General features: G+C 41.6%; 7 protein-coding genes across 11 annotated transcripts in view; 2 read left to right on the plus strand and 5 right to left on the minus strand.

Annotated features, from left to right (window-relative positions):
• Window positions 1-3064: 3064 nt before the first annotated feature.
• arhgap35b (Rho GTPase activating protein 35b) lies at window positions 3065-14792 on the plus strand. 2 transcript variants are annotated; one of them, XM_069700472.1, is made up of 7 exons: window positions 3065-3158; window positions 5811-9707; window positions 10098-10239; window positions 10659-10736; window positions 10929-11060; window positions 11275-11380; window positions 12034-14792. In XM_069700472.1, exons 2-7 carry the CDS (start codon window positions 5988-5990, stop codon window positions 12443-12445), a joined length of 4590 nt encoding a protein of 1529 aa, XP_069556573.1. In that variant the 5' UTR covers window positions 3065-3158; window positions 5811-5987; the 3' UTR covers window positions 12446-14792. The 2 variants fall into 2 exon arrangements, with proteins under 2 accessions (XP_069556573.1, XP_069556572.1); XM_069700471.1 differs by lacking the exon at window positions 3065-3158 and adding an exon at window positions 3173-3824.
• Window positions 14793-17678: 2886 nt separating this feature from the next.
• On the minus strand, window positions 17679-71209 carry LOC138622034 (cell adhesion molecule DSCAML1-like). Of its 3 annotated transcripts, none has more exons than XM_069700473.1 (33): window positions 70987-71209; window positions 61487-61807; window positions 58960-59106; window positions 41191-41337; window positions 40821-41099; window positions 39355-39630; window positions 38752-39048; window positions 37711-37983; window positions 36641-36925; window positions 36334-36453; window positions 36063-36239; window positions 35280-35479; window positions 34568-34664; window positions 34324-34452; window positions 34062-34229; window positions 33873-33943; window positions 33312-33552; window positions 32211-32357; window positions 30859-31014; window positions 28924-29063; window positions 26188-26341; window positions 25530-25647; window positions 25242-25405; window positions 25042-25140; window positions 24630-24818; window positions 24107-24394; window positions 23863-24018; window positions 23713-23743; window positions 23439-23557; window positions 23175-23327; window positions 22742-22942; window positions 22194-22505; window positions 17679-20792 (listed from the first exon to the last, which is right to left on the minus strand). In XM_069700473.1, the coding sequence occupies exons 1-33, from the start codon at window positions 71207-71209 to the stop codon at window positions 20359-20361; spliced, it is 6312 nt and encodes a 2103-aa protein (XP_069556574.1). In that variant the 3' UTR covers window positions 17679-20358. The 3 variants fall into 3 exon arrangements, with proteins under 3 accessions (XP_069556574.1, XP_069556575.1, XP_069556576.1); XM_069700474.1 differs by having other exon boundaries at window positions 32172-32357; window positions 70987-71089; XM_069700475.1 differs by lacking the exons at window positions 17679-20792; window positions 22194-22505; window positions 22742-22942; ... (20 more) ...; window positions 36334-36453; window positions 36641-36925 and having other exon boundaries at window positions 37833-37983; window positions 38759-39048; window positions 70987-71128.
• Window positions 71210-73801: 2592 nt separating this feature from the next.
• On the minus strand, window positions 73802-85324 carry scn4bb (sodium channel, voltage-gated, type IV, beta b). The gene is made up of 6 exons (XM_069700476.1): window positions 85067-85324; window positions 84478-84792; window positions 79429-79592; window positions 79113-79332; window positions 78605-78734; window positions 73802-78396 (listed from the first exon to the last, which is right to left on the minus strand). Exons 2-6 carry the CDS (start codon window positions 84560-84562, stop codon window positions 78300-78302), a joined length of 696 nt encoding a protein of 231 aa, XP_069556577.1. The 5' UTR covers window positions 84563-84792; window positions 85067-85324; the 3' UTR covers window positions 73802-78299.
• Window positions 85325-90414: 5090 nt separating this feature from the next.
• On the minus strand, window positions 90415-98064 carry mpzl2b (myelin protein zero-like 2b). Its single transcript, XM_069700477.1, has 5 exons — window positions 97860-98064; window positions 94893-95062; window positions 92817-93027; window positions 92288-92456; window positions 90415-91198 (listed from the first exon to the last, which is right to left on the minus strand). The coding sequence occupies exons 1-5, from the start codon at window positions 97918-97920 to the stop codon at window positions 91030-91032; spliced, it is 780 nt and encodes a 259-aa protein (XP_069556578.1). The 5' UTR covers window positions 97921-98064; the 3' UTR covers window positions 90415-91029.
• A 706-nt stretch (window positions 98065-98770) lies between these two features.
• Window positions 98771-101785, minus strand: LOC138622012 (myelin protein zero-like protein 2). Its single transcript, XM_069700454.1, is given in 4 exon segments — window positions 98771-99921; window positions 100086-100302; window positions 100415-100578; window positions 101677-101785. Coding segments are annotated over 4 exon segments (477 nt in total). The 5' UTR covers window positions 101729-101785; the 3' UTR covers window positions 98771-99877.
• A 1059-nt stretch (window positions 101786-102844) lies between these two features.
• pafah1b2 (platelet-activating factor acetylhydrolase 1b, catalytic subunit 2) lies at window positions 102845-110658 on the plus strand. 2 transcript variants are annotated; one of them, XM_069700478.1, is made up of 7 exons: window positions 102845-102967; window positions 103123-103256; window positions 103695-103776; window positions 105318-105407; window positions 105888-106004; window positions 106134-106256; window positions 108237-110658. In XM_069700478.1, exons 3-7 carry the CDS (start codon window positions 103696-103698, stop codon window positions 108513-108515), a joined length of 690 nt encoding a protein of 229 aa, XP_069556579.1. In that variant the 5' UTR covers window positions 102845-102967; window positions 103123-103256; window position 103695; the 3' UTR covers window positions 108516-110658. The 2 variants fall into 2 exon arrangements, with proteins under 2 accessions (XP_069556579.1, XP_069556581.1); XM_069700480.1 differs by lacking the exon at window positions 108237-110658 and adding an exon at window positions 107667-108022.
• A 6827-nt stretch (window positions 110659-117485) lies between these two features.
• LOC138622003 (gap junction delta-2 protein-like) overlaps window positions 117486-144179 on the minus strand; it is a 36193-nt gene continuing 9499 nt past the window's right edge. Inside the window, exons 3-8 of the mRNA XM_069700446.1 lie at window positions 135230-136090; window positions 123880-124056; window positions 120322-120508; window positions 120012-120183; window positions 119759-119861; window positions 117486-119625 (exon numbers count right to left, since the gene is read on the minus strand). Of these exons, the coding sequence (XP_069556547.1) occupies window positions 119472-119625; window positions 119759-119861; window positions 120012-120183; window positions 120322-120508; window positions 123880-124056; window positions 135230-136090 (1654 nt within the window). The 3' untranslated portion in view covers window positions 117486-119471. The remainder of the gene's footprint in view (window positions 119626-119758; window positions 119862-120011; window positions 120184-120321; window positions 120509-123879; window positions 124057-135229; window positions 136091-144179) is intronic.

Genomic DNA, 144179 nt, shown 5'->3' on the forward strand with positions numbered 1-144179 from the left:
TAAATTGATCCAGGTGTAAAACAAAACCTTGCTAATCAACGAGCCAGGGAAACACAACTGCATATAACTTACAATAACAATTCAGAAACAATCAAACTAATGGGGAAAAAAACAAATCGACTGGAGACGTAGTCAGTAAGAGCCTGTTTACTCTGGAAATATAGAGACGACTCAACAGGAGGATGAAGTTTGAGTTCAGTAATGTAAGCTCTCTGGCATACACCAGGGCAATAACAACCATGAGCTTTATCATCTCCTCTCCTGGGTATTTTGGGTGATAGGAAGAATTAGGGCTCTGCCTAGTGGTAGTAATATTAATTACACTGAAGTGGCTCCTGTCCTGTTTTTGTAAAAGAAACGGATTGCCATTAGCTTTGGTTTCCAGAAAATGAAACTGTGGCGTTGGACGACAACAGATTCAACTTCCAATGGCTCAACACTCCAGTTTACATTTATCTTAATTGTAAAATCATGGTCAGAACAATTTTCTTAGTAATGTTATTTTTACAGTGGGACATGATGTTGGGCATAAACTTGTATTAATTTAACTGATATAGACTGCAAGCATGAACAAATTTATGCATCTGGCACATCACAAAAAAACACACATGCATGCAGATATAATGCGCATGTATGAAGATGTCCACACATATGGACAAATATGCCTACCTGGTCTTACGTAATAATCAGTGTGAACAGTGAACACTTTCTCCTATGTCGTCCTCCAGAGGCAGTCCGGTTGTGGTCACAGTTTCGGTCACTTGTGCAGCTGAAGGTGAAGCTTGCAGACTATAAAATTCATGGCAGGCTGACTTTCTTTTCATAGCAGCCTGGACTTAATGCACTCCTGCCCGGAGCTCCTGAATCCAAACAGATACAATTACACCACGGCAAAGGCAATCCAGGAAAAAAAAGAAGCTTGAAATCTTTATAGAGGATAAAAACTGTGAGCACATGAAGCCCTTACTGCAAAGGCGACAGAAATATGTCAGGTACTTTACAGTCTATCAATCCACTAGGAGGCGGCAATGTTTGAAGTTAATAGTCTGCCAAAAGTAATCAGATATGATGCAGATGACTGACGCCAGCTTTTGTCAAAGGTGGAGGAGCTTTCGTATACTGTTCTGTGAACCTGTCCAAATGAGCCTATGTGTATCTACTGTATATCAGGCTAGAGGGACTTACTTTAAGTGGTTGCCTCCACTGCAGTACAATTTCCTCTGAAGCGATAGTCCTTCTTTTGTATTGGATCTATGGGAAACTTAAGTGCCCTGCAGTCCCATAGAGTATCTCTCTATCTGTTTACTTAATAGTGAGCTTACAAAAGCTGTTTCTGACATGATGCATATCACATATTCAACAGTAATTTTAGTTTTTTTTTTAGCATTTTCATTGCTGAAAGTAAAAGACTGTTATTTCTAACCTGCAGGACTTGTGTTACACCATATAAACATATATGTTTGTTAGGGGTGTTGCAAGGTCCAACTAATCCTGCAGCTTGTTTGTCTTGTTCTAGTTTTGCACAGTGAGACCAATCTCAACAACGCTGTGCCAGCACTGGATACTGGTCTGACTGCACCCTTGTATCATCGTGGTATAGGGGGACATTAAAAAGGTTCTGGTTTGTTGGTATATCTTTAAAACAATTACATTTGTCATAGGTGGAACTAAGCCGAGGGTGCATTGACTGTGTGCTTACTAAATAATGTGAGACTTGTTTAGGTTGAACATTTACATAGGGGAAAGAAAGCTCTAACATCGAAATGCTAAACCCTTGCAAAGGACCAAAAAGAACCTAGCAGGTCTGCCTTAATTGTGTGATCCAAATCTTCATCAAAACTTGTTATTTTAAGAGGGTTGCTATCTCTGAGGTTGTTGTTGTTTACTGTCGCAATGGGGATTTTGAAAATGCTAACATGCAGGTAGCAAAAGGGGAGGGAAAGTAGAGAGTAAGTGGGGAGTGAGGAGTGAGATAGTAGGGGTGAGAAATCAGGACAGGTCACAGAATCTCAAGTCAGCCCATATTGATTGCTGTTACCAAAGTGCTGCGGGTATCTGATGTCGGCCGGAAACTCTGCTTCATCTGTAATAAATCGTCAAGATTTACATGTAAATAAATATCTGTCACTATTCATCGCCAAATTAGGTAATGCAATGGTGATTGAGCCTGTGACCCACTGATGACAGCCCTTGCATTTGCTATATTAGTATGAACGGTGTGTGTGTGTAGAGATGCTCCTCTACAGAGGGTAAGCAGAGCTAAAGCAACAAGCTCACTCTTTACCTGTCAAGTGACACAACACTGCTTGGATCTCTGGGAAGTGAAGTCCTTAAACAAAGCTGCAATTTCCACTTCTCACCATAGGTGCAGCCAAAAAGAATGAAAAGGAGATTTTGGAGAATGTAAATTTAATATTACTTGCTAGCATTAAAAAAAAAAAAAAAAAAAAAAAAAAAAAAAAAGGAATTAACAGCAACAACAAAAATCAAAGAAGTTTGAATTAAATTTTTTCCCAGCTTTTATCTATCTATCTATCTATCTATCTATCTATCTATCTATCTATCTATCTATCTATCTATCTATCTATCTATCCATCCACCCACCCATCCATCCATCCATCCATCCATCCATCCATGCAGATATGTGGATCTAGATATAAGATCTATCGATAGGCTATGTAGCCTACCAATACATGCTACCAGCTAATGTCACATGAAAACTCTTTGAGTAATGCCATTAAACTGTTTTGAGTACTCCTGACATCTCTATAGACCTATAAATGAAATAAAATATACGAGTTACCACTTTGTGTGATATTGTCGTTCTAAAACGCTCAGAGGAGCAATGTTGTCGGTTAGCTCACATCAAACTATAGGACACACAAAGGTTGCAGATGAGATGCAGAAGCAGCCTAACTTTTATCCGGTGTAACGCAACAATAACGTGGATACTTTAGTCAGGATCGGATACTCTTCGGTCAAGTACTGAACAAACGTGCTTTTGAAATAGGGACCGAATGCTGATAAATGATCCCTCTTTTTTTTTTCTTCTTCTTCTTTTTTTTGTTGGGGGAGTATGGAGACCTGCATTGGTAGCAGCAGTTCGTGGTGAGCTTTGCAGGAGGCGACCTGCTGCAGTTGTGTGAGAGCGCCGCTGGGTGAGTCCCTCTCCGCTGCTTCTGTCTCCACAGCTCCCTTTCCCAAAGAAAAGACAACTAGGTCCGGGGAGGAGGGCCGCCGCCATTATCGGTTTACGCTGACAGAAATACCACTTTCACACACGCAATCTGCTCACAAATCGATCGGGGGCATGAGCAGTTTTTTGTTGCGGTGGAGGCATATTTTCAGACGAAACACCACGACGATCGCAACAAACTCGCCGTTGTCTCATGTGCGCGGCCCGGCTCGGCGTTTATGTGGGCACAACAATGGACAGAATAATTATTGAAAAAGCAACGTGGTGAACCGAGACGAAGACGACCGAGCAGATTGAGATCCGCCTGAATTTCGCACGAAGGAAAAACAAACCCTTGCAAGAACAAAATTTGGTTTTGCTCTATTGTTCGGGACATTTATATTTCTTGCTTCCCCGTGTTTAAATTGCAACGAAAAACAGTGATGCAGAACACGAGAATCCAGACATGGGTAATGGATTTGTACGTCTAACGACCCCGTCGCACAAATTGCAGTAAATATCAGTATTATCCGTGACTAGATACGAGCCGTACTATCTTCTGCGGCTTTCGCCTAAACACATCAGGCGGCGAGGGCTGCGGCAAGCGCTGGCCTGACAGATGTAAGCGGAGAAAGAGAGAAATGCGATGGTATGTATCCTCCATGCTCTCCCTGCTCTGCTTTATCAGCTCTTTCCTTGTGAAACTATCGACTGCTAGACAGCTGGGTAAATACATTTCCCTTTAAACATTGCGTGTCGGCGTGGAGAAGGTAGGCTATCCCAGACATTGGCGCTGCAATTTCATTATGTCGACAGCAGGCCTGGCGTGGTCAGCCCCTCTCTGTGCACCCTGAAGCCCATGTTAACTGTTAATCCTGTGCTGCACTGTAACGTTACAAAATCTTGTCCAACTAAGTAGGTTTTGTAGACGAAAACCGACCGGAGGTGAGCTGTTTTATTGAGCTGTTTTTGATGGTGCCACATAGGGCAGCTTGTTTTTTTTTAATTTTTTTTTTTTTAATCTGCAAATAACTTGTCTACTCATTTGGGTATCAGGCCTAGCTCAGCTGAGCGGTGTGTGCACTGCCCATGGGCGCTTTTGACCCTACCGGAGCTGTTTTGCCTCTAATGTGTGGTCACTTCATGTGACAGGTTAATCATGGCAATAAAATCCTGTAATTCATCTTTTTTTTTTTTTTTTTGTCAGGGTGTGTGACTCCAGGGAGTCTTATTATACATTGGGAAGAGTCTGCAGTTGGTCATTTTTGCAGTTATGAGCTATTGTGTGAGAGTTGCATCAGTCTATAACGATGAAAGCATTAATCAGTGCTCTAAAAATGGAAGCATGGACAGTAACAGGGTGAGCAGAGTCACTGTCCTTTGGCATAGATTGCACGTGTGGCGGACTCAGGTCTTCATTCAGTTTGTCCATGCAGACGTAGCTGACAGCTGCTGTTTCATTTAGGCTGAGAGCGTGTTTAGGTGGGCCCAAAAAAATGGAGACTGAGGTGCCTACAATATAGTCATCTTAATGCTTGTCACCCCACTGACTGATCAGCTGACACTGTCATTTAAAGATCACCACTCCCACAATGTTTTCCCAGGATGAACGTTTTTATGTGTTTGATATTATAGGAATTCTTGAGGTCAGTGGACCAGTGCTGAAATAATTGGATCAGTAAACTAGTTGATTGATGAAGGACTCACCAATTTTAATAGTAAAAGAACAATCAAAGTGAAATTTAAAAACGGTGAAATCACATAGTGCCGCTTTTCACAATGTGCCACCTTGTGTTCATGGAAAATGGGATGCATGATGATTAAACTAAATTGTTTGACAAAATAATCAGCAGATTGATTCAACAAAGAGAATAGTTGTCGCATATCAGGCAATCATTTTAATGACATTTTCAAAAATCAGTGCTCTGCCTTATCTGAAATTATTTTCTTAATTTTGGCCAACACTACATTATAGCTAAAGTCTTTGGCCCCTGCCAGGAGATATTATGACCGGTCAGCACTGCTACTCTTGTAAATTTGTCTTCATTACGCTTTTGCTGGTGGCTAGATCCGATGCCAAAAACTATAAAGGTGTTTGACAACAACTCAGTTTCTGGAGTAATAATATTAATGCAGTGATTTCACACAAATTATAATGAATTGCTTAAATGTAAATGATCAGACTCAAATAAATGAACAAGGCCACAGTCTTGGAATCAAAGAGCCAACATTGATTACTCTTAAATATTATACATGGCCTTTACCATTGAGATAATACATTCCTTTGGTATAGTTTTTCTAAACAAACAGAATTTTCACAAAATGGAGTAAACTGTGCCTCTTCTCATTTTTATAATCCTTTATTATTACAGATCACTCAGCTATTAAGCTGGATAGAGATATACTGCCATATGCAAGTTGACGATTATGTCTTTTAGAGGATAATGTATCATGTTGATCTGTTTTATTTTTATCATAGTTGCTTAATATTTCCTAGGGTTAAGGGTCTTAGATTTGCCCCATTATTGTTTTTCTACTTTTTGCCCCTTTAAATTAAAATGCTTTTTTTTTTCTTCTGATTGCTCAGTTTGTCTGATCTCCTTTTTGTTCTTTTGTGTTTTTTTTGTTTTTACAGGATTTGATTCATACAAGGACTGAACGAAAAAACCTCCATCTTTATTTATTGTAAGTGAAGGCCAGCAGAAGAAAGAGAAATCTGATCTCCTCTGTGTATCAGCAACTTTATGGACAAACATTCAAGTGAACTCCTTTATACAGTGCCTGTTTATGGCAGGATGAGTGTCAGCAGCCTATGATGGCGAAAAAACAAGATGCCCGATCTCCCATTTACAACCTCATTGTGGTGGGTTTGTCAGGAACAGAGAAGGAGAAGGGTCAATGTGGAGTTGGAAAATCCTGCTTGTGTAATAGGTTTGTGCGACCTAGTGCTGATGACTTCTACCTGGATCACACATCAGTGTTGAGCACCAGTGACTTTGGGGGTCGAGTTGTTAATAATGATCACTTTCTGTTTTGGGGGGAGGTGGCACGGGTTTTGGAGGAGGGGCCTGAGTGCAGAATGCATGTTGTGGAGCAAACTGAATTCATTGATGATCAGACATTTCAGCCACACCGTAGCACTGCCATGCAGCCCTATATCAAACGAGCAGCTGCAACCAAGCTGGCCTCAGCAGAGAAGCTCATGTACTTCTGTACAGATCAGTTGGGTCTGGAGCAAGACTTTGAGCAAAAACAAATGCCAGAGGGAAAACTGCAGGTTGATGGCTTCCTGCTTTGTGTTGATGTGAGCCGGGGCATGAATCGTAACTTTGATGACCAGCTGAAATTTATCACAAACCTGTATGGTCAGCTGAGCAAGACAAAGAAGCCCATTGTGCTGGTCCTCACCAAATGTGACGAAGGAGTCGAACGCTACATCAAAGATGCACATACCTTTGCTATCACGAAAAAGAGTCTACCTGTTGTTGAGACATCCGCACGCTCAAATATAAATGTGGACCTCGCCTTCCTCACTTTGGTTCAGCTTATTGATAAGGGTAGGGGCAAGCCCAAGATCATCCCGTACTTTGAAGCCCTAAAACTCCAGAGTCAGCAGATCGCTTCTGCCAAGGATCGCTACGAATGGCTCATCAACCGTATAGTAAAGAATCATAATGAAACCTGGTTAAACACCAGTCGACGCATGAACACCTCCCCAGAGTACAAAGAGTATGTCTTCTTGGAGGGAACGGCTAAATGCAAGAAGCTTTTCCAACAGCATGTCTATCGTCTGAAGCAGGAACATATCGAGAGGCGTCGCAAAATATACTTGAGCACTCTTCCTTTAGCACTTAGCTCATTGGTGCCTGACCTGGATGAGATAGATCAGCTGAGCTGGTCTGGGGTGCAGAAAGTCCTGGAGTCCAAGCAGCACTTTGCCCACTGGTTCGTTGTTCTGGAGGACTCACCATGGGAGGACACGTCTCACATCGATAACATGGAAGATGAGCGAATCCCTTCAGACCTACTGGAGACTGCTGAAGCGGAGGAAATCTTTAATGCCCATCTGGAACATCTGCGTAATGAGTGCAGACGGGCCGAGATGAGACAGGAGTTTAAGCATAAGTTAGCTTGCTCCCCCTTTGTGACACCTGGTAAACCTTGGGAGGAGGCCCGCAGCTTCATCATGAATGAAGAGTTCTACCAGTGGCTTGAGGAGGCAGAATACTTGGACCTGTACAACCGCCATCAGAAGGAGATCATTGACCGTGCTAAGGAAGACTTCCAGGAGCTTTTACTGGAGTACTCTGAGCTTTTTTATGAGCTTGAAGTGGATGCCAAGCCAAGCAAGGAGAAGATGGGGGCGATACAGGAGGTTTTGGGGGAGGAACAGAGGTTCAAGGTGCTACAAAAGCTTCCTGCTGAAAGAGATGCTCTTGTACTGAAGCATATCCACTTCGTGTATCACCCCACCAAGGAGACCTGCCCGAACAGCCCTCACTGTGGCGACTCTAAGATCGAACAACTCTTAGCTTCACGTTTCCCCACATGTTACCCCTTTTTCGATGTCAAGGCTCATTTTGGAGAAACCAAGGCTGACAGAATAAACCTTGTCATACTGGGGAAGGATGGACTGGCCAGAGAATTCGCCAATGAGATTAGGGCTCTCTGCACAAACGATGACTGGTATGTGCTAGATGGGAAGATGTATGAATTGACGCTGCGGCCCATTGAGGGAAATGTACGTCTTCCAGTAAATTCCTTCCACACCCCTACTTTCACCCCTCATGGATGTCTGTGTCTGTATAATTCAAAAGAGTCCCTCTCCTATGTGGTTGAAAGCCTTGAGCGACTTAGGGAATCAACTCTAGGTCGAAGGGATAGCCAGCTGGCACAATTGCCAACATCGCTGCTTTTAGTCACTAAAAGAGGTGTAGGATCTTATGTTGAAATAGGTGGAGACACTGCCTTAAACCTAATAACACAGGGACAGCAGGTTGCAAGGAGACTGCAGTGTAGCTTTTTAGACCCTGCCTCCCCTGGTGTGGGCTACGGCCATAATGTCAATGAGACTCAAATTAACCAGGTGCTGAGGGGCCTTCTGGATATTAGGAGGAGCACATCGTTTAGTAGCAGCTCCCCGCCTCTCCTTCCAGAGCCTCCAGGTCTAAGAGACTCTCCTCATCAGCCAGCTCCAGAGGCAGACCTTCGCATTGTCATGTGCTTAATGTGTGGAGACTCATATGACATTGAGCAGCTCCTGTCCCCTTTCCTAATGCATCAGCACTGCAGGCCCATGTCTAATAGTGGCACCTCTGTGTTGCTGGAGCAGACAGTTGGTGGACACAAGCTGGCTATCGAGCTGTCGCTGCTCTCATACCATGCCTCCTTCACTTTGCGGAAGAGCAGGTTAGTGCACGGGTACATTGCCGTGTACTCAGTCACCCGAAAAGCCTCCCTGGAGACCCTGTGTGCATTCTTGTGTGAGGTTCAGGACATCATACCAATTCAGCTTTTGGCAGTGGGAGATAGCCAGGCAGAGCTGACTGACAGCGACTACGCCTGTGAACAGCTCATCCAGGGTGAGGAACTAGCCCATGAGATTGAGGGTCGTTTCAATAGTGTGGTTTGTGGATCCGGAGGGGTGGTGGGAGGCCTGCACAGGATAGAAATGTTCCATTCTTTTCTGATGGAGGTGGTGGAGAAACGCAACATTGTGGAGGCCACACACATGTACGATAATGTTGCTGAAGCATGCACCAATGAAAATGTGTACTCGCCACGCTGCAGCTCTCCCAGTCCTGTCACCATGTTCCTGGATTCAGAGGATGATGTGGAGCCGTCTCCACCATACTATGATGGCACACTCACTTCTCACAGTGGGGGCTTCAACCTGCCTGACTTGGATTCCAGTGACATTTCTGTCATCTCAGATATCAGGGACTTTGAGAACAAACTCAACAACAAAGTACCCCCCCAAGTGAGAGTCAAACCAGGAGTCACTTTTGACTTCCGGAAGGTGAGCCGTAACCCATATATTGATACACTCGGTCATCGTCGCTCCCTGCCCTCTGCTGTTACCTGGGTTCCTGGCGGGGACGTGGGCTATGATCCCTCAGACTATGCTGAACCCATTGACGCCGTTTCAAAACCCCGCCCTAGCAATGAGGAGATCATCTACTCGGTACCACATGACAGCACGCAAGGTAAAATCATCACCATCCGCAACTCCAACAGGATGCACTCCAATGGAAATGGCTCAGACAGCGAAGCGGACAGCAGCTCTTTGGAGCGAAGGAGGAAGTTCTCGGCCATTGGGGTGAAGCCTCGTCTTTACCGTGACCGTTCCAAGCGGCTGGGCAAGTTCAGCAGCTTCCGCACAAGCTTCATAGGCAGCGACGATGAGATGGGAGCACTTCCGAAGTCCAAAGAAGATGACTTTGGGACGCTGAAAGGTGAGAGTCTTGTTAACGAGGAGAGTGAGGACCCAAAGAAGAGGAACATTCTGAAGAGCCTGCGACGAACAGCCAAGGTGTGTACTATACCACCCTTTTTTCTGTTTTAATCTATAAAAGCTCTGTTTTTAAAAATATATTTGTCCATAATCTCTAACAGAAATGTTGTTTGTTAATTACATGTTCTTGCAACAGCTATTGCCTTCACAAGGAACTACATTAATTTCATTAATACAGCCTTTAGACATTAGTATTCTGTGTAGCACTATCACACATATTTTAAAGTCATTGCTGAGTGAGCATGTTTAAACTGTTATAATGCCTCGGGAGGATCTACACATCAAGTTTTGGATTGAACGTGAGGGATTCCTGATTTGCTGCTAATGGCACACAACACATGGCCTGCCACTTGGGCTAACTATCCGTTTGAGACACTTATAGAGTCTTTTGTCTCTCTTCTTTCACAGAAAACAAGACCAAAGCCCCGTCCAGCTATTCCCAAGCCTTTGGAGAGCAATTACTTTGGGGTGCCCCTAGTGAATGTGGTATCCCCAGACAGACCTATCCCTCTCTTTATCGAGAAGTGTGTCCGCTTCATTGAGACAACAGGTAGGTTCCTTTTGTCTTTAAACCTCCTTTTAACTGTCCGTGTTGTGCCGCTGTAAATCTGATGCATGCAAAATGGAATTTAAAGTTTTATTTGAGGAAATACTGACAATGGCCATTTAGCAGTTTATATTTTTCACCCTATGTACATATCTTTAAGGAAAATAATATGTTGGTGATTAGTTATCTTAAACATGTCTATTGTTAGGTCCCCTAAACCCCTGCGCCTATTCATGACCACAATGTGAAAGTAATACAAGGTTGTATTAAGTTGAGTACTCTTACATAAACTGCCAGTCTCTATATTTTTACATCTGTTTGCAAAGAGGCTACTGAAGTGTTAGTGCTTCGCTTGTTTCCCTGCTGTGACACTCCCACCCACGTCTTCCCCCTTGTTCTCTACTGCGCTCTTTTCCCCTCAGGCCTGAATACAGAAGGTTTGTACCGCGTAAGTGGCAACAAGTCAGAGATGGAAAGCATGCAGCGGCAGTTTGAACAGGGTGAGTGGCTCATCATACTTGTTTGAACCAGCTGTTTGATATTTAATTATGTGACTGCCTAATCAAAACACAAACAGAGTGGTGCCAAAAGGAAAGTGACATGTAACTGATTGTTCAGTCCTGATGACAGCTGCTACTGACGGGTTCATTTTCACCCTCGATCCCTTTAACTCTGTTGTTCTCCTTTTGTAGACCACGGACTAGACCTAGTGGAGAAAGACTTCTCCATAAACACTGTGGCTGGAGGCCTCAAAAGTTTCTTCTCTGAGCTGCCTGAGCCCCTGGTGCCTTGTGCTCTGCAGGTGGACCTACTGGATGCTTTCAGTAAGCAAACACTGCTGGGCTGGGAGGGTCGTTACTACAACATAAAACGATTATTTCTTTAGGAGGGAAGAGGGCAGGGAAGGTTTTGGCAGCCCTGCTTTACTCTGTTTTAGATTTTTAGTCTTGACAATAATTTTTTTTATGATAGAGACATTTCAGCTCTAAATTACTGTGTGCAATGATGAGTTTTAATGATAAAAACTTGTGTGTGCAGAAATCAATGACAGAGAACAGAGGCTATATACCATGAAGGATGTCCTGAGGAAGTTCCCCAGGGAGAACTATGATGTCTTCAAATATGTAGTGAGCCACTTACACAAGTAAGTTCCCCTTCTACTTTTCCTTTCTCCATTTAAAGGTCCCATATTTTATTTTTTACACTTCTCAATTACTTTATTTGCATTCTTCATGTCAATAAAAATATATTTTTGTGGTTTTAGATACCAAGAACCATCTCAATATAGTTTTACATCTCCTTTCTTAAGCCTCTCTCTCCAGCTCTATCAAGAACAGGTTATTTTGTGTCTGTATCTTTAAGGCTCTTTGATATCAATGACTCTCTCTTCTGATTCTTTAATGACTGACGCACGTCCAGGCCATCAACAGGTTTCCTTAAATCTTGTAGCTTGCTAGCTTTGTGCTTTATTCCACATAAAAGATTAGACAGTGGGCCATGCTAAGGGTGCACCTATGACACCAGGGCAGGTTTGTGACCTCACAAATGTACTGAAATCCAAAAAGCACAGTTGCTGAATGCAGGCTGTGTGCATTTCTCTGTGGACTGAGTGTTTTGAAACTTTCACAGTATTTATATAGCACCTAGACCTGCTATGATAAAAAAAAATTAAAAAAAAAAGCAACGGAGATGTGTATTTATACAATCTGGGACCTTTTAATCACTTTCATGTATTGTTACTCTTCTGTTATTTTCCCACCATATGATGAGGATGAATAAATTGGTTTATTTTCCCAGGGTGGGCCAGTTGAGCAGGTTGAACTTGATGACCAGTGAAAACTTGTCCATCTGTTTCTGGCCCACGCTGATGAGGCCAGACTTCACCACTATGGACGCCCTGACTGCCACACGCACCTACCAGACAATCATTGAGACCTTCATCCACCAGTGTGCATTCTTCTTCTACAACCAGCCCCTCCTCGAATCCCCCACTGGCCTTGCGGGCCTCCCCGCCTCCCCAACCACCACCCTCAGCGGGAGCTCTGCCTACTCTTGTTACCGCTCCTCGCCTCCCCACACCACTGCACACTTCAGCCCCCTGCAGCAGTCCCCGCCCACCACCCCGCAGTCTCCCCTGCAGTCTCTGCTCCCTCCCCTCCACCAGCACCCCCACACCCATCATTCCCCTGCTGAACAGGAGACACTGTGAGAGACAATGAAACCATGTGTGCCCATGATGATGCTGGACCTTATCACCAACACACACTATAAAAGAAACAAAACATGTGCACTTGCACATCACATTTTTGATCATGGACAACCTAGATTATGAAGACGGGAGATAGAAAGTGTTTAAGAAACTTCCCCAACCTGCCGTTTGTGTTCATACTTGTGTGCATAGGGGCAGGTTACCATTATCAGTGAAGCTTCCTCTGTTCTCTGAGCCTGTGATCGCCTGGAATTGGATGTCAGGTCAGGAGTGGAGGACAGGGGTTACTGTCACAGCAAGCCTCTTGTCTGCAAACAGCCACCACTTATCCTACACTACCAAGAAATAGAAACCTCTACACCACGCTGGAAGAAATGATTTGTGGCCACCATGTTTTTATTTTGTGTAAAACTCTTTTTAGTTTGTTTTTTTTTTCTCTTGAAAGTACTGCCACTGGATTTATAGACTGGTCCTCTGTAGGTCCTTTGGGCAGCAGTTTGCTCCACATAGCAGAGGTTCCTCTGTGTCTGCCTTTTGGGTGTCTCTCATCGGCTCTACTTGAGGGGTCAGCATGGAGAGGGAAGGGACGGGGATAACACATCCAGGGATGCACTTTAATGATCACTGTTGTTCTTTTTTTTTTTTTTTTTTTTTTTTCCATCAAAAGGGTTATTTGACATGCTGTTTTCTTGTGTATTTTTTAATTTCACAGCTCAAACAGCCATACCCATTGCCTCTACAGAGCTCTGGCAGATCAAACTTTGTTTACATCAAACTTTTTTTTTTTGTATCCACAAACTTATCTGAAGCACTTTTTGATAGTGTAGTGTTAAATATGAAGAAATGCCACATTGATTAATTGTCCATATTGTTTGTTTAGTGGTTGAGTGTGGCATCGGCGCAGGTTTGTGAAACAAGATCCTTTTGTAAAAACTTATGGTCTTTTAAGTGGATCCAGGGGTCCCATTTTAGGTCGATGGGAAATCTGATTCTACTCATGTTCCTCATTCATCCAGCCATGTGATAACTAGTCTTGTTTGTCCTCTTTCTAGCTGTTGGTTGATAAGAGTAGATATTTAGGGACATCTGGGTTAATTAGGCCATAATATCAGAGAAGGCTTTGCCTGCCATCAGTCAAGTGAAGGAGAAATGTTGCCATTTTTGAATGTGTAACCTAGTCACGCCGTAACACAAATTTACATTACCATCTGGTGTCTATGAAAACCAAATGCTTGAAACACGATAGGCTGCTGGATGTGTTGCTGTGGCTGTCTTATCAAACCGAGCTCTTTGTATTCATGTAATATTAAGGACCTTTAACTTGGGAGGTTTAGTATTCTCAACGCACTGTTACAGCTAGTCCTGCTTTACATTGACCAGTAGACGTGAAATACTTGTGGATGGAATACATTCAGGAAGCACCAGTGGCCGTTTACCTGCTCTAGTTAGTTTCGTGCTGGAGTATTGTCCTCCATTTTCACTGAAAACAAGCAGCACATTTTCAGTGGTAGCACTGTCAATGAAGGCCTGATAACTTTAACCATTAAACTTGTGAGAGGAAGCACTGTCTCTTCAATGGGGGAGGGTGAGAAAAAAAAATGGACAAACAGACATGCAAGCTCTGGAGGATTGTGGCTCTGTTGTGGTTCTTGGTTGCAACAAAGACCAGAATAGTCGGATCATTGGTGGTATTCGTATTTGGGATCATCAATAACTGGTACTTTTGGAATCGTAATGCTGTTGGAAGTCAGTCATTTTATCTGTTAGACTAAAATGAGGGCTCCTCTCAAACCGCTCGGAGCTCGAAGCTGTAAACATTTCGACTTTCACCGAACCAACCAAGCAACTGTCCCATTATAACGCGATTCCTGGGAGTATATAATGTTACTGCATCACTTGACATCTGACACAACTTTGGCAAATCTGCCATTCAGTGAGCAAAAAGTGAGTGCATACTACTCTATAATGGTTGTTTATTTGTATGTTGGGGATCACCACCCTTTAGTCAATGGTAGAAAACATTTCTAGTGTGTATTTCAATGATTGAAAGTCCATTTTTACAATTTTTGTGAATGGTTCAAGGCCACTTAAGTTTAGTGCATGATTTAAAAAAAAAAAAAAAAAAAAACACACCAAGGGAAAAGGATGAAAGCCTCTCCCTGTTTTAAAACATGAAATTAGTACGAGAAGAAAAACCAATACTAAAGTGAAATAGCTGAAACGTGAAAGTTTATGTACTGTGCACCAGGAGCAAACCATGGAATTTGTCTGACTGAGAATAGGTTTGAAGATGAAGGCCTTATGTGAACTGTATAATAGTTAATAAATTAAATCTTGTAAAATTGTCCTTAGCTTTCTTGTGGTGCATGTGTATGTGTCTTTCATTGATCTGTTTTCCAATTTAAGAGATAACTGATATCACAGGTTTGAAATAAGATTGAAACTTCATTTTTATATGTGCATTTTTAACTGCACAATAACAGTTAGATTAATTCATATTCTTGCAAAAGTGCAGACCTAGGAATTAAGAATTATCAAGCATCCCGTTTTGTTGGTTAAAATTTCAGTATTGTGTGAAAATGGAGCGGTGGGCTAATGATAGTTTTTGAAATGCCCTTTCACACCCTGCTGCCATCTGACAGTAGATAAGGCTGTTATTATCTATATTTTAACTGGAAAAGTGGAGGGTGATTTCCTATTATTACTATATCCCTGATTGACAGCTTGGTAAACAAGCAGGGCAAAGCATGAATTTATAGGGCTGGTCCGCTGTGCTGTATTTCATACAAAGTGTAACAATCACTATATTACGTCTCCAAAGAAGATAAATTTATGTGAAACGTTTCATGAAACATCCTTAGTAATGATAGCTTAATATTCTTTTTACTATTATTATTTAATTCTACTTAACATACATGCTGAAATGCCTCTACTATAGTAACTAGCAGCAATAGTATTTCGGCACTGGTGCATGTGACAGAAAAACATCAATTATTCACAACATATCCGACATGAGTGACTGCACTCTTTTGGGAGAACACTTTCGTCACGGTATCTGTTAACCTCTGTGGAGGGGGTCGGACATAATAATGTTGTGTTGCCATCTTGTGGCTGCACAGCTGTAGAGCTGAGAAAGAGATGGGCGTCTCAATCTCATGAGCAAGGGTGTGGGAGGTACGTGTGCGCAGAGTCCTGCAGCACCTCCTGGCGGAGAGTAAAATACCTGCATGGCCACAACTATAAATAAAAAAGAAGTTTTATTTTTTCGTTATTATTTTTATATTGTAATGATATTTTGATTTCAATAAAGGGGTTAATAGTGGATCTTAGGTTCCAAACTTCAGCCTGGCCAGAAATGACGTTTTTAGTAGCAAGACAGCACGGGAGTTAACTTTATCAAGCTGGAGGAGAGGAGGAGAGGAGGAGAGGAGGAGCTTGCCGCTAACAAGGTAAGGCAACTTTATTTATGGAGCACATGTAATGCACCACTGCATATGAAGGTGCTTTACATGAGGCATAAAAGGACATGAGCCCTCAGAGACCTGCCGTCGGCATTACTGTCTTTTAGTCTGTGGCTGCACAGTTTTAAAGCCATAAAGGAAATACTGGTGTCATACTGGTACCAACCAGGTCATGCTTGCTCGTCAGGAAGGAGGCTGAATATCTTGACACACACTGCTGAGCTGCAAAAAATATCTTCAGGTTCCCTTTGTTCAGATATTGTTTACCACTTTTACATTGACATTTACTGTTGCTTTCTTTACTTTGCTGTCTCCCTCTAAAGATCCTCTGCCCCTCCTAAAAAAAAAAACCCCAGAAAGACTGCTGGGTCTCTAACGGTTAAAAGGGTTAATATTTAATAAAAATACCAGGAATAGAAAAATAAGAAAGTAAACTATACGTAGGATGCCACTGTACTGTAGGCCTAAATGTACATTATTATAGACATGATTATCAACTGCTAGTTTGATGCCTTTGCGTTGTCTGAATACCAACTCTGTTAGTGGTCGTTGCTGTTTGTATAATGCTCCTGTATACTTTGTGAGTAAATAACACTGTTGGTGGTTGCTATTTTATCATAGTTTATTGTGTAAATCTGGCTTTGCTAAGAGCCAGTACCCAGCCACTTGTGTGTGTGTGTGTGTGTGTGTATTTTGTATATGTTTCTTACGTGATTATTATTCCTTTCACAGATAGACATGGTGTGTAAAGTATTTTCAAGGGCTATAAGTATGACTGTATGTTTTACAGCATCTATCATTAAACGTTAAGGGCGGCACAGTCATGACTTTGTAAATTCTATAACTCCCTTATCTGTCCTCTCTACATGTAAGTGTGGCTTTCTGTACTCGTATTTAGTAGGGCTTGATATTATATATGTATTTCAGTTTCCATGTCACGAGGAGCTTGTTAACACTTTTCCTTCCATCTTGAGGAGCTTTGTGAAGTTGGGGGAAACAACCCAGATGATGTCATAGTGATGTCATTAGTGGTATTTTAGTCATGGCCCAAGACTTCAATAAAACTTATACAAGAAAGTCTGTATTCCAAACTGTGTGTGTGTGTGCGTGTGTGCGTGCGTGCGTGCGTGTGTGTGTGTGTGTGCGCGAAGTGTTGTGCTGGGAGCTGTATATATTTCTTTTGAGATCTGTGTCTCACGTGTCCGAACCTTATATGGACAAAAGTGGAATGCAATGACATACATTTTCTTAAGTCCTATACTGAAGTAGGACTTTTATGTATTTATAATTTACTTGAGTATTTCCATAACATGCAACGTTATCCTTCCACTCCAACACATTTCAGAGGCAAATATTGTATTTACTCCACTACATTTGTCTCACAGCTTTAGTTATTTCAAGAATAAAAATGTTCATGCCCTCCTTGTCCAGTGAAAACTATCTCTCAGAATTCTGTGATTTTTAATGTGAATTTTTCTGCTAAACTAAAGGAGAAAAGGTTCATTTATTGGTTTCAAAAATCTCCTGGAAAATGCCTCGTCACAGAACAGAATTGACACAAATATATGATGTATCATAGAATATGATGCATTGCTGCAGATTAAACTAACTAACAATATATAAATTAGCGCAAACTTAAATAAGTACAACACTAAAATGCATCTCAGGCTTTTCCCTGATTGACACCCGGTTTTGTCTGTTTGTCTGTTAATTCAATATGAATGTTAATTCAAACAGTCTGCAAACAAACCTGTTGATAATAACAGAAGCCGTGACGTATGAAAGATAGCTTTATTGCACAAGGTGTTAGAATGATCTTTTTAGTTTTTGCTTTCTTTTCATAGAAAATGTACCTTTGAACACAAGCAATTGCTATAACAAGCAACTCAAACAAATGTTTGGGATACCCTCAACATTTTTTTTTTTTTTAAGTTTTTGATTTTCATACATTTTTTCCTTCAATGTTTCCCTTTTAGCAAGCATGCAATGACTTTTTTTGAGGATGAACAAAATACAAAATAATGATAATAAAAAAGTAAACAGGACAAATGACAACATCAAAAGACTTTTAAAAAAGAATAAAAATTCAACAAATTAGTATCAAAAACATAAAGGGAAAGAAAAATGTTTTTTGCCCATTTCAGAAGTAAAATATTTTATTTTTGATACTATTTCAATTTTGAAACTGGGGCATTCAACCCTGATGTGTCCCCTGATTTATTCTGACGAAAATAGCTCTTCATACAAAACTGTGTTTTATGTACAAGACTTAATCTATAAACAACACTGACAAAGGTAGAGATGATGGATCTAGTATGGTTAGGGTGGTGAATTTTTTACTTTAATTCCTCTGAACGGGGGGAAATGACGGGAGCCTGAATGATCCAGGTTTTACAGTCCGACTCCAGTCCAGTATATACACAATACAATAGTAGTTTGTGTGACCAAAAAAGAGCTACGAGTCCCTGATTTCGCTTGGCTGAACGAGTTTTAGCCACAGGCCACATAGCTTAGTACTGTTTGACCTCTGGAACCCAAAAACAATTTGACAAAAAAACAAAAATTAATAAATTAAAATGAATATTTCAAAATCAAAAAATAAACTGAACAAACATATTCCCCTCCCCTAAACAAACAAACAAGAAAACAAAGCAAATGGAAAAATAAATATAAACCACAAAACACTATCGTGGAGATGCTTGAAAAAGACATTCCAATAGGTTCTTGTGTGAATGTACATCAGCGCAAAATGGAGGGGTGTAAAGAAAGTGGGACATTTACAGTACTTCAGACAGGACAACAACAAAGATATCAATTGAGTGAACATTATATAATTTTCAAAACTGAACTCCCTGACATATAACATCTCTTGACATTTAAATTATTTGACTTCATTCACATCATGACTGGGATTCCTTCAGCTAGCTGTCTATCTCTGTGACTTTGAAGAGCTAAGATCGGCTGAGCGGCACAGCTGACTGGAAGGCGGCGATACTCTATCTGTTCCCGTCAGTCTCTGCCACCCAAACCACAAAGAGATGCCTTAATACTGTCGAATGACTGAAGTCTGTAACCACTTTGCAGCAAACCTTCTCCTGGCATAAAACTTATTTGGGGATCCTCTGAGACACTGATTTGGTTTCTGAACGTTATTATGTTTACCAACCATTCAGGCTCACGACAAATTTAATAAATAGTCAAACGGCCTATATCCTCACCAGTTCGACTTGAAATACTATTACAGAAATCCTCGAAGGCCTTGTGTCACGATTGTTTCCACCAAACACACAACAGCCAAGTAGGCGTTCACCCAGCGTTCAGTCGCCTATCTTGCTTTCTCCCATCTTGACACCGGGCTTGGAAAGCGCCACTCTCTGTCCACACGAGAGCGAAACACTCTCCTGTCAGTTGGGCCTACATACAGTAACATACAGAACATCCCGTATATATACTAAACATTTTCTTTCCTTAATCCAACCTTCTTTTTTTATTTTTTTTATTTCTCTTCTTTTAAATTTCATGATTGAGCGATTGTCTCATTCTTAAAATTTGACATTAAATTGCTGTATATACTACTACACTATTGTAGTGCATACATTTTATACTTTGTCATAATTTCACTTAAATGTCAATAATATACCTACATAGAAATATATATGTAAATTCTTTATAATACCAAATATTCTCTATTTGTAAGGTGAGAACTTAGCTGGTTCATTTGGGTTGTCATGATTTGTTTGAAAAGTTCGACGCTGTTCGGCTTTAGATAGAGCGATGTGTGGAGAATGTTGATGCGATAGAAGTTTCTTGGAAGTGAACCTGAATCATTTCTTTTGGAATCACCATTAAGAGAGAATCTGCCAATCGCAATTTGGGACTTTAAGAGACACAAAGAGGGTGAAAGATACAGTAAGAATAGGGAACTCAACTGGAAGTCTTGCAAATTGACATAAATACTCAAACTATGGAGGACAGTATGCGTGTGCGTATGAGAGACAGGATGGCCACACAGCTTCATACTGGCTATTGTAGTCTTCATCATCATAAACACAGAGCTTTTAGCTCCTCAGTTATAGTCAATATTTCCAAATGACCACAGAAATCACTTCCTGTTTTTTCTTTTTTCTTTTTTTTTTTTCCTGTTTTTTTTTTTTCTTTTTTCTTTTGCTGCGCAACTCCTGCGATAGCTGAGCACCAGCCGGCTTGAAATTGTTAGTTGGAGTTAGTAGTTCTTTTATAGCGTCCCACGTGAACATGAAAAGTAGGGTTAGCTGGGTCCCTGTCTGGGAGAACACCTTTCCCGAGGAACATTAGACAGGATGCAGGGCAGTTCACCATTAGTTGGGTTTAAACAAAGATGGCTGCATGCCCGTTCTGGCCCAGACTGAAGAGTGCCAGAGTGGGGCTGGCTGAGGAGTGGGACAGCAGTGCAAGTCTGTGCAGGAGAAAGGACTACACCAGCGTGTATGACTTGGAGTAGGCCCCCACACTCTGTTTCTGCAGTCTCCCCAGTGCAGAGGAGCTGCTCTCGAGCAGCGAGTCTCTGGAGCCCCCCACCTTGTTACTGTTGGTGGGGTTGCTGCTCGTGCTGGAAGTGGAAGCCGTTGCTGCATTGTTGGAGCTGGGCATGGTGAGAGTCCTTTGAGGCAAGGTGGCAGTGCCTGAGCTCGCACCCAAGCTGCCCAGCCCAGAGTGGCCCAGCGTCAGGGCCTGCTGCTTGGCCGGGTCTAGAGTCTTGTGACGGCCCTGGGTGTGATACGCCCGCTGCGTCAGGCTGCGGATTGAGGCTTCCCGCGGCGGCACAGCTGGACATGGGTCATGCAGCTCCCCTTGCTTGCGGAAAAACGGGTCTGTCTTCATGTAGAGGGGTAGATTGCAGAATTCACCTGAGGACGACGGCGACGACAGAAGAGTCAGGACCAGACCGCACAGTTTGACCATTTTAAATTTAAATTACATTTGTTTGACCGCTTGCGTAATGAGTCTTAAATTCATATAACACACGACTTGGTGCTTTTGATCTCATATTTCATGTTCGGTGAAAAAACTCAGCACCTTGATTGCTTGTGTAGCTTAAGCCTATTGTTTGCTGGTGGTATAAAATAATTTCAGATTCAGATTTAATCATACGTGGTGAGTAATTTACACATTTGTCTGCCAAAATGATTGTGTAATGAAAACTTTTTCTCTGGTATATTCCTACACTAACTCACATGAACACCAGTTTATCCCCGTGATGTTTGTATTTGTTTATTATTGTTTTCTCTTTGGCTTCCAGTCCAGCCCTTCGCATTGGTCCTTTTTTGTGTCCCTACTCTTGCATTAGCAGTCACTGTCTTATTTGCTACTCTCGGTCTTGTGTGTCTTCTTCTTGCTGACCTACAATACATACAGGGAGGAATCAAGAATCTGAAGTGCGTTGTACTGCATGTGAACTCAGTGCAGAAAAAAAGAGAACAAACAGCATGTATTGTCACATGGGTTTGGGCGATATGGCAAAAAAAAGAATTATATCAGTCGTAAGACATGGTGCAAGATGATGCTGATACGATAGTTCGCTGCCTGGTAATCGCGGTGGGTGCTTGCCTGGTGCTTGTTGAGTATCTACTTACACTATAATTTCTTCCACTGTAATATGACTGTAATGTATTACTTTCTGTGTCTTCTAACAGGTTATACTGTTTCAAATAATGAAATGAGTTTGTGGTGCACACTGCTCTGTTTTTTTTGTTGGATTGAAAATCTGAAAATCTGCAAACTACTGAAGTTGACCGATTTTTTTTTTTTTTCTTGTTGATGATGCTTTTGTCCTCCAAGCTGGTCACGGGTGCTGCTCTTTCTTTATAACGCCTATTTAAATTATATTTTTTATTCCGCTGCTACTTGAAGCTTACTCTCAGCCATGGTCACTTCCTGGCCTGAATTCATCTCTCACCGTGATGCCTAACTTGTGCAGTCCATGATAGGATGAGCGGGAGGGACACTACTACGTTGCAGTGATTTGTCCGGTTAGGCATCAGTCACAGCCGTAGAGTTGAGAACTGATCCAATTTAGCACCAACCAAATAATTTCTGTCCATGTTATCCAAGTGTGGAAATGATTATAAATTCTATTTATCAGATGTTTTATAATATTTCCATGAAGGAAAAATGATATCTCAATCTTTTTTATCTTTTTTATTTATTATTGTTTTATCACCAAGCCTTATTATCATAATTGCTATATCAAATGAAAGGAGGAGTTCCTGCAATAATGTCCCCACATGGCTCCCATCTTTCATACTTACTTTTGTTAGCGCGGTGGGGAATGGGCACAGCCACATTTTTACCGCGGTCATAGTCCTGCGGTTTGGGTGGTGAGGCGGTGAAGCGGCAGATGCCCGGTTCAGACGGCGTGCTGAGGGAGGTCATGCTGTCCGCCGGGTCGTTGGTGCCCGTTGTCATTTGGTCGGACGAGCTGTCGGAGATGAAACACTCCGTGATGGTAAACTTGGCGTGCTGCAGGTGCTCCTCCAGCTTGGCGTGCTCGTAGGCCCGGGCCAGCTCCTCGTAGGTGGAGGAGGCGCTCTCTGTCGACACCATGCTATTCCGACCCTTATCTGGAAAAACAAAAAGAAGGTGTGTCAGCAATTAACTTTGCTGATGCATCCGAAAAGAGCTCAAGTTAAATTTTGGCTGGTGGTGTACAAAACGTCTCAGTAGGTTCTCAGTTCTCAGTTTCTTTAGCTGGCCTCCGATTTAGTGATGTGAGAATGCAAGTCATGACGTATGTACGATACATAGGATGAAATCTTAATGTCACTGTGTCAGTGTTTACTGGCTGGGATTGACCCACCTGTGTCTTGGGAGAGGCTGGCGCTGTAGCTGTCGCTCTCGGTGGCGGTGATGCCGTGAGAGCCCATCGTCCGCCAGTCTGAGGTCAGAGTTCGCGCCGAGGCTGTTGACTGGCTCTGACTGGGCCGGCTCAGCGTCCACTGGCTGGAGTATCTGTTCCTGGAGCTGTGAGCTGATTTTATGCTCTTCCTGGACACTGGGTCTGAGGGACGTCACAGAGATCAGAGGACAGCGGGGTATTACGGGGGCACACGTCTAGATGCCTTTAGTGTCTTCAACTGTCTCATTATCTTCACATGTAAGTTTGTGTGAGTCCAGATGCAACTCAGTCGGGCATCAAAGATTTCACACTTGGTTTACACGCTTGAGCTATTTACCAGAAAGCTGTAACATTTATGATACCAGTATTTACTTGAAAGGAATCACAAACTTACTCGTGCCAGGGCGGATGTCTGACATGTCAATCAAAGGCCCCGAGTTCTGGATAAGGGCTTGGTGATGCAGAGACACGCCTGTGCAGAAGTTCTGGGGATTCACTGATTGGCTGAACTCCGTGTCTGTCACCGGCACAGCTGCTTTGTCTTCTCCTGTTGCAGTAAAAATATTCAGGAAATAAAACAGTTGGATGAAAATGCTAAAATTATAATAATACAGGCTTCTAAAAATGCCACTATGAATGTCCCTGGGTGGAGACTTGCCTATCTGCTTGATGCCCTCCTTGTCCTCGATGAGTAGCTGAACACGTGGGATGTCAATATGGAGCCTCGGACCTTGAGGAGGGCCTTTCACCGGCGTGTCTATACTACGATTGTTCTTGCTACACACACACACACACACACACACACACACAGATATGACACGCATAATAAGTCTAATGAAAGGCTATTCCAAAAATGTATGAGGCTGACTGATGTGAAATATCACCTCCTTTTTTTTACAGTAATCCTAACACTTAATCTAGATAACTCTTACCTGATAAGCATCTCAGCAAGGCTCTTAGCATCTGTAAGAAGACAATATCATAATTAGATTACAGTTGGCTGTGAGGATAATCATTTTTACTTGATACACTCTGATATATTAATGCATAAAACACAGTCATTTTACTTTTCTTTTTCTTACCTCTAAGTCGTTTCAGTCTCTTCTCCTTGCGTTTCTTCCGGATGATAAAAAGCAAAGCAACTCCCAGAGTAATCAGGATGACAGGAGAGCCAATGGAGAAGAGCTTTTTCACATCATCCCCCTCTCCACGGGCTGATTTGATTGGAGGGATTGTGCCTAATGAGAGGAAGAGGAGGGGAAAAATTTGATAAATGTCCAAAAAGTCAGGAATATAGCATATGATAAAAATGTAGGACACACTTACTGCCATCGTAGTCGGTCGTAGCGAACTGGGAGCTCTGGTTGCCACACCCGGCGCTGTTGCAGGCCTTCATTTTGAGCTCGTACCAGGTGGCCTCGCGCAGCTCGCTGAGGAAGAGCTGAGTGGTGGAGTTGGCCTTGAGGCTCTGCCAGGCCCAGGTGCCTTTGGGCCTGAAGTCCAACATGAGGTCAGTGATGGGGCAGCCGCCGCTGGTCCAGCCCTGCAGGTTGAGCCCTGCGTGAGTGGAGTTGATGTGGGTGAGCAGCGGCTGGTCTTTGTTGAACACGGGCTCTGGAGGAGAGACACACAGAACAAATATATGCAAGGCTCCATTCATAATGACATAAAAACTGAAATTAAGGATAGAAAATGCAAAAGTCAGATTTGTCAAAATCGGCCAAGAAAGAAACAGACCGAGCGTCGGTCGTTATACCGTTGAAATAAGAAATTGTTAAGAAAAGGTCTGTTTAATGCTTCTTCACTTGTTTTCCAGCTTCACTGCAGCCATCTTGCTTCCACCCCTCACCTCTTCCGTGCGTCTTGGCCTCAATGATCTCGCTGATGCGCCCTGAGCCCACGCTGTTCTTGGCGGCCAACTTGACCTTGTACCAGGTCCCGCAGCGGAGATTGTCCAACCTGAAGGAGCGTTCGCTGGAGCTGATGAACACGTCCCTCCACTCCTCTGTGTTGTCCACAGAATATTGCAGCACGAATCCTGCAGTCACACAGCACAGCTTGATGTCAAACACAAGTACTTCACAAACAAAGCGTACTCTGAAGGAGCCTCACTGCATCTGTCGGACACCAGGGGGCAACAGTCAGCTGCAATTATCCACCGTCAACTCTAACTTTTTACCCAGAAACATAAGCTCATTGTACAACTGACAGTAAGAGAGCGAAGCTCACTGAGGAGGTGGGCAGGCTAGTCAGGGGATTACCTCTGATGGAGCTTCCTCCGTTGTCTCCAGGGATCCAGGCCAGGGTGATGGAGGAGGTGGAGGTGGTGGAGACAGTCAGACGAGGCTGGTCAGGAGGAACTAGATGTACACGCAGACAGTGAATCAGCAAGAGAGCAGAAACGCCACAAAACAAACAGGCGCTCTGTTCCACTCAACTAAAATCTTCTGTTTCTGCTCACCTTGCACCACCAGATTGACTATGATGGTGTCAAAGCCGAGGGTGTTCGTGGCCGTACAGGTGTAGTACCCAGAGTCCTCTGCTTTGACTGAGCGCAGCACCAGTGTGCCGTTGGATAAGATCTGCCGCTGACTGTCAGCCGTCACAGGAATGGCAGAGTCCTCACTGATAAAGAACAGTCAGGTAGTTAACAGTCTTGTCTGTGTTTTTTTTCACCCCTCAAAAGCAGCAGCATGCGCATAAGCAAGTCCTGATTCGGACTTATAAATGGTGCGTGATGAGCTCTGACCTGTCTTTGGTCCATTTGATCGTGGGGGCGGGCTCTCCCACTGAGCTACAGGGCAGACGCACTTCCTTCATCCAGGGTGTGGTCACTGTGCCGCCGAAGGACAGGATCTTAGCTGGGACTGCACATAAGGACACAAAAAATGTATGATTAACTTAAATCTTTGAAACAAACTCTTATAATAAATACACCAAGACAAAATAAAAATCCCTAAGTTATGTTAAGGTCGTCTGTCTGCTCTTTGGCCCAGCTTGCCTGAGGGGAAAGGCCTCGTCTTTCTGCTGAATGAATAAAAAGCTGTAGCGCTTTAGTGAAGCCCCTCCTCAAACCTCTTAGTGTCAGTCTATCTTTTCTCCATAGATCCTCCCCTCTATCGATTCTCGCCCGCTACCTTGCTCCCCAAGGGTCATTTTACTGGATAGGCCCTGTTCATCACCACATAATTAACAACAGTGTTTCTTGCAACACAGCCACTGCTCAATCAATACTATGGCTGTCAATCAATAGCGGAGAGCGCAGTCAGAGAGAGAAGGAGAGAGAGTGATGAAAGCGATCGGTGTACTGGAGATCACGTTGCCGGGTTCATAGCCATCTTTAAAACACTCTGCTTAATAACCTTTGCACAAGTCTTTTTACCCTTCTCCTTGCCCGGAGGACCCACCTTTCCCAGCAGGCTCCACTGTGACCTTAGAGCTGATGTTGCCGCGGCCGGCAGTTGTCACGGCTGCAGCCCAGATGTGGTACTGTTTACCACGGGAAAGGTGCGTGATACGGTAGAAGAGCATCTCTGGGTTGGCCTCGTACTCGCTGGGTGCCTGTGACAGAGGGCACGCAATGTCATGTTAGCAAAATGTGGTCACAGTAACATGGACAGGCGGTAAGAACTCTACCAGACTAAAGAAATGTTCCAAGTTATAGAGCTCAAATGTGCATTGAAAGAAAACAAAGTAAGAAAAGGTTAAGCATTAAGCATTAAACATTAAGTTCTCCTCAAGTGTTTAAATGGAGCTCAGACATCATTTGTTTCATCTGCTTCTCCTGTTGTGACGTATCAGAATCTTCTCCGTAAAAAAGGTTTTCCTGTTCTTACTAAGTGTCCAGAGTCATGTCAGTATCTGGAAACAATGAAAAACTTAAGCTTGCACTGAAAAACAATGAAGGGAAAGCTAAACACTGTTTTAAACTTCTTAAACTTTTTTGCTTTATGATTAATGATATTATACTTAGTTGTTTTTTTTTAATTTACAAATTAAGGCCTCGCTGGTTCTTGAGAGCCCAGCTGATACTGGATTTGGGTGCCGGTACAGAAACCAATATTAAGAAGTAAATCATTCCAATATCGATATATTGATTGAAATGTGATTATCAAACACTTGTGACAAAGATATCTAATGGAGGCAGGATATTTTACAGTTTAATGATAAAACAACTTTGTCCAAAAATGACATCAGTCCTCTGAAACAGCGAACTCTGATGGGATTGTAATAATTTCAAATAACTTTAAAAATAAAAAAAAATAAAAATTGGAACAATTTAGAAATGACCACAAGCATCTTTTTCCGCATTATTATCTGTAAAATGTTTTTATATTGGAAAACCTATACGCCGATACGGAATTATTTGTGAAATTGGCCACCTGTTCAATCGTTCATGCTTTGTTTTCTCAGCTATGAATGACCTATTTATGGATTCCACTTTTGTGTTCATGTGGATTGTGTTGTGAACTCATTGATTTGAACAATTACAGAGTTACGTGATAGTAAATACGGTCACTCAGGTGATTGCTGGCATTAATTCTGAAACCATAGAGGAGTTTGACTGTCTTGACTCAAACAACAATGAAGGGAAATATCACATCTGCACCCATTTGGTTTTTAATATTATTTTGACAAAAGTTAAATGTTTTGAGTTAGTGGCAGCATTTTGCAGGACAAATTAAGTGTTATATTCCATAGTTCAAATTAATGTGGCAATTGCATTTAACAATTTGATAATTAAAATATATTAAAATGAGATAATATTTATATAGCATCCTGATTGAGTGTGCTTTTGGCCTTTTATTGTTCGTATTTTGGAACAAGACAGATTAGACCATTCAATATATTTGACTATAAATTACCGACCGCAAAATATAACATTATTTTAGACCCGGATTAAATGGATTAAATGACTGTTTTTGTTTCCTGTGGATGTATTTTTTCCCCCTCCAAAACACCAAACTCTCTGAGAAGGAACACATGCACCTGCAGGCACACAAAAACACACATAACACCGCACGCAGAAAAACACCGTGGTCTGTCAGGATGATCCTCTCGTTCTATCTCTTTAATCTGTTCATCGCTGTGTTCATCTTCAATTCCTTCACCATTTGCTTTTCCAGCTTTTCCCTCTTTTCCTCTATCCCTCTCCGTCTAGCTCAGTGGAGAGGAGAGGATGGGGGGGGCAGAGGTGTGTGTGTGTGTGTGTGTGTGTGTGTGTGTGTGTGTGTGTGTGTGTGTGTGTGTGTGTGTGTGTGTGTGTGTGTGTGTGTGTGTGTGTGTGTGTGTGTGTGTGTGTGTGTGTGTGTGTGTGTGTGTGTGTGCAGGGGGTTCGAACATTCCTCCAGCATCGTGGTGGTGTTGTGGTGATCCAGGGAGTGATACGGGGAGATAATGAAAAGACGGACAAAAGCACTCTCATCTCAATGTGACTGATACCCTCCCCTGCTCCTCCCTTCCACCCTGCCTGTCTCCCCCTCTCCCCTTCTCTCCCTCATCCCTCTCTTTTCCTCTCATTTCCCCTCGGTCTCTCCCTACCTCTAATGGTGTGTCTCTTTTTCTCTCTCTCAACCTCCTCTCCCTCTCCCTCTCCCTCCTCCCTGCCCGTGCTCATTTACATGGCACTCATGCACAGAGAGGGAGGAGTATTTGTGAATAATAAGAAAGTGAGATTCTAGCCTGATATCAGACTTCACCGTGCGCTGGTGTTTGTGTGCACATGATCTAACCACAATTGAAATGCTGCACGTACGTGTATAAATAGAAAATGTTGAATTGCGATGTTTCTCTCTCTCTCTCTCTCTCTGTATGTGTGTGTGTGTGTGTGTGTGTGTGTGTGTGTGTGTGTGTGTTTCTGATGCGGCAGTGTGCATGTGTGAGCTTGTTCCCCGCCTCATTTGCATATCTACGTCTCATCACGTTGCCAAGACAACCTCATCTGTTCATCTGGGAGGGCAGGAAATAAAGCGATGGTGCAAACACAGTGAAAGAGAGAAATGCGGAAAGATGCACACACACACACATACAGGTGCAATTAATAATGGTGTTTAGAAATGAATCAGCTCCATTGGCAGATTTTTATCAAGTTAAACATTTTCCACTGGCCCCTAATGAGTCACGCCCACAGAGGAAGGACTTACCGGCTGTAATGATCCGGGACTGGAGCAGTAGATGGTGTACTTGCGGATAACACCATTTGGTTTTTGAGGAGGTAACCAGGACACAACCACACTGCTCGGAGACGAGGGAACTGCCTTGATGCCAGCTGGTGGACCAGGAACTACAAAAACCCAACAAAAAAACCCTTAGCAACATCAGCAGTGTGTGTGTGTGTGTGTGTGTGTGTGTGTGTGTGTGTGTGTGTGTGTGTGTGTGTGTGTGTGTGTGTGTGTGTGTGTGTGTGTGTGTGTGTGTGTGTGTGTGTGTGTGTGTGTTTGTGCGAGTGCGCGCGCTCGCTGAGTGTTGGATGCCTATTAAAGTGAGCAGGCTTGTTTGCAGATTGGTGGTCTTATCCTGCTCTAAGCTGCTCTGGGAAGGACTTGGAAGAAGTCCCTTTGGGTGGACGGCCGTGACATATGTTCACTCAGACATTGGTCAGCAGTTCTGACTCTGTGACACCCAGAGTACTCTTAACCCTCAGACCCACAAGCAGATTAGACATTAGTGTCTGATCCCCTGTTAGCCACTTCAGCTCGGCACCGGACACCACTTAATGCTCTGATTACAAGATAAAGGCACGAGAGGGGTTTAAAGAAGGATGCACACTTGACAAAAACACATCAGGACACTGTGGAAGGTGAACAATGATGCTTTTGTAACATTGGTCTTACAGTATAGGGTTCACACTATCACGCCCATTCAATCCCCGCCATAAATATAGCTCCAGCCTGACAGTGGGCCTCATCTGGGGTCCACAGAAGGAGGCTACCACAGTGTAAGACTTAGCCCTGTAAATCCATCCCCCAATTCTTCTTTTTCTTCTGTGAGGCCCCCCGATCCAGTCACTCAACCCGCTTTATACCCTCAGACTCCTTCACCCTACACATGACATGAGCAGGGGTGGAAACAACACCAGCTCAGAAAGGATAGCTGTAGCTAGGGAGGTTTCAAAAAGAGGGAGGCAGGGATGAAAGAATGGTGAGAATGATCGGTGCAGTTCCTGTGGGAGTGTTGATGGTGGCGGCGGCAGTGGGGAGGAGCAGAGGAGGCAGTCATCATTATCATAACTGGACCGCCATGTCAAAGTAGGAGTGGCAGTAAGAGAGGGAGGGGGGGGGATTTAAGTCCCATCTGGTGCCCAAAATCTGCCCAGGACTCCAGACAGACAGACAGACAGCCTGCCACACAGCCAGCACGACCCAAGTGATGATGAGGAGCGAACAGCCCATCTACATAAATACATTATGCACTACTGTGCCAATCAGAAGGGGACATGTCACAGTAAATTGCAAATACACTCAAATAAATACAAATACCAGTCGAGCAGTGCATTTTAAATTGGCTCAGAACAAAAGATTGCTGGCTATGACATCGCTATTATTTTTTGATTCCTTATTTGTTGTCAGCCAAGAATAGACTGTGGTCATCTTTCTATCTCTGCATCTTCAGCCCACAGGCCCCTCCTCCTCCTCTATAAAGAGACATGGATCTGGCTGTAATCCCGCCTCCAATGGTGTAAGCACAAAATTAATTCTCTCTAATCCAAGGGAAGTTAATCCCTATGCCTATGGCAAGAGTGCGGGTGGAGAGGGTGCGGGCCCAGGCTGACTGCTGACTCCAAGATGCTATATGCTCCAAGAGAGCACCCCCCCCCCCCCCAGTGTCTCCCGCCAGCCCTCCCTCAGCCCTGAGCCATCGACCCAAAGCCTCTTAATTCTCATTAGCACTGCTAATGGAGCTTCCCAGCATAAATGAGCTTTTGTCATGGGTTTGAGATACAACCCAGCACCCTTTTTTTTTTCTTTTTTTAAATCGACCTCCCTCCCATTTCCCATCTCCAAAACCCTTTCAACCACAGCCCTGTGGGCAACTGTGCACACTTTCTACATATAAACAAATAAATAAATTAAACTTACGATCTTCACGGGTTTGGATATAGAGGACATTGCTGCGGACCCCATCTCCTGCTTGCGTGTAGGCCAGCACCTGGACACTGTAGTTGGTGAACTTCTCGAGCCTTCGCAGCTCCACCTGTTCACGTATGGTGGTGATATTCTGCATCTCTCCCCATTCTGAGGGACAATAGGAAAGGAAAAGTTGTTGCAGAGAGGAGTGGTTATGTAGACGGGCAACACAGACCAACTTTGTCTCCTACAAGACACATTTATATGTGACTAAATTGCTTTGCCAAATACGTTTTGGAGGGAATGTGATTACTGTCAGGATTACATGGCAGCAGCAAAGGGTCTTTTCTATATGTTCTTTAGGCTAAACTTTACTGTAAAAGTAAATGTTGACACTGACAGTGAATGTTCTGTATCGGGTTGGAATTTGTTTAAAACATTTTTAATACTAGTACCTCGACTTTCATACCAGTTCCTGAACAATACTTTTTTTAAATCTCTTTAATAAAATCTGTTTTAAGGAAAAGACAATTACATCAGACATCACGGTAAATATTGAGGGAGAGTGTAACGCAGGTTATTTTCTGTAGCTACAATTTACAAATGTCTTGTAATAAGTATGTGGCCAAAAATTAGTTTGAAAAGAGAGAAATTAGTTATTTTATCTACATGGGTGGGCCACCCAATTAGAACCTCTATGTGGGAAACGTTGCACTGACCTTCACTGAGGAGATTTAATCCTGCGTAAGCGTTGCAAAAGTTATGCGTGTTAAAATGAAATCGTGTTGGCGTGGTTATAGGCGTGGTATCCAAATTTGTTACCGAATGACAAATCTTTTCAATCGTATTGAACCAATTTGGTTGGCGACACAGAAGTTTGGTACCAACCTGTAGTTCTGTTTGTACATTTTGCACTGGCAGTAAACATGCCAGTTAATTTATATGAACGCTCTCTTCTTATGTTTATGAAAAAAATAATAGATGGACATTTCTACAGTCATATTGAGCAAATCACAATTTGTTGTATGGAAAATATTTTTTATAGGAGACAGGGTTGCACAGACATCACAACAACACACACAGACACTCAACTTCTGCGCTGTGCTGTCACCGATCGTCGGCATCGATGGTCACAACTATCTAAGCCTTGCACATAGAAACGAGGACAAACGTGGACAGATTCAAAGATACACGGGAACTGAAAGTGCTTTATGAGAAAGGTGCGGACTCACATTAACACATTTTGACTCGCAACACTGACGGAGGTAGGTGAGTAGGAGGAGGGGGGGGTTGGTGAATTTTAGAATGAGATAGGTGATAATTACTCTGCATCGGCCACTGGGCCTGGCCCCCACAGCACCCACCTCCGTCAGGGAAGAGGGACCAAAACACAACCCGGTAGCCTTTCAGCACACCGTGCAGCGTCAGCCGTGGAGGCTCTGCCCAGGTGATTACCGCCTCGTCCGATGTCACCGAGATTGCCCGCACGTTCTGCGGCGGCTCGCTGGGCACTGGAAAGGGCACAGTGTTCGTGTTAGTGCTGTATCGTTCAAATCTATGAGTATTACGGTTGTATTAATCATTTCTACTTGTTCAAAATGATTGGTCAGAGGCCCTGACAAATCTAGCATGGCAGCTGAAGCTCTGATAATTATTGATACCTCAACCTCACAAGCTACAGAAAATCTCTGCTGAAATAAATCAGTCAAATGAACTCAAATTAGCTCTGAATAGCTCCTTGTTCACTCAGAGCTTTTAGAGAGGAGAGGAGAAGTACTGGGGGGTTGATGGAGGGTAGGAAGAGCACCCGGATAGCAACATGAATAGTAAAACAGCTACATCTAAGGGGTTAAAATGCAGATGAGGAGAGTGGAGTGAGCTGAGATGTGGAGGATAAAACCTGGAGGAAGACAATGTTCATCTGTAAGCTAATTGCAGTTGTAGGGGCAGCTTCAGACTACCTGCTTGGGCAATTACCATCACTCTGGGTGTCTATCATTACTCTCCACTCAGACAGGAACGGTCCATTGAAAAGTATAAGAAATAAAAACGCATAAAATAGACAGAGGGGGGCAACAGACAGGAAGAAGAGGAAGGTAAAGAAAAGGAGAGGAAGAAATAAAGGAAGTAAAGTGGGCAGACATTTAGAGAGTAATGGGTTTCCTTGTTCATCTCTCGCTCTCTACCAGCCTAATGAGGGTGCTAATTAAAGTAGAGAGAATAATGGGGGATGTGCTGAAAATTCATTTCATTTCGACCATTTTGTTTTGAGCACGCGTGTCTACATGTCTATATGGATGTTCTCTGCATTCATTTATGTTGCTTAAATCGTGCTGACTAAATTACTTGTGTTTTTGACAAATCAAAGTCTCACTGCCCTCCCTCATTTCCTCCCACGCTCCCTCCTACACTAAGTCTCACGGTCTCCTCTCCTTCATCTTCATCTTGCCATCTACTTTTCCTACCATCTTCTAGCGTGGTGGCGTTGATCTCAGTACTGGATGGGCCTGTCCCAGCTCTGTTGAAGGCCTGGACCACTACCCCGTACTGGGCAAACTTCTTAAGGTTGTCCAAGGTGTACACTTCACTGTCCCCCGTAGCTTTCATCTCCACGATGCTGTACTGGCCGTTGCTCCCCGGACCGTTCTCTCTGTAACCGATCTGATAGCCTCGGATCACCCCGTTCTGCAGCTCCTTTTTAGGAGCCTGAAAGGAGAAAAAAAAGTTTTATTTTGGAATTTGCCAGCAATAAGTACAGAAATACCTGCAGATATACAAACAAAAACAAAATTATTGAATGTTAATAAAAGCGTGAATTCACATTCGTTCCTCATTTAGGTCCACCTGAACTCAAAATGTGTCATATACAGTTAGTCAGTTTTCAGTGGTTGTTTTTAGTTGGTGTATATTTAAATGAACCATTGTTTAGACAGAGGGGCAATTTCAGTTTGTGATTTCAAGTGATTTGCAGAAATAAGGACTGTGTGATCATAGACTCCGTCAGTAGTAAAAAGTAGTGATTTTACCCTCCATGTAACTCGTATGCTCTGGGATGTCATCGGTTGGAGGACTACATCCATCGGTGGCCCGTCAGGTGCTGTTGAGGTCCAATAAAGTATTACTTTAGATATGCATAGCCTCATTCAATACTGACAGAAAAGAAAGACACAAGAATAACAGAAGTGTTAAATTTCGAGGAGAAAACAATCACGTACGTGCTTCCTCAGTGCTGATTGTGAGCTCTTTGCTCGGAAGGCTGCGGCCAATCTTGTTGTAGGAGTACATGCGGATGCTGTAAACGCAGGCTGGGTGCAACTCTACAATGTTTGCCTGGTTGTTGGTGGGGGAGATGTTCCTTGTTGTGTACATGTGATCCCAGGAGTCTGTTAAATATGGACAGGTTTTTGATTTTTTTTTTTTTTTAATCCTTTACAATCTCCTGTGAAAGGTCAACCTTAGGTTTATTGGGATACCTACCTGACTTGTTCTTGTACTCAATGTCATAGCTGGTGATGATGCTGTTGCCATCAAACCTTTGGATCCAGCGCAGGTTCATGCTCCTGTCCTTCACTTCCCTCACTTCCAGCTCTGGGGGATCTGGTGGTTCTGTGTGTGGATGGGACCATCACCACCATTGGACATCTCATTCTGTAACCTTTCACCATGAGGCTGCCTATCTGTAGGACGTTTGCGAGATATGTACAGTATGTTGTTGAAATACCTTGCACAGTGAGTTGGATGAGCCCTCGACCTTCTCCATAGGAGTTGATGGCATGGCAGGAGAAGAAGACAGAATCTCCCCGCTCAGCTGGGTTTAGCTGTGAGCATCAGCACAAACAGAAAAAAAGCTTACAATGTGCCACAAAATATACAGAACACAGACAACAGCAGGGGGCACAAATGATTCCATAGTAATACAGAATTACAGAAGTTTGACTTAATCCTACACAAGTATGATTTGTAAACCTGACATCCCCAGTGCATAAACACTGAGAATGGACTTTACAGTCAAATAAGAGACATCTAGTGTCCTGCATTTGAACTTATGATATGAAATATATTTGCATATTAATAGAGTCTGGCATTTTTAATGAGTGAGAACTATTAGATGTCATTTTAAAGATTTTGTTTACAAGATAATGAATTTTTTGGGTGGAAAAACCACATCAGACACAAATTACTATTAAAAGTATAGTGTTTTATATACAGTTGAAAACATTTCTGGAGACTAAAAACAGGAGGAAACTGCTAGCTTGGCTGTTTCTAAAGGTAAAAAAGTGCCTACACGTCCTCTAAAGTTCACTAAACAACAAGAAATAACATGTTAATTAGTGAGCAAATTAACACAACATCTACACAGCATCAAACAATCCCACTCAGTTTTGGTGTAAAGGCATTCAACTGAGGTCAGGGTGTGATATTCTGTGTCGGACCTTTAGGGTGGAGATGACTTCATCCCCCTTCTTGTTGATGGTGATGGAGTAACGGGGGTTTCTCTCTGCGTCGATGACTGTGTCCCCTCTCTCCCAGCGGATAATAATGGGCTGCTCGCCCCGCGCGGTGCAGTTTAGCTCCTTCGTCTGGCCCTTCCTCGCCATGGTGGTGTTGGGGTGGCTTGTGATCATGGCAGGAACTGAACAGAATCACAGACACATGTCAGTGTGACGAATAGTATGACATGGAATAATAAGATGAAGGATTGGGGAAGTGGTATTGGAAACTGATGATATATTACAGATGTATAGACATCTCTTCCTGCCCTTCGCTCTCCATTTTCATTTCGTGCTTCAAGCCCCACCGGGCTGCTTACACTACCTCCTCCCTGTCTGCCTCTTCTTCTTCTCTTCTCCCCATACTTTTTCTTTTTCTTTTCCTCCTCCTATCTTCTTTAGACATAGATTATTGATTGAAGAGGTTCCTGTGGTTTTGTTCTCATCATTAATTCACTAGCTCTTTTCCCCACCAAACATTCAGGAGCACACAGACCGACAGCCAAAACACATCAATCAATAGCAAAGACACCCCCAGTTAAGGGTGTGCAGGACAGACACGAGGTATTGCCATGTTCAGTGGAGGCCACACTAGCCTGCGGCAAAAGTGCATCTTAGAAGAGCCGATTCCTCTCCACAAAGCTAAGACTCCTCTCTGTACAACCCAAGAGATGTGCTTATGAAGGGAAGAGGATTCACGCCAAAGAGAAACTGATTGACACTCACTCTTGACAGTAAGGATCATGCTTTTACTGATGTCTGATCCCACACCGTTGGAGGCCTGACAGAGGTAGTACCCTCTGTCGTCCTCAAGAACGTGTCGGATGAGCAGAGAGCCATTTGACATGATCTGGATGCGGCCAGTTAGTGGGACAGGATGGTACTGCTGGGGGTTTCCTACACCTGCAGGACACACAAAGCAAATGTACAGTATGTCACTGTTGTCATTTTTCCTTGTTATTACTGCGATGTCATCAGGATGATGTGGTGTTTTTACCTTTTGCATGTTTCCACATGACTTTTGGAGGAGGGTAACCCTCCACAGAGCAGTTGAGGACTCCAGCTTTTCCATAGATACAATCCTGGTTGTTGGGTTGCACCACAAAACGTGGTGGCACTGAGAAACAAAAAGATCCAATTAACCGAAATGCCGAAATGTAACAGATAAAAAAAATCTTATAGTTAAAGGCAGAAAATGTAAATGTGACTACAATAGCCGTACAATTCTCAGTTCAGTCTTCACATTAGATAAACTGTTTTAGTTCATCATCGCTACGCCGTTTTTCCTTCGCTCAATCCCTCACCGGTAACAATCAACTGTCTTTCCCAGCTGACTGTGGCAGCAGCATTGCTGGCGATGCAGGTGTAGTTTCCGTTGTGCTTCAGTGTGACCTTGGAGATTTGCAGGGAGCTCATGAACTCTTTGGTCTCTATTGCGACGCCAGAGGCGGAGCCTGGCACGATGAGCTGGCCGTCTTTGTGCCAGGTGATGCGTATGGGCATGTCCCCAGATGACACCACACAGGCGATGTACATGAGCTTCCCCACTGAGGTAGAGGGGATGTCGAAGGGCTGGATGAGGGGTGGCACTATGGAAGAGAGGAAGAGTGCAGAGAATCAGTGGAATAAAGGCAGATAGATGTTTAAGAGTGGCAATGTGGCCATCTGGAGCAATGCTAAGAGAGAGAGAGAAGGTCATTGGCCAGTGGGCCCCTCTTTGCCACCCCCCCTCTCCCTCCCCTCCCCTTCCCCTTCAGCCCCCATCTCCTGCAGCCCATAATAGCTGCTCTGGTTAGAGTCCAATTGGCAGGGGGAAGTCATTCCGTTGCCATAGCAATGGAGGTTGAGGTGGGGGTACTACAGCTGAGACATCTGGGGGATTTAATCTAGGCTTCATTATTATTCATCTAATTAAATCAGAGACACACTCGCATGCAGGCACATGCACACACCCTTAAACACCTCTGCAGCTGCCCTACTACCATCGTTACCCCGCTCACAGACTAAACAAAATATAGACACAAACATCTATCCCAAAAAACATCACAATGAAGTTGCACTTGTCAACTTTGCACATTGGCGTTTTTAAATGTCAGTGACCAGGGACTCTTATATCATGTAATCTTTTTATTTTTTCACCAACGCGTTCCAGTTTTTTTTCCCTTCTGTTTTCAGTGACATTTTATATATTAGCTTTGCACAGACCGTCATCCATTAACAATGTAATATTTATAATGGGGAAAATCAGGTAAAACTACAGCACATCCCAATCAGCCAGGTGTATCACTCTATCTCTATCGCGGCCTAACTCCCTGCTATGGAACGGTAAGATGGGTGTATATTTTGCAAAAAAACAACTTTTCTTCACACTTACCTTTGACAGTGACATGAACAGTCTGGTTGATTGACACCTGGGGCTGGATCAAAACACTACACAAGTAGGTCCCTTCGTCCGCGCCCTTCTGCACGTCCGTAAGCCTAAGGGTGCCGTTCTCAAACACCACTTGACGATGATTATCAGGCAGCTGCATGCCGTCCTTCAGCCACTTGATGGAGTAGTATGGGTACCCGATCACGCGGCACGTTATGTAGGTGTTCCTGCCCGCCACTGCGGTGATGTCTCGCATGGGTCTAATTCGAGGTGGACCTAGAGACACAGGGAAGAGAGGGGAGGGGATGGAGGGAGGAGACGGAGAGAGACACAGACGTCGGAGAGAGGGGCAGATGAGGTGAGGGAGGTCATGGCCGAGTAAGGGGTCAGCCACAGAGACAGGAGGTGAAGAGATAAAGGTTGAGGGATAGAGTGATTGGGGCAAGTTGACAGGTGGAGAGGGAGGTTAGTTATGCCCCCTTTACTAAAATCCGATTGAGGATATTTGTTGATTTTAGCCTAATCAGATATTCTGTGTATTTGTCTAGATAGATCCAGATAGATAGGGAGGTAGGTAGCTTAGTAGATGGATAGATTGACAGGTAGATAGATGGTTAGATAGGTGGATTGATGGATGGAGGGACGGGTGGATAAAATAGATGTTAAATGAATAGATAGATAAATGGATTGATGGATGGATATAGATGGATAGATTGACAGGTAGATAGATGGTTAGATCGGTGGATTGATGGATGGAGAGATGGGCGGATAAAATAGATGTTAAATGAACAGATAGATAGATGGATGCATGAATAGATAAATAAATGGATAGGTGCAGAGATAGATAGATAAATAGATAGACAGACAGGTGGGGTTGATGGGTAGAAAGGTTGATAGCTGGGTAGATAGATTGAATGGTGGAGGGGTAGGTAGGTTGATGGCTAACTGTGTGATATACAAATGGATCTATGCTTCTCACTAGCCCCTGTATGTTTGTATAGAGTCAGGTGTAGAGTGCATTTATATTGAAAAGCAGACAGGCACCTCTTACGTTTATGCGCGCTTGGTACTCGGCGCTACCGGCCGAGTTGCGTGCGACGCAACGATACACTCCTCCATCCCGAATGAGCGGGCTGCTGACGTTGACGTGCGACACGGTCAGGCCATCTGACAGGGTGTACTGGCTGGTCTTGTAGGTGGAGTCTCGCACCACAGGCTCGTCATCCAGCGTCCAGGTGATGGAGGGGGGCGGGGCTCCTTTGGCAGCACACATGAGGGAGAAAGGCTCGCCAGGGTTCACCACCCGCTCGCTGAAGGAAGACACAATACGAGGAGTACCATCTGATAGTAGAGAGAGAGAGAGAGAGAGAGACATGACAAAAAAAAGAGAAGGACATAAAGACAGTCAGAAGTTCTGACGGAAAAGTCGAATTCTGAACAAATTAGATTTAGTTATGTTTATGCATCCATCTCTGCCGCATTTGAAGCCAAATCATTTTGAGGATATGTGTCTGTGGAAAACAAGTTATGCTCTAGTACCCAACGAAAGAATGAAAATCTACAGTAAAAGAAGAAGCTTTCAAAGTAGAGACTGAGTTTTATAGAATCTGCACTTGTTTACTTCCCCGACAACCTCTGTCCACATACCCTCTAGCAGAATAATGGAAAAGTCCTGAGCAGTGTGGCCCTTTCGGGAAGCAAAGCACTGGTAGGCCCCAGAGTGGAACTTCTGTGCAGCGGTGATCTGCAGGGTGTCGTTGTGCTGTCCCTGGATGGAGATGTGCTGGTCGGGGACGATGGGCTCCGTGTTTCTGTACCAGGTGATGGTGTATTCTGGAGAGCCTTCCACAGTGCAGGTGAAGAACAGCGTGCTGCTGATGCCCGTTTTCAGATTCTTAGGGGACAATGTCACTCGTAGTGGATCTGAGAGAAGGGCGTGTAAAGTCAAAAAGCATTTTTCTTGAACACGTGGAAGAAAACTGTCAAACATCCAATTTCTTTTTGTACGTTTATATATTTTCAGCTTCATATCGGCTATAAAAAATATAATTATTATAATTTACAGGTAAATTCTTGAATGGGTTTCTGGTCGTAGATGCAAGGATTATATTTTTCCAGATTTGTAAATACAAATCTTTCATTTATTTCTTTTTACATTTTGTGACCGTTTTAGTTTAAAAACATCAGGATTTCTTCATCGATTTATGAACATCTTTCAGTGTTTTGTCGAGTTTAAAAGGATCAAAAAATTTTTGCATCTCCTAACTCACTCTAAAATCATTAAACCGGATTCAAAGCATGACACATGGATTCATGCATCCAGTAGGCGTTTACATTCACGAGAGAGCACAATCAGCCGTGGTGACTCAATCAGTTCGACGCACTCATTAAAAAAGCAGCTGGAGATATCTCTTCACATCTCTGTCCACTTGTGTGTAAGTGTGCCTGTGTGTGTGTGTGTGTGTGTGTGTGAGAGAGCGAGTGTGTATTTACGTGTGTGTGTGTGTGCGCAAATGTCAGTGAGCAATAAGGCAGCTGGTGGTGTATGCTGGGGGGCATCGCTGTGCCCCCTCCCCCACCCCCACCCACCCTTGTCAGAGTCACAGAGTGTGCTGCCATGATGTGCCCACTGGCAAAGCCTACCGCCGCTCTATTCTCTCCCTCTGTCTCGCCTCGCTCCCTTTGTTTCTTTGTATACTTTTACACAATGCACACTTATCTCCGCCGCTCTTATTATCTTGTTATTACACTGTAGATAATGTCATTCCGGCACTGTCTGGATGTCTGATCGGCCCTTGTGTGACCCCTCATCTTTATCTCCGTCTTCCTCACACTCCTGCTCTCTGATGGTGAACGGTGCTGGCAGCTGTGTTACGGAATCAGCCTCAGCGAATTATTGCCCTGTCTCTCTTTTTGAGGCCTGATATGATGGGGCATTATACAGCTCACACACATATTTGTAACAGACACACTCGAAGTGTGACTTACATGAGTCTGTGTGCCTCAAACCAAAAAGAATGGAGTTTATAAATGTGTCCGTCTGGCAGGCCGACTCACTGAAAAGACAGCGTGGGAGTCTGTCAGGTTTGTTTGTGGATGTCGTGCTCACACACCTATAACGTGAAGCTGTCCGGACACTTCCTTCGAGCCAAAACTGTTGGTGACCTCGCATGCGTAGCTCCCGCTGTCCTCCTGCCTCAGGTCGCTGATGGTCAGCCCTGTCAAACGCCGTGTCCAGCGGGCATCTGAGGGCAGCGGGCGACCATCTTTCAGCCAGCGCACGGTGGGACTGGGGTAACCTCCCGCTGTGCAGGGGAGCTCGATACTCTGGCCTGCGTAAACCTCCCCTGCTTGGAAACTGTCCAGGATGGTGGGTGAGGACTCGTTGGGGTCTGGAGGGCAGAGACAGGGGTTAAATTTAGGTCAAGACAGAGAGAGCTATAACAAAGAACAGAAGTTAACTGGCAACACCAAGCTGCTCACCCATTACAGAGAGCCTCGCTCCATTGCTTTGCCGTGTCTCGCCGCTGTACTTATGCTTGGTGATGCACCGGTATGTGGAGAGGGCATCCTCTTTCTGAACATCAGAGATGTAAAGAGCCCCGAAAGAGGTCAGCGAGAACCTGTTACCTGAGGAAGACACATTGAGCAAAGACCAACATTAATTTCCCAAAGAAGAGCTGATGCCAGACAGGAACAACCAGTAAAAGATTCCATAAAGGGAAAAAAAAACCCTTCTCATACTTGATGACTGGTTGTACTTGACTTGAAGATGATCACTCTGGTACAAAGCCATTGTGGTCATTGCAAAACCGTATTCTTCTCAGAACAAACAGCTGCCTGAACAGTTGGCACTACCTGCCTGATGGTGTTGCCTCCCAAAACCTGGCACTCTTTCAAGTCCTGGAGGACACACAGCGGTCACTTTCACCATGCATAGACAAAGATTAGAAAGATTTACTGGCTCCCTCTATACACAATGTATAGCTTTTATGCACCACACTCTCCTCACCAAACCATCCAAGTGTTCTTTCTCTCGAGTAGGTTTCACAAAATGGAAGATCGAGTGTGCATCATTTGTTTCAGTCTCGTGAAAGAATTTAAATAATCCAAAGTTTTCTTGCTGTGTCCGGTGATCGGACGAAGAGGGAAGTCAGTTTGCAATGAGAACTTGTCCGTTTACCCAGCTGTTATATCACATTGTCTTTCTTGCTTGCAGGTACACGTGCACACACAAACAGTGTCTTTCACTTTCAGTTCATGTTTGCTTTTGTATTTTCTTGAATCCCACGAGTCTTATTCCTAAATGTCCATGACGCCCATTTGGCCAATTCTCCACCGAAAACCTCTATTTAAATCAATGCTTCTCATAAAATGAAGGGGTATCTTCAGTAGGTCCCTCAAAAGCATTTTACTGAATTCCTTGAAAAGAGTATCATCATCGTTGGTGACATCATGCTTAAAAACTTTAAGTCATCACATATTTTTCAATAATTTCTATTAATTAAAATTCTCTCCACTATTAAAAGGAGAGGTTGATCTCACGATATCTAATGCCCCGCCCCAGCTTTCTGATTCAAGAGAAAATACATCCCTTTAACGAAGCCATGCTATTTTATGGGACATTTAAACATCATGTCCAATAGAGATGAACTCACAGCTTACTGTGAGTGTTTCAAAATGGCTGTCGCTGTGCAATAAGGTAAGATGAGGTTTGTCTGCATTCATTATCACCTGTGTCTTTTAGCATTCAATCTACAGGCCAACAGCTGGGTCGGCGGCTTTCACATGCACCTGTGTGTTTATCAGCATCAATATTTTATCTCCAAGGCCTGTGTTTGTCAGAGTCTCTCCGAGAGTTGAGCAGATCCACTGAAGGTACCAGATACGGGCCGTGCCATCGTGTTTGACCCGAGAGGAGGCACAGGCTGCAATTTCACAGCAGCCTTTGTTTGCCCCCCAGAATGAAGCCTTACAGGATAATGAGCACTTTAAGAGCGCTACTCCCACAACACCGTCGACTTGCCTGTCACAACATTCTGACATAGGCAGGAAGAGAGAGAGAGAGAGGGAGAAAGAGAGAGAGTCAGCTGGATCTGTCAAAGCCACACTTTCTGTCTGTGTCCTCAGCAGAGGACTGATTTCATCCCATCTGCAGCCTCTGAAACGAGGCTGATTACACAATACACATCGCATTATTCCCCTCGCTATCTGTCCATCTTAACTGAGTGGTTTGGTCACAGAATCCGTCTATCTTTAGTCCAATCTCGTCACGTCTTTGTGTGAACCCTCGCAACGTCTGTCTCACCCGTTTCCTCTCACTTTTCCTCACTCTGTGTGTCTTGCTCTCAGTCTCTAAGCAGAGTGGCAGACGGAGTAAAATATTAATTGCTCAATCCTAAATCACTGCTCCCTCAGCTTTTATTCATGCTGACTTGACTAGATAACGAGAAATGGAGCCAATGTGCATCACACACACAGGCGCACACACACATGCAGAAATGCATGCATACAGGCAGTCTGTGGAGAAAACAGATTTGGTTGTTGGTGTTGCTTTTTTTTTTTTTTTCCAGTTGTGTCTCCTTCATATTAAGTATTGAACATTTTTATAGAAATCTGCAATTTGTCCTCAGCTTGAACCCATCCATGTATACTGAAGTGTATAGGAATTTGTGTCAATGTGTATGTCTTTTTTTAATTTAATGTGGAGGAAAGAGGAGGTGGACACACAAACTGAGCAGATGAAGGCCCAGTTTGGGATTGAAACCCACTGCAAGTTTTATGTTTTTAAATCGGTATCTTTTCATAGCTGGGCATTTGTTTTGACATAATACTAAAGAGGACCAGTGGATAAAAACATGGGAAGATCTCACGGATCCTTAAAAAAAAGCTCTGAGGGAACTGCTTAGAGGTTAAAGTATTTTTTATCAACTGTAAATGATTCTTTAAAGAGTCCTTTCACCCGAAAAGAAGCTCTTTGAAAGAAGCTGCATTGCCTAGAGGATGGCGACATTGTTGGATCTCGTATGAGTTTGGTCAGTCTCAATGAGATGCATTCATAGTAAAAACGGTGTAAAATTGTTTTTGATTCGCAGATGCAGATGGGGTCCAGACGAGGACTATTTTAATCTCCATCTGTAACTGCTGGATCAGGAAAACTATTTATATTTTTTGATGAAAAAAACATTCTAAATGGCATGAAAGGCGCGCATTTAAAGTGTGGTGTGTACTAGTTTTTATATAAATGTACCAATATATAGTAATAAACAATATTTTAATCAGAAACATGGCTGCAACAAAATTAAAAATTAAACAAAACTAATTTGTTTTTCCTCTAATCAAAAACCCTCCCAGATCTTTTCCAGATTTTGTTTTTACATTTTTGAAAAATTCAAATGGCCACTTAAAAATCTATGGGGCACAATAACCAGACTCACATATACTCAGTTCAAGTCTGCAATTTTAGGCCTATAATTGTACCCTAATGAGTGTAGATAACAAACAATAATTCAAAGCTAAATCAAATTCACAGACCCACGAGCAAGGCATGTCAAATCTACCTGCTCTGGCTGACAACTTGGTGGTGTTTTACAGGGCTGCTATCCTGCGACTGTGTGTACTCTAACTGCATGCTCTTTAATGTTAAAAAAAAAAAAAAAAAGGGGGGGGGGGGGGCATTACTCAAATGAATGTCCCCAGAAAGCCTCTCTTGTGTAATAAAGGTTTGCTTTCACTTTTATTTTTTTTAATCCGAAAAAAATGCCGGCAGCCTCACAGTCACACAACAGATCCGACCTGCTGCTATGACAAATTCCAAAGAGGAGGAAATAAAAAGGGAAAATAATGGAAATATAAAGAATAGAATAGATAATAGGAAAAAAAAGAAGCATGACACAGTCTATAAATAGGATATATACTGTAGCCCATGTGAGGCCATATGTATGTGTGTGTGTGTGTGTGTGTGTGTGTGTGTGTGTGTGTGTGTGTGTGTGTGTGTGTGTGTGTGTGTGTGTGTGTGTGTGTGTGTGTGTATGTTTGTATGTGCACAGTGCGAGCGAGTTAGAAGCAGCCTCATTTTCTCACATGCAAATGAAGGCGTCGGCGCAAAGATAACGAGGCCCATATTTCTACCTCCTCAGTGGGGCCATTATTTATTGATGTTCTGCATCCCCCCCCCCTCTCTCCTCTCTCCCCCCTCTCCCTCCCTCCCACTCTCATGCTTTCTTCATCCTCTCCCTGTTGCTAGGGTCTTCTCACTGCCATCCTGGTACGATTTCGGTGTACTTTCAGCAATTATTAAAGCACGCCGTGTTTACAATCATCGAGGACAAAACTGTGAAACCCTCGGTGTTGTGTGTGCGCAAAAAATGGTAATGGCAGACTGGCTGTAAAAGTCAGCTAAATTAATAATATAAAAAAGTAGTACTATGAAGTTGCTAAATATAGCTTTTCAGATGCAAGTAGCTTGTATCCAATCACAAATATGTGAGTGAGTGGTTAGGATGCTCACACAACATGGGTGCAAATAACCATAATCAGAGAGTCGCCGGTTTGATTTCTAGCTGGTTGGATCCTTACAGCAGGACATTCCTGTTATATTTGCCCATATTGGCTGTCTGCCTACTCTGCAGCTATCTAAATCAAATTTAAAAAAGCTAAAAAATTAAAAAAAAAAAAAGCTTTATGAGCAATTTCGAGATGGACTTCTCTACCTTCGAAATTAGCTCTTAGAAGTGAGTGTTACCTACATGCTTTAGAGGGGCAAATTTTCACCTTAGCTTTTCCTGTGTACAAAAAAAATACTAAATGAACTGTGTGAACATGCAGCACTCACGGCTCTGAGTAAAAACAGTGGCGCTCCTCTGGGACTTCCCCGTATGGACCCCATAATCAGTTTCGAAAAGGCTAATGAGCTATCGAACTCACATCCCTGTTCTCCTTCTGGCAGATCACTACAATCTGATCCCTGGAGTCTTCGTCTTACTCAACACTGTTGACTGTCAAAGGCAGCGGGTCCCTTACCTTGCAAGGCTTTCCCAGTTAAGTGAAGGTTAGTGCTCGTTATGATTACTATAAAGCAGTGAGAAAATGTGCGACAGCAACAGAAGGTCAGAGGTTGTACTCCTCCACAAACTGACAGCAGTGTACATTCTCAGAGGATTACAGGGACATTGATTTAAAACTGATAAGAAAAGAAAAATGGGAAGGACTTTCACTGTTCATTTCATGTGTCACTATACTGAGCGGAAATATCTACCTGATCCTTTAAATTTGAAACAACCTTCACAGTTGTATTACACAAACACATAAAGTCACATTTTGAAGGGTTTGTGTCTCAAGTAAATAACAATCCTTCAAAAGAGGAGACAAAGTATAGGAAAAAGTTATTTCGAGATGAAACATGATTAAAAAAAAACTAATGTATTTGATGAGTGCAGCAGTGAATTGATGTAATTGTGATAATAGACATTTTGTCAGACTTAAGTCCTCCTGTGTACTAGCAATGATAACAGTGCAGACCTCCCTAAAACCCACTGACACCCACAAATACACCTGCACATACAGCACATGCATGTCAAAGCTTTGTTCGTCAATTTAATTTGTCAAATGAATTTTAATACTTGGACTAATTTTGAGTTATTGAAAAAAAAAAGAAGTCGATATTCAGAGTTTGACTTAAGAAAAATCACATTCTGTATCTCTGCCTTATACCTCTTCCCCTCAACGGCAAGTCGCGGAAAAGAATTTGAAAGGAAAGTGAGAAGACAGAGGGGAGGAGGAGCAGATCAAAGACTTGTGACTGTCACAGAAAGAAGACGAAAGAAAGAAGAAAAAAAAAACGCAGCATATTCTGGAGATATTCTCTGCAGTGCTGGAATATGCTTGGTGCTCACAAATGCAGACATGCTAGGCACACACACACACACACACACACACACACACACACACACACACACACACACACACACACACACACACACACACACACACACACACACACACACACATAGAGACACCTACCAGGCTTAAAATAGGGCAAAAAAATATTTCCCTGTTGGCACAAAAAAAATAAACTATGTGTTATAATTAGCACCGCAGAGTCAGTGAATGGCAGTAGTCCAGTTTTGCAGTAGAGGAATGTGTTAAAGCAAAAGATGGGCATCGCTGACTGACTGAATGAGGAGAAAGAAAAGGGGAAAAGCACAGGGAAAAATGGAGGGTAAATGGAGGAGGAGATAACAGTCCATGTCTGTGTTCTCCACTCCTTTCAAACCTTTATGCAAAAAAAAAAAAAAAGGGGTGTTACATCTATATTCAAAGCGAGAGCCCACTCCACCCTCCCTTTGCTCTCTCCCCTCTCTCTGCTGTGTACATTAAAAGCCCAAGTAGAAGCAGGTGTCAGCCAATTAAATATATACACTTTCCTGGCTTTTATTCTGCCGCACACTTACTTAACATCTATGAATGGCGCCCTCTTAACTCCTTTCAATTCACATTCAAAGCAGGTTTTATTGGCACAACTGATGTGTAACAACTAATTGTGCAACGGGAGCCCACCCTGCTGCATCTTCTCCATAAAAGAGACTTTGTTAACACGACCAAACTGTTCAGACGGAGCATGAGTCAATCTGTCAGTGAAGACTAACACCGCATGAGCAATGTCCGAATCGCAGCATTCAATTCTCTCTTTTTTCCCCACTCGCTTCTTTGTCACTTGTTCATTTTCTGGAAGGGGAGGAAGAGGAGGGGAGGTGGCGGTGGAGATGCAGGACGTTGAAGAAGCCGCAGCTCTGTCATGTTTTCATTAAAAAGCCACGCTTCACTGTCTAATCCTAACTGCTGTCCTCTTTCCTAACCAATTCTGACTGCTTACCTCATCTTTCAATCACGTTCTCCCTGCCCTGCCCCTTCATTGCTGCGTTACGCTGCGCAGCGACTCACCGTGAGCATGTTGGAAAGTTTTGAGGGAGCCAAAGTGAGGAGAAGACGAAGGTGGAGGTTGGGGAGAGGCGGAGAGAAAAGGGGGGATGAGACAGCGAGAGCAGAGTCCAGTTTGCACTGCGATGGGACCACGTCTCTTCTGCTTCACTGGCTGCGCTGTCCCAATTTGCCCTGTGTGACTTTAAACAGTAAACACTGGGGGAGGGGATGACGCGGAGGGGCCTATCGAGAGCCTGAATGGACCGTCGGGGACAGACATAAAACCGATAGTATGCAAAAGACGTCGTTTGCGTAGATATAACTCAACACAGCGCTGCAGAGGCGCCGTGTCCCCCCCCGCCCCTCCACCTATAAAGCCATCCTAACCAGACAGGCCGACGATGCTGCATAAAGCTAAATGGACCATCTCAGATAGAGGCAGCGCTGAGGAGATTAAGCATCAGTGGAAGCATCAGAGGAAACGAGGGATGGAGGGGAAAGAGGGTGGGCGGATAGGAGAGAAATGGGGAGAGATGTAGAAATAGGACTTCATTATTCATGACGTGTGTTTCATGTGCTTGGTGACATCTGGGACAGCAGTGATAATGAGAGTCCCGGGAGAAAGAAAACGCACACACACACACACACACACACACACACACACACACACACACACACACACACACACACACACACACACACACACACACACACACACACACACACACACACACACACACACACACACACACACACACACATCCCAGTACACAGCACCATGCAGAAGCATGCCACCACGGTCCAAACACCTACTCTTAACTGGGCATCCCATTGACTCCTTTTGAACTGCTGATTGTCTGTGCAATAAGGCTTAAACACTGAAGGAGCTCAGTTCTTTACAAAAATGTCACTCAGTAAAAGTAAACATCAGGCGGCGCAAAAGACCTCGCCCCGCCACCTTGTTTTGATTTAGTTGCAGATAAGAGACAAGGCTGGGAATATGGTGTGTGTCTCCCATTGTGTGTGTGTGTGTGTGTGTGTGTGTGTGTGTGTGTGTGTGTGTGTGTGTGTGTGTGTGTGTGTGTGTGTGTGTGTGTGTGTGTGTGTGTGTGTGTGTGTGTGTGTGTGTGTGTGTGTGTGTGTGTGTGTGTGTGTGTGTGTGTGTGATGCAGTGTACTCCAGCTTAGCCCATGGCCTGGGGCAGTGAGCTGCATTAGCAGCACTGAGTGAGCTGCCTGGTCCCTCCCTATTAGAGTGCTGGTGGCAGAGGAGTGTCACTGCCCAGCATATATATATATTCACACACACATATATATATATATATATATATATATATATATATATATATATATATATATATATATATATTTATATATATATATTGATGTAAAATCATACCACAATAAATATATATATGTATATATAAAATACCAAATGCATGTAAACAACAATTTAATGGCTTAGCTAGTCAAGCAGTAGCTTATTTTAATCAGCAGCTCTATAGTGTACTTGAGTATAGTACTGTTACATTACACAACCTGTAAAGTTTGCATCTGCACTCCATCTGCCAAACAGGAAGAAGGCCTGGTCAGCTTTTCAAAGTTCAGCCTGTACTGCTGAGGGTGCTAATATGATCCAACTATGATATGAACCATATGGACATTTGAGTTTGTGCCTTCTCCTTGTAGCTGCATTGTTTTCCTCCCTCAGTCCACATAAACAACAGACTCTGAATTGCTTTTAGGTGTAAGTGGTCTCTGTGTGTGTTACCCTGTGGTACACTGGTGACCGGTCCAGGGTTTATTGAATCAGCTCCAGCCTCCGTCCAACCTTGCTCCATACAAGTAAAATAGATAGTCACTTTCTGTTCTCTGGTCTATTATCGCTGAAGCTGATCATTGATGAAGATCATTCAGTTGCTTCTTGTTGTTTATATTTCACCACCGCTGTCTTGTGCCTCCTTCTGACGGCTGCCTGTCCCTTGTGCCCCTTAAACTCATAAGTGTGCATACTATACTGTGTTATATGTCCTATGACTGCATTTCCCATGGACCATAAACTTCACACGTCATTGTCTGTTAAGCAGGACATCATCCCATTATCCGTACAATACTGATATTTAATTTAGGCGTGAAACAGTCCCAGCTCAGACTGATCCTAGAAAATAATGCCTGCTATTTGTTTCATCCTTGCGGTATATATTCTGTATGTGCTCTATTGTTTACTAAAGTCTTAAGTAGGTTTGGCTGTAGAGAGAAACTGAGGACTCTAACAATTCAAATGCTGTAAAAATGTTGAATTATTGACTTGCTTCCACGCAACATCTCCTGTGTACATGCTAATCCACAAACAACAGCTGAGAGACATCAAAGCACCCTTTCCTGTCTCTCGTATTGAGCCCGCCGCTGCATTTCAGATCTGCTCGCTCCTCCGTTCGCCCTTTCCTCCCGCTGTAGTCAATCAGCGCAGGCCATGTTGATCTGGCCTTTATGTGCGTTTGGACAGCTTATAGTGAGGCAGATCAATAGGTCTGATTAAGAGGTCATGTAGGAACATGGCATTTGGATGACCACCAGGGATCCCATTTGATCCCCGATCATGTGTCCTTATGGTCTCCGAGCAGCGAGCAGCATTCACTGAAACATCATAAAAAAGAAATCTCTCCTTCAGGGTTACAAAAGTGTGAAATTGATCTCTTCATGCCAGAATCACAATGGATGTGTAGATTTTGAACTTCATTAATAATATCTGATTTTGGCACATACCTTTAGTTTGTAGTGAACCTTTTGTTATCTCAAAATCAAATGCTTATTACACGAACTGTAACTTTGGTTAGATTTCTATTACTCTTTGTTTTAATCCCTGTAAATCTGATCAAAAAAAGTTAAAAAAAAACAACATTCAGGGTGAAATTGGGGGAACCATGCTTCAACCCAACCAGTTAGGGAATTTTAGGGAGCCAAGATTAGAAACAAAGTCACTGCTGTTCATAATGACAAAAGACATGTAGACAAAGATGGGAAAATCAGAGCCCAACTTCTTCTGCTGCGATCGGTTGAGTAAAATGAGTAAGCATTTCCTTAAATACGATTTCTTAGTAGAGCCCTACTGTAATCTCCTTGCGCTAATCCCTCGTTCGCTAGCCTAAACAAAAGACTGGAAGAAAGCAGGAGAAAAGGGGTAAAACCTCTTTCCTTAAATCCTATTTCTTAACCCAGTCCAGGCTACATAAACCCTCCGACTCTTTTACTCTAAGCCCTGACACAAGCCCTCCTGCTTTCACTTTCCTTAATGACTCACGATGTGGTTAGAAATGCAGATTAACAGCTATCATTTATGGAGCCAGTGAGGACAAGTTAGTTAGTTACTTTGACTACATAAAATATAAAAAATACCAGTGATGAAAATCTTTTGATCACTGAGGAGTTGAAGTGAATGATATGGTCTGTAGTCTATAGGAATTAGTAATTATTTACTTTTATAAAAATAACTGTTCAGTGCTTTTTTTTCTTCATGGTACATAACTTCCAACAGTCCAGTCCTGTTTAATTATTTTATGACCAGTTTACCCGGCTGTTGACTGTCAGGCGGTGGAGCTTCGTTGTATCTACTGCCTGTTCATAGACACGTGTCAAAAATTGGAATAAAATTATAGGTTTATTATTATTATTATTATTATTATTATAGTAATAAAACATATATCCTGATTTCTGCCGTGTTTATATTATAATACTAATAAATAATGTTCTCAAGGAGAGATCAAAAAGTTCAGACTGTTTCTGTTGCGCAGGCAGAAGCAATAACCTTTGCAGGTTAAGTTCCTCAAAATTGATTCTTTTAATACATCAGCACCTGTATTATGTGTGTTTGTTACGACGTGGAAGTGCACATTTCGCCATGGCCTTGAAATTTAAGCAGACAGTGCACTTTTACCAACTTTCCAAGTTTGACACACAGTTTTATGTGCGCTCTCTGCACAGGTCCATGGTGACATCGCAAATGCGCACATTGTGTACACAAAAATGAGCATGACTCAGGCGCTGATGTTGATCAAGTAACATAACTTGGAAAAGTGAAGGTTATAGCTTCGACCTGCTCCGTGCACATCGCTGCTGTTTTGTAACTTTTTGATCGCCCCTCATACGTAGCACATTTCTTAGCAAAATTACACAGTGCCTTCAATGGGAAAAGAAAAAAAACAAAGGCTTGGTCTCATTTCAGAAGGTTTACCTCTTTGTAGTTTTGGTATCATAACCAAAAGAAATTATGACAAAAGCAGCAAATGAGACTGCTGTTTTAATCATCTGTCATTTTTCTAAGCCTGGTGATTTGAAAATAGGAAAACAAACTTCCCAAACTCTCCCTCTCTGTCTCTCAGCTGCTGTACTCTCTCACACTGCCTGGCTTGAAGGGTGAGATAGTGGCCAGATTCCTGCCAGAGTGATGTGCTCGCAGGGGCTTTCCCATCTTTCCCTCTTACACTGAGTGACACTGATACACTGATGCACTGTAAACATGCCCACACGTGTGTGTGTGTGTGTGTGTGTGTGTGTGTGTGTGTGTGTGTGTGTGTGTGTGTGTGTGTGTGTGTGTGTGTGTGTGTGTGTGTGTGTGTGTGTGTGTGTGTGTGTGTGTGTGTGTGTGTGTGTGTGTGAGATGGAGACACAAAGAGTAAAAAGGCAGGGGGTGGGTGGGGAGGGTTGAGCCGCAGCGATAGAGCGTGTGCATTTCTGTTAAGTGCACGTGAGCAGGCGCGTGTAGTAGTGTGTAAATAGTCAATAATAGCCGACACTTGTCAGCCCTCTGCTCTGTACACACAAAGCCCGTGGTTCGGCCATTGTTGAACTCCGCCTCTCCACCCCAACCACCCCCCTCCCCCCCTCCTCCCCCACAACTGGGCCTCTCAAGCAGAGATAATTATGTCTATTGTGCCCCTTGTGCACGCAGACAACACGCACACACACACACACACACACACACACACACACACACACACACACACACACACACACACACACACACACACACACACACACACACACACACTTGTTTGTGCTAATTAACACACCCACTTGCCTACTGAACCTAACTGAGTAAAAGATGGCTGCCAGCACCCCATCTGTTCCTACCCTGCTCTCAGTCGCTCGCAGCACACTGGGGCAAATGTGAGAGGGGCAAAAATATCCAGAGAAAGTGAAAGAAGAACTGACACTGAAGTGATACTGACTTGTTTGGCTGAATTTCTTTCCCCGTTGTTTTGTAGTTGCAGGGGCAGATTATTTTTGCAAGAAGTTGCTAATTATTAAGTTTTGATTCTACTGCCATATGTTTGCATGTGTATGTATAGCGGCACCTTCATCTGCATGATTTAGTCCCCCCACTAACCACCCATGGCCTGCTGTGTGCCACATGGGACAGAGGCAGGGGTAGACGAGGGAGAGGTGAGACAGAGGGATGATATGAGACCCAAGGGGGGGGGACACCCGATGGGGGTTATGTTCCAAGAGCCCTGGGGATGCCACGTGCTGCCCCCCACCCCTCCCCGTCCTATTCGGTCACACAGCGTCCTGATGCACCCATGCAAGGCAGCCCGAGCACAACAACAGGGCAGCCATCACACAGAGCAGAGCAGAGCAAAGCAGAGCAGGCCGCAGCCTTAATGTATCCCGAGTTAATGTTTAATGAGCGCTCCATATTCAGGCAGCTTCACGCAAAATCTGAAAATGGCTTTATTGTGTTACTTTTGAGGTGTGTGTGTGTGTGTGTGTGTGTGTGTGTGTGTGTGTGTGTGTGTGTGTGTGTGTGTGTGTGTGTGTGTGTGTGTGTGTGTGTGTGTGTGTGTTTGGAGGCTTGTACAGTTGTACTTACGAGAGGCGAGTGTGCGTGTCAGACCTGTGTTTACAAGAGTATGCGGTGTCCCAGACAAGTGTATCTATTAATGTATTCCTGCTCGGAGTGCACAAGCACAGATTTACAAACAGACATCGTGTCCTAACACACTGCTGCTCTCCATGAGGTCCCTCTGCCTTTGTCACCTCTCTGCTGCACCTGTGTGGAGCGTTATGACACGAACTTTGTAATTACTGGGTGGAAAAGCTGTTTTATGCACACATGGGAATAAAGGGGCTCTATAAATACACATGGACATACACAACATATTGTGAATAGTTCAGATATTTTACTGTTATTAGATAAATATATTCTAACACACAAACAACAGCTGAGAAACATCCTAATTACGCAAATGTGTATTTTTTATATTTTTTTATTTTTTTTATTTTTTACACTTTGGCATGTGTCAAATGTTAAAAGACTAATCCATAAATGGATCTATTGTGTAAATAATTAACAGATAAACTGAGAAAGAAAAGTGGAGAAAGAACGCTGCACACCTCATCATCATCATCAAACTCTGTCAGTGTGCAAATGAATCAGCTACTGCTGCTTGCTTATCCAACAAATTGATCAGCTCAACTGTAATTTTCTCTGTGAACCTGCTGACGTCCGGCAGGGACCCGAGGGGCAGAGGATTGATCTGTAACGCAGCCTGTAAGTGACCTCGCCACCTGGTGACTCCCATTAGGATCCAAGTTTGCATTAAGGTCTGATAACTCAGCATTTACACACTGACAAGGTAAACACAGGTTCTCTTCACCTCGCCTTCAACAACAGGGTCTAAAAACTGGACTGATGTGATTGAATACTCCCCTTTATTCACAGCTTTCTGGAAGTGTAAACAGTGTTTAATGATATACAAAATCACTGGTCTTTATGCAAAACATGAGCCTGTCCTCCTCCAAAAACAAATCTATATTCTTTTGTGCAGGCAGCTTTTTACAGCCTACGGATGTGTTTTAAAGTTAAGCGAACTGTAGCAGTCGTATACATAATCACAATCTGGTTCCCTGTAGAAGTGACCCTGTTCAGATGATGTCCACATAATGTGATTTTAGGCAGCGTGCTGGATGGATGGGTCGATACAACTAGTTTGTTCGCTTCCTGTTTCTGACCATGGTTTTTTACTGTTCACTTCGTTTTTTTTACTATTGCCATGAGATCATTTGGTGCACAAGGCTGGTGCTTGCTTCCTATTTTCTACAACAAGTTGGGACAGTTTTTTTTAAATCACTTTTACTTTTGCCATGAAGGCGAACATGGTTCTAGTAATCACTTTAACCCAAACCATTATCTTTCCTTAACCCTGACTAAGTGGTTTCTGTGCCAAAACCTAAGCAGAGGTGCTGATTTAGGTGAAACTCCTATGGGTTGTATTTGAGGATAGGACCAATTGACCTGCTGTTTACAGTTGTATTGGTTGGGGGACTTGTTGCAAAACACACCTTGTTCAATTTGAATGAAGTACAACAAGATGGAGTGAAAGCTTGAAGTGTGACTGAATAAGAAAATGAAACAATGACAGTAGAAAAAGTGATCTCTATGTGAGAAGAGTTTACTAGACCTGCGTCTTTAATCTCAACAACACATTGTCATTTCTTCCCTTCTATTTGAGCTTTTCTGCACTCAGTTTTATGGCCATGTGTATCAAAATACTGGGCAAATACATAAACAACACCAAACTGTGTGGCAGGTGGATTAGATGGAGCGTGGTTGGGCATCTTCTGTGGACCACCATGTGGCTGCAGCCATCTGTTGGTCCAGTCTCTATTCATCGGAGCCACTCATTAACTTTCTGCCGGTCAGACTGACAGCCTCGATCCATGAGCTGAACCCTCTCTGTGTCCCACTGTTGTTTTTTATTCCCGTCCACAAACCCTCCATCCCTCTGTCCCCGCTCCAACTCTGCTCCTTCAGATCACTGCTCAGACTAGCAGGCCTCCATTGTCTCATGAGGGTCATACACACACGCATACACACACACAAAGCTTAACTACAGGGATGGTATGGGATAGGGAAGTGTGAGGGAAATAGGTCAGTCTGCCTGCACCCCTCCCCTCTTAAACCCCCTTACTGTCCTGGCTGGACAGGAAAGTGGGACAGCCAAGGGGACACACACACACACACACACACACACACACACACACACACACACACACACACACACACACACACACACACACACACACACACACACACATGGACACACAATGCTCCAGATGGGAAACATGTGTGTTTGACAAAATGGAACCTGTTGGGGTTCAAAGGCCACGGCTGCGATGTGTTATGTCATCAACTCAACCTTCAGACCAGTATGTGATTGTGCTACTGATCAGAGTCTGCCCATAATGAGTCTCCAGTGCAAAAGCACAGGTAATACGTGAAAATAAAGTAGACAATTTTATATTTTAATTGAAAGGAAACGGGGCAGTCGAGTCACTTGTGTATTCTTAGTTTGTATTCAGGTGGTGGAAAATCAGAGAGGAGAGCTACAGGAAGGAACTGTGGTGGGATTCAGCCTCGGGTCAGTGGTGGCACAAATGTTGCTTTGAAGGTGGAGGATTTGAATGCTTTCCTACCTCTCATAGAATTCAAGGCATCAACAAAATAAAATCTGTAATACATTTTGAAACTAATATGGAGATGAGCTCCATCTGCAGCACTCAGACATTTGTGGCATTGCTGGAAAATAGATTTTATTTTTCTTCTGTGTTGCAGCCATGCGACTGGCCAATCAAAGCCCACTCCGAGACAAAAGATTGTTTCAAAGATTCAATTGAAAGAGTTCAGTGATGGCTGAATGCTTTGACTTGCTGTTTGCGGTGGATTTCAACAGACAATGTCCCTCTTTATCAATAAAAGATAACATCCTAGGCAGAGTTGTTGCTATAGTAGATGCAGTTAAGAGGATCTGATCAAAGTAAAGATTAGTACAGATCAGCTGTGTGAATATGATTGTTTGTTAATCACTGTTGTGTGACCAAATGGCAAAGAAATCCACAAAGTTTCCCCGCCCCTCCGCCTCCGATTTATCGGAAGGAGAAAGTAAATAAAATGGTGGCATGAACCTTTACACGCTGGATTTAACTAACTGCAAATCAACTGCAACTCCTCCCGCTGTGTTTCTTGAGCCAACCTTAGGAGGTTGTGATAGGCAAGACAGGCAATCAGCCACTCACTTGCATGCAGAGAGCTTTCAGTCACAAAATCAATTTCAATTTTCACATCTTCATTAGACCTATCCAGACTGTCCTTTGTCGGCCAAGTCGGAGCAGAGCGAGGTGGAACGAGAGTTTGAGTTGGTTAACTGAGGAGCAGAAGATCAGCGTCAGTAATGTTTTACTTTGAGCTCTTTTTATTACCACATGTATCTTCCTTATATGGATATTCACGGCATGTGTCCGTGCGCATGTATGCTTATGTTTTGTGCATCCATGTGACAGTGTAATCACAATATTCAGATTATGATCCGTTTGTGCAGACTGCTCTGATTGGCTGTACGGATGATGAGGTCATTGTATTGATTAGCGGGTCAAGGTTGAAAACAACCACACTGCGAGTGTTTGCTGTGCTCGTGTGCGCGCTGCCGTCGTAGGGAAACGAACGTCGAGTTCAGTGAGCAGCTCGTCATGTTCAGCATCTGATCCTCACACTCACTGCTCATCAACTGACCTATATACCCCTAATTACACACAGCAGCCTCATGACAGTATACGCAGAAACACCCCATACAGAGAAACCATAAATCTACACACTGAGGACCGGCACATCCGAACTAGATCAACTATATTTATGGTCAGTAATCAAGGGAAGTCATATTGTCACTGTGAACCAAATGTGACCAAAAAATAGAGTGTGGAAAAATAAAAATGATTTTGCGAGTGTTAATAGCAAAAGCCAAAACTGTTGTTAACACTTAAATCAGTTTTATGATGATACAAAGTTTGTTGTAAGTAGCGCCCGACTGATAATTCAACTGATCGAGATTGGCTCATCACAGATATTGGCATGTATGGCCGACATGAAAACTTTTTTTTTTAAAGAACATATTCCAGAAAAAGATGCTTTCTCTTTGTGTTTTTACAGTTCTTTATAATTAGATTCCCAGTGATTTTTACTACTTTAGTGCACTGATGTCACTCTCGACAATAAAATGTAAACTATCTCGCTGTGTCAAAATAATTTGATGTCAACATTTGAGATATCATTGCAAAAAGTATGTTTATTTATAATGTACACACATTATATATATATATATATATATATATATATTTACAGAATATCGGCCCATGTATCGATATCAGATTTTTTTTTGTACTCCCTAATATTAACATGTACGCCAACAGTCTAATATCAGTCCAGCTCGAGTTGTAAGCATGTTTTGGTGTTGCCACTTTCTACCAGGTGGGTGACTAAAGTCAAAAAAATAATGCAGAGTGCATTCAAACATTACAACACGGCACGTGAAAACTGAAACTGCACTTAAAGAATACACTAAAATGTCTGAAAATGACAAACTACTGTGACCTCGGTGCCTGTATATGTGTGACACAGTGTCTGTGTGTTTTGCATACATATGATATAAAACGCCATCTGCCAGGACCTGAGGCCATTCTTGCCCTACTACCCTCCTTGCCTCTCTTCCTGTGGTTTGTTTTTCTTTTCTAGCTCCCATCCCTCTCCCTTACAGTTATTGTAAAGCAGCAAATAATCGCGCATACACCTCAAACAAAACAAAAAAAATCACTTAATAAAATGCACATAATGTATCTACAGAGCCAGAAAACAGACATAAAGATTTAACTCAAAATTTGTGTGTTGCACACACATTCACACACACACACACACACACACACACACACACACACACACACACACACACACACACACACACACACACACACACACACACACACACACACACACACACACACACACACACAAATGAGGTTAATGAAGATGAATGTGGGGGCACAGTCCTATTGACATCCTGTGTCTCTAATTGTGGCCCTGTTCTTCAAGGACATGGTGGCAAGACAAGCAGGGAGTGGACAGAAATAGATCTGATGAGGAGAAATTGTGGAACAGTCACGCGACTTGGAAATAGAGTCTGTCTTTCGTTTTCTTTAGTGTCAAGCACAATTAAAAGCAGGACTGACATTAGCCAGAGAAAATTGAATGTGATGAGATACGTGCAGAATGGAAAGAAGAAGAAGAAGAAGAAGAAGAAGAAGAAGGAGGAGGAGTGGAACCAGATCAGTGATCCAGAACAGTGAGTAGACAGAAGACACGAGTTAAGAGTTCAGTCAAACATAGAGCACAGCGGTGCATCAACCGGCCTCACACACAAACAAGAGACACACACACACACACGCATAAAAGATAAAGATACCTAAATCCAACACCATCAAATTAATCAAACAAATTCATTCCTACCTGGGACAATTGAAACGGTGTCTCTCTCCCACGACACAACGCTGACATACTCCTGCACGGCGGCGGGGATGAGGCACTTGAACACCGCTACGTTGCCCCGCATTGAGCGCTGATCCGCCACACGCACAGTGTAGGGCTCCCTGAAAACTGCACAGACACACAAACAGTATTGTACAAAGGTTAGTTTAAATACTATTTGATGGGCTTTTCCATCAAGAATCAACACATTAGCAGTATCTTTTTTATTACAAAAGATGTGATATTGATTATTTACACAAAATATCCCATACGTACTCCATCCAGAAGATGTGTTGACAGTGTATGGACATCATTAGTACAACAAGATAGTGGTATTAGCCCTTATCCGAGACAAAACAATAATCAACCACATTTACATCATCAAAAACAACACATTAACACTCCAGAGCAAAACAGCCTTTTATCAATTACAACAGCACTCCACGTTTATTCATTGGAAATTACTAGACTACTTTTATGTATTGTTTGAACTCTAATCCTGCCTGTGCTTTCACCATAAATGCCACAAGCCGCCATTAAGCGGGATAATCATGGAAATTATTTTTCTAGCTGTGGCGTGACATCATCATGCAACACTGATTCATTGTTTTTTCCCAGAACTTTATAAGGATACGACAGAGTGAGCTGCGCACATGAAGGGTTATTGGTGCTTCGGTTTATGGAGGTTCATGCAATATTTTACACTCTGTTGAATGAGCTGGGGCTCATTAGCAAAATCACATGAAAGCTGGGACGTATCTGAAGGTTGCTAAGAAACTGGTTCAGAATCCCTCCCTGGTAACAGACACGATGACAGCATGCATACATTCCTGCTGCAAGTAGGAAACACATGCAAGTGCTTGCAAATTTACATCTTGTTTAAATAGATGAATAGGGTAAACCAGATCTGTGGCGTTCTTTTGAAATTATATAATCAACCACCTCTGATGTGAATTTGCTATGGCCTTGTAGTTAGCACAAGACCCAAAACGTCCACATCCTGTCTGAGTGGAACTTGCACACCAGAGCTGCCAGGGCTTGACAGAGGCCGCTGGCTGCAGGATGTTTGGTTCATGCTAATCCCTCCGCTCCTGAGGCCGGGCTTTTGGGTCATGTGGGAATGAAGGCAGCAGCCGGCTGGCATGCAGCTCAGGGTCCTGGCTCAAATCCTCAACTTGGCACAAGTATTAGTATTAGAATGAATATGAGTATTAGTTCAGGTCGGTGTTGGGAGGCAGAATATGAAAACAGATGTTGATGGCAGGAGCGAAGGGGGAGGGACCGACTGGCCTGAATGAATGATGGGAAAGAGGGAGGGAGGGACAATAGATGCAGTGTATCTATAATCCAGCTGTAGTTTGATCCAGCTGTGGTTTGGCACGTCTGTTCATTGGGTAAATTTCACTTTCTTCTTCACGTATCTCTTCTCAAGGAGCCCAAAACCCCAGACGTACTGTTTTACTTGAGATGAGGTCTCGCTTATTAAAGCAGCCTCACATGGTCTAATCAATGGAAAGCACCAATTAGGTCTGTTAATGAGAGATAATTAAAGAAGTGTGCTGTGGCTATATTTAGCCTGGCACAAGAGGACAGTTTGAAGAACGAGGGGAGCTGGGAGGAGAAGGAGGACAGAAAAGAGAATATGATGGCAACAGAGGCAACTTCTGGTCAAAATTTCCCAAAATAGACCACCTATAATATCTGTTAGTCTTTATTGATTGATCCTTTATTCTAATTGGACTACAAATAATAAAAAAAAATAAAACAGTGTATATTGTCCCAAATGAAGGCCTGACATATTTCTTTGTACACTTTAATGTATAATTTAGTTTATACAATAAAATTCTAGCGCCCACACGGTGAATTGCTTTTCACACCTTGCAAACCTTTAAAAGGCATTGCTTGAGAAAACTTCAAGTGGATGTCAAGTTCCTGGTGGCTTATGTTGTACTGACCTTTTTTTAAAGTGAAGGACTGCCAGCAAAGACGAGCCAGGAAGAGGATATAACCTAATGTCACGATTTTCCTCCTTATCTGATCTGGTTATATCCTCTAAACAAATCACAGCAGAGTTGCTACGTAACTGTAAATACTGTAAGGTCTGTGTTCTGGATGTCATCCTACCAGATGAAGCTGAAGGGATCATGTCGGTGTAAAGCGCAGTGTTTCCATCACCAGCTCTGGCAAATAGGTGTGAGCAAAGGCCGAAGCCTGATGTAGTATGTGATGCAGATGTTCTCTCTGTAGACTGTGTTCTAGGTCAATCTGTGTTCAGGTCGAGACGGTCTATTTTAGGACAGGTGATTCTGTGTGTGGGTTGGGCTTTTTGCAGCTGCCAATCACATCTGCTCTACTTTATGCTTTCACAACTGTCTCTTTTTCTTGTTTTTGGTCCATTTCTCACGATGTTGTGTCTCACTTTGACCTTTTGCTCCATAACACCCCCCGTTTTTTCAGTCTTTCTTTGCTCCAGGGCTCATACCCTCCTTCACTGTCCGCCCCGACTCACCAGCTTTGATGCGGATGTTGGGGCTGCGGATCTTCCCGGCCTGGTTTTCGGCAGTGCAGAAGTAGTCGTTGTCGTGGATGTAGCTGTTGTAGGCGGAGGGCGAGAATGGGTACAGTTGTAGGGTGCCATTGGCGTGCACATGGCGGATGTGGGGCACGTCGTAGATGTCGTCGCCGGTGGCCAGGTACCAGCGTAGTATGGCACTGGGGGTGCCCCCTGCTGGACAAGGCAGGGACACCCCCACCGAGCTGGAGTAGGTTACCCTCTGCAGGGAGGCATTCACAAAGTACAGCCTGGTAGAGCCCACATCCTCACTGTGTACTGCAGGGGCAAACAGACAACACATCATCACTTAACAAGGCCGGAGTGGAATTGAAAGCAACGAGCACCTGTTATATGTTCTGTGTACACACACACAGCAGTATGACTGGATTTCACCACCATTGATTTAAAGCCATAGGCATCAAAGTGATAGACAAAAGTTGGACAGAGTGGGAATGTCCTTCAAATGTGTTGTGAAATAATCATAAAAAATGTATGTCAAATGTCCAGCTGCAAACATCAGTCATGTGATGCAGAAAGCCAGGGATTTGGGCTAAAGCCTGTGATGGTTTAGGTGGATCGGAGGGGGGAGGAGCCTTTTACCTCCGTACAGTGTGCACACATACACAAACAAAGACAAACAGAGAGTGAGCGGGAGAGACTGAAAGGAAAGAGAGAGAGAGAGAGAGGGAGGGAACATGCAGATAGGTTATGTGATTGGAATTTCTATGCCAGACGCAGAGATTTAAGTCTATTTAATCTCCTTACATATTTAACACACAGACACACACATGCAGACACACTCTCACAAACATACACACACACACAGGAATGTTATTCATTGGCACTCAGATTAAACACATACACCTCCAGTAGAGAAAGGAGAGTGAGAGAAGGAAAGAGGGGGTTTCTTAAATTTGTGGTCAAGAGAAATTAGTGGGAGGGGGACACTGCTGATGGACAGATGTGGATGTTAACCACTGCTGATTCTGAATTATGTCACCTTATACAAACCGTCCACGACATGTTCACCCTCTCGCAGCTGAATGTAGCACAGAAAGTCTTTAAAACATCACTGGAGATACTAAAAGGACCTGATGGAGGATTTTGAGCCAAATAGGATCAAATTAGCACTCAATGTGTTGTTCAATCCACATCTCCACACCTCCATATCACTCCACCTTTAAATGTTGCTTCCTTTATTTAATGAATGTCAACATTCATTAAATAAAACTGATCAAAATAAATTATTTTTTAGGAGTGCAATCTGCAAGTTTGAATTTATTAACATCACATTTGATTACATGAAATACATACATATTTATTTGAGTGTTATCACTGACTTTTGATGATTGTCTTAAAACAGAGCTGCAGGTGTTTTGAGAGTCCCATCATGTTTTTAGAGATACTCTTTGTGCTTTTTTAAGGCTTACTAATTTCATATCTTTTATATGTTAAGCACACTTGTTCACTGCATATCAACATACCCCAGTCCCGTGTTTCCAGTTAATCATTTCATAGACTATTTGTGGTGCAGTTACATAACAGCTGTGATGATTTATTCTGTCCAGGAAACATTTGTAAAACTCTTCATGGAAAATTATATGAAAAAACTGAAATGTTGAAGATTGAGCTCTCGAACTGATTAGTAAACAAGTACTTAAAAAAAAAATAATAATTTAGCTCCAAAATGAATGATGAATCAATGAAACTAAAACAAAAATAGATAACATAAAAAGTTATTGATGATATAAACTTTAACTAACAGTTGTTTTGCATCTTTATTTACTAATTGATTAATCATTTTGCTCTATGAAATGTCTCGAACTAGTCATTACAGTTTCCATTGATTTACTACCCGATTAATTGCTTCATCTTTAAGGACACAAAAGACAACAACACACACATCAAATCAATTTTGAGTCCTCTGTGGTTCAGATCATCTGTTGTCAGACAGACTTTTCTGAGTGTGTTCTTCAGTTAAAACACACTGTACTGTATCTTGCAAATAGTAGAGAGGTAAAATAATATAGCAGAAAGGACAACAAGCAGCACTTATTATCATAATCCCAGCAAATTGTTCTTATCTACAGTATCTGGAGATATAAGTTTTAATACTGAGATGGATATTTACATTGTTTGTTATTGTTAACTTGTGCTGTAAGTAAATAACAGTCTTAATTTAGAATAATCCCACGTAACGAAAACATCCCTGTTTTTCACATGACGTGATTTTTACAGCTGCTCACGGCAGAAAAACCCAAAATAGTTCAGAAAATAAAAATGCAAGTGAACAGGGAGCATTAAAGTTTTTGATATAGTTGCAGAGGATCAGAAAATTCATCAGATATGAATGTAGAAAACAAAAAGATCATCTAGAGCACTAAAACCAAACACAAGAAATCGGGAGTGAAAACAAATATTGTATGTGATCGATGATGCGTCTCTTCAGTCGGCCCATCCGAACACTTTGCTTAGAGCAAAGAGTTGTAAATGAACCATGGCTCCGAGCTATGGGTGATGCTGACAGACAGACATTAACAAGTAAAGCCTGGCAGAATAAATCATCACCATCAACAGTATCATTGTGCCGGCACTAAGCTCAGTGCAGCAGATCGAAGCAAGACGCAGCTATCTTATCCGTCCAGGGTGGTGAGTCAATAATTCTGGCTTCCTTTTTAAAGAAGTGTCCCTGGTCTGGAGATTGATAAAGCTGGGCAGCATGTTACAGATGGTATGTGAAAATGTGTCTGGCAGTCCGGTGGTGGGCTGCAAAAACCAGGTCAGACTCCCTCCCTTCTGCAGATTACTGATAATGGCCCCTGAGCATAAAGCCCATATTAAAGATTGCAATATCTATAATCTCCCAATGGGGGGACATCACTAAAGTAGAGGAGTGAGGGGGTCACCCTGAAAGCTCGGGGGGGCTGGGCTGCAGGAGAACCTCTCTTACAGTAGATTATATGGCCTGGGGGCCTGGTCACTGGGGGGGGCCAGGAAGCACTGGGACTGATGGAGCGGGAAGTGGAATAGAAAAGGGATCAGAGCAAAGTCCCACCACTCAGAGCCTGTCAAAACCAGGCGACCCACACACACACACACACACACACACACACACACACACACACACACACACACACATGCGTACACATAAATACATTAACATACACAATCCAAATGCAGCTCTCAGTGCTCCGTCATGTTGGGAGGAGACAATGTGGGTTGCCATGGTGGTGCTGGCACTTGAAAGCTGTGACTGAATAATCAAAAAAAAAACAATGCAACAATTTAACCTAACAACAGTGACCCACTGAGCAATCTAAATTTAGAAACCCCAAATTCTGTCGGACTGTCTTAAATATCAGCAGGTTGCAAATGCTGAAATGAGCAAATATGTTAAAATGGAATAGATGCTGAAAGTGTCCTCAAAGTAAACACAAGCAAAGTATGCACCACAGTTTAGTAAGAATTCTGAGTCAACGTCTGACGCACCAAACACTGCAATCATTATCATTTCACACCGGGTGCACTCCAAAGCCCAACTGGCAGAGCACTGGTTTGTGCCGGACTGTCAAGAGTTTCCACTCGATTTAAAACCAATAGATAAAATATGACTGTTCACTTGTGCCAACTGGTATCAATGGTTTATGTGGCAAGAAAACAAAAAGCCAACAATGTACCAGCAACATTGCTCATAACAAAGACTGCATGGTAAACGTGCCTGCGTTATTCTCAAGGCTTGTAAAGGCCATGTGGAATATCTTTGCCAAAGATGATAACCAAGGTCAGCCAGTAGCACACTGTCCTCACACAACTGTTGAACATGTTTATACTTTTAAATCTATCTGATGTTAGTGTGCCTCAGCTTTAAGCACTGGTTCAATGTCATATTACACACAGCCACAGACAAACTGAGCCATTACGCCATTGTGACCACAAGTGCATCAGAATGAGAAACTATTCCCCAGGTGTCTGTTTCACTTAACAGCTCAGGTTAAATTCAAACAACGGAAGGATCAATTAAAGGTTCATTACAGTGAAGGTTGGGTGTTGGGCCACCACTTTATAACCTGCATCGAACGTCTTCTTGACTTCTGATGAAAAGGCCAATATATGTTATTATTACAGTCTTGAGGGAGATTTTTCTCAATGTGCATGTTGTATAGTTAGCTTGAACAACCCAACATGCTGTCAAGACTAATTTACAACCAGTGGCCAGAGTGAGTATACATCTGGTAATGGTTAGTATTTTTACACCTGTTTAAATTCAAAACACAACAGCCAGTGTTTGGATAAAATATCACAGGTGGCAATAAATACAGCTGATCGTGGTTACTATAAAACAACAAAAATAAGATTTGAATAAACATGATCCTTTACTTGTTATCCATCATGTTTTAGCATCCCTACATTAATCAATGAATGAATTATGATCTGTTATCACAATAGATAAATATGTTTTCAATAAACTCACTATAAATTTTCCCAGAGCCCAAGGTGAAGTGTTTACATGTGATGTTTTGCCAGACTAACGGTCCAAAACTGAAAGATATTCTGCTTACAATAGTAAACACAGACGTTAATTACTGAAACAATGAATCAATGGCCAAAATGGTCAGTGACCATTTTTTGCTGATTGACAAACCAATTAATTGGCTAAACATTTCAGCTTTGTTACTCTATATTGGTTCAATATATAGAAAAATAATTATGAAAAACTGAAATTTGGCTTTAACCGTTTCACTCTACTCTTTCGCACACACCTAATGTCCCTGTTCATTTCAATGACAACACTTTCCCCAGTGATGTCTGCGGATCTCGCCCCACAGCAGCATGTGGACAGTCAGTACTCGAACAGCAGTGTTGGCCGAAGCTGTGGAGTCTCCGTACTGTTGCTGCTGCAGTTCACCTGCACCCAGGAGGCTTCATCAACCTCGTTCAGACACAGCACCACAGAGAAAAGCAGCCCTCACTGGAAGGTGTTGGAGCGCTGATGGCACTGCTGGAGCTCAAGCTTAGGCTGTCAGAGACGCAGCCACTATTTTATACATCCTGCCAGAGAGCCACGCATGAATATGTATGTCAGGGAGGCAGAAGTCATAACCTATGCAAGGTTTCATCATGCATAATGCAGCCGATCTACGCCTCTCCAGGATGTGAGTGCTCACAGGAGTGTGTGTGTACACACACACACACACACACACACACACACACACACACACACACACACACACACACACACACACACACACACACACACACACACACACACACACACACACACACACACTCGACGTTCACAACTGTATTTTGGTGAAGAGGTAAACAAACTCCAGACCCCACTTCAATGTTTCACATTCACACATTTCCAGATGTTCCTGTGACCAACCACAGACATATTCCATCCACACTTACCAATCTCCAGTAAAAACAGTTTCTCAGCATTTAGTGATATGAGACGTATGTGGTAAAGGTCAAAAGTAGGATTCAACTTAGGAGAGACATGTAGAGAACATGTACTTCAGCCATGTAATCTATGAAAAACCCTTTCCCTCATCTTTTGGTATTTTGGAAACTAGACTGCAGCTCCCGCATTCACTCTGTGCCATCTCTTCATCACTTATCCATCGGATGTTTTTGGGAAAGAAAGTTGTGAGCTCCGTTTTTGATGAGGGGACCACGGGGTTTGCAACTGTGTGTGGAAACATGAAGCAGTACAAGAAGCAATGGGAGGAGGCGCACTGTAACAGGGGGTGTGAATTGAATATCGGTGCGATACGGGGGGGGGGGATAAAGATAGGTGTAAGATTATGGATAATCCTCAGGGGTCTGGCATAAGTAGGTGGTTGGTGGGTGGAGAAGTAGGGGGGGAAGGTTGTTGAGGTTACATCTAATCAACGGAGGGGTATCGCTGTTCCCCACCCACTGTCTTTCTGTACACCCTGTCCCCAACAATCTGCTCCGCACCCCACCCACCCACCCACCACCACCACCAACCCCCCCTGGACTGTGCTGTGTCAGTAAAAAAAAAAAAAAGAAAAAAAAAAAAGTGTGCTACTTCAGCAGTCCCCTGGGACCTGCTCCCCCTCACATCAAAGCAGCCAGTTTCTCTCTTAATGTGAATATCAAATCTGTGGATCACAAGTCCCAGCACAGTCTGCATAAACTGCCCCTCCCCCAACCTTTAATTCTGCCTAGTGATGAGGGAGAGAGAGGGAGGGGAGTTACTGCGAGAGGAAGCGATGGAGGGAGGGAGAGATGGAGATAGAGAGAGAGGGAGATCCAACAAAAACAACTACTTGCTTCAGAGATTTGACATTTGCTGAACACTCCCTCCTTCTGAAAATGTGCAGCTCCAGTATCCAATGAAATTTGGAGGAGGTCTGGCTCAATTTAGCATCAGTGTGGTGTTACAGAGTTCTTGCTGGAAAAAAAAAAAAAAAATCTTACTGTTGATGCTGTTCATTTGCATCTTGTTTCCCCCTGTTTTTTTTAATTGATTGCTTCTTATTCATAATCTCATTTGGGTTTATAATAGATTTAAGGGGCGAATGGGAGCGCAGGGATGCCAGTGACAGAGCAGTGACGTCCTGTTGGTGAGATGGGAAGTGCAATGAGCCCCTTTTTGCTGCTGACAAGTCTTAACACCAGCACACTTTACTCGTCTATTGACTGCAGATACTTTTTCTTTGTTAAATTGTGAAGGATAACTGATATTCATGTTGTTAGATTTAATTGAACAGCTGCATTTTAGAGTTAAAAGTGTCGGGATCTATCTGAACAATCATTAGATCAATATATTTTTGATTTAAAAAAAGGCCTTTCATAATACATTTTTGTATATTTAAAAAAATAAATAATTGGAAAACAGTTCTTTCATTTTTAATTAAAAGACTGAGAATCAAGCCGTCCGAGCCCCTAGAAAGAACAAATTACAGCCAAAATCACACTGAGAGCTCGTTATTTCTTCTTTAGCCCCTTTTGAAGCTGGGTGTTTGTGCGTTCTTAAATGTAAAATTAAATAATGCCAGGTTTGAGCTGGTAAAAAATGGAGGCCTGTGCCCTGCCTGAGTAATGATTGGCACCCCTGTGGACCACACAGCTCTGTCACTGAGTGGTGCATACAGCTCAGATTGCAGCTTTAATTGTGCAGCCTTGCAAAGGAAGCACAGGGAATTAGACTGGGGAGGAAGAGGCGATATTTTTGCATATTTCTTTTCGTAGGAGGGTGAGCAGTGGAGAGAGCAGGGACAGGAATCACCTTGCTTTACACACCTCTAATTAAAATTATAGCCTATCATTTAATTCTGTACAAATAATTTAAAAATTTTTGTTTAATTATTTAGATTTTCTATTTAAAGTGCAAAATAGGCCAAGAGCAGGCCTGTAAATATTCAACTTAATTTCATTCACTGCTAATTAACCACAATTACTGTAAGTATAGGTATAGCCTGTGAATTTAATTTAAAACGATTAAAACAAAACATTGATTTTTGTTTTGAAATCATCAGGTACAAACCCCAATAAAATCCCACTTTAATTGGCTACAAATTGATATTAAAAATATGCATTACGATCTAATCTGTTCACATTTTCTTCTAACCCTTTACTGCCTCCTAAACTCGAGTTTCTGACGTGATTCAGCATCATTTTTAAACAATATTCTCGTCAAAATCTGAAGGCTGTGTTTTTTTGAGTAAAGAATGTATTTTTATTTTTATTTATTTTTTATTTTTTAAATAAGTGAACTCTCAGATTATGTCGAGCAGAAATAATATTCAAAACATTTAACAACAGAACCAAGAGGGGCGTCCCCGCCACTTGTCCTCCTCTATGCGCCCGCCTCCACAAACGGAGAGACAGGAGCACCGCGCGCACGCGCTGGCACCCGCGCGACCACGTCCGCGGGGTCCAGGTGCGCTATTAGTGAGGAACATGACCGGGCAAGTCTCTAATCTGCACCCACGCCCCCGGAGTTTCTCATTTGGTGAAATAAATTTGCGCATATTAATATGATTGCACAGAACCCGGCAATTGTCTGAAATCACGTTTCTCAAGTGGAATAAGTGCTATAAATCAACAGCAAACAAATGCAGTGAATTTAAGAAGCCTGAACACAAACGCAGGCAATACATATTTGACTAATTACTAACTGATATTTACCGATATATATATATATATATTTTTTTTTTTTAAACAAATAATCCAATCTAAGCAAACGCCAGAACTTCAAATGATAAATGGCCTATTTTGGATCGTTTGCACTGAAAACGGCCATATCCCTGCTTCCAGGCAATTCACCACATCCCTGACTTTTTGATGAATAAATGTGCATTTTAACTAGGCCTGTGCTAATAAGGACAAAACAATGTGTAAACACGTCTTCAAACAGGCAGGCTAAAGGCCTGGGAAATACTCTAATGTCGAGATAGTGTTGAATTTCTCATATTTTCGACGCAGATTTGTTCAGGATTATTATAATGCACTGTAATAGCAGAAGATCAACTTTGCAATAGGGTCAGGGATTTACTGTGTACTGGACAAGAAAGAAAAATGAATCCTTTTAAACAAATGGCATTTTACATTTTCAGACAACATGAACCAAAAGGAAAAATCCAAAAGAGCAAATGAATTAAGTAAGGAGGACAAATCTGAATACACTAATTATGGCCTTTATGTGGGTGTAGACCTATTAAACTAATAAGGCCGTTGTTGGAGAGAGAGGGCCTTTTATTTGTCATTCAATTTTAAAAAAAAAAGGCAATAATTTGTCACCACAGAAAAAAAAGAAGAGGAACTAAAAACCCTTAAAGTCTCATCCTAAAAATGGGAGCATCTCTGTGGAAGCGAGCGCTTGTGCCAAATTCAGTCCATCAAAACAGCTGCAATTAGCAGAGGCTACACAATGAAAGCATCAAGATCCCCCAAAATGACAAGCATCTACATCAAAAACTTTACAGAGAGTGCAGTATTTTGAGAGAATTTCCTCCAAAATTGCCAATCAATTTCTATAATTGCAGGCCGATACATGTTTTCATTTCTGTCTCACCCTCCCTCTATTTGCACCTCATTCTCCCTATTCAGCCATTTTACATATTCATAACAGGAGTTGGTAATGCGAAAACAATCCGTGCTATCAGCACCATCTGAGGCATCAAGGTCCCCTGCATAAAACCACCAAACACCCAGGTAAATAAAAAATACTTCACACCTTTACTTTCACAATATTTCTACTTGTTCAGCCGCCGCAGTTTTGTACATTTTGATTGAAAGAATCATTTTCAGCCAAATTCTCCATTGCACTATAGTCGATGAAACACCAAAGCACATGCATCACTCAAAGCTCCAAATTGATGATAGTTTCCATTGTTACTTTTCATTCCAACTTAAAAACAGTAGGGCTCCAGCACTCAGTGTGCAGGGTGTGAAATATTCCAGGCATTTCTTTTTCCTCTTACCTTCTTGGAGAGAGTACAGCAGGAGTAAAGTTACAAGCCACATGCCATAAATAGCAGGTATATTTTTCAGGAATATTTGGCAATCCTGGCAAGTGTGAGGCGCGTTTTTTTGGCCAGGCGGGTCTCCGTGCTGGACTGGCGACTGTGCTCCCCGGAGGTCTCTCCAGCCCTGCTGCCCCGCTAAGCATGGAGGGGAAATGAGAGGCGCCTCAGCCCCGCCCATGTCCCCTCCTCTCCTCCCAAGACTACCGTGCATACAAATCCATCCTCCCTACACTTATATCAAACACCGCGGCGGATCGACACATCACCGCAAAGCCGAGGCTTGATTTGACCTGGACATTTTGCATTTGCTGTCCAGTTGTGTCCAAAATGTGCCACGTTGTGTGTGCGCTGGAACTCCGCAGACAGATCTGCTGGCACCTTGGAGAGCGCACCCACCTGTGCGCCCCGCGTTTCTTTGCGCAATATGGATCTACAAAAGCTGCTCGGACTGGCGCAGTAAAATGTGTTAATATCTTTTCCTCTGAGTTTGGGCTTTAATCACAGGGCTGTGAAGACAGAACAGAGTAGCCCACAACTGTTTTTCTTTGTCTTTCGGAGCCATGGAACGTGCTTAGACGTTTGCGCACAGAAATGCACTGCAGATAGAGAGGAGGGGAATAGTGGGGTGTGGGGCATGACACTTCCAAACAGCAGGTAAAAACCCAGCAGGTAAATTAAACCAATATTAAAACGATTAAGAGAAGCCTGGAAGGACAGTGGTCAACTTTCTAGCTTCCCCTTTCGCCCTGATCTCTGTCGCGCCTGCTGTGAAAAGCTCCACTGCATGAACACAAACGAATGGAGGAAGGCAAGTTGCAGGACACTCCCAGTTCATAGAATATTTAAAGTCACTGTGGAGGCTAGTGGTGAATCTGAAAAGTGATCCTATGCTGCAAAAGCCGCTTCAGATCCAGTTGCACTGCAGAAACCTCTGAAAGACCAGTCAAAACAAAACAAATAGTTAAATACTGAAATCAAGAAAAAACAAGTTAATTCACTGCCAAAAGGTGTCTGACTATTAAATTCACTTCACAGACGACTGAAAGTGAGAAAAAAACATTATCAAGTGTTATTTTAAAAGAGCACGTAAAGTGATATTAACATTGTATTGGTCTCATTTACATGTAGCAATTATATTCATACGTCTCAGACACTGACCTGTTTTGGCAACTGCGTAGACTGAGTCTCATCATTTCGAGAAGATTTCCCTTTTTTCCGCAAAAAGGTTTTTTTTTATTATTATAAAAATAATTATTTCATTTCACCATTTATAGTTAATCCGTTCAAAAGTCAAATAATGTAACATTTTATGGGCTTTTAAAAGTTTTCACAACCAGCCCACTCTGAAGGAGAGCCTCAGTTAACAATCAACACGGTAGAGGTGGCAATATGGTAAATGATCTGCGTGTATTTCACGCCCGGGGGTCAGCGGTCACTCATTAAAACTTTACCAGCACTTCCTCTCCTCTTCTTCCTCTTCCTCCTCCTCTGTACTGTCTCCACCGGCGGCTGCGATCTGATCTGAGCTGAGATTTAAGTTTGTTACTGCACATGCGGGTCACTGCTGACATCTGCTGGTCGAATTTAAAACTGACATGCAAGTGCATCCATTTCTGTGATTAAGAATGAAATGACCTTGTGGATCTAGATGTTTGATGATAATGATAACCACGTGGCATTATGCAGTGGTAATTAGATTGTAGATTGTAGAAAACTCTGGTAGAGATATATTTGCCTACAGCAAGTCTATGTGGCTCTAATAATAATAATCCCAAAAAACAATACTCAAAATCTGAATGATAGATTTCCTTTTCTAAATGCAGTTTCATTAAGTTTGTCATACATGATATTTTGTGTCATATAAATAACAAAATAGAGCGACATCTAGTGATCAGATTTGGCACAACAAGATGAAGATCAGCAATGACTGAAGCTCACACAGCAGACGCATGTTTGATACTTGCGGCATCTAAGATCAAACATCTATGACCCAAAATCAACAAGATTTTATTATTGTATTTTCCTTTTTGCGAAATCCCAAAATACTTTTGCAAGCAGGAATACAACGTATTTGAACTCAATAATTTGTATTGCCTATATGCGTGTTCCTCCAACCAATCACATGATCACAGACTTCTCACACTGACCCCTCGATCATCAGAGAAAATAAGACAATTTAAAATGGCAATTTACAGAAAAGCACATGATGATGTTGTTCCCCTGTTTCATCTGTATGCTCGTGCAATGACTATAAGAGTAATCAATTTATTTTTATGTTTTTGCAAAACACATGTTAAAAAAAAGATCAAAATTAGTGCAGCACAGGCCAGGATATGTTGACCTTTAACCCCCTGTATTTGTTAAACTTCAAAAACTATAAACAATAATGCAATTTGATAGGATATTTTTAAGCTTTGTTCAGGCTTTCCACTAAAAGTTGATAATGTCCAAGCCAAGTTAACCCTGGTGACATCACAAGGGCACATTTCCTTAAATTTGATAAAATTCCTCCAAAGTCAAACTAGAGATTATAATACTGTTTTCACATTATGAGTAATATTTTTTATGACTACAAAACTGTGTAAGTCACTGTAATCAGTGCATTGCTCCTTTAAAACAGACATAGTTTATCATTATCTTTTAATACCAGTTTGCCTTTGAAATGTTGTTTTCACTGTTCTTCCCCCCTCCGTCCAGTAGAAGGCAGTGTCGTCAAAGATCTAGTTTGGTGTGGCACCCTCTTCACGTACAAACAGCATGACAAGACAGATTTTATTTAAAACTTTATTGGATTTCATGTTTCTATTATAAAGAATCAAGAGTTGATATGCATGAATGAGATGTTGAAAATGGAGACATCATTTGAGGGCGAGCCAGAGCATTATAGCCATATATTAGTGTGCAGAGAGCAGCGGCAGAGGATGACTTGGTGAGTCTACAGGCTCTGCAGGGTCTGATCAAGTACCGGGGCTCCAGTCCACTCCATGCTCCTTTCTGGATGTTCCCCATTCAGCCTGCATCTCATCATCTCAACTCCCTGATCCGGGACATTTCCTTATTGCTTACAGAACTGTCACAGTACTTCACAGGTGCAGTGTCACAAACTGTCAGAGGATTCATTTCTCTCGTGATTTGCATAGAGGTGCTTGTCATCATAAAGGCCCTCACTGGCACATCTTTGTTTTCTCAGTTAACGGATTCAGTGAGTCGATAATGCAAACAATTCACCCTTGTTAACCAGCAACAACTGACAGAAATGAGTCATGTGCGCTCAGAGAAAACCCACTCCTCTGCTCTATTATTGCAATCAAATAATTTGTACTTTGTTTCCAAAGTCACAACAGTTTAAGATCTGAATTATTGACAATACAATCCATTGTCTCGCTCAAGGATGGATTTTCTCTTTAAAGCTAAACAAGAAGGCAAAGACACATGACAAATGTATAGTGCCTATTATATTTCTCGCATTTTCTGTACCTGCAGTATCTTTCTCAGAGATCCCATTAAATAGGAAGTCTGTATGTTTGCGCTCTCATCAGTCCGTCAAATACGAAGCAGGAGCCAAGAGATGGTAGCAGGGGGAAATGGTCAGACTTGCTCTCTCAAAAGGTTTAAAAAAACAATCAGCCAATCAGGGCCTCTCACTAATTAACATCTGATATTAGGTTTTCTTAATTCCTGTTTTAGCTGTGCATTTGCCAGGCAACAAGTTGAGACCCCAGAAAGTCGCTCTTTCCCGCCCCCCCAAAAAAAGCTCTGCATATAACCTCCCATAAAACCACAGCTTGTTGTTTTTATGCTTCGGATTTTGTATGGATTACACAAATGAGATATCATGGATATAATAATTACATTGATTATTATTCATTGAGCTTTAGAGGTGTTTGACTTTGTTCCTTTTGGACAGAGCAAGGCTAAGCTAAGTTTATCAGCTGGTGGCTGTAGCTTCATATTCATCTCACAGACATGAGAGTGGTATCAAACTTCTCACCTCAAGAAAGTGAATCAGCATATTCCCCACAAGGTCAAACTATTCCCTTAAGATTGATCGGTTGCCATCTAATGGTCAGCAGGAAATACATCACTAATCTAATGATAGCATTTCCTGGGATCTTGTTATTCACTCCTGTCTGCGGCTTTGGTTTCTTCTAATCTCACTTGAATGAACAATGTGACAAACCAACACTGATTTGGGTCATACATACACAAAAATATACATCTGTTTAAAGTGCCCAACACACACCCTTTATAATATATTGCTTCAAGCCAGTGATTAAAGACTGGAGGCACATTATTATAAACATAACAGTGAGTTTCAGAAAATCATCACAAATTCACCAGACACGCTGTTCATTTCAACACCTATTGAGACTGGGGATGTACGTTTATGTCGGACACGACAGTGCTTTTAACCGCACATCTGTCCCACGCTCCGGAAGTATTTCTTTTTAAAGACAGACATTCAGTGTCTTGAATGTGCAACAGATGCAGACTGTAAATACAGCTCAAAATACTCTTTCACTGAGTTTGATGCAGATACATTCATCTCCTGGTGTGATGCTCAGTAGGAATTGTTCCTGTTTGGCACAGTCAGCGGGCTACGACTTCTTTTATTTCCTGCTCGAGCACGGCGCATACTTACACTCCAGCCCCCCTCTAGTCAGTCTGCTATCCGAGACCTGATCCCCTGGTCATTTAAACTATAATATATGGGAAGTTTACTGTATGCATGTGCGGGGTAAACAGGTGGGGGGTTTTTTCCACTGCTGTGCAGTGGTTAAGAATTATTCACTACAAAGAGTAAAACACTGACTAAATGAAGGTTTAGCAGTCTTTAGGAGAAAAAAAGCCATTTCCATGAAGAGGCACATACGAAGCAAAGGTAAGATGTCGAGTCTGAGGCATACCAGGGTCACCAGCAAGTGCTTAGACTTAGCCAGGGTTAGCACAATGAAATTAGCATGGCATCAAATGGGATTTTACAGTTAGCCTCAGAGCTGAAGCTACCAGTGTTAGTATATTAGAACATGTATCTCCAAAAGTGCATCTGTTTTCAAGCATTATGTCTAACATCTGGCCCATATGTTTGCACATGCGTTAAAATACATTGGTTATTTTGTCTTAGAAGCAGCATCTTCTGAGGGTCATTCATTTTTCTAGGGGGCGGGGGATTGTTACAGGGGATTGTCTATCATTTCAGTTCAGAAGCTCATTGTGTTATCACTGTTTTCTGAGTTTTATAAACTGTTTTGCAATGTGTAGCTGTCCTAGCTGACAGAGGAGCGTGGAAGCACAAACAGGCACCTGTGTTTTTATATCAAGCAAAGAGAAGGTACAGGATGAAGAACTGGGCTGAATCCTGCTGAAACATGGCCTTTGTGTTAGTATGATTTAAATCCCACTTGATTTACTTTACAGTTATTTGAATAAATCAAAAACTGGGTATTTTGTTAAAAATAACTACAAATATTGAATTAAACACTTGGTGTTAGTTACAGGAGGATTCAGCCGAGCTGTGATTACATTGCACATTTCCCTGTTTCAAGCACTTGAACAAAGAAGTGTTTTTGTTTTGACCTCAGATGACAAACAGTCAAATATTATTTTTAATGTACTCTGGCTGTGGCAACAGACAATACTTGATAAGTAGTAAACTGTGTAAAATCACATACAACTGTCAATCCAAAGTGTGTAACCCAATCAACACAATATGATTAATATAATAAAATGTGCACATCATTTGGTTTTAATCTAAAAACATCTACCAGATGTATTTCGCTTAATAATCATAAACAAGTTTGCATCCGTTTAGCTTATACTCACTGCACAACCACAGTAAACACACCAGTTAGAGTAAAGGCTCCCTGCACTACACAACATTTAAAGTTTGGTCTCCATGGTGTATTTAATGTAATACTTCACCTAAATGTCCAACACAAAACCAGAGAAAAAAACAACTTAACAATCCTTTTGTTTAACTGCTTGGCAATGATGTATCAGATGATGACATTGCCGTGCAGCAGTCATGATTAGAGGGGGACCACATATCTATCGGTAAATGAACAAATGTCCTCAACACTGCTTGTGTATACAGAGCCAGTCCAAACAGAATTGATGAATCAAACTGAACTTCAAATTCTTTAAATAAGTGAAATTGTTTTGTTTTTTTAAATTGATCTTGTCTTCTTTTGTGTTGTTTTGTGACAGACTCTTAAAGGTTGCACCTCTGACACTGCTGTTGCTGGAGCAGAGAGGTTCATTCAGTCTCATAGAGACAACTTGGAAATAATAATGATTATTATTTCAGCTCTGTGTACCATTAGGCAGAGGTGGAAAGTCAAATCTTACTTGTATTTGTACTTTACTTGAGTATTTCCATCTGATGTTACTTTATACTTCCTCTGCACTACATTCCATTGTGAAATATTGTACTTTCTACTTTACTAATTTTTTTTGGACATCTGTAGTTATTTTCAGATCAATATTATACCTAAAATGTATGATCATTTTCTACCCCTGCATTAATATGCATATATTATTAACTTTAATAGTATCATGTGCTGGAATTAGCTACCACAACATTAAAATGCTGCTTACATGTAATATTCCACTAATTTATCTATGATAAATAAACCACTCTAAAATGGGCCGTTTTGCACAATTTTACTTTTGATAGTTGAACGTATGTACTTTTACTTGGATAATAATAATAATAATAATAATAATAATAATAATAATAATAATAATAATAATAATAATAATAATAATAATATTTTAAATACAGGGCTTCTACTTTAATTGTAATTTGTTTTTTTTTTTAAGTAAAAGTTATGAGTACTTCTTCCGTCACTGCCACTAGGCCACATTTCATTAAGTAAAAGTGCACACTAGCATTACTTGTCCATTATCAGGCTCAGTTATTGTTTGGACATCCTAAATAAGTCAAGCTGAAATGTCTCTGGTAGGTGCATTTGTCCTTTAGTTGTAAATTATGCAACTATGTAAAAACAATTGATTAAATAATCATGAGTGCTTTCATGATTTGCAAATTCTTCAGATGTATATAATCTGCACAGTTACTACTCAGTGCACATTTGGTATAATTGTGTGCACATGTGTTTGTTCCCCTTTCAACGCCACAGCCAGAGTTATTAAGATCCCAACTTGAGCATAATGAATCTGCATGTCTGCAAACATATGTGCATATACAAATATATGCAAAGAAGGTATATAAATATGAGTACTCATGTCCCCGTACATGCACTCTCTCATTTCTTTTTTGGTGTCGGTTTGGAATCAGCTTTGGATCCTGAGAGGCCGTTTTCTGTGTTGTCGATCCCTGATGAACTTACAAGGCACTCCTTACTGCAGAGGGGTTGGAAAGAAATAAAAAGAGACCGAGTTAGAACTGTCGACACACGGCAGCTCAAAGACACATATCAAATTTTCAGCTTTAAAAAACTGCTTCAGCACACATACTGACGGAACGAACATGCTGCCAGTATGTGATCTGATAAAACTGTAGGAGAGAGTTGCATTGCTAAGACATTTCCAGGTAGTTTTGAAAACTCACTTTTTCTCCTCAAGTTTGGCAAGAACAAAGATAGTGAAGTTCTTGAGCAACATGAAGCCCATCATCGCTGCGATGGCTCCGCCCACAGCTGAGGCTATCATGATGGTCAGTGTGTTGTCCACCACCCTCACTGCAGACATTAGCCAAAGACCAGAAGAACAATCATGGATATAAACACCCCACAAACATAAAAAAAACTTTTGGCAAAACATGTATGCATCACAGTGTGATATAATAAGGGATCCCAGTCGGCATTTTGTGTTTTTATAATGCCTCTAGATCAAGACAGGTTGTGGCACCCGGCTGCTGCCACAACAAAAACATAGATGTAAATCATCTTGTCAAAGCTGATCTCTTGTGACCTTTGGTCCCTTCAGACTTATTAAGTTATTGTTACCTCTTTCCAGAACCATTTTAGTGATATTTTCTTTATACCCTGTCAGCTGCCCGTAAATCAAAAGATTAGACTACACCCTCACATATATCAACACAAATTTTGAGCACTCACACTCATCCACCACAATGAGGTTGAAGATGGCGCTGTGGTTCTTGTACTTCTCTTTGGGATTGCGTCCAAAACAAGTGTACAGGCCTCCGTCCTCGAAGGTGATGTTCCACAGCAAGATGGAGACGTTGTTTTTAATGTTCTTCCCCACAAACTCCACCCGGTCTCTATATATGTTCACATCTGGCACCACCCCCTCCGCCGTTATCACCGAGTCACACACCTGACAGGATCAGCAAGCTGTCAGTCATCCAACACTACCACCTGAAAGTTACCAAAACCTGAGCAGAAATCTTTCACTGAAACAAGAAGTTTGTACCTTGTGCATGGTGCCGTTGTCATTGAACTGCCAGTTGAAGTAGAGGTTTTCGATGCCAATACAGCTGGCGTATGTGCAAGGCAACATGACTGTGCTGCCATTCACTGCCTCCAGGAAGGGAATCTTCCCCACAATCATCTCAAGAGCCTGAGCTGACCACACACCTGAGGAGGCAGAGGGATAGAAAATACAACAAGATGAGATGCACTGCAGTGTGAACATGATGTCTGTATGCTTTTAAATAAAGGCCTGGAAAATATACCAAATTGCTTACTTGCTTAGAGTTAGATGAGAAGATTGACTCTACTCTGATGTCTGTGTGTTAAAGATACGGCTACAGCCAGCAGCTGGTTAGCATAGCTTAGCACAAAAACAGGAAACAGGAAAACTGCTAGCCCGGCTCTGGCAGCACCTCCAGAGCTCACATATTAACATATAATATATCCTGTCTTTTTAATTTGTACAAAGAAACCAAAGTGCAAAAAGAAAAGTTGTAGTTTTACGTGAGATAATATGCCCAACTCGGAGCAGTGGTTTCCTGTGAATCATCATTGTGAGGTAAACGGTGGTCATTTTAGCAAACTATTGCTTCCGGTCAAAAACTAGACTTGGTTTTGTTGCCTTCAGACAGACCCAGACTAACCTGCGACTTTTAAACTTTAGTTTTATGTGGCTGAGTTGGAAATCTAATGGTCACACTAAACCAGTATGCACTGTGCCGTTTCAGGTTTCCCCAAGATGAGAGATGTTAAAGAAATGATACTAGAGTAAAACAGGAAGTACAGAGCCTTCCATCTGTGTCTTTGAATGGCTTTTACTCATTTCAAAAGAGGTACAGTATATATGCTTAAGTTGTTATCGCAGTACAAAAGTATTAATATGTCTGAATTACAAAGTGCGTAGTTTACTGCAGCTGATGAGTTAGTTACTTTGATGTTTACAGATTCTGTACATACTGTATGCAGAGTAATTTGAGTGTGGACCGTGAAACTAATACAACATGAAAGATTTGTAAATTGAGGTTAAAAACATGGATTTCGTGATCATTAAGTTTAAGAACGTTTAATATGTAAACATGTTAGTATTAAGCACAGTATGTAATATTTGTTTTTGTGTGCATAATCTAATGCATGTTTGTACATTAGATTATACATTGTTTCGGCACTACATTTATGTATTAAGTCTATGCACTATAAATGCACTGCGTTTATGTAGAGTTTATGTACTGAGTTTATACATAGAGCTGATGTGCTGAGTGTATACACTGTGCTTATGTAGTGGGGTAGTGCATCAGTTAGTTTTACTGACTTGAAGAGTTCAAGAACTTTCAATTAGCCTATAGGATTAAAGTCTTTGTTAAAAGCCTACATCCATTTGAATATCAAATTAATTTATTGCTACTCTCATATTCAGAAAGCAGTCAAGAAATGAAAATCCCTGACTAAATTGCACCAGGCTGTATTTACAACAGCCATTTTTTAAATTGTTTTATTTAGACAGCACTGAAATAGCTGTTTAAGAAGCTTAATTGTGGTGTTAACAAAGAATGTGGAACTACTGATTGAATACATTTCATTTGCAACATATTCCACTTATGCCAAAATATTCACAAAGCCCTGTACAACATCTGCATTTGAAACGATTTCAATTAAAAGTTCCAGACTGACTGCACTTTACGCACAAGGTCTTCACAGTTTAAAAAGTTTTTGGATAGGGATAATAAATATGTCTCAACACTGAAATACAAGACTTAAAACTTCTTTCAATAGGGCACACAATGCAAATGATGCTCAGTACTATATTTTTTTCAAGTTTATCCTAAAAAGATGTGCATGATTAATTTAAGTAAGCTGCCTAATTATTGAAATCGTTTAGAGAATTTTTACATTATTTTTAAGGAAAAAAATACATTTACTGCTTGCTTGTACTGCATGCAATAGGTAGATATAGTGGGCATACATCGTAAAATATTTATCTTGTGAATACCTCAAGTCATTTTTAATTAAATCTTTTCATTATACATACATAACATTATTGTCATTGACAATTCATACCCTCAGTAACAGAAAACCACATCGTCCTTGCTGTGACATTACTGCAAATAAAGGAGGATGAAATCTGACGTGCTCCTTGTGAAAACTGTAACTGTACACAAGGGACCACCAGGGTCAGACAGCATCAAGAAGTGGCAGTGATTACAATTTGCTTTCACCAATCAAAAAAACTGGAGGAAGACGGGCTGTGTCTTCTTTACGGTTTGTCTTTTCCTTTGACCTCATTATTTCTGGACTGAGCAGGTATCCCACCTTCACATGTAGTGCTCAGTTTTGTGCCTCCAGTGTGTGTCAAGGTCACAGATAACAAATAGCTACAGTATATAATTTCAGCAGGTCAAGGGCAGACAGCAGGTCTGATCTCTCCCTCTTTCACATCATTTAAGTGCCTTCTACTTAATGCTCCCGTGTAGGCTGTGAGGTGTCAACTACATGCTGACAAGAAGCTCTGCAGAATGGAGAGTTTACACGGAGAAAACATGACACCACTATACTCCTGAATTTGATCAGAGGTTGCAGGAGCAGCTGGAATGTAGTCTGCTCTTTCTAACATTCCTTCCCTCTGCTTTGTGCGCACGTTTTTCACAACATGGTCAAGGTCAGCGTTTGCCAAGCACCATTGCAGCAAATCGGAATAACACTTGTAAGACCAGCAGAGACAGTCAAACGCAGAGAAGGAGGATGTACTGGAAGTGGGAATCTTATTGATTTATTCTCATCTTGCTATCTTGAAAACTCAATCTCTTCAATTTTATTTTCCTCAGCTGCTCCAATGCAGCACAGTGAGCTTGCAAAAACAGTAATGACGAGAGCCACAGCATCTTTCTGCTGTCTCATTCATGCTTTTTTTTTTTAAATTTTATATTTGTCACTGAAGCTTTGTCATAATATTTTTTGTTATATTCCACTTTCATTCTTTTTGTCTTCTGCTCCCAGTTCCTCTGTGACCTTAAATATTTGTTGCGTTTCTGTCTCTACAAATATTGAAGCTTCTGACAACAGAGCAAGAATTACATTAACACAGTGTGTGACGTTGTCCTTAATCTTCTCTATGTTTTGTCTCTAACATTCAAACTCATCATGTTTTCTCCCTTGAATTTAATCTTGCAGTACATTGTGTCTTTTTTAATTTCTTATCTAGGTGCTCATTAAAGCTTGTTTTGTGAGTCTTTGCGCTTCAGATAAAAGTAGAACAGTGGTGCTCCAGTTTCTAGCCTACATATGTCAACATATGTGTATTTATTACTTTCATAAAATTCACAAATATATGTGCCCAAAATCATTTTAAAAAAAGATGTTCAAATTACAAACAAACAAAACACACTGTCGTTCATAACAGTTAAGAGCAGATCTAATTCTTTAGAGGTCAAAGGTCAGAGGCGACATATACTGTCTATGAAAATGATGTCCCACTTAGAGAGTTACCTTTCACTGTTTCAATATGAATCTCATGTTGGAAGAGAGACAGATAAGATCATCAGAGTAATGTCTCTTCTGAGTCAGAATAATTCCCAGATTAAAAAAAAAACCACACGGTGACTGTCTCACATATTAGATTATCCAGTCTGTTCGCTGTCTAACACGTACAAGACAACCACCTCATTATACAACAGCAAATAAATATCCTAATATTCCCTCAGAATATAAAGATGAGACTTAGCTGCGTTTCAACTACCACAGCCTATTTTCATCTGCTACTTTTGCTGCTGTTTAGGTCTACTTGCTTTTAGTGGCCAAAGTGTTGCTTGTTCGTTCTAAATAAAGAAAACAGCCATTTGAGCTCTGAAAATGTACATACAGAGTACAGTAAATGTTAAAGTGGCAAAAGAACATCATGGAGAAGTGTTTTCATGTGAGTAAATGCATTAAAATGGGAATATATAAATTTTATATTAGAGAAACACATTTATTGTGAATGATTAATTAGTTACAGTTCACTGTTTGATCGGGACCACAGATCTCATTGCAGACCACAGAGCTCTAACCTCTTAATACATGTTTGGTGCACTGTTGCTGCAGTGATGCTCCTGATTCACGAGTACGCTATTCTTGCATAAATAAAAGGTGGGTAAAAGGTATTACAGTAGTACAGGACAAACAACACACATATTCTGACAGATTTGTTACTTTTATTGTGCATCTTTTTTTAGAAAGGTTAAGACTTGTGGTTGGGTTTGATCTAAACCAAACATACTGTAATTTGCAATAACATCTTTCACTATATATGCATCACACTATTACCTAACTATTGATTTTTATATGAATTTACTTGCAGCAACAATATCACATCCAGTTGCCTGTTCTGCTATTGTACACTCCTTGTCAGGTGCTCCCCATATCTTTATTCAGAAATGTGTGACTAAATAAATATAATTAAAGATGGTTCACTGGACATTCCTCTGTGATTCTGCTGTTCTAATACTGCAAATACACATGTGGAGCAGCACAACATGCTGGAAATGGCTGGGCCTGGGGTGCCTGACGCAGCTTTTCCAACACAGGTCACTTTTTTCAGCTGACATTTCCTTTTTGTGACATACAATCCAAACCAATATGCATTAATTATGATGCCAAACCAAGTGCAACAACATTTATGCCTCTATATAATCCTCAGACCGTATGCCTTCCACACAGATTTGTATGAAACCTCAATAGTTAACTCCTTTCTGTGTGTACAGGCAAAACCAGCATTGTATTTTGCTCATGAGATGAAATAACTGATCACAACTAATAGCTTCCCAGACAACCAATCCTCTCACCAACTAATTCTCTATTCATCAACCTGGAGTTAGGAAACATGCAATGACTGCTCTTACAGCTAAAAATCTACTGTCCAAAGGTCAGAGATGAAGGTCAGTGTCAGATGTGGAAAAGCCACCGCATCATTTCTCTGCTTCACAATGCAAATACACACTCTTGCTGTGAGGGAAAAAAAAGAAGTTTTCTACACAGTAAACAAAAGAAGGTGACATATGAATGAAAAGATAGACATTACCAAGCAGCAAAGAGAAGATAAGGCCGACGGCTGTGTATGGAGGGCCCAGCCTCAGGGGTTCGACCCCAATCCACCGGACCTCCATGGCAGCCAGATCTACTCCAAAACAAATGGTGATGCAGGATCTAGCCCTGAATCCGGTTAGCAAGTAAAATATCCCTTAGCACGACTCGGCCTCTGTGTTGTACTGAGTTAAATCTGGAAGCTGCTGTCTGGGCAACTGAACCCCGAATGAGGCACGTCCCAATGTTGCACCTGCAGCTGTCGTGGGGGTAGCGAGCCTGCCAGAGAGCCCCAGCAGCACTATGGATGAGGCTGTAGGTTAGACAGAGGGCAGAGGAGGATGGGGAAGAGGAGGAGGATGAGAAACAGGAAGAAAAGGAAAGAAGGAAAAGGTTAATCAACTGAAATCATGCACTGTAAAAGCACAGACAGTGCAGTAAAAAGTTATGTACAGATACAGTGTGTTTGCATGTCCCCTGCATGCCTGTGTCTGCACATGCTGCAGCTCAAATGTAAAACGGATTCAAGCTCAATGAGAGGAAACAACATTTGATGCTAAGTAGAGTTCAAGTTTTGTCATGCCTACCTGCTCCTGCAGCCGGTGCTCAGTCTGGGGAGGGGGGGGCCGGCAGGGCTGCCTTGCAAAGCTGAGTCAGTGTGGACAGGACAGAGGCAGAGCAGCAAACACTCACTGCGCACAGTCAGGGTTCACTCAAGGAGAATCTGCCAGCCGGCACTTTCACTGCAGAGACAGCCACATTGCAGCGCCAGCTAGGACGAGAGACAATTAGAGAGAGAGGGAGACAAGCAGAAGGACAGACGGAGATGGAGACAGACAAACAGATAGGAGGAGTCCAGTGCTCTCATTTGTCCTCAGCAGAGCCCCAGTAAAGCTGAATCTTCCCCGGTGCTCGTCCCTCCAGCTATCTCACAACTTTCCCCCCCCCTCCTCTCTGTTGGCTGCATGCCACCTCTCTCTCTCCCCCCTCATCTCTCTGTTTCTCCTCCCTCACCTGCCCCCATATCCCTCTTATTCTATTCCCCTCCTCCCCCCCAGTCACTCCTCCTCTCTGCTGCTATACCCCCTGCCCGCTGCCTCACCCTCCTCCTCCTCCATCCCCTGACTCGGGGCGTGTATGCAGACTCAGGCACTTTTGTCAGAGTGTTGGTGAAGATCAGAGAAAAGTTCTGCAGTGCAGGTTGAGGAGGAGGTTGTGTAATGCAGCCCTGGGGCCACGGCCAGACGCACAGTCCCACCTCCAAATGCTCCATTCATAAAAAGTGATGGGTTCTTTCGCCGATAGCTCGCCTGTCTCAACATCAGAGGATTACAGTGAGAGAAGGAAGACAGTACAGTACTAACATCATTTGTCATGGCTACCAGTATTTAACTGCAGTGTGTCTTTGAAAACTTTCCCCTCCTTTTTATTTTATTTCTGCGCTTTCCTCTCCTCATGCTCATATCCCCCTGACTCAAAATAATCAACATTACCAGTTCTGTATGTGTTGTATGTTCTGTATGTGTTGTATGTTCTGTATGGGTTATATGTTCTGTATGTGTTGTATGTTCTGTATGTGTTGTATGTTCTGAATGGGTTGTATGCCCCAATTAAAGCCCAGAAAGTCAAACTGTCTTGTGTATCAGGCATTCTGCGCTCACTTTTGATTAGTGTGATGCAGCCGCAGGAGCATTACTATATGAGATGGTGCATGCGTGCAGTCATTTTTTTTTTACAATAGGACAGCTCCTTTCCCATAAATGTTCAGACCATCAGTCAACAACAGCTGAGGAAAAATCCTGTGTCTGCACTATTCACCGTAGGACATGATGGAGAAAGTGCTTTACAGCAGTTTCCAGATTTGATTAGTCAATTTTAGACCTGACTAACAGCAGAATCGTGCACTTAAGTCTGTATGCCTGTCAAACTCCATCAGTTACTGTAAACAGGAGGTGACTATATATAGTAATAATGGATATTTACCAGAAAAAAGGATGGTAAAAGGTTTAATAAAGTTTTGTACTGAGGGAAAGAAAAAATAACAGACTTGTGAGTTCTGAGAAGGATGCAGCTGAGACCTCGTGACAGAGCTTTTTGTCGTCAGAGTGGAGGTACAGTTACACAAACAGAGGACACAGGAACATCTACACATCTATTCTGGACTGAACCTCCTGCTTGTTCTTCTCTGCTAACAGATCTGATGTTTATTTTACAGGCAAAGAAGTGGAAAACTTTGCAACTCTGTCAGGATGGACCTGAGATTTGCAGACGGAACTTCAGCTACAAAGAAGGATGCAGGTATCCAGCATATACAGTATGTTCAGACTATACTTCGCTTACTTTGCATGTATTTGACACTGTGATCTTTCCCTGGGCAGGTTATTATGTAGATATTGAGGATTATAGAAAGGCATTTTTTCTTTTTGATTTACAGGCTCCTACAAAGTTCAAAATGTGTTGTGGAATAATGAATTGAAAGTTGTGTCATTCAGATGTGAAATGTTGAACTCTTGAATTATTATCATTGTTGTGTTATATGCTGGATTCAGTGGAGTTAGCATTATTCTGACACTATTAAGCAAACACACTATCAACATCTAAATTGAAACACGTTTGATCACATGTATGACACATGTTTACGACATGTTGCCACATATGATAACGTGGGGAAAATATGTGGAAAAGTTTTCATATGGGAATCTACATGGGCTTCACACATTACACCATGAAAGTGTTCCAAAACCACATGTTTCCCATGTGCACAAACAGGTGATAACATGAGTTTTTTCACATGTGATATTCAGGTGTTTTTACTGTAAGGGACTTCCCCGATGACCACTGATCTGGTCCACTTACCTTGCTCATCGCTCTATGATAAACACATAGAGGGGTATGAAGTGCGGTGCAAGGTGACAGCAGGGAGTCTGGACGGATGTTTCATGGGTGTGGAGCTCGCAAGAAATGAGTGATAATGTGTCCTGCTGCCGGCTCACTGCTCTCCTCGCCGGGCCCCTCCACTGGAGTATCAATGCAGCAGCAGTGGGAACTCTTCCAGAACTGCAATAAGAAAAAAAAAAAAAAAAAGCATTTTGCTGCAGAAAGACAGGGTGCTACTGCAGACCTGTGCAGGACAACTGGAACTACACAGTCACACTAGCATGATCAGATACAGGCACTGGATTCATGTTTCCCACATTGTTCACAGATGCCGTGTAGGTGCATCCTCAGCTTTTTAATGGTGTCATCTCGGCTTACTGCAGCAAAATGTGTGCTGCTCCGAACGGGAGACAAGGACACGCGTCTCAGCTCTTAGCCTACATCAGTGACTTAAAGCAATACAAGTACCAAAACACTAGGACCACACTATAAAGAAATACTTAATTAAGTACACACATATTATAAAAAAAAAAAAGGAGAAGCAACTTTACAGCATATTTCAAACACAGAAACAATCTGAGGTATCAATAGGGAAGTACAAGCATTCAAAAACAAATGGTAACTGGTCTGCACTTATAGAGTGCGTTTTTACCCTGGCAGTCTCAAATTGCTTTACTGTTTGCCCCCCATTCTCTCAATCACACACACATTCACGCACCAACAGCTGCTGTGCAAGTTGCTCACCTGCCATCGGGAGCAACTTGGGGTTCAGTGAGTAGCCCCAGGACACAAAGACCAACAAAGACCCAGGGATTGAACTGCCAACTTTTCAATTACTGTTCAAGCCACAGCCGCCCCTCTAGAAGCAATAAGACCCCAAATGTACTTAAACTATAAAAACCAAAGCACATATTGTATATGATATTATTAGGTTTATAAATGAATGTATCAATACTTAACGAACATCTTACAGTGACGACTGTAATTCCTATTAGTCAGGTAGTTTAGTGCTTTAGTTTAGTGGTTCCCTGCATTAAGATGATGAGTGGGAAAAGGGAGGGGAAAAAAGTTAATCCACAAAAAATTTTTTTTAACTTGTTGTATTTATAGTCAAATTTATATATTATATATATATACTGTACTTACAAAAAAACAGATGATTTTGTTTAAATCTGCAATAAATGTTCCGCTCCAATGAGCAGAGAGGAGCTGCACATCAAATTCAATCCAATGTACTGTCTACACGCATAAAGCAGAGTAAACAAAGGCCCTTTGGCTGCTTTTTTCTATTCCTGGTGCTTTCTTCACAAACCATGTCAATTGGCTGAGTGATCCTTAAATAGTCTGATGTCATGTTCCTTGGAAATCCACCTGTTAACAGCACTCAACCTGTTCATACAAAGAATGAACCTGTTCAACAGGGCATTGTCATTACATGCAGAATAAAATAATCAGCAGTATGATACTTGTGGTTTATGACAAGCTTGTGTGATCCCAGATAAGTTTCTATATGTCCCAGGTTAAAGTCCCTCTCCACCCTGCCTCAGTAAATGCTGTGTTAACAGCACGCTTGAGTTTTGTTTACATTTGTTTAAAAATGAGGATATGAAAGCATGTGTTATTTAAAGTCAACAGAAATAAGGAATTCCACCTACGAAATTTGAAAAATAAGTGTTTATAATACCACCAGGGAGTGATGTCTCCTACATGACTCTTTGGTTTTTATGAATTTATATAACAGCACTGGTAAGACACTCTCAGGAAGTGATGGCAGTAAAGTCTGTGGTATCACCTCAAGGACTTCAGTCCCAGTGAGAGTATTTTGACTTGTTTTTGATACATATTAACTCATTTCAGGAGACAGGTACCATCCAACATCAACAAAGTGAGTTAAGATGGAGAATCGCATAAGCTTTACCCAGCTGTTTTAAGGAAGTGCGACTTTACAGTAACTCATTGTAATGTGCGTCATTGTCGCAGAGGAGTGGCTGATGGTTGGTATTTCACGTTTTGCCACCCACTCTGTTCACTTCAAGAGTTTTTCAGTCCATGCAAGCTGAGCATTTCTGTCAAAGTATAATTCATAGATCTTTTTGATTTAAAAAAAAAAGAGTTCTTTATTCCAAATGTATACAGATACACATGGCAACATTGCAGGACTCGATAAAAAAAAAAAAAAAGTGTAAAGTTTATTTTACACAACAAACAATATAAAAATACAAAATCACTTGTGCAATGTTGCTAGTGTAGTAAACACGCGCAAATACACGCTTTGTTCAACACTCGTAAATCTACTGGTGAATTTTCTGGAAGCTAAAATTGAATGGCAGTTTGTGTTTTTATTTCCATCATCATCTAAAAACTTCTGTAAAAAACACACCATAACAAAGTTGAAAGACATTTCTCACTGAAACTTTTGCTTTGTCTGCTCTCAGCCGATGCTTTTAGAAAGTGAACAAGAGAAATTTGAAGTGGCCGCAGCACAGATAGATAAACAGTCTGCCCCGGTAAGGAGTGGTGTTTGTAATGAGCCAAATTAAACCGCATCTGCTCTTTAAAAATCTATAGTCCATTTATTCCCCATGAAAATTCATGACTTTTTACAACACTGGTCTCGAGCAGTACATTTCCAGCATTTGAGTGGAAGTCCAGTCAAGTGTTCATGTACAGGACAACAAACAAAACTCAGTCGTCAATCTGCATCAATAAAACATACAGAAATTAAAGGGAAAGTATTATATTTTAAAAAGTTGTATAAGAACCTTGATGCTTCAGATGGAGCTTTGTAGCCAAACGGCCACCAACAGCGACGTCACCCATTGGTTTGTGAACTGCCATTATGAAGCCTTGGGTTCAGTTATTGGCCGTGACCATATCTGGACTAGCTGGGGAGGAGCAAACGGGGGAACCTGACTAAATCTGATTGGAAACCCCAACGATACTACATCCTGCTTACCGATAGCAGTAACCTGACTGCACCATAGGCCTGTCAATCAAACAGACACGCCCCCCCCCCCCCAAAAAAAAAAAAAAAAAAAAAAAAAAAAAAAACAAACAAACATATCTATTTGAGGCCATTTCTCTAATTAATGACGGGACTATTTTCAGATGGACTGCCAGAAAACCAAGGAATGATTTTAACCAACATAACCATAATAACATGCGGCCTCATTTTCCATACCCGGACACTACGTCCACTTTTATGTACAGTCTACGATTGGTGTTTAAGATTGCTTGTTTAAAATGAACAAAATATCTTGGGCTGTGAAGGTAGAGAGCAGTGAGCATGTCAAACCTTCGCAGCCCGCATCTTATCTCTGCTTGAGGCTACGGCAGCTCAACGCCACATTAACTGCTACAAGAAAAACACACCTGATTCTCTCAACTGCACTGTGAATGGTCATGTTGCATTATGGGTTATGTAGGCACCCGATTTTGAGAAGGAAGAACAAAGAGGAATGAAAATAATATTTCTGGTTCTATGTCATCAATTTTTATACTTCTTCTAAACTGTCCATTTTTGTGTAGAAGTGCAATGCTAAACTGGTGGAGAATGGCTATGCTGTAATTCAGTGACCATGGCACCCTTAACTCTGAAAAAATATAATAAATGACACATCATCCGAACATTTAAACTATGTTAAAGAATAACGAAGACGATTGATGAGTCGATCTAATCATCATCATCGTCGTCGTCGTCGTCGTCATCATCATCATCATCTTCATCGAGATCTTCTTCCTCCTCATCATCTCCGCTGCTGGGCTCAAACTCTTCATCATCTGAACTCCCAACTTCTATTTCCTTTCCCATAACTTTCAGGTGAACTGCCTCTTCAGGTAGACTGACGTGACCCCGCCAAACAATTTCAATCACACACACACACACACACACAAACATAGGCAGTGAGACAGGTGGATATCTTTGCACATGAACGTGTAGTAAATAAACAAAAGGCATTGGTTTACCTCAGCAAGCATCCAAAATAATAGAAAAGGAGAAACCCAGAATCCTCAGCTTGAAACCAACCCAGCCCAGAGAGTCAATGCACTCCTTCTTGCCTTAGACAGCGATGGCCAAAAACATCCGTTCAACATTTCTCCACTAAAACCAGTTCATTGTTCTCTGGATATGTATCTGTACAATTCTTGACCTGTATTCAGAGTAATAACAACCAACATTTGTTATTGCAGCTGCAGCCCAGAATCATCTGCTCATGTCTGCTTCAAAACTCAACCCTTCAGTAGAAAGCGTTAGAGAGGATATGACTCAATTCACTGCAGCAGTATCATGTATGAAGTGATTTAGTGCTCTTTAGGGATGCACTTGATTATGTGCAAAACCCATTACAGTTGCTTTAGGTTAAAAAATTATTCAGTTAAAGCATAAATCTGTAATACATTATTATAATAAAACATGAATAATTATTTTCTTTATTTAAAAAAAGTAAACACCAACACATTTAAGTGGGCACTATGGTTACATCAAATGAGCAAATCAATACAGAAAAAAATGCAAAAGAGCCTCATTGGTGCCATCAGCACTGCTGCTGTGATTTGAGGTTAATGGAAAAGCTTTAGAGCCGCACTTAGAAAAATCCATCCATATTTACATCTCCTCGTCTACAGTTTAAAAACTCTGATAAAATCACATTTTTAGTTGCAATCGACGGCAACTTTTAGTAAAAACATATAAAAATATGTAGATTTAGAATTACAACATTAGAAAGAGTGGTACATTATGTCACTAATACTGAAGTAACCTAAATAAACTACAAAAATGTCTGAGAGCTTCACATTGGAGGAGCAAACATGGAAGTAAAAGATGCCTGTTTTTTGTCTCTTCCAGGAGAACGGACCCAAGGAGCCAATCAGACTCCACACAAGTCCCAAGAAGAAAAGGAGCAGAGGGGCTCTGGCTCTCTGGCCCTCACCACACAGTCAGGTCCTTCCGCTCAGAGTCCACTGAGTGCAGCTCAATGTCGTTGTCCATGTGCCTTCGCCTGGAGAGCCTCACCGCCACAAAGATACCGAGGAGGATCAGGATCACAGCGCAGGAACCACCAACTGCGGCCGCCAGGATGCCGATCTCAGAGAGGGATACTAGAAGCAGCGAAGTAGAGAAGACAGTGGAGGTAACAGAGTGTCTCAGTGGTTTAACACACTGTCCTTCTATTCATGACGCAAGCATTACAGTTGCTTTATTGCTCCCACCACTCCATCCCACTCCATGAATGACCTCTGACCTTTCCGTGGAGCTTCCCAAGTAATACAGATAATTTTTTTCTGCCAGGATCAATAATAAAACACCTTTTAAATGCATTCTGAAAACTGATGGTAATAACTGAACAGCAAAAATAAGACAAAAGCCTCCTCTAAAATTTGTGAATTTTCTTTCACTGTAGTTCATTTGATACTGTTGAATACTGATGATACCGAGTCCTTAAGTCGTGTCAGTCTGACCTTTGTTGACAACTCTGAAGACGATCTCTCCACTACTGCCGTGCACATCTGGACGGTTGCGCACTTTGCAGATGAAGGTACCATTGAAGGTTGGAGACACCTCATGCAGGGTGATGGACGCGTCCTGTCTCATAATGTCTCCCGACCACACTGCATGGTCTTTAAAACGTCCTTCGTGGGGAGGGTACGGCACCTCCTGGTAGTAAAACACCTGTCAGCAAAGAAGAAAGAGTGCAGAAATCCAAAGAAATTAGAACGCATAAAAAAGTTCTGCTGTTAGCTGGGTAACACAGACCCATATCTACCAGAGCACAAATAGTGTGATAACTCAGCAACAGCACTGGGCTGTGAAATGAATTTGCCATAAGCGCACTGTGGTACAAACTGTACCCTGATACCCAGAAAAACATTCAAAATATCTGTGAAACTATGAAGACTATTTTCTAAGCAAATCACTCATTCATAATATGCCCTCTAACCTGTCATCTTTTTAACTATTAGGTGCAGGATTTATATTAAAAATCCATATTAATAAATTAAATTCTTGCAATTCATATCTCGGGCAGTGACGCAGTGCATTTTTGTGGCAGCCTTTTGAGTGGAAAAGAACTCATGTTTAGTGTGCTGTGGGACACTCCCCACCTACCAGACGATATGAGGGAGGCGAGGGAGGCACCCTAATCAGGTGCCTGAATTGCCTCAACTGGCTCCTCTCAACATATAAATGTAGTGGCTCTACTCTTGAGTTCCTCCTGGATGGCTGAACTCCTCACTCTGCCACAGAGAGTGAGGCCCACCTGCCTGTGAACATAACTAATTTTAGCCGCTCAAGTTTGTGATCTTATTGTTTCGGTCATTACCCAGAGACCATAACCATAGAGTGAGGGTAAGGATGTAGTCTTCATTTTGTTTGGTTTTTATTAATTTGCAAGTAAATCAGAGTTGTATTTAGGCCTGAGACCATTTAGGGTTTTATAGACAAGTAATGGGAATTTAAAATCTATCCTCTGACACACAAGAGGCCAATGCAGTGATTTAAGGGCTGGTGCAATGTGCTCCACTCTCTTAGTGTTACTGAGGACGCTGGCAGGAGCATTCTGGATGAGCTGTGGCTGTCTGGTTGAGACTAATACCTGTGAAGACACCAATGCAATAGTCCAGCTTGCTGAAAATAAAGGCGCAAACATGTTTTTTTCTGTACCTTGTTTAGATAGAACTACTTTAATCCTTCCAATGGTTTTAAGGTTGTAGTTGGCTGATTTTGTAATTGTCTTTATGTGGATGATAAAATGTACTATAGGCCAGATTTCTGGCTTCATTTATAGCTCATAGAGTCATGGATTCAATTTGAGCCCTGACTTTTCATCTCTCTTTTCTGAGACAGTTATTTCATTTTTTTTTTTTCATTGTTCAGTTGTAGAATTTTCTTGGCACACTTTGGGCCCCTTAGTACCAATTGAGCTTCGTTTAAACGCCCCAGCCTACCTGAGTATTGTTGCTGACCATGTCCATCCCTTTATGACCACAGTGTCCAGTGTTCCAGCAGGATAACGCACCATGTTACAAAGCTCAAATCATCTCTATCTGGTTTCTTGAACATGACAATGAGTTCACTGTACTCCAATGGCCTCCACAGTCATCAGATCTCAATCCAACAGAGCACCTTTGGGATGTGGTGGAACGGGAGATTCGCATCATGGATGTGCAGCCGACAAATCTACAGCAAACTGCGTGATGCTATCATGTCAATATGGACCAAAATCTCTGAGGAATGTTTCCAGCACCTTGTTGAATCTATGCCATGAAGAATTAAGGCAGTTCTGAAGTCAAAAGGGGGTCCAACCCGGTACTAGCAAGGTGTACCTAATAAAGTGGCCGGTGAGTGTATATGTCAGAGCCAGCCACCAGTAACAGCCACTGACAGCTGTAAAAGGAGGCTAAATATATTGACTGACTGCCGATACAAGAATTGAAGTGAGGAGATGAACCAAATTTTATATTATTTACATTAAAATATTGAGGATCAACACCTATACGTGTCTATAAATATGGCTGGATTTCACAGTTTCTACTCACCGACTCATCATATCCTGAATTAATGGCTCGGAAAATCCAGGACACGGTGACGGACTGAGGCGACACTGGGTGCTTGGAGCTGAAGGTGCACTTCAGTTTCACATTTGTCCCGTTGACCGCTTCCACCTCACTCGGAGTGTAAATGTCTATCCCACTGACATATCGCACCCCTGAAATAAACACAACCAAGTGAGAGAGATAAATCATCAAAATTGAACCTTCCTCACAAACCTCCAGTGACTCATTCAGAGAACACGCTGTAAGTTCATGGTGCTGACTGCCCATGTAACTGTGTCTGATTTCAGAACTGTTCATTAAACCATCCAAACAAAGAGGAGCTTTTTGCACTAATCAGCTCTGAAACGCCACAAAACATCTTATTTGTAATAACTGGTAACTTTGTTTTTGTTGTTCTGCTGATTAGGTTGTCAGTTAAAACACAAATGTCCTTGACAGTTAAGAGCGAAGATCAGGTGCCACATATCTCTGGTGTTTATTGGTTTTGACTATGAACTGTGACTTTCTCAGTTTCCTGTGATGACAGCTGCTCTCAAATTCTACCACCACTGCTTCAGACATGATTTTCCACCTTTCTACATGACCAAAAGTACAACAAACTGCTCATAATTCAAATATGTCCACAGCTACCACACCTACTACGAGTTAATGATTATTAGTGTGTTTGAGTACAGAAAGTCAGCTCGCACCTCCTCTACAGGTGCCTTAAAAACACAGTAATACATATGTCATATGAAAATCACAGCTTTGGATGTTTTTGATTCAGCATCAAATCACACCTATTAATGAGCCATAAATAAAGTATTTTTCAACATGGTTTACTTGAAGTTGTGGTTCGTCATACTAAGTACTGTCTGGCAACTGTTCATCTGCCTCAAGGTCTATGGTGAGGTTTAATAGTTGAGCTAAATCTGGATGGCACCATCAGCCAAAGTGATGAACAGTTGTCCTGAGGATTAAAACATTCCTCCCAATAAACCACAGAAGAAGAAACCAAGAATGTCCTGTAATCCTGGACAGAGAGGCAGCAAAGAAAATGGATGACTGAAGAAGAAAGTTGAACTTATCAGGAGAAGAGAACATGGTCAGTGTCTTTGTATGGAAAACGTCTACACAATTTTCCATAAAGCAGTTCAGAGGAATTAACAACAAAAATGTTCCTACTGAAAAATGTACTTACATCAATTTACAAATTCCACTATTTGTAGAGATTTACTGTTTGGCACTTGATCTATTTTTTAAGCAATTTATTTATTCATGTGTACAGTTCCTTACATGTATGAAAATTTGATTGGGTTACTCCATCTAATCTCTGAAAACATGATCAATTTCTCTTATTGATTCCAGCACACTTTGCATTTATTTGTATTACAAGGCCTGCTACACATTATCTATCACCCGTGATGGCATGAGACCGCTTATCATTTAAACATCAACTCAGGCGTCCCCACCACAACCCAGCCCACCACACCAGGTGTTTTCAAGTCTACCTGCCCGAACAGCTGCTCCATATTCACGACTGGCAGGCTAATTGTGCAAAACAGCTGCTGCCTCCACAAAAGAAAGATCATATTATTTCGAACTAAAAGCCAACATACTTTATGTTGTTCACACACACCATGCAGCAGGGCCGATTTTTATTATTTCTTAGAATTTAGAAGAAAAAAAACTGCAACTTAAATTACACCAATAAAAAAACAAAATCAATTTTAAACCCCCATCAGGGGAGTCAACCAAGGTAGTTTTCCAAAAATCAGATGGATGGAGGTGTGCTCTATGATATTATATTGTTCTATGTTGGATGTATTTGTTGACTTGCTGAAATTTACTGAAAGAAAGAATTGACACGTTTATCGACTGATCTCTAACAAAATGTCACTAATCAGCACAAGAACACAGACATCCTTTAACTGCTCATCTGGGCAGACATAAACATGAACATTGGTCGTAAAGTAAACCCGTCCGCATTAGCACCCAATGTTCAGTTTCAGTTGTTGTTTCCACTAATTTACATTACCCCTTAGTAGAACAAACTTCCAGCTTTTGCAACAAAAAAAAAAACTGCCTTCATTATGTTTTAGTTACATGACACCCCCACACAGTGTTTGGGATTAATTCAGCAGGAATTCAAGCATCATCTGAAGCCCTTAGATGGTGATTATCACATATCTGTGGTATCAAATCAGAAACTTGTGCATTCCTTCTCGGACCATTTTATGTTACCTTGAAAGAGAAAACAACACTATCATCCCATGCAAATGTGTGAGTCTTGAAAGCAAATGTTGGAGTGTAATTGTACAAATTATTTAACTTTTTCAGCAAAGCTGACACGTGGTGCAAACAGGAATTCAATGTGTAGGTCATTATGATTGCATTTTTTTTTTTTTTTTTTTTTTTTTTACACAAAACGGAAATTATTCAAATGTTTTACCCACTATTAAGAATGAGTGAGATGCATGGACTGTAAATAAAAGATCAATGTTACAAATGTTATGGATTTGGGGGCGAGCAGTTCACCATGCCTTTTATGTTTTATCAATAATTTTACTAATTGTGAAAAATACACAGAACTGCGAGGACAATGGTATAATATAATGTATGTACGATGACAAGTAATGGCCTTAAAATTACCAGACAGTCCTATCAACACCTATATTATATTCTTGTATGTATAAATTGTGTTTGTGTAAAAATAAGTGCACCTTACACTGCCATAGTAGTCCGCAGGGTGCAGCAGGAGTGGTTAAATTAAAAGTGGACCTGGGCCTGAGACTCCTTACACGCTTTGTTAGGCTTCTGGACGACGTCCTGCAAACGAGCCCTGCTTCATAATCTATTTTTGCCCAAATATCGCACAGCAATATTAAACATATCGTTAAACTGTTTTGGCGTCACGGAGCGGAACCCAAAAATATAATGAGTCGTTTCCAGGAAGTTATTTAAACTCACCTGGCACCACGAAACATCCCAGCAGAAGCACAGGCCATATCCGATACATGGGATGAAACATTTAAACAGCCTCGATTCCGGCGGGTTAAGTCGGCTATAAAAGTGCCCTCGTAAGTTTATTAGAGGGGGTCATGAACTTAAATGTCACCGAAGACTGTCGGAGAACAGCGAGTCCACGCGTCGGTGGTGAGAATGAGTTTTTCCCCATGCAAAACACCTGATGGGCGGGGTTTACTCCCACACTTGGATAACCTGTTCACCTGCACAACTTGCCAGTCAGCATTTACACTGCGTCGGTTGTGCGGTGAGATCACCCAAAGAAGCCTCAAGGTTTGGCTCTATCAGCATGCGCATTCCGTTTGACGAGTCAAGGAGCCAGGTGAAATGTTAAATTACAAAAGTCAAGTCATCTGCTGACTGGTACCATCTTGTGGCCACCGTATCATATCACAAAAAAAACTACCGAGCCAAAATCAACCAAAATGGTGCGTTAGCCTAATGTTAGCAGACTGCAGTAAATTATGAACATCACTGGCATATAGGTAAGGCTGATTTCTGTAACTCACTTAAACAATATTTAGGTCACAAATATTATCATTGTTGTTCCTCTAATTATTGTTCATTTCAGGGTTTAACTGCGGGTTCCATCACAAAAAGACTTCAAGAGTTCCCTCTTGAAAAAAAAAAAGACTTACTTACCTTAGATTTATTATCTCCGGCAGGAAAACAAATATGAAAATCATGCCAAGGATTAAAAAGGAACACCACAAATGTACGAGATTTGTTTCACTTGGACAGTGAAATTAAATTGAACTGTAATTTGTTGATTTTTCTAATGCATTATCATTGATTTATGACCTATTAACATTAAAGGAAATTAATTAATTAATTTCTGATGGTTTTAGGTTTCTACATCACGCTATTATTTGCATATAAAGTTACAAATACATTTTCTGAGTATAAGTCTTGAACTCATTGAAGCTGCTCAGGAGGATAAATGAACAACATATTAGACTTTACTTGAATTGCAGCCTGAGTGGTCACGATAGTGTAATGACCTTAAAACATCCAGCAAAAGAAATACAGACTGATTTCAGATTTAATAGACGTGGTTTACGCAAAGTAAGCAAATAAACTAACTGCACTACATCTGGACCATTCAGGTTCAAGTTAGCAGACACTGCTGAAGTGCTCTTGAGAACAGATGACCTATTTGTTCCACTGGTCAAGCAACATTCTCCTAAAGATATCCAACTTATATTTGAAATACCACGTTTAAATGAACATAGTGATGGTAAGTAGAACACTGACATAACACAGTCTCAGTGGAGTGCAAATAAAAGGACACAACACATTTTCATGTCAACAGAATATTTAGAAAGAAACCTGACAGTGACCTCATCCATGTGTCATCATTATGGTCATTGGTCTACACGAGGATAAGTAACCACTAAAAGTAATAGGAGGATGGAAATATAAAGCAATTCATCGTTTTTACTTCCGGATTAACTTTATCGAAAGTGCAGTAATAAGAAAAAACTGAAATCAAATCAGTAGTTGGTCAATATTTGCCTGTAAAAAAGTGCTAGTTCTTCTGTTGGTTCACTTGTGCACAGTTTCTCACGATAAATGTCTGGCAGGTTGTTCCAAGCATTTGAGAGAACTCGCCACAGTTCCTTTGTGGATCCAGGCTCTCTTCTGTCTCTTCATGTAATCCCAGTCTGACTCCATAATGATGAGAAAAGCGCCCTGCGAGGGCCACATCATCTGTTGCAGTACTCCTTGTTGTTCTTTTCTCCGAAGACGGTTCTTTATGACTGTGTGGCTGTGTGTTTCGGGTTGTTGACTGAATTTGCCTTTCTGATCAGGCAGAATTAAAATATATCTGTGCTTAAAGCTTCACTACTGTAGGTCCTCCTTTATAGACTATAGATGGCTTTGTTTCTGCCTCTATTTGGATTAATGATAATACTTGAACTTTGACCTTTTTCTTAATAAGTGTACTCACATAGCACAAGTCAAACCCCCATCATATCGTACAAAGTCAAGAACCACTCAAAACCTGCAAAGGACAATAGAGAAAGTTAGGGATCAGCTGTTTTAAGTTGTGTCCTCCAATGAGCTCTGGCTTAACAGTAAATTCCCTCCCACTGCCTCAGAGACCACAAGAGAGAACACACTGACACAAGGTTTTGTACATATGAAAGTACAAAAAAAAAAGCCTACTTGAAGTCTTGTTGACGACTCTGAGTATAACCTCTCCCACTCTGCCGTGTGCATCTGGTGGGTTCAACACCTTGCAGGTGTAGGAACCATCAAAGTCAGGGGTCACCTGCCGCAGGGTGATGGAGGCGTCGTTGTTGTTGACATCCCCTGACCACACCACACGTTTTCTAAATTACCCTACAGTGGCAGGGTATGGCCTTTTATTGTAGTGGAAAATCTAAAGCACACACACAAAAATTCCCAGTTTGATTTTATACTACAAAATAATGCCTAAAAAATACACTAAAACACAGTCAAAACTTGTCATAATAGATCATCATAAAACACACTGCCTGCTGGCGTTCACCCTTGGGTTGAAAGGACCAGGATATCGATAGAAATTGTGACACAGCAGCCAAGGATGTGAACCTGCACTTCAGATTGACATCTGTCCCGTTGACTGCTTCCACTTCATGTGCAGTGAAAATGGAAACCCCACTGACTTGTCGCAGCCCTACAGAAACAACAACAACACTGAAATAAAATGTGTCAAAGAACTCCGATCAACATGTAGGCTAATACACACACAGTCACACTCACACACTCTGACGGAGTGATCTTCCATTTTATGCTGCCCTTATGAATTTGACATTTACAGCCCAAATTTATTTTATTTTAAAAGAAATTAAAAACCACGGACAAGAAACATACTGGCTTAAAAAAAATCTTTGAAAGGCATCGAGTGTCTTCTTATATCCATCATGTATGTCTAGAATTTACTCTGCTAAATAATCAACATTTCTTGTGTTCTTTGTCCGTAGCTACAAATTGTGAATTTAGTCAGTACAGTTCTTTATGCCGATAGTGACATTTTGTTACCTACATTTTGGTTGATGCTCTCTGTTTGCCACTTGTTAATGATTGTATGAGTCGATTGATTTCAGAGGGTCGACGCAGTGTGTGCATTCCAAATAACACAAATCATCCTGGAGAGGATCTTTTTTTTTTTAACATGAAAACTAAGCCAAGCTGACGCATCATTTGATACACGTCATGTTTAGATTTTATGCATGGTACCGAAATGCAAAAGGATTAAAAAGATTTGTAGATGAGCACACTAAATCAGTGTCTCTTCATTCAGTGGAAAACTTTTTACTATAATGAAAAAAAAAAAAGAAAGCTCAAGACTAAAGTCACACATGATCTAACACTTCATCGCAAGATATTTCATTGGTCACATATCCAATCCTACAGTTACTATGTAAAGTAAAAATATTTAACTTATCTTCTTATGTCTCGTAGATTCTGCAAGTAGTTTAACAAATTTAATTGAATAACAGTGGCATATATAAATTTAAGATTTAAAAAATATATGATAAAATATCCTTACATGAAAAATGTTCCAGTAGTAAACAAACCCATTTTTTTACATACACTTTTAAAATAATAGACACTTTTTGTGAGCAGTTAATAAGTCTATAAGAATATAAGAAATATTTTTAAAGTGTATTGAGCTCACATAGTTTTCTTTTCGTGCAGTGAGCTCAGGCTCTGAGTCTGTATACTGTCATACATGTGAAGTGTTTTTCTGAGGTAGGTTGTTCAAACTCACCAGGCACCAAAAATCTTCCAAAGAGAACCAAAAGCAGAATCTTCTGATACATGTTTTAAAAACTCCTGCACAAAACACCTGACTGAAAGTAGTGGTCGATAGATTTCCAACAGCTATTGACTGCTGACTGCAGATCATATGTTGGTGCTGAAAATATATATTGCAGGACCTGGTGGGTGGAGCTGCATTCAGCCTGCAAGGGCTTCCTTACAACTTGCTATTGAACTTTCTGGGCCTGTCTGCTCATGTAAACAAAACCTGCTGGGACGGTTTTGATGGATTAATAAATGCCTTTATGCACTGCGTCAGGCAATATGAAAGGTATCTGCCCTTATACAGTATATATTAATATGTATGTATATTTTGAACTGCACAACACCAGCAGACAGTATAACACTTCAGCATTGAATGCGAGAATGTAACAGAAAGGACAATATTATTCAAGAGCTGATTTTAATCAGAAGAAATTGGGAAAACAATGGAATTTGAACACATCAAGAAAAAACTGAAAAAACTAATAAGAGTTTTCACTTTACTGCATAATTTCAATCTGAAGGAATAATAAAACTTATTCCACCTCAGGTCTATTGTTAAAAATTCTATTTGCAACAGAGAATCTGTTACCACAAACGCTAACCATAAGTGTAAAAGAATGCCTATTGAAAAAATAAATTAATTGTGTGTTTATGAGGTTCAATTAGTATAATTACACTAAAATGTTATGTTGTGTGGTTTTTCTGGAGGTTGGCTGATCTGCTTTGTGTAAGAACCTCAACTGTCTTACGGTGATCTGGTCGCTCCTGTGCAGATTTTATATGAACTGTGATAAACGACAGATTTACCTTTGTTTTATATTAAATACAAAATGTTTAATTCAGTGGTGCCAATCAGAATGACAAACAAAAAACAACATTGTATTTTTTTTTTTATCCATTTATTATGGTCGTAATTGAAAGCATAGCCTACAATATTTGCACCAAATGTGAACAGCTAGAAACAGCTAGAAACTACGAAGCTGACATTTCCTGTATTTTCTACGGTGCTTGAATGCAGCGTTTGATCTAACGCGACCATGATGCATTGCGGTCAGCTGACGGCGCCAGGATCGGTGATGGGACGCAAGCGGAAGCGAGAGATCCAGTCAACAACAGCAAAGATCTCGGGTCAAAACTAAAAGTCACACTGGCACCGAGGCGTTAATTCTCTTCACCATCCGGTGTCTGACACCCACTGAAACGTACTCCTCATATAACAACAAAATAACTTCGTTGTTTGGAACAAATGTTTTAGGGTACGAAGTTTGTCCCCAAACTCACGGCCTACCCATGATGCATTGCGGGGACCAGTTGTTTGGTTGCCTACCAACCGTGTTACGGCTCGTGGTGTCAGTCGAAGCAGCGTCGCTCTCCCCCCTGAAACGGTCTCTGTCTCTGTCTCTGTCTCTAGGTTGTCCTCTTGACACACCTTTTGTTGTCTCGCCTAGCTACAGCCAGCTAACGGTTGCTAGCGAGCATCATCCGCATCGACGAGCCGACAGCAGTGAAGTGAAGTCGGGGAGCCGAGAAGTGACACCCTATCAGGTAGCTTCTTTGATCAATTACGGAGTAATTTCTGCTTTAAAAAAAAATATATATATATAAATATAAATATATATGAACGACGGGCGTGTCAAACGTGTATCAAGAGATGCAGCCTGGTAGCTGGCTGGCTGGCTAACGAGCAAACGTCAGATATCCAGTAAGTTCAGCGGAGTTATTAATGCGACCTGCTCCGAGATCTACAAACAAACACCCTCCTAGAAAGAGAAAGAAGTGGCCTACATCCGTCTTACGTCTGTCTGTCTGTCTGTCTGTCCTGAAGCGTTAAGCTGCTGCATCCCAAGCAAAGGTTGCTTTCCTCTTATTTTGCCGTTTCACCAACAATAAACAATCTCTCTCCTTATAGACTCATTATCATGTCTTATATATATATTAACACTACGCATCGTTTGTGATTTAAACTGTGTTTATCTTCTTCAGGATGAGCGGGGATGAACTGAACCCAGCTGCGGTGGCTCAGCCGGTAGAGGATGTTCACGGAGACGCCCGGTGGATGTCACAGGTGTGTTTGTTCACCACGTGTTTTATAAGTCACGTCAGATATGCTTCGTGTGTGTGTGTGTGTGTGTGTGTGTGTGTGTGTGTGTGTGTGTGTGTGTGTGTGTGTGTGTGTGTGTGTGTGTGTGTGTGTGTGTGTGTGTGTTGCAGGATTCATGCACTTTACCGTCAGATGTGTGTTACCATCAGTTTACATTGGGTTTGTTTTTTTCAAAGGGCTGATCTATTCTTGGGCAGCGGTGCACAAAGTATTCAGATCCTTTATTGAAGTAAAACTACCAACACAGCAATGTAAAAATACTCCATTACAAGTAAGAGTGCTAGTTGAAAAAGCCTGTTTAAGTATAAGTACTGATTAGTAGCAAACTGTAGTACAAATATCAAAGTAAAACTATACTTTTTTTCCCCCTCTGACTGATATTTTAGGAGATATGTCATTATTAAATTATTAACAGTAAAGCATCAATGTTGCTTCGGTAGCTGCCGGTGATGGGGCTGGTTTGAACTACTTAATATCCAGTTTTATAAACGGGGTCAGCAGACAAGTCTGCGTGTCGTCAGATGATTACAGGGAGAGGAGGAAAGAAAAATCAAAGTTATGATGCATAAATCGGTTTTCATTTTTTTGGACTTTTCCTCTAATCTTTGGTTTTTGTTGAGCTATTTGACCATTTATTAAAATGAAACGGTGTGAGGAGTTTAAAGGGAAAGATTACGATTTGATGGAGCTGCTCTCACTGTATATTGCACCTCAGATGAAATATTGTATTAGCCCTGGAGCAGTGTTGGCCTGCACCTGGGCAGGGCTTGGTGGGAAATTATACATTTTGCATGCTTTTACTATCAGTTGTCACATGGTCTCATTCTTTACATTTACATTGACTTTACATTAATATCACCCTGCCTAGATTCAGTGATTTTATTCTGAGATTTGTTCATCTGCTTCTTTTTATTCTACATTTGATAAAGTCTGACATTTGCCTCTTACCAGTGAGGTAAATGACTTTGCTTTGCTTTGAAGCCAATTATGTTGAAGAGATGTTTGTCTTTCAGTTGATGTTTTGATGATATTGTCAATAACATTAGTGACTAATACAGAGTAAATGGAAAGGTGGATGGTCATTATTATATTAGTTAGGGGTTGTGACTTTAATTTGAAGAAAATAAAATCACGTTCTTCTAAGTTGTAATCATTTGCAGGACTTTTTGTTTGTTTGTTTTGTGGCATCCTGGTTGGTCTCTGGAAGGTTAATCCTCCAAAGGTGATTAGACTGAGCCAGTCTGCTTTACTCCAACCTCTATATCAGATGGGTCACCAGACATGTCTGGACTGATATGGACTTGAAGGATTTTCTCTGACTTTGATGGCTCAGGAGTATTATCCTGCTGCTCAGCGTTACCAATGTCATAACGCAAAAGGTGTTACCTCAGATTTAAGGGCCTGACATGCAGCTCATCCAGGCTTATTGTTTGAATGAATTGTAAATGTCTGTCACAGTCAAGCACTACATCACCTGCTCTCTTGTTTTTTTCTTTTTCTTGCAGCACACAAGATTTGTACAGGAGTGCAAGGATGGTGAACCAGATGTGCTTTTTGTTGGGGATTCAATGGTACAACTAATGCAGCAGTACGAGGTGAGGCGAGATATTTAAGTTTCCTGGAAGTAAAATATATAAACGACTTTGTTAAACAACTAAGATATCATCTCAGATAACACTGCGTGCACCCAGACTGGCTATACAGTCTCTCAGTCACAATGTAGGTGATAATAGAATGAGGGAATCACACAGGAAAATTGCACTAAATTTGAAAACAAAGAAATGGAGATGTCCCCTTCTGTATGTATTTAAACCCACAATGATGTCATCAGCATAACAAAAAAAAACTTTGCGGTGTTGCAACATGAGAAAATATTTGTGAGATATTTTTAATTGGTGCACAAAGGTTTAATACTAGTTTGATATGTACCTATGTTTATTGCCCCACCACTGGTGTCATATTGGTGAGATATATATATACACGTGTAATGTCTCTTGTTCGTGATCAGCATCAGTAGAGTCTAAGCTCCGGAGAAAGCTCATGTTAAAGGCAGACTTGTGGTTTTCTGTCCACAGGTCTGGAGGGAGATGTTCTCTCCTCTTCATGCACTCAACTTCGGCATCGGAGGCGACACCACCTGTAACGTTATGTGGAGGCTGCAGAATGGAGAGCTGGAGAACATCCGTCCCAAGGTGAGACGAGCCTGCCGCACAGGAAGGCAGCTCAGAACAAATTCATGTATACACACTTTCACATCTCGCACACAGAATAGACTGCATTCAGTCAAAGGGATTAAAGTTCCTGTCTGCTCTCTTGTCCAGGTGGTGGTGTTGTGGGTAGGAACCAACAATTATGAACACACAGCAGAGCAGGTTGCTGGAGGAATTCTGGCCATTGCACAGCTGCTCACCTCCCGCCTCCCCAAGGCAAAGATAGTTGCACTGGTGAGTTAAGTCCTATGTCTCCTCTTTTGTTGCTCCTGGTTTATTCCAACGTGTTGGTTGACTGATAATTTAACTTGAGCTAGTTTTTGATGCATTTCACTTATATAAAATTATTAATCAGACATTACTTCATTCAAGAGCTGGTGAAACACTAAAACACTTTAAGGAAGGTCATTAAAGTAAAGTCTAACAGTCGATGTTGATTGTTAGTTGTCAACACGGCACCATTATCAGAATCATCTTACCAAAAAACATGACTGTGATTTATCAATTTATGTCACAATAAAACCTGCAGAGATATGAATGTTAAACATAAGTCACCAGCTTCCCAGTGTGAACACGCAGCTCAAAATAAATCTGTGGTAACATAAAATACACCTGAATGTAACACTCGTAGGCCTGTTAAAATACGAGGCAGTGGTTCTCCTGGGTTGAAGTTGTAACAGCAGAGGTCAGGTGTGCGGGGGGGAAAAAAAAGGAAATTGCTTGTTTGAAAAGTTTTTGTGCACTTGCAAAGCGCCTGTCTGCTGGTACCAGTAGTGGTGCTGAGGCCGGAGTACATACGTGTACTCGGTAATAAGCAGGGGAAAAGTCTGTCTATCTTACATGTGAGGTGTCTCCAGATTTATTATTATATTTTTATTGCACATAATAAAAGTATAATCTTTACCACAATTGTTGACCTCACTTATGCTGTAAAATAATTTAACGCAAATACTACAAGGATCCAAAAAGTCTGTTCCTCCAACAAACACATTCAAAAATGGTGTTTCTAGTTGCTCCCCTTTAAAAACACTGCATCCACTCACTTGTTTAACTTATAATTTATATGATTTACTCTGGGTGACCGTTTACATCCACCTGGTGTTAGCTCGCTGTCTTTCATTCTTCCAGTTATCAAACAGGGTTGATTAAATTAAATGTTCGGCCATTTTTAAATGATTAAATAACTTTGCAGTCATGATGTTTCTTTGAGGGAATTCTCTCCAAATAATATGAAATGCCAAAATCTCTGTCAGGGGATCTATGAGTTGTCTTTGAGATTGACAGTTTTCATACATCACGGTGGCCCTCAGCATAGTAAGGCCCGCCTGCAGGAAGAAGAAAACAGTTGGTGCATGTGGAATACCTGCTGTCTTTGTGTCAAGATGGATCTTCCAGGTGCTGGTTATATCACTGAAATGCGTTTCCTTGTGTATTCCTATCTAATGAGTGTGTTTGCTGTAGCGTTACAAGGGAGGTGTAGGACTGTTTTTTTCTTTGGCAAATACATGATCACCATTGCTTGCGTCATTGTTTACATCTACAAGGTCTGTGAATAGAGCTGGATATGATGCTTCTGTAGAGCAAAATATTCCTATTTTTTTTCTCTTCTCTCCTCTCCTCTCCTCCATTTTTCACAATTGTTAGAATTTCTTCCATTTATCTGTTTAAAAACATCTGGATGAAACGGAAAACACATTTCCACAACCATTTCCTCGCTGGCACTCTTCTAATGACATCATTTCATTGTGCCCAATTCTTCTGTGTTGGTTTAGTTGCACACGAGTGGACAATAAGCGCCACCAACTGTTTTAACTTCTGATATTTGACTGGACTGCAATTCAACGAGAATCTTTTGACATTCACCTTATGAATTTAGTTGCATTACAGCACCACCGTGGGCACATTTGTTTTAATTTGATTTGTTGGATTTGCAGCCAAAAACACAGCAGTCAAAGGCGGTATTTATATGTTTCAATGCCAAATAAATGGCTCTTATTCCCTATCATTTGTATGTGTATTATTAAACTCCGAGTAGGCTTATACTTTAATCGGCATAAAATGAACAGAAGGAGACAATTAAATTGTTTATCACAAATATTTGTATGACAATTGTCAACAAAAATTGAATGGTCGTGACAGCTCAACTATAATCCCTAAATCCCCAAAACATATTAATCCTCATATTTGAGTCCAAACTATTTTTGTGGACCTCAGGGTTTGTTGCCTCGAGGGGAACGTCCCAACCCGCTGAGGGAGAAGAACGCTGCTGTTAACGGCCTCCTGCGCTCCTGGCTGCCCCGATTGGGCCGGGCTCAGTTCTTGGACGTGAGCGGGGGGTTCGTCCACTCAGACGGAAGCATCAGCCCACAGGACATGTTTGACTTCCTCCACCTGACGCCGACGGGTTACCGCGCCATGGCCAAGCCCCTCAGCGACCTGCTGCTGCAGATGCTGGAGGAGATTCCGGAGGAGAGACGGGCGTCACTGGTTTGAGGGCTGTGGCCACCACGCACATTTATCCAGAGGCATGCCTCACCCGCCGCTGTGGGGGAGACATGCCACTGGTACCCGGAGGAGGAAGGGCTCACTCTCAGGGGGACGAGGTACCCTGATGCGAGTGGGCCCTCGCGGGGTGTGGGATCAACATTCATGATCGGAGGGGTGGGTGCGGAGAGGTGCCGAAGAGGGAGAGAGACCCTCACTACAGACGTAGACACTGTGATTGCAGTAGTAAGCTCTGTTGCAACAAGGATCCACCAAGGTCACACTCCTCTGAATCACAGACAGATACACTGAGCTCATGTGGGACTGCAGTGGCACTCATACAGATTAATCTCGGCCCGTGGATAAAACCAGTGTTTCCCTCTGCCGCCTGTACCGCAGAGAAAAAAAAACACCATTTAATTTCTTCCTCCATGTTTTCATGCCCATAAAACAGTTAGCTGCGCAGCCTCTTAATAATATACACAAGAAGTCCAGTGCACAGCAGACCCACAGTGTGCAGAACTTTATCTAACAATGTTGTGAGTCTGACATCAAAGAGCAGAGGTTTCCAGCTCAGTACCATCCCTCAAGGTGTCACGAATACATTTAACATCACAAGATAATTTAATGAACTAGAAGCACCTCCTCGGGCTTCTCTAAAGATCTTCTCCAAAAATCATCCAAAAATGAAAGAATCTAATGTAAAATGTTACGAATCAGTGTGGCATGTTTTGGGATCGACTCCTGAGCAGCACACTATATTATATGTACAAATAACTCACAGATAGATTATTTAGCTTGAAGCGTAAACCTGCATATGAAATCGTTTTCACACATTTACAATGACAGGTTTGTCGGCTCAGTAGTTTTTTTTTTTTTTGTACTTAATCATAAACTCAGCCAAACGAGGAGCACTTAGTCCAACAAATGTTTACTTTTGAACTCTGTGACTAGCTTTTCAATAATAGATTGTGTATCTGGCATGCCCCCCCCCCCCACACACACACACACACACACACACACACACACACACACACACACACAGTAGATCCCACCTCTGACTCCTGTGTCACTCAAGTGTTCAGCTCAAACCGGAAGTTGCTGCATGCCTGTTTTAAGACTATGTTGTAGAAAGCCTCCAGTATTAAATGGCACTGTCAGTCAGTAGCATGTATTTCTATCTATTAGTGATGTTATGCTGCTGAATCTACTTTTCTGATAATGTCAAGGTCTTCCAGAAACACATCCAACCATGCCGCTTAACATTTTAGGTCCAAAATAATCAAGTGACAACTTCAAATAAGCAGGTTACACATTTGTCGAACTAGGTCCTGCCAGCTTTTCAGACTAAGAAAGAAGAGTCCTCCTGCTTTCTTCTTGCAGTGTTAACCATATCATGAATCAGTGCTTATGAGTACAGAATGATGTGGGACATGCCAGAGTTTCTGTCTGCTTCCAAATACCTGTAATCAGACTCTCAAACTTTGGCACAGGCTCTCTCTCCCTCTCCCTCCTTTATATACTGTATTTTCTCTTAGAAGCACTGCTTTATTTGGCCGCCTCTTTAATTTCAAACCCTCTTGTATTTGTAGTCGACTTCTCACCCAGCCCTGCCGCCCTCGATCCTAGTTACTGAATATTTTTAGGACGAAATCGTAGCCACGTGGTTAAGCTCTACTGAACACAGCTATGCTGAATATTATCACGCTGAATGCTAGAACGCAATCACAGGTCGTGTAAAGAAGAAAAAAAAAACAATTTGTCTGTGAGCTTTTGCTGTTCTGTGGCCGAGAGTCTCGTGTGGAGCGTCGAGCTACCCGACGTTACTGCTGTCTTAAGCTCTGCACATTTGCGCGATATGTTAAATATGAATAGTGTATGTGTGTGTGCCTTAAGTGTTCATGAGGACGGTTGTGCACAGTGTGTGGTGCTGGACTGTGGAGGTTGGACGTGCGAGTGTCTAGAAGTGAAGCCAGTTGTATATATAAGACATGAAGTTTGAGAAGATGATGTTTGAAGCGGTGTGTGTGTGTGTGGGTGGGGGGGAGGGGGATTGTGGGAGTCTGTGTTTGCTGTGATACAGTATTTGCACTGTCTTGGCTCATTGTCATGTAATTGAGATAAAGCATTCCAATAAAAATAAAAAAAACAAGGATCTAATCATGTGTTTTCTGTTTCTAGTCATTAGCCAATGATCTGAGTTATCATGTGAGAGCTTTGTTTTCTTTGATAAGATTTTATTTTTGCACAATGCAGACAGACAGGGAATATGGGGGACAGGCGTGCAGTGAAGGTCCATTTGACCCAGAATTAAACTGGGGGCGGGGGGGGGGGTTACTGCTGTTTGCATTTCAGCCCATGTAGTGTGCACCCGAAACACTCAACTATCCGGTTGTAAAAAAATGCTCTAGTTTCTGATGTTTCCACAGCTGTGTGTGTTAGTGTTACGCCTTCACCAACAGAGGGAGGCATTTCATCAGCGAACTGAACAGAGATTTTTTTTATTGCTTAATGTTCTTTCACCACGTTTCTCTCTCTAATGTTGTAATAATTCAACAGCACTTAGAGGAAATACAGACTCCTAAATGCCCAGTTTAAAAACCATTTGCTTAGTTTTGATGTTTCTCATTAAACTGTGACCCACAACTTTTCCCTCCTGAGAGCTCGAATAGTTCCTCCATCTGGAGGCCTTCACTGCAGGCTGAATGTGAAGTCTTAAGTACTGTCAGCACATTCAATTCTAAACAATGAAAAGTAAATGTCTGACGTCATGTGTGCTGGATTTCCATTATGACTTGATGTTTCTGACACCGGAATGATTGAGGAGTTAAAGCTTTTGTTTTTACAAGCGTTTCCATTTTTTGTGGACCGTTTGTGAACTGTAACAAGTAAAACATGGGGAAAGGAGCACATTCATACCGTGTCCACAGGCTGCTCAATCTAATTATCCCCTTAATGTTGTTATATGTTGTTAATGTGGCCATGTAGACTCTAGATAAATATTTGACCACCGCTTCTATCAACACGCTGTTTAAAAATGGGAAATGATAACTTTCTAATCCCAGCAGGAATTCACAGAGACGGAGGCGTCACCAGCAAGTTAGCTACACCCTGATAAAATCTACTTCTGGCTGTCTGTGTGTGCTGTTCCTGCTCTACTGACCTATTTAATAAAGGCAATCTGTAGCAGCCGAGCCAACTATATTTACAGAGAAGGCAATAATTTTTTTTTTTAAAAAAACACAGTTCTGATTAAATATATGATGCGTTGTGTTCTGTACAACCCTGTTAGGTCAGTGTTTGTAATATGATGTCAAGTGTGATAAATGGCACCGTGGTTACAACATGCTTCCGGGTATTAGACCTATATTGTATCTGCTCCACACAGTATAGGTTTTACACAGAGCACAAAGAAGAAATACCAACATGCTTATTCATTTATCATTTAAGCAATGACACAAGGTATTAAGCAACGAGTCCAAAGTGGAAGAAATATTGGAAAACAAAACAAAACAGTGTCAATAATGGCTCTCAAAGGTTATTGTTTCTGCTGCCTGTTTGTGCCGGTGTCATGTGCTGTGACCTTTAGTGAGGTTATCTTAAAGTCAATCCGTCACATGTCCCAACTTCACAATATGATTGTATAATTTCAGAGGAAATGAAATGCAGAAGCTGTTGTTTTGATAAAAGCGGTTTAGAAAACCACCTAAAAAGGTATTTAGTGGTTGTTTTCATGTGGCGGTTCTTAAACTTTTCAGATGATGTACCATGATGCAGAAAACCAAATTCCCTGTGGACCACTTCCAGATACCAACCATTTATTTCATTAAATTAAATTCCCTGATTGAATCATGCAATAGCCCCAGAAAGGCTAAATAACAACAACATCAAGCCTCTGTTTCAAAATCAAAGAATGCATTCCCAGCTCTTACCAGATGTGGCGCCATTCAGAGGCTCAATAACATTTCACCCATTCCGTTCGCTAAAATCAAAGAACGAGGAGTCCGACTGCATCAAGATAATGTTCGCATAATGCTACGTTGGAGATGTGATGTGACGCCACTCTGCGTGACTAAGTACAGGCACATTTTATTGACATTATTGTGACGTGATCTGTTATAACTGTTAAAACGACAATTTCGTGGTCTTGTGTGGAGTGCACATGTTTGACAATGCTCTTGTGTGCCACCAGGTGGTGCCTCATTTGCCACAAACGGGACACGAACGACAGTCCAGGAAACACTGTTTCAATGCGTTTTGCAGCAGAGAAAGTGTTTACACCAGAAATCTTGATTTGTTGTCACTCGGAGAAGGTGGGATTGGTTTGAATTGTACTTCTGCCAGATATAGTCACCTGTATCAGCCAGATAAGGCCACATCACTCCCACTCTCCCTGTGCAAAAAGCACTTTACACCTTCGTGGTGTCAGACAATGAGGAGCGAGACTGTCGTGATCCGTCGATTAGGTGATAAACTGCAGCTTCTCACAGCAAAGTACTGAATAGGTGGGTGTTGGCAGGTCACAAGAAAAATCTTAAAAATGGTTTAACCAAGGCGGCAAAGATTCAAATGAATATTTAAGTGCACGCTCTGAGCTTTCAACTTGCCCCTCGGCCTGGACAGCTTTGTCTTGCCCTGGTGGGGTTTGAATTGATGGTTCACCTTTCAAACCTCGATATTTGGCCTCAAACCAGCAGCGGGGAGGTGGGGGGGCCGCACACCTCCGTCCGGACTCACATTACCCACCATTCTCACCTGATACTCCTGCGACCTGCCTTTTCACTCTCTTATCAGTCGATGCCACCACACGAAGAGCAAACGTCACTTTGAGTCACACCACAGCACCTTCCACTGTGGTTTCCGACCAACTCCATGAGTCATTCATGCACACAGTTCAGTTTACCTCAACCTGGAGGCCATATCTGTCATATGTGATCAGACATGCATGCTTACTCATTCAGTCACTGTGGTCACGTCATGACCTCTGACTGACATCACCCTGCTGCACACAATACCAAGCAGCCTAATGTTGCTTTTGCTGTCAATCAATGCCTGTAACCTTTTCTCATGGAGTAGGAAGCTGGATTTTTTTTTCGTGTTTGAATGTAGTTTACGGCCAAATTCTCTGGAGGACAAGTTCCATTTTGTCTGTTGCACTCACTGTAGAACAGGTTTCAAATTGCCACTAAGCCATTATGGGTTTTGACGACTCCTTCACATTCACAAGGAGGACGCAATTTATAACCTCTCTCTCCTCTTCCTGACATTGTGTACAAACCAAACTCACCCACAAAGCACATTACGATTTAATTCCCTCTAATTTATGGCAAGCCATCTATTATAAGACCAATTATTGTTGTCAACATATAAATAGTGTGAATTCATGGTTTCCCCAAAATAGAGACGCATCCTGATTTGAAGGAAAACCAAATCTGCAAACGATGTCTGTAATAATGTTACTGATGTGCTATTGGGAAAACGTGTTGGTCAAGGGAAAGCTGAAATTCTGGACTCCGGTTTGGTTTGGTGAAGTTTTGTTCCAAGAGAAAAGTAGAGTAGAACTTTTTAGAATACAAAAGTCTGTATTTTTAACCCATATAAGGACATTCTGGTTCTATTTATTTCAAATATTTTACATCCACACCATGTCAAATAAAACTTCTGCCATTTTTATAATGAAGAAAAATCCCTTTATTTTCCTTATTGTTACGTACGATATGTTTTTTACACACAGGAACACAAAATAATTTAACCTCTGCATTGTACCCATCCTTACGCAGTGCACATACACACTTACATACATACATACACACAGAGCAGTAGGCAGGCTGTAGCGCTCAACGATTTGCCGGTAAAAATAATGAAATCGGTGATCCTTCGGTTCCAAACCCTGCTTCTCATCCTCCAGGTCGTGGCTGCCCAAGAATACATTTTTAAGCAAAATATGACATTTACCGAAACATTGTCTCTATGATATCCACGACTAGCTGTTCTGGAGCCTTTAATGATGCCACGTGAGAGTTTGGCCGGTTGCTCTTTAAAGCACTTCTCAACCATGTTGGCTTAAAAAAATGGAAAGTTCATTCTTGACCCAGATCCATCCATTCTTCCATCTATTTTCCACCGCTTTTTACAACACAGACTACTGGACTTTTTTTTTTTTTTTTTTTGCTGAGAAAGTTATAGCATGCTGTTAAAGCTGCAATCTGTATATGCCTGTTGAGGGTGTATGAATGAGACTGTGTGAGACAGTAAAAGTCACTAGTGCAGCTACAAGGACGTAATCCTTCACTAGCTTCACTTTAACCGAGCCAGAAGCCCCACAGTCAGCGACTGAAGTCTGTCGACTGCAGTGGTGTGCGACAACTTTTTCCACTGCGTCACTCAGTGTCCTGCCTTACTGGCTTAACTAACTGTGGTATTAGTTCCAGCCTGATAATCAGACTGAAAGCTTATTTCATTTACTTGGGTCTTGAGGACTGGACCATGGAGGACTTTAGTTCAGCCTGACTGTTTCAAATTTGGGCCTTTAAGTTTTCAAACTTTGTATGGATGTTATACAGAAGTTACACATCAGGGGCTCTTTATGTTCCTACACGGTATCTATATGTTGTGTCCTTTCTTTTGAGACACAGCTGAAAATAAATGTTCTTGATTTTTTTTTTTTTTTTAAATGAACAGCTGCCGGAGCAGTGAGGACTCCATCCCATACTGTCATATGCCTTGCTCGACAGCACAGGGGCAGCCAGTGAAGGAGGAGGAGTTGTTTAATCAGCTTGACCATTCACATTTTCACAGGCAGTGTAAGGATTGAAACTGGCATCTCTCCAGTCAAAAGGTCACTTCTCTCACTTCAAGGCTGTTATGCCCCTGTATGGCAGCAGAGTACATTCCGCTACAGTGAGACCAGTGATGTGTTGGTGTTTCCACGCGTTCATTAAAACCTTGAAGGAATGAAGAAAAAAAAAGCTCCGGTGTCAAAAAGGGCTGGGTGCCACTGCTGTGCTTCACATAGGCTAAAGAGAATATTGGGATAAGGATAAAACAAGAGGTACGATTGGGTGGCATATTTGTTTTACTTTGTTTGGTGAATAATTGAAATGTGACAAATGGGATTTTCAGTTTCATTCATTTCAGCTGCCTTTCACACCGGCAGGTCAGAAGGGATTACAATGAGATATCACTTCTACCTGAAAACTAAACCTCAGTCACATGTCACACTGTATTTTCTCTTTGAGCACATTCCTTTCTGTACACATTTAAATTGTTACACAAGCATCTTCCTGGAAGTAAAGTTGTACAACCACTGTGTTTAGCTGCACTGCAGCACTTTATTGAGCGATGTACCTCGCTCAGGGATAGTTACATAGAAAAAGAGGGGAGCTGTGGTTTTCATCTCTTGGGTTTATCCACACAGATCCAGTTACAAGGCTGTTTCAATATCTGCTTCTGCTGCCCTAAGCACTGTTTCCGCTCACAGTAGTCACAGAACTTAACTTTGGGAATTTTTCAAGGCACCATTTTAATTAGATTTACAAAAACAATCAATTCTCAATGAATCAGTCTTTGATCAGCTTGGTATCACGCTAAAACACGTAATAGACCCATCAGTCCACTAGAGTATACTGTGTCAGTGTTACATTTTGCCCCGCCTCGGCATGAAAAGTAGATGCATGTATAACCAGCCCTTTAACATGACCAGAAGGACGTCTGGTGTGGTTGGATGGAGCAAGTACAGCACTTTAAACCCGGGACACTGTGTTCAAGTTTGTAAGCAAGCAAAAGTCAACGTGGATTTCTTTTAACCTAAATAAGCTACTTGCATAATGTAATGTACTGAACTTGCGTAAAGCACATTAAGTAACTTCTGTGACCCAATCCCTGATCTTTTCTTAGACCTAACTTGGTGGTTTTTAGTGTCGAAACTTACAGCCCCTTACTTTTCACGCCTAGGCAGGGCAAAACGTGACACAGTCTCTTCTAGTGGAACAATGTGTGTATCACACATTTTGGCTAATTTTGATACCAGGCTGTAATTATTTCATAGAAAATTTAAATTGATAGCAAAGTTGAGGGGTAAATTCCATATGCTTCAGCTTGTAACCTTACTGCATCAGTAAATGATAAAGGGAGAACTGTTATTGCTTCATAGATGAGAGATTTCTAACATTTTAAGAGCTGAAATGATTAATAGGCTTTTGTTACAGATTTTACCCCAATCCATTTTTTTTTTAATTATCTGATGATAATTCCGAAAATATGAATAAAATGTTCAAAAGTATAGAATAGATTACATATTATGGAGAGAATGGTGAAGCCTTTAATAATCCATCTTGTTTTCTTAATATGATCCTCCAGTGTAACAAAGTGCTTAATTATATAACAGTAAACCGTAATTATTAAAAGCAACAACAAAAAAACCATTCAAAAATATAAATTTAAACAAATAAATTTATTCAGATTTGTTCTGTTTCTTTAATGTAGTCTGGCCTGTTTTGGATCTCCTCTGACGAGACCTTTGTTTCTTGGCCTGACAGTTAACAGTTTGGGAGTTATGTTTGCTGTTGTTAGAAACACACACAAAAAAAAAATCCAGTATAAAAATGTCCTGCAGGGACACAAAAGCTGGCACGTTATATTAATGGACCTCTGAGATAAACTTGGGCAGATGTGTTGAACAGTGTGAGACTTTGGAGTTCACTCATGTCAGAGCACACCAGTCTGCTAGTGTTGAAATAAATATTAGCGTCGAAATAATAAACAGTTTTTTGCCTTTATAATTATCGGAGCGTCAGCTGAGATAACAGCTGCCGTCCCGCGGAGACACAGCAGCTTCATCAACAGTAGAGCGAGTTTTAATATTGAGGTCATTATCAAGAGCAAATGACTCCATTAGAGGGAAGTAGGTGCTGCAAAAAGTCTTAATGAACTATTTAATATGAGTTTGAGTGCGCTGTGATCAAGCACAAAAGAGGAGCAGATTTCTAACACTTTTATTGTGAAAATAACAGAAAATAAAAGCAACAAAACATAAGAATACGTCACCCCTTGGACAAAGAGCCTATTTACTGTTTTGTTTCCACATGTATATTCCACATCTATACTGGTTTCTCATGACTTTATAATATAGTAATTCACCCCTTTGTGTCAGTGCTCTCAGTTTCCTGTTAACAGATTGAGAGTAAGAAGGAAGGGGAAAGGGAAGTCTTTCTTTAACCCTCCCTCTGCTATGATCACTCCTATTTTGGAAATGCTCACTGCTTTTTCTGAAGTCATCCTGTCTTGACCGATACTCCTTCTGAACCCAGCCACCTTAATCTCCTGCGCCTCCATCTGCACATTTCTTTTTCAGTTAAAAGTCACACTTCTTCCTGTTTTTGTCTTCATAATCTCGTTCTCTCAACAAACCCGTGTTTTCACCGTTTCTTGTTTTCTACTTTTCTTCTTCATCTCTGGCCTTTTTCTGTCAGTTCATGCTGAACAGCTTAGATATGTACTCAAGTATAAACGCAGTATAAACAAAATCTTGGCAGAAGACAGTGATAGTCCTCCTCTGAATCCCCTGGTTTCTCTTGTTCCATCCACCCAGGGAAAATCCAGCCACTATCCCTCCCATTATTTCCTCTCCTCCTGCCTTTGGGGAGTTTCTTTCTTTCTCTTTTTGTATACTTTATTACATCTGCTGATCTGTTTGGAGCACAGTACATGGTAATCTGGTCACCTGCAGCAACGTTGACTTGTTTCGAGATGCCAGGAACACTGGTTTATCTTTTTTACTGTGAACCAGGTTATCAATAATCGGACTACTGCTATCTCAGATTATCTATTTATCACACAAGAGGCTTCTTTAAAATTATATCAAACTTTATTTCAACATCAGTGACTATAAATGAACTATCAAACTCTAAAAACAGACGGTCCAACATTTTTAATAGGAAATTAGTTGACTGACAGCATTTTAACTACAGATTGTGTTATGGAGCAGTTGAAGCACACCTCTTTTAAGCAAGGCAATTGACTTTCTAAACTTCCACTATATTGACTATAGTGATGAATGTGCTTATTGTAACCTATTAAATTCAAATTTTATACTTAATATTTTTGTAAACCACAGCACACTGCTATTTTTTTCAATTTCATTCAAGCACACAACGATCCAGCAGAGACGATAAGTTATCTGTCACTGAGTCATTTGCTCAGTTTGCTCTTTATCATTCTTTTCTGTTGACGTTGCATCATTGCCGTGTTGTTCTGCAGTTGTGGCAGGAAACACCTTCAAAACTACCCTTGATGGTGCATTCAAGAACACCCTGACATGAGATTTGATGCTACGTTGTCAGAAGGGGCAACGCCAGCAGACGAACAAAAAGCAAACAAGCACACTGTGTAATATAAATAATGGATATGGTGGTTTAATCCATTAATACATCAGACATTGTCCTTGAATGCACCTACTGGAGGAGTTTTTGAAAAGAGCTGTTGATGGCGTGGTACTGCTGCATTTACGTGGATGTTAAAGTAAAGAATAAAGCAAACTAAATGATTAATGTGTCGGATTACCCCTCAGGCAAGTCTCTGCAGGTTGATTTCTATGGTGTACTGAAATTATCTGAAACCTTTGGATGTCTGTAAGGGAAGAACTCAATCAAATCTTATGGTTTGCAGTAATGTAATCGAGATAAAACATGCTGAAATGATCCTTTAAGAAAAATGTTATTCACAAGGAGCCATATCGTGGAGTAAAAGTACAAACACTAATATCTAATGTTTTAGTTATACAGTTAAAGGTTTCTATTTATGTGTGTATGTGCACATGATCTCGTTGGTCCCTAGTTTTGGTCCAGTTTAGTCTTGAAAAACAGTCAGGTCACATTTTTCCTCATGGCCATCCTTTTGCAAGCTGGCCTTTCAGAGGGCAGAAGAAGAAGGAGCGGGGAGGAAGAGGGGGGAGGCACTGCTCTGGGTTCAGGGGTTGTTATTGATAATCTGCCTGGGTCGCCCGTAGCCCGTCATGCCCGCTTGAGATGCTCCTCTATTTGTGCCCATTTGCAGGCCGATGACATTCCTGCCTTCGTTCATCTGTTCCTCCGAGAAATCTCTCCTGTTCTCCTGCGACTTTCTGCACACAAGAAACACACATATCTCTCAGTCCACAGTTTCATTCCTCACATCTCTTTAGTTTTTTCATCTTTCAACAGAGAAGTGGAGTTCATACATGAATGGAAAAAAAAAAAAAAAATGCTCCAACTCACTTATGGAACCAGTTGGGGTCTCCTTTGTAGTTGCCATCGCTCTTTGTGACAGCCAAACTACCCAGGGCCATTAGGGTCCTCTGGACAGCAGCCAGGTCTTTGCCTGCAGACATACAGCAGTCTCACATGAACAGAGACACAAGGAAGAGACAGCTGACCTGTGCTCTCCACTGCTGAATACAGCTTCATTTATACTGCAGGAAACTGAACAACATTCAACTCGGCTCCATTGTTACAATACAGATGAGCTCACCTTCAAACAGGTCTACAGTCTGGAACATGTCCGTCTTGCTGATGCCATAGTTTTCGGCAGCTTTGAGGAACATGGAGATTTGCTCCATCTGCTTGAACGCCATGCCAGAGTTCTTGATGTTCTTGATTGGCTTGGTGTCTCCGTGCAGACTGTTGATGAGCTCACACAGCACCTAGACACACACACACACACACACACACACACACACACACACACACACAGTGAGCAGATCCTTCTAAATACACTGCACATTGTGAATTACAATGCTCTATAGAGGTATTTACACACACATGCAAAGCACAACACTTACACATCCATCCTTGAGCCAGTTTTGGAACCCGGTCTTGTCTGGCTCGGGCCGACCAAATCCAGAGCCACACTGGGCGAGGATCCACTCCACCAGCCTCTCCTCCAGCTCCGGGTCGTACTTCTTATCGATCTTACTCTGAACCTCGCGGCTCAGACCGTACGCAGGACCTCTATTTGCCATGTTGATCCTGGTGGGGGGACAGTTAGTGGTAGATGGTAGTTGAGCAAACGTTACTCCCTGGCAGTGCATTGTGTCCTCTTCAGTGTGAATATTTAATAGATGTAAGTGAATTTTAATCGATGTAAGATACAAATCCCTGCCCTGCTCACACCAACACTCCTGGCCTGCAGTCAGAGCAAATCAGATTTTAATCATTTTCTTCCTGTTGTGTGTTTCTATTGTGTATTCTGTTATTTGTGAGAACTTATTAGCTTTTTTTTTTTTTAAACTGTGCACTTCTTCCAGCTGCTCTTTTAATCTTTCAATTTTGGTCAGAATAATGTTTTGGATCCTGGTGGAGAGTTAGAAGAGACATTGATTCCTGAATGTGAAGCTACAATCAGGAGCTGGTCTGCTAAGATTAGCATATTTACAAGAAACTGCCCAACAGCAACAAAATCTGCCATCCGTTTTAAGGTCGACTTGATAAATAGAAAAACAAGAAAATAAAAAGTAAGAAGTATGTACACGTGTCTGCTTTCCGATAATGCAGCAAAGTTCATTCAGCTTTATTGTAATCCTTCATCTTTTGTTTGTAGGCTTAGCTGTGCACAACAATGTCAGAGTAATTATCTAACAAAGATATTTTGTACCACAGAAATTAAAATGCTAAATGTCTCAAGGAATTACAACCCTGCTCTTCTCTGTGAGTAATTATGGTCAGCCTATCTCACTTATTAATGCAGCAAGCTTCCTGTCGGCTTCAGGAGAACAGCCCCGCTCCTTGCATCCTGTTTGCTCGTTCAGCTGTCACTTCCTTCCTCCTTTTCTGACAAAGGTAGCTTACACAGGAATCTAAACAAAACAAGACACTGTTGCTCACTATGGGAACAGCCCGAGAGAAAACAAACACTGCATCAAGCAGTAAAACCATGAAAATATGAAGCGTTAACCAACGCGATGCAGTTATTGCTTTTACAAATCACCAAGTTGCACAACTTGTGAATTTGCAGTAACCCAGATAACATATGGAGATGTTTATAACTGATAGGAAAGTCTCACTGCTCTCACTTTTCTTCTCTTCCTTCCCAAGTATGTGCACGCTACAAATCTATAGTGTGTTCATGCTCTGCAAGTATATGGAAACTGTATAATTTTTCACTTGATACACTGTAGGAATGCGTGCATCTGTGCAAGAGTCTGTCTTTTATTCTTGCAGGCAAAGTGGGTTTAATATGTACCATAAAGTACGTTTGTCCCTCTGGGGCAGAAAGGCACACCTATTACACTCGTTGCAAAACAGAGGCCTGTCAGTCTTACACAATATGTGTTGATAGTTTGACAATTCATCAGTCTCCCACAACTGCACACTGGAGCTGATGTCGATCACGTCGTCTCTGTTCATTGTCTGAGGTTACGGTGGTTATATAGGCATGTGGAGAATAAGCGTCTCCCTGTCCTCTAAGTAATTCCAAAGCTATTTTGTTACAGCAACAGGAGAGAAGCAAATATTCAAATGTCCAAACTCTGTTTCTTTCTCAATCGGAGGAGTTCTATCTGTGGCGTCCTGGCACGCCCAGGGAACATCCAGCAGCTGCAAACATCAGGACTCATCTGAATGAAACAATGAGGGAAGTCAGAGAGTACACTCTCACTCAGATAAACCCTTTGTCTAACCTGCATTTTGTTCCCTGAAGCACACATGTAAACCAGTGATTGGATATCACCAGATTAGGCCTCGCTGCCGTTACTCTCTGCTGCACATTTCAAGCATAGCAAGTGTTTGCAGGGCTGATAAAATGGTGATAGTACAGGCTCTTCAGGCACAGTATGTGCACAGGTGTGTGTGTTTTGGAAGATTTTTATAGAGGGCTGCCCTTAAAACAATCAACTGGGAGTGGCCTTGTGGTTACTGGGAACACCTTGTAATCACAGAGTCATCTACAACCCCCCCCCCCCCACACACACACACACACACCTCACCCCACACATGGTTGCTGCGTGTGCTGGCGAGGTTACGGAGGTTATTTTTAAATATGGCAAACTAGAACCATACGTTTATCTGATGCCTAATATATAAAGTTTCAGTTTGTGTATTTTATCTCTGATCCTCTTTTAAAGCACGATCAAACTGAATGTGTCTATAATGTCTCTAAATAGACTGTAATGAGATAATTACTCTACAGCTTTTGTGAATAAACCTAATCTCAGGTTCTTTAGTGCTCATGTCACATGTCACCATTTACCAAAATAGCTCTCATATGCAATTTACAGGTCATATTTTTACATTGACATGTCTTGTAGTTTATTATAAATGGTTGCACTGCAGAATGAGGATGTGTTTCTTTGTTTTAAGTCAATTGCCAAATCAAAACCTCGTCAGCTGCTCATCTATCTTTCATTTTCAGTGACATATTCATCATCATTTATTCAAACAATAGAACACTGAACATTGAAATGACTTATTATCCATTAATCCTCTGCCTTGGCTATACACAGTGGTACTTGTTCGTATCTGACTGCTGTTCTGGGCAAACCCAACGTGCAGCATCTTACTCAGATACAGCTCCAGTTGTTACGGTTTAATTTGTGATTCGTCATTGGTGTCATACCCCGCCCAAATTCTTCAACTTTCACATCACATCATAACTTGCATTCATTCGTTATGTCCGCTACAAGATGTTTGTCAACTTTCTCACTGTTGCACAAGAGCTTCATGAAAGTGCATCATCACTTCACTTCTAAAACCTTCATGTTCACAATGGACCCAAAAGGATCAAATAGACCGCATGGTGACTCCTCAGTGTTTATGGCCATGTTTTCCCTCTATCCTCTCTATTTCTATTTTATCACGAGAGATAGCAGACACCACCTGAAGTCAAAGTCATTCACCTTAATATAAAACTTTACCATGGCCCATAAATGTGACAACACACAGAATCTGACCGACAAACGCAGTTTCACTGCCATTTCCTGGACCAGGTAGCACCCCGGCGTTCAGAGCATATATTAAATGAGGAAATGACATATTATTAGTAGAGCGATGAGAGATTTGTCAGAGGCTGAACCCGTTAACCCGTTAGGCCTCGCACGCTGCGAGCACATGTGAGGAGTGTTCAGAGGAGAAGGTAGATAAGAAACAGGATTTCAGAACACAAGAATTTACAAGCCCCATCAGGAGGAATCTGATCCACACAGACAGAACTAAACATGAACTCATTAACTCAGCGCTCAGCCTGTGTGATCTAACCCGAGCAGGGAGGAAGGAGACCGAGAGCAAGAGTGCAGTGCATTTTCATATTTCCAGAACAGAATTAACCACAAATTCCTCAAAGCAACAAAGAAATCGTTTGACTGCCAGTGAGAATCCAGAAAACTGAGACCAGCCTCCTTACTTACTTTGTGTAGTAGCTTTCAGGTGAATAAAGCTGTTCTCGTGTTGTTCCTGCTCTTCTTCTCCCTCTACAACCCAGTGCAGAGTACACAGTACAGGACTGCCAACATAAATACAGCAAACACTCCTGTCTGAGACATATGATTTCACCACATTCAACAGAAAGCGGGAGTAAGAGAGAGCTACGCCTTCAGGTCCTCTTATTTCACTCTAAGACACGCCCCCATGCTCTTTCTCTGTTTCCCAACTCAAACTGTAATTCCTTATTTAGGAGAAGGACGGGAAGGAAAAACGGGGCATGTGATTTGAGAGTTTGGTGTGGTCACTAAAAAGAATTCTCCAAATTTCTCCCTCCACCGCTGAGGAACAAAACGGGATTAGGAGGCAGGGAGGCAGGGATGATAAAATCCTGGAGAACAGTAAAGTTTGAGGGAGCACAGGAAGGGAGTTACAGTAATTAGAGAGCAGAAAAGCACATGGAGGGAGATTATTTATTGCCTTAATTCAAACTGAGGGTGTTTGTGGTCTTTCAATTCTGCCTGAAACTGAAACAGACAGCAGGCAGCTGTGGAATGTGATTCCCCTCCTCTCTGTTCAGTTTCATGTCAAGATTCAACAAAGAGTAAAGAGAAGAATAAAACTAAATGTATTTCCTCGTAGCTGAACATTAAAATCCCGACAACCGGAACTGATTTGTCTTGACGTTTTCAGAAGAGCAGGTACAGGCATTCCAACCTCGTCAGCAAGTCAGGACCTGGCATGAAACGATGACATCAGATGTGATAACACTGAGAGCCTGGCAGTGTGTATCGACTGAGCCCATCGGTCATTAAAATGTAGGCGTTAAAAGATGCTGGGACTCGTTAGTTTCAATTAAGTTCTGTGAGATTTCCTATAATTGATTTTCAGTTACACCCAGACACGAGTCTGATATCTAAACACCAGGACGTGGACCAGGACAGAACCGGAAAGAGGCTTTGTTGCAGGGGAACATTTCCTCTTTCCTGCACTGTACCTGCATGGAAGTTCAGCAGCAGCCAGCTGCCAACTTGACTTCTATAGTCACAGCTTTCATTCATAGTTTGAGTTTGCCTTTATTTTTTTATACCATCAAGAAGGCTTTTCTCTATTTGTGGGAATATACATGAACTCGCAGCAAAGTTCATGTACAAAGTTCTACCAGATGATGGAGATCTGTGTGGGAACATTTTGCAGCACACCTGAACATGTCTTATTTACACATACATGAGAAATTCCACACGTGGGTGCGCTCTGAGTGAGGTGGAAACACACCCAGTGTTTCCTTTTTTCTTTCTACAGGATTTTCTTTAGCCAACAAGTCATCCTTTCTGGCTTTGCTTTTTTTGTTTTTCTTCTCCCTGCAGATGGGATGTATCAGCCGAACTAAATTGATGACATCACGCCATTCCTAACATTAGAATGACCCAAACTAAACTTTCCATCTGCAAAATGCTTCGCTTGCAAGAAATCAGATTTCCAGGTTGCTTTGGCAGCTTTTTTTTTTACGCTGACCCCCCTGTGTGAGTCTCTGCAGGCTGCTGCTGCACTACAGCAACATCTGGTGGCTCAGAGTAGCAGGTAGCATGTAGGTGACGATTGCTTCTTCCACTATCAGGGTGTAAACATGCAGCTACAGTAAAAACAAGTTAGATTTCATCCTCAGCGAGCTGTTTTAAATGTGTTCAAATAGGAACAATTTGATACATACTGCTCACTGTCCTCTATGGTTAACCTTGTGCTGAGAATAGTTTTCACAGATTTAATTTCAATTCAATTTCAGGTACGTGCACACTGCTGGGTGTTGATGGTCATGCTGAGAGCTGCTAATTGAAAAAGTGCTGCCCGGTGGACACAACAACGTGATGTTATCAGGGTGTAAAATCTGAGGCTGTTAAACACACAAAAACGAAAGTTAACAGATGGAGAAGATGAAGTTACACGCCAGGGGGACCGTCAGAGAAAAGTGGTGCAGGTTTTTGTTTCAGCTGAATAATTTAACTGCAAACCCATTTTAGATCTAAAAACCCAAAACAATATATGGCGTTCCATCAAATCCGTCTCCCCTGAGGTTTATGACTTATAGAGAGCTGTAAACACTCAAAGTAAAGTCGGCTATGGTCACGAATAAATAGATAAATATGAAATAGGAGTTTATCTTTGAGCGTGACACAGCACACACATTGCAGCTCTTAGGATGGCAATGACTGAAATATGGATGGAGTTCCATGAAACTCGGTACACACACTTGTGTTCCCCTCCGGATGAATTGTAAGAACGTTATTGTTCCTTTGACATTTCATTTAGCACCATCATCAGATCACTTTTTTTTTTGGTATTACTTCATGCTTTGGTTTATGACCAAATTCCTGTGAAACTGGTGCCATTCCTGTCATCCTCTGCTTTACACTACTTAGTGTTTAGTGCCGATTAGCAAATGGCAAAACGTGCTTAACTAAGATGGTGAACATGGTAAACATACCTGCTAAACATCAGCATTTCCAAGGTCAGGAGTAGTATGCAGACATTAGTAATTGACTGACTGACTCAAAGCACCATAGTGTATACAGAGCTGTGAGAATGGCTGTAGGCGCTTGTATTTTGATGTTATAATTGAACAAACATCCCAGTATTACTATAAAGAGTTTAGCCTCGCATAGGTATGAAAAGTGCAAACAGTTCGCAAGCTATGTGAAGGACAAACCAACATAAGTAGATACAGACATACAGGCATACACAGATATACATACAGAGATCTCTTGCATTATGGTACGAATGTACATCATTTTACTTTATGCTTATTGTGGGAATAAAACATGAAGTTTAAATTTTTGGTAGCAGTCCCAGGATGCTGCCTGGTCTTTTAACCTTAGAGGTTGCAACTCCACTTATTGTATTGGACATTGTGTTTGCATATTCCTGTAATGGCTCCTGTGGCCAAATGCCAGCTTGAAACTAAATGCTAACATGATTTTGCACTGTAGATTCTCAGAAGAGCGTCTCCTCATACTGAGTTGAAAGGGAATTGTGTTTATTTCTGTTCCTTATCTAATTTACTTTTTTTAGGACATTCCAAGCATACAAGATGTCGGTTTGCAATTATGTTGAGGGACAGGAGGTAAAAAAAAGAGCATCCATCGGGATAAATAATAAAGAAAAGGACCTTTCACACCATCTCAAGCTGCAGTGTTGTACTAATAAACAGAAACTGCTTTAAACCCGTTTGCAGGATCACCTCTTTATCTTGACATTTCATGCGCATGGTGCACAGACCGTCGGTGGTCGTGAGCGGCAGGAGGTGTGATGAAGAGATATGTGGATGAATAAAGAAGTCTAGATTAAGACCGCAGGCGATTCAGCAGTGCCTGGCCCTTTAGGACAAAATACCAGTTAGACCCAGCAGGGAACATCTGTTTGAATTACAGTCACTTCAAATACAGTCTGAATGTGCACCAGGCGACTTCACCATACAGTATAGACACACCGCCCTGGATACTGAACCATTTCAGTGGTGCAGATGATAACTTCTGTGCAGTGTGACATCAGGTGTACAGAAGAAAACATGCTGACATGCTTGATGTGATATTTACCAATCAAAAGCAGGTGATTTTCATGTTTTTCTCATGTCAGCGCTGCAGTGTCCTATTTGGTCCTCTTAGAGGCGCTGTGTGATCCCAACCACTGAACATAACATTCACTCTGCTGACACTCAGCTCTAAACTGTGACCCCTAAATGTCCATATAAATCTCCCGCTCTGCACCTCCTCCCTCTAATAATGCTATGAGACAGGAACCAGTTGTGCAGAAAATAATGCTCTGCCCTGCAATGAGCATGTTCAAGGTGGAGATGCTGTGTTAGTCACTCACAGCAGTAATTACTTGGTTGCATTCCAAATCAGATGATTGTACCCTCTCCTCTTCATAAATATGACTGCTCACCGATAGGTTTCTGAGAAAATGTCATGTTTTGATGCAAAGTCGTGCCTGCGGTGGCAACATCAGCATCCTAACTTCCTGCCTCCGTTGCAAACAGCTGATGGATGTCAACTGCATGCTATCTGGTGCAATTACAAAATAAGATTAGACGTAGACTTAATTTATGTGACCTCTGTTTATTGATCCAGGAGCCGGAGGTGCAGAGGTGGGGGATGGGCGTGGAGGAGGAAAATGTGAGCGAAGGGTCCATGAGCAGCCCCCGCGTGTGAGAATGGTCCTCAGTGTCCTTGTGAGGTGCACACAGAGTCCAGCTGTCCGGCCAACTGTCGTGTAGTCAGGGAAATGAAGTGAGGTAAACAATGCAGTGTGTGCTTTGTTGATTGCAGCCAGCTCTGCTCTGGTTTGTGTTTCTCCTCCAGCTTGGCACAGGTACACATTCGATGTAAAGCAACAGCAGGGTGCGAGGAATTTGATTACATTTCACTGCTGTTTACATACACACATTAAATTCTGTCTATGTCTGAGGATGGATGAGCTGTTTGTTAATGATGACAGGCTTTAATAATGATGATGGGTTTTACTGATGATGATGATAGGGTTTATGACCATATATGGAGGAGCTGGCTAATTAACAGAAGGTGTTAACTTGCTAATAGTTTAAACCATGTAGATCACAAGCTCAGGAAACACAGCTTCATACTGACATAATGAAACCAAGGTGGTCTCATTTATATGCATGACTTCCAAACCTGTTTAACTGTCAGCATACAGTGAACCAGCTAAAAAGATTTTAGCATTATAGTGAAACTAAACTCCACACAGCCATGCGAGATTAGAATTTTTTTAATTAGCATCACATCATGAAGCTTTTCTAAGCACCAGGCAAGTAATGACAGTGTCATGTTGATGCTTAAAAGGACAGGAACACAAACAGAGTCTGTGATGTCCGTGCTGCCTGAATCTATTGCTGCAGGGGTTAATTTGGGTCCCAGTGGAGGATTTGGTGAGACTAAGTAGGATTTTTTAAGATATGTGAGGAATGGTTGTGCTGTTTGTGTTCATGTACATGCATGTTGACACGTGTCTCTTTGGTAGATGGTTTTATTATTTGAGCCGTATAAAGAAATTACATTTTACCAACTGTATTTTTTTTTTTTTAGCGATGACAATCTGCACTATTACTTGTTGAAATGATTATTGCTCTTTTATTTTCTATTTTTATTTTATTTTATTTTTATTTTATTTTTATTTATATTTACATTTCCCTAAATAGACCATTAGAAACATAAATCTGGAAGATGTGAATATAGTTATTTCCTATAATTAAATCAGCTTGATCTCTGTAAAAGAATATATATATATTTTTTTTCTAAACTACCAGAACAAATGCATTAGGGTCAGCTCTGAACATACTATTTTTGAGATATACCTCAAATCTGTATACGCCAGTAAGTTGCCACAACGGTCATCATTGGGTCTGAAGACCTTTTTAGCTTTAAATATGTGACTGTTGTGTGCTCCATATACAGTATATCGTATTTCCAGGATTATCAACTGGGAGGAGATGTGAGGGAGCTGTCAAGCCACCATCAGGAGAAGAGTTATAAAAAGAGAAAATGAAAGCTGGTTAACTGTTGAGAGTCTGGTTTTTTTTTTTGTTTTTTTGTAAGTGGTCTCTTTGAAAAAGCAGAGAAAATCCTTTGTGGTGAGAGAATAGAGAAGAATCAGTGTCAAAGACAGTTTAGGCATAAGGGGAGAAAAGATGGAGAAGGGCTTTCCTGCAGTAAAGCAGAAAGACCGGATTTTAGTTTCAGCAGCTCTGACAGATAAACAAAGACAAAAAGAAACAATGAGTGAAAAAGGAATAATTGTATTGAGTGTTGATTTGATGTGAGATCCAGGTGGAAAAGCCACAGCATGAGAGAGAAGGTCAGAGGAAGACAGGGAGGCAGAATGAAATATGAAGGTGAAGAAAGCAACGGAAAGAAAGAGGAATGAGTCAGGTGGAGGAGGAGGAGGACCAGATGGAGACAGAGAGAGAGGAAGAGCAGAGAGACTGTGCCAAGCAGGGATATCACAAAAGGAGACCGAGTCCCTCGCGGAGAGCAGAATAGAGAGTGACACAAATTGATGGTCCGAGACATTAGGAGACAAGATGTGGAGGAGGCTCCAGAGAAGCATAAGCCAACTCCAATTTCATCTTTATGAATGAGTGAAGAGGCAGAGAGGGAAATATGGAGGGAACACAAGAGAGGAATAATGAAATGATTCCCCTCCTAGTGCTGTCTTATCACCAGGATATTAATGAATCAGCTGTGGAGAGCAGGTCACAGAGCAGAGAAACATTTGATGAGGAGGCAAGGATGAACATTAAGAAAGGCTAGTCCATGCTGATCAATCTGTGCACGCTGATTACAGAGAGGAGAATATATATATATATATATATATATATTTAAGATTAGACCTACTTTTAGTTGGGTCGAGGTCAGGAAAAGGCTCAGGCCAACTGTGACATGAACAACAAACGTTGCTACACCTGTCAGGGTTTACTGTGGATTACTCTGAAAGACTCACACAAAGACAGGATCGGTGGAGCCGTAAAAACAGACCATAAATCTGATGTATACGTTTACAGTTAAAGCCACACAGGAGTCAGCTGGAATTGGTGAATGTGCTCCCAGCTCAGAGATAAGATACCAAAACAAAAGTCATACTTGGTTTCTCAGAACAACAAAACAATGTGTTTAAATGACAGAAGGAAGTGAGATGGATGTTGCAGATACTACCAGGTAAAAGATGGTCATTTATTCCACAAGGTGCAAAAATCCCCCATTGATATCGAAAAGAATGTGATAAAAAATGTCACACTTTAACTGAAAAATAGCAGCAACAAAAAAACTAAATTAAAGCTGCCTCATCAAATCAAGATCCAAAACAAATGTGAGAGACTTAGCTCAAGGTAAAAGTGATGAAGTCAGTCAGCTGCACAGTGTAGCGTGTTTGTGGAAAGCACAAGGAAAGGAGCTACTGATTCTGAGTCATAATACTGCAGGGCAGCAGTTTGAGAGAGTGAATGAGTGGAGTCAAGGAGCTCAGCTTCTTTATGATGGATCAGGATGAACACTGGGAGCGCTTTAACTTGAGAAATAGACACAGATCACCACAGCAACCTGGTAGCAACCGGCTTTTTATTGTCAGGCTCTGTTATTTTTGTTATTTCTTTCTCTTTTGAGGTGTTTCTCTGTTTTTTTCCTGGATGTTTAAATGTTTTGATGAAGCCTAGAAGAAAAGTGAATCAACGAGAATAATGACAATAAGTCCTATAAAGTCAGTGTCATTGATTCTTCCACATCTCCAGCTGTGTATTACAGTACAGCCTGTCAATTCGATGCATACCTGCACAGAAACAGATGCCTGTGTGGGTTTGCAGGCATTTCATCACATTTTATCTGTTTCATATGTGCGCCCTAGCACGTCTGGCCCTCTACACATAGTTATGTGTTCTTTAAATCTTTAAATAAACATTCAGCGCCCCAACACTTGAGGAAGCAGGTAGGATGAACTCCTAAAGTTTATGCATTTGTGCTCTACCTAATAGACTGTGCTGAGCGCACAAATGTAGTGTTACATGTGGGTGTTGAGTGACAGTTGAGTTAGACTTTTAATGAGAATAGACGGTATTTTTAATTAGATATAGAGGTCCATAGTACAAATACAGTTTCATCCAGTCTTTACCACAAACTAGTGAGTCTTCATTTTAATGAATGATATATTTAGCAGGTAATTACTACACTTACCTGTTATTTTCTTTATGCTGCAGCAGAGTGAAGCCCAGCACTGCATATTTCTAACTTTCACCATGCACGAGTCTGCACTTGAGTGCGTTCTGTGGAGCGCCGGCAGCAGATATGGTGCAGTGCTGTTTCTGCCCCTCACTGCCGTAGTCTCCATGGTGCTTAACATCATTACTGCCCTCCTGTCACCACAGCAACCGGCCTGGTTACACCCTCAGCAGTGCTTTTGTTTAGGCATTTATTGACTCTGGACATGCATGTGTGCATGCGTGAATGTGGGATGCTTGTTGATGTGAATGTACATGACACGCAGCGGCGAGTCAGCCGCAGCCATCCCCATTGCAATAACAAACTGTGGCCTTTAAGTGAATGAATAACCACAAATATTCATTATTTAACATCCTATCAGACAATCAACTTTATTAGCACTCCTCTCCGTCGGCCTCTTCCTCTCCTCCCACTTTCAGTATTTCCCAGTACGTGGCCACGTGCCGCCTGCGCTGACTGAAGGTTTAATAACACTAAAAGGTCCACCGCCCCCACACCCCTCTCTTCTCTCCTTCAGTAACCTCCCTCATTACTGAAATGATCAGGTCCGACCTAATAACTTACCTGCCTATGAGTCATGACGAGACTGAGAAACAATGGTGTGAGTAAGATCTGACTGCATGGTATGATTTGAGGGGGGATGAGAAGGGATGGCATCCCTATTGCTAACAAAATGACGCGAATGTTAACCTGCCCTAGTAGCAGAGAGAGTGCAGGAGTACTTTAGTCGAATACGTTAGTCAGCCTGACTCACTGATCCTTCATCTGACTGAGGTTAGTCACAATCTATGGCCCCGACCGTGGCTCTCAAATATCTGCGTATTGATAAATCACTTTGTATTGATAAATGCTCCCATTGGGCCATCCCCCCTCTTCTGTTTAAAAAAATAACAAATCACCTATGAGAGTAAATGAGCAAAAACCACAACAGGAAGTTATTGCTTGTTTTGTGGTGCATTTACTTTACATGTAAGTCTTTAATGGAAGTGAACAGATTAAGTTTGTATAATTTATCAACAGAGGCCCAGAGAGTGTCCTGATGTATCTCTCAGAGATGTATCGCTTCCCAGTGCTGAATAATAAATGTTAAAGCAGCTGAAAGCACTGCATTGTACTCGGCACTCTTGTAAAGGATGTGCAGCACCTATATTCTACACAGCATGAACAGCTACAGTACGTTTCATGTTACGCCAACACCACACCGTCATGTGCACTGCCTGTCAAGTGCTGTATTTAAGTACATGTCTACAGGGCTTGGATTTTACCTCAATATTTCCATTTGTGGATACTTTATACCTCTGCCACTACATTTTGGTGTGAAATTGTATTCTTTTTAAAACCCTGTTTCCAAAAGAGTTGGGACGCTTTTTTAATCTAAATAAAACAGATTGTGATGAGATGCGTTGCTGCCATCAAATTCAAAATGAGCATATATTTTTCATAAAACAATAACATCTCTTGTTTGATATGTTGTCTTTGGTCTATTTTTTTTTCTATTAAATATAGGTTTACATGATTTCCAAATCAGCATATTCTGTACATTTTACACAGCGTCCTAACTTTTTTGGAAATGGAGCTGTAGTACACTAATTTACTAGTGACACATATATAAAAGTTCAAAATTATGATGTGATTTTATAATCAAACTACATAACTGTAGCCTATACATTTCATTCCAGAGTATACTGTTTAAACAGTAAAAGTTTCTATACATAATGCATGGCATTTTAATAAAATAAATAATCATCATATTACACTCAGAGACATTTTTCTGCATAATATTGACTTTTAGTTTTGATATTTTAATAATAATTAGCTGATGTCTGTCATGCCGTGTTGTAGAATTTCTTTGGTGTGTGTATCTGCCACACTGATCCAACACTTACCTCACAACATCCACATATGGATGTAAAATGTCAACAATGCATAGCAGTTATCATCTTTTTGTTAAACACAGCACAGCTGACATCACTGCATAATAATTTATTCACATATTTTTTTTTTTTATACATACTATATATTATTATTGCTGCAGTTGTGGCGCCTCTCAGGTATTCACTTTCAATATTCCCGTAATGAGATTCTATGTTCATATCTCTATATTTTTCATCTTCATGCATGCTGAGTATTACATTTCACAGGAGCAGGATGCAAATAAATAAAACAGTCTCTTTTTTAAGTTACATGTCATAATCTATCCATTCTATTAATGCTTCGGTAACATGCCTTTTTCGAATGTCCATAGAGGAGAAAACACTTCTTGGAAAATATAGTCTCCATTAGAGGGTGAAGGCATAACAAAGAGCACATTAATAATACATATTGTTAAAGCTCGCAATCTATGATTAATCTTCATAACCACCCGAACCCCTGCTCCCCCACCCATGTAAAGCCTATCTATACCGCATAGGGAAAAGGCTACGTGTAATTATTACATTTCATCTATGTACAGTAACTTTGAAATATGGCACCGGATCTGCTCGTGAAAAACAAACAAAGTTGAGGTTACATGTTAAAATAGTTGTGACTACAATACTTTTCCTGTTTAGCTGAAAAAAAGTCTGTCATATTTCCATTCATAAGCTTTCGACCGCAATTTCACTATACAAGCCAAACACTGGCAAACTGCTGTTTTCAGTAGCTTCTGAAAGTAAACAGCGTTCCCTGCAGGCGCTGGGAGCATCGTGGTGCATTAACACAGTTTTGGAAAGTAGATCTAACTCATCTTCAATGCGACTCGTGTTTCCACGTTGAGCAAAAGCTCCCGGGCAAATTCAGTCTCTAGTCTGATTGGCACCTAATGCAACAAAGAAAATGAAGAATAGTGACAATGTTTTTAGAAAAATCCTGGTTCATTGATAACAAATACTGTGTTCCAGTTTATGCTGACCATTTTAGTGCTGACAGTTTTTGTGTTTGTCTTTGTGTTTGTCTATAAAGGTGCATATTTGTCCACCGAGTGACTTTACTTGAACATTGTAGACAAAGACAACTAACACTATCTCTCCCTCAGTAGCTCAGATTAGTTTTGCATTCGATTTTCTGACTAAAGTCAGAGACTGGCTTTTTTTTCCCACACACATGCGTATGCATGCACACGCTTAAGCTCTTGCATATGCACACGTAATTGGAAAATGAGGGGATTATTTCTGATCTAAGGCAAAGGCAAATCTTAAAGAACTTCAGAGAATTCAACCTCCGACTATCTCTACAGTGTTTTAATATCATTTGCAATTGCTCAGTTCTATCTGTTGGGTTCTTTGAAGGCACCTAGTGTCACCTAGGCAGAGCAGAACTCTCATGTTGTTAAGCTTTAGGTGTAAGCTTTGATGCAGCAACACAGTTGCCTTTTTAGGAAGGTGAGTTGTCTCTCTCGTGGTGTCAAAAACTCTACTTGGTGAATGAATTCTTCGTCGTGACTGCACACAGTCTGTCTGTGCTCCTGAATAATAATGCAGAGGTGAGTTTTATGTCCTACTGATCAGGGGTCCGGGGCCAGGGAAAAGCTCTTCTCCAAAATGTAAAAGGTCCTCGAGCCCCCAGGCAGAGAAGCCTCTGTCAGACGTAGGCTGACTCACTGGACTGGGTCCTGCCCAGGTTTGGGGCCTGGGACAGGTGTGAAACATCCTTCTTGCGCACTTCACAAATGGACTTCCTTCGTGCCTGCACTCCTCGCATGGCCGTCTTTATCTTCCTCCAGCCAAGGTGGTTGAGCTCAGCCAGGTTGAGAAGCACGCATATGCCGCTTACTGCAAACATAAAGACCAGAAATACAGTCTTTTCCGTGGGACGGGACACGTAACACTCCACCTCCTTCACACATGGGTAGCGGTCGCACTCAAACATCCCCGGCACGTTGAAGCCGTACAGGAAGTACTGGCCGGCCAGGAAGCCGATCTCCAGCGCGTTGCGGAACACCACCTGGATGACGTAGAAACGGGAGATGCCTTCTTGCCGTCGCACTTTCGAGCTCTTGTGTGTTTGAGGCATGCCTCGGGGTCCGTTAGGGATCTCCTTGACGTCCAAGTCGTGGTCCTCCTTACTGCTGTCGGGGTGCACCAGGATGCCATTGATGTTGCGAGAGTGAAGTTTGCGAGCGTGATGGTCGTGATGGCGACCATGGTGACCGTGACCGTGGTGATCCATGTAAGGATGGAGGAGAGAGTAGCTGCGATCTCGTGCTTTTGCAGACTGATGAACAGAATAGGTGATGAAGCACAAGCTCGGCGTGCACACCAGGATGATCTGAAACACCCAGTAGCGGATGTGCGAGATCGGGAAGGCCTTGTCGTAGCAGGCCTGGTTGCAGCCGGGCTGCATGGTGTTACAGATGAACATGATTTGTTCATCTTCGTACACCTTCTCCCCCACTATGCCGACTATTAGGATGCGGAAAATCACCACCACCGTCAGCAGGATCCTGCAGAGAGATAGAAGGAGAAAGAGAAGGAGAGGGCAGGAAGGGGAGGGGGAGAAGGAGAGAGAGACAACATCAGTACGTGAGGAGAAAATACACAGAAGTTCAGGAAACGCAAAATAATTGCTGGTCTTGGTTCAATATAACCTATGTGGTGAATGGATGTTTGTCGAGTATGTTTTTTTTTTCTTTTATTGGCTTTGAAACCACTTTAGATCAACAGAAAGAAAATAGTTTTCAGGCAAAAAATGTGTGTGTGTGTGTGTGTGTGTGTGTGTGTGTGTGTGTGTGTGTGTGTGTGTGTGTGTGTGTGTGTGTGTGTGTGTGTGTGTGTGTGTGTGTGTGTGTGTGTGTGTGTAAGATTGCACGTGTAATCACTCAGCTGCTGTGACAAACAATACTGCAGGATGGTGGAGTTGTGCTCCAGATAGCATGCACACATCAGGTCACTAATCATAAGAGCCCAAAACACACTCGTCTTCACTGTTGGGCTGAAAACGGAACAACACGTTTGGCAAACACATCACTGATATCAGTGTGTGTGACTGCATGCCAGTGATCGCCATCCACTGATTGGAGGATCAATGTACATCTCTGATCATATTAATCAACGCTTTTCGTCATATTCTGTCATAAATATCTTTTGTTGTAGTAAAGCTCATTGATAAATTTGAATTTGCTGTGCAAATGAGGTTTTTGTCTCATTGTTGACATCCACGTGAGGGAAGACGTGTTTAGATGTGCAACAGTACGCATATCAAAAAAAGTGCGATACCTCAAATATACTAAAATGTCTGTTAAATCTCCAGAGGAGAGTTGATTATCAGTAACTTACTGCTGAACCATACAGCTAGCGTGTTTTTAAAACTGCGAGGACATCCCATAGTGCATCATTAGTTCATTGCTGCAGAGAGAGCTGTGTCCAGGGACCGGTGAATCGAGAGAGTCGTGCAGCTGCTTTTCAAAGCCTCTGAGAGACTGGTGTGCTGTACTGTTATCTTCTGGTGTCGATCCAGCATTGGACACTGCGGAGGAGGACTGGGGCTTTAGGGGCTGCACTGTCAGCTCTTTCTAATGAGTGAGGAAAGCCTGCGCATCGTGGGGCTCCCTGGTATGTATGCCACAATGCAGTAGATGTGTACGCTCCCCGTGCAGACGAGCCATTTACTTGGAACACACTTGTGTCCGAGCACAAAAGGACCACCCAAGGCAACTGAAGGGACAGAGATAAATGGGAGGAGGCCCCTGGTGGATTAGAACAACTGGGATAAATGGCAGCTAGGTGGGAGAATAGCCTTTAAGGTGATGTAAAGTGATACGATTCCTGTGCATTTTAAATATGCACACGAAAAGCTGGTCTTTTGCTCTGTTATTTTAATCTACAAATCATATTAAATGAGACTCCATAGTTTGTCTTTTAATGAGGATTGAAAAATGCCCACGCACCTTCCCTGGCCAGTTACCACAACAACCTGTGAATTACTGACAAGGTAAAGATCAGGAAGCAAGTGCAGGGTTGTAGAAAATGTGTGCCGACATCAGGTATGGAGGACAGAATAGTGTCAAATGTTTGATAAGTTACCTTGTTAAAGCCCAGCGGAAGACGGGTGAAGGTAAGAGCTATAGCATGGGAACATGTGCTAACGTGAAATAGACCTAAAATAGAGCAGAGCGCTGCTGCAGGACTGTTCCTGCTCCACCTGCGTATACATCCCTGTGTGTGTGGTTTTTTTTTTTGTGTGAGAAAGACAGACACGAGGACACAGAGACAAAGAGGGAGAGTCAGCCATGTGTGTGACTTGTGCAAAATGGCAAACATGTCCAGCCGCCTGTGCTCGGAGCAGCTGCGAGTGCATCCGCTACACTGCCTTTCAGTGGGTCTGAAAACACAGCAGAATTAAACTACTCTGCACCTTAGGTCTTCCAGAAGTTACACGCAGGTCCTGTTTTTGTAATTTACATAAAGATTTTCAGTCAATATCTGATCCTTTGCAGCGCACCTGATGTGTGTCTGCCTTCGCTGGTGGTATGACAGCAGTGGATTTGACCGAAGGGCTGATACTGATGGTTCCCTGCATCTGCATTGATGGTTTTCTCTCTCACAAGGAGTCACTGACGCGTACTGCTCACTGAGATGGAAATCTGTGGTCGACGCTGCTCATTTATATGCAAATATTTGTTTAGATAATATTGGAAAAAGGACTAACTCATGTTCAGTGTCGGTGTGAGGATCTGCAGTGCTGGATGCTGATTTAAAACTACATGACAGGCTGGAGAACAGCTTACAGTATGTCTGCATTACTGTGTGTTTCTACTCGAGGTCTGCTTCTTCTCATCTCACTGATAATTAACGAAATGTCACAAAGTCTGTCAGCTATCCACGTGTCTGGTTTTAAAATAAATTTTAGTATTAATAGATGGTTTGTGAAGAATAAAAATGCATGCAACAACTTGGTATCACCATTTTGCAAGCTGCTAACAGTCTTCACGTAATATGTTCTGGGCAGACCAGAACTGTGTATTCCCAACACACCAGACGGTACTAAGGCTCGTCCAAGTCCAAGGTCCAAGGCTCGTTGTAGTGGCAGTCTGCACCCACGAGAGTCCATTCTGATTATTTCTTACTGACTTTTTGTGCATTCATTTTTGTCTGTTTAGCACCCTTTAAACTCAATTTAATAAAGCATAAAGTTGCCAAAATACCAAAAAATGACACGTGACAATAAAGTTTTTCAAATTCAGACCACCCAAAATGTTATTATAGAACAGTTCAACGTTCTAAAAGATTTCACTATTCACGCACGCAAAAACAAAGAAATGTCAGATGTAAAACTACAATACACTCTTTAAATTAAGATATTTTATGCTAACTCATTTTGTGCTCCACATCAGCCCTTTCAACTGGTTTTCTCAGCTTCTCGATATGATATACTATAAATAAAGTTATGTTACTTCAAATTAAATACGCTCTGTGTATTCACTGATGGACAGACTTTAGATGGTCACACTACAAATGTGACATTTGGCGAGTGGACTGATCCTGTTTCTACAGGATTCGTTGCTTCAGATACTTTCACACAGACCAACAGTAACAATGTATTTGAGCATCACGTGTTTATCATCATTATCTTTTCTCTGGTGTTAATCTGTGCTCATGTTTGTGATTGCTCATGTGGTGACTAAAAAAAATATCCAGGATTTTATAACAAACAAGCAGAGACATTTCACATGTTCATTTCTATATGAACCTTTAACCACCGGCATCCTGCCAGATAAAAGCCTGTGTGCATTTCTTCCAAGTATATGAGTTGCTGTGGGCTCATTAAATGCAGCATAAACAGCTGATATGGATTAGTTGATAATATGGACTGCAGAGAATAACCCTTCATGTTATTTTGAAATGCGACACCGTGTGTGATTGCAGATTTCCTACTGCAGCTTTGTTGACCTCAACCGAAAGAACTTTGAGACTTTGTTTAGTAGTGCTGTATTGCGGCTATTTGGTCATTCAGTCAGTACCTATGCATTTTTTTGTCATTAAAAAAAATCCCCAAGACATTGCATGTATTGAGCGTTGTGTGTGTGTTTCCAAGTGTGCATCTATTTGTGTGTGTGTGTGTGTGTGTGTGTGTGTGTGTGTGTGTGTGTGTGTGTGTGTGTGTGTGTGTGTGTGTGTGTGTGTGTGTGTGTGTGTGTGTGCACTCTACTGCTGGATAACAGGATAATCAGCACGGGGCAGATTGCTGCATTAGCAGAAAGCAGCGCACGGAGGTTATCTGCAAACATCAGTGTTTTAAGTCCTGCGGAGTAACTAGCCAATACTGAAAGTTAGAGGAGACCGTGGCAGGACAGCCCGCAGGCCTGAACCTGCAGAATATTCAATAACCATCATAAATGATGAAGACGATTTTTAGAATTTTAAGTATCTTCAGCCCGACGGGAGTATGAAAAAAAAAATCACTTGCTGAGAAGGTGAAAAAGATTCAGGCATTAAGACACATTCTTTTTTAATCACCTGGTTCCTTTAACCAAAAGTTCCTTAAATGGTTGGGTAAATTATCTCCCACGACAGTCACCACTCATCAGCTCTTTTAGCTGCGTGCTCCCTGGAAGACCTGCTTCAAGCTAAGAATAATCCTCATATTTTTGGAGACGTACATCCCTCCACTGTCCGAGATTTGAAAGAATATTAATCCTGTCTGCGTCTCTAGATTGTGAAACTTCTTATGTAGCTGTCATTTTCTTCTGCTGCATCTCTGACAGCTGACATTTTCATAAAGTGCAAAGACCAACCGCAGCTCATGGACATCTTAACGTTAATGTCTCAGGAGACGAGTGGAGGAAGTAAAGACAAGGACATTGTGTTTCTACGCTTCAAACTGATCTGTAAGCAGCTGATCGACCTGTAAGATTGTGTGTATAGTGTAATAGCTGCTCTTCAGCTGGTGTGACGGCTGGACATGCAAGCTCTGTCTTTCCCAGAGGCTTTCGCACACACACACACACACACACACACACGCACGCACGCACGCACGCACGCACGCACGCACGCACGCACACACACACACACACACACACACACACACACACACACACATGCACACACACACACATATGCTCATTCATACAGCAGCTGCTGCCGCCAGCCTCCAGGGAGAGCAGTGGCCCTGAGCACAAGAGCAGATGCATCAGAAAACACAAACACACACACACACTTGCTCTCACACACAATAAATCCTGCTTTTACAGTATATGAGTCAAAAGTAACTGACGTATGAGGATGGAGATCTGCACATGTAGGCGGCCAGACAGGCCTCTGAAGGACTGGATAAGTGCACGATTATCTGTGCAGAGACCCAGGGTAAAAATATTCTTCCCACCCATACACTCTTAATAATAATCTCCACTGATTGCTGATGGCGGCACATAATGAGTAAAGACCTTAGCAGGCCCAGAAATTAGGCAGCTTAATGATCGGAGTTGAGACGTTTCTTTCCTCCCGCCCCTTATCACGGCTCCCCTCTCAAACTATTTTAATAGTTTAAAGTCTTGCCCACACATCAGGCTGACGTGCACGACTGCCTGCAGTGCCCCTGAGAGTCAGTGTGACGAATATTTTAAGCTGAACGTGTCTGCCATCAGCTGCGGAGGCTCACTTACTCCTGGCTTCTTGAGATGTTTTACAGGGTGTAAAACATAAATGGTTTAAGAATAGATTTGTATCATTAAATTTTTTTTGACTGAAATCAGAAAGGTCTTTTCATTCTGTTAAGCTTCAAAACAAATGTAATTACATCACTTGCTCGTTCAACATCTCAGAGAGATTTGGCTTCCAGCTGGTTTCAGCAATAAAGGAGGAAACAGAGAAAGTTAATTGGGGGAGACTCTACAGGTATCTGTGGATAATTATACGTTGACTGAGAGACATCAACAAGATCTGAGCTCTTATATAACAGCTTTATTAAAATAATGAGACTGCGCTAAAGTCTTTAGATGCACAGGGTTTTTGTTTCATAAACAAAACTGCTCTGCTGAAACAAGTAATACTACAATCTTGGAAAGCTGGAGGAGATTGTGTTTGAAATTCCACAGACAACTTTTCTATTAACCTGCTGCGCAGCCTAACCATGCGAGATGCTGATGCCGTGCACACCAGATGAAGCTTTTCCTCTGTCCAATTTGACTAAAATTAAGCCTTTAATCTAAAATTACCCTTTCATCTCAATTCAAGCTACGGGAGGCAAACATTATGCACGAGTATTTTTCTTTCTGAAATAACATGAAAGCTGAAAATCTTCGAATGAAAGGTATCAGCATTTTCCTTCAGATACCAGCAAGCGCATTTTGCTGATTGCATCAATATATAATTTCAGAATATTCCACGAATCACATCGCAACTATTCAGTATTTGGAGTAAAGACAAATTCTACACAACTGAGTCGAATAGAAAAATAAAAGTAGGAGATTGGATTTGAGTCAGTGCAAAACATAAAGTAGTAAAATGTATCTGCAGAAAGGTTGTATTATAGATGGATGTTGTATCTAAAATTGAGGGGCTTTTGATGGAGGACTCAGCCTCTGAAATAATTTCATTTTTCAGCGAGACACAGATTAGCCTGGGGTTGGCCTCACTCAGTGACTCCCATCAGCTCACTCGCTTTCTTTTTATCAGTACATCTTTTTTGTTGAAGAAGAAAACAAGAGGACCTTAACTGGAACAAATTTACTCTGTATGCAGCACTCAAATTAAATTGAACATTAATTTGAAATGGTATCGTTCAGCATTTTGCATCATACCTTTACCTCAGTTAGAAAACTCCCAATATGCATTAACTCTGTTGCACCTCTGCGATGTGTTTGGACTGCAGGAACCTTTGTTTTAGGAGTAGCTGCAGGAAAAAATAAACTGCGTCTGTCTCTGAATTTGTGGAAAATCCATCATGAATATACATCTGAATAAATCAATAGATTATATGAATTAATAATGAAACTTATCATGTTTTTAATGTATTCATATTAACCAGCAGCACATAGGACTGCCATGACTCCGCCTCCTCAGTCATATTGGTCACCGACTCGGCTGACTTGGCAATGCCCCACTTGGCCAGCTTGTGTAGAATAGAGTCGAAGATGGAGGAAATCAAGTAAGTAGATATAAATCTGACCTGACATGAACAATGACATGTTCATAATTGTGTTTCTTCTGAATGAGGCTTCGCACAAAATATATTTCCATCACACTGTACTGTATGTCAGGTCTCGATTAAAAAACGTTTTTGACCTAAACAAGTGAATATGCAGAAATGAAAGAAAAGCAACTACTGTCAGTTTCGGTCTTTGTCCAGTCATGCTGATGAGCAGATTGTGTTCTTATATTTATAAAAATCCAAATTATAGTTGATTGGATAACACCACTACTTACTGGAAATTTGTATAATGTCTCATATCCATGTTTTGATTTCACACCTAAAAAATACCATTCATCAGCAGCTTAGATTCCTAATATTTCAAACAAAGTGACATAAAATTACTTTTACTAAGTGCTTTAAAAGGTTAGTTTTGGTGCAAAATATCTGTGCTATTAAAGTGTACCCACTACATGAGGTCAGTAAACAGAACCTTTACTAAATGCAAATGCTGATTAGATGGTGAGATTGGATTGTGAAGTTTTTTTTATCAAATAAACTGTGTGGGAGTTTAAAAAAATATTATTTGATTTTTGGACACCAGGCAGCAGGATGTAACACACTATTGATATCAACCATTGTCAACTTATAAACATAAAAATGGGGAACATGTGGTCTACTTACAGCAAATACAGAGCAGCATAAAGCTTGAGTTAGAGTTGTGTCTCTGGCCACCTGACAAAGACTCCTTCTTGTTTTAGCTCCGTTTTTGGTTTCCATTAAGTGAGAGACATACTGTGTCTGGCTAGTTATCGCGAGTCACTTACTTTGTCATTTTGCCATTTGGTGCTAAGCAGGAAGTTTAACATACAGCCACCTGCAGCTGGAAATTACGTTGATGAGAGCGGCGGAGGGTAAATCAAAACAAAAAAGTTACAGACTGTGAAACCAAAACAGTTTGCTGAAAGACACTAAAATGCTTTGTAGGTTGAGGGAAGCTGCAGACCCAGGTGCTAATTGTCGGTGGGTCCATCGATCTTTCACGCATGGATCCTTTGTTAATTTAAAGATTTGATTAGTGTAGCTTTAAAACATCTATTTCTAAATTTAAAAGGTATTTATCATCAGATGTAAAGTAAGCTGTTGTTGCTGTTATGGCAACCATCTCTGTGGAAGTCAGTTCTCATTCCCAGGGTGTTTCCTACTGCCATTTTGTCAAGGCTGTTGGCTTCAAAAAGATGTTCACAAGGTTCCCTTTGGGATGTAAAACATATGCACATAGTACCTTATGTGTTATGCACCATGACGAGCCGGGTTGAAGGTCATGTGTCGAAGTACAAATGGGGGTAAAGTCCATTTGGGGTTGTTTGATGGAACAAACCCAGGACTTTATCCTGGGAGACGTGTGACATAGAAAAAAAAAAAATCGAATTGGGATTGGAGAAGTTACGTAGTGTATCTAACCT

Source organism: Brachyistius frenatus, unplaced genomic scaffold, assembly GCF_029030835.1.
Source record: "Brachyistius frenatus isolate BFR_SWC_R1_liver_20210118 unplaced genomic scaffold, ASM2903083v1 Contig_34, whole genome shotgun sequence".
NCBI lineage: Eukaryota > Metazoa > Chordata > Actinopteri > Embiotocidae > Brachyistius > Brachyistius frenatus.

Coding starts and splice junctions, on each gene's coding strand:
- arhgap35b (XM_069700472.1), top strand. CDS start 5,988: ATGATGGCGAAAAAACAAGATGCCCGATCTCCCATTTACAACCTCATT. Junction 9,708..10,097: donor GCCTGCGACGAACAGCCAAG/GTGTGTACTATA, acceptor CTTCTTTCACAG/AAAACAAGACCAAAGCCCCG. Junction 10,240..10,658: donor CCGCTTCATTGAGACAACAG/GTAGGTTCCTTT, acceptor TTTTCCCCTCAG/GCCTGAATACAGAAGGTTTG.
- LOC138622034 (XM_069700473.1), bottom strand. CDS start 71,209: ATGGGCGGGGCTGAGGCGCCTCTCATTTCCCCTCCATGCTTAGCGGGG. Junction 35,480..36,062: donor CATGATCCTTACTGTCAAGA/GTGAGTGTCAAT, acceptor GATTCTGTTCAG/TTCCTGCCATGATCACAAGC. Junction 26,342..28,923: donor GTCCCGGATCATTACAGCCG/GTAAGTCCTTCC, acceptor CCTCTGTCACAG/GCACCCAGCGAGTACGAGGC.
- scn4bb (XM_069700476.1), bottom strand. CDS start 84,562: ATGGAGGTCCGGTGGATTGGGGTCGAACCCCTGAGGCTGGGCCCTCCA. Junction 79,593..84,477: donor TATCTTCTCTTTGCTGCTTG/GTAATGTCTATC, acceptor CTGCCTCCTCAG/GTGTGTGGTCAGCTCAGGCT. Junction 79,333..79,428: donor ACAACGGCACCATGCACAAG/GTACAAACTTCT, acceptor TGATCCTGTCAG/GTGTGTGACTCGGTGATAAC.
- mpzl2b (XM_069700477.1), bottom strand. CDS start 97,920: ATGTTTCATCCCATGTATCGGATATGGCCTGTGCTTCTGCTGGGATGT. Junction 95,063..97,859: donor GGGATGTTTCGTGGTGCCAG/GTGAGTTTAAAT, acceptor TGTTTATTTCAG/GGGTGCGATATGTCAGTGGG. Junction 92,457..92,816: donor CTTCAGAGTTGTCAACAAAG/GTCAGACTGACA, acceptor CGCTGCTTCTAG/TATCCCTCTCTGAGATCGGC.
- pafah1b2 (XM_069700478.1), top strand. CDS start 103,696: ATGAGCGGGGATGAACTGAACCCAGCTGCGGTGGCTCAGCCGGTAGAG. Junction 103,777..105,317: donor ACGCCCGGTGGATGTCACAG/GTGTGTTTGTTC, acceptor TTTTTCTTGCAG/CACACAAGATTTGTACAGGA. Junction 106,257..108,236: donor AGGCAAAGATAGTTGCACTG/GTGAGTTAAGTC, acceptor TGTGGACCTCAG/GGTTTGTTGCCTCGAGGGGA.